Source organism: Bombyx mori, chromosome 9, assembly GCF_030269925.1.
Source record: "Bombyx mori chromosome 9, ASM3026992v2".
Lineage (NCBI taxonomy): Eukaryota > Metazoa > Arthropoda > Insecta > Lepidoptera > Bombycidae > Bombyx > Bombyx mori.
In genome coordinates this window covers 3,539,223-3,683,401 of record NC_085115.1, presented here as the reverse complement: position 1 = coordinate 3,683,401, position 144,179 = coordinate 3,539,223, and the positions used below count along the sequence as shown (strand labels likewise).

The window sequence follows — 144,179 nt, the reverse complement described above, 5'->3', positions numbered from 1 at the left end:
TTAATAATCATATCACGACCGTCGTATTATACTTGAGCGAATAAATTACGAACCTTGACAGCTTTCAGAGAATTTAATTCTCGTCTGCATTGACATTGACATTGTGTTGAATTTTGTTCTCTTAACAATTTGCATATGGCGACTCGATAATTGAAAGCTTAAAGATTCCTTGATCAGTTATTTAACTTACTTGATCTAATTTTTTAAACGACAATAATGCCTTTCGTGGAATATTATTATAAGACGTTTTAGAAATTAATGGAATCCTTCGAATGGTTATTAGAATAGTGCTACAAAGAAATCTAGTACTCGCTACATTGAGAGGAAACTCGAATTTTTAAAATTCACGGTCTAAGTTCAAGGCAGTATTGCTGCAAGTACATTGATTCTTGCTTGCAGCCTCTGAAGCACACAATGGGCTATCGATCATACGCAATAATACGCATTCTCCAGACGTCGCGGATTTATTAATTAGGGTGCCCCGGTAACCGTACTCGTTGAACTTGGCAAAGAGTTCGACGTGCAACCTAACCCATATATCAGCCCGCTGAGTTTCTTGCCGGATCTTCTCAGCGGGTCGCGATTCCGATCCGGTAGTATATTCATTCGCGAAGCAGCTACTCTTGAGTTGTTAGATCTCTTTTGGAGACGCTCGGACAGCTGTTAGCAAATCTCACACCTCTTGGCTGAGCCTTTGCTCGTAAACCTGCCCTGATGAAGTTGGAAAAGCCTTCAGGCAACCAGAAATCCTTCTTTCTTAAAAAAAAGGTAGGGTTACGCCTCAGTTTTAACTCGCGTTTGATGTTAAGATATACATGTGTATGAATTAATAGTTTTTGTATGAGCTTGAACATTTCTTAAGGCGTAAAGTAACTTAAATCTTAATTTTTAACTTTAATAAGAGGGATAGACAAATGAATAAAAAGACGTAACCCTAATTTTAAGAGTATATTTAAAATTTAAAATAAAATTCAGTGGCACTACTAGCTTTTCTGTCAAGAAAAAATATAAAATAATTTGTATACTACATTTATATTATGTATCATATTTCTTATAAATTTTATTGCTATCTTACTTATAAAATTAATTTTAAATTTTTTCAGTCCATGTCGTAAAGTCGCACACCTGGAACAAAAAATATATTATTGTTTGTATCTAATATTGTATATCTAATAATCACTTCGCCTCATTTTCTTCACAGTCTCGTTTGCAATCTCTATAGATTTATTTCTAAGTAGGAATGTGACAGACGGACGACAATACGATTCCAACGCAGCGCTATATTGTCTTTTTTTATATTAAGTCTCTGGTTTGGAAATCACTCTGACCATAGAGTGTCTGTTGTTGAAAAAAGAGGTTACTTTTTAAATGCACGCAGCCTTTAGACCGAATAATTTAAATATATATATATTGCAAATATTGCAAAGATGAATATGCAATTTTTTTATTGTAACAACAATAAGTACCTACTAACTTTTAATCGTCTAATCTAATCTTATCCGACCGCGACGGGGCAACGCAAAGCCGCCGTCACCCGAAATGTTTTGTCGGATCCCCCGGATTCACTTTCGGTGCTTTTAGGTCTCTCAAGCACCTCATCGAGCTTTTCGACTACAACGAAGAGTTCAATGAGCTAACTAGCCCATATACACAGTCCACTGAGTTTCTCGTTGGATCGTTTCAGTGGGTCGCGATTCCGATCCGGTGATAGACTCTACGGACCACTGCTCTTGCTAGGGCTAGTGTTAGCAAATTCTCTCAGGTAGAGCCCGTGAGCTCACTTAACCTGTCCTAGCGTAGTTGGAATAGCCCTAAAGGGCTAAGGGCTACCAGCGAATAGGTAGGAAAAAAATCTAATGAAGTATAAAAAATATATCAACTAATCTATCTATGGTGCGTGTGTTTTTTAAATCTAATTTTTTACAAACGTTGCATTGAATATCGCGGTAATTTAAATAAAACACTAAGTAAATGGAACATTAATTTAAAACCTCAATGGATTTTCTCAAATAAGCTTAAATTGCTTAATGTAAAGTTTCATCAGAAGCCATATTTAGTACTTTTTGCATGAAAGAGTAACAAACGTATATCCATACTTTCTTACGCATTTATATCGCATTTATAATATTAGTAGGATTCAAATTTAACCCTTCTACCTTCAAAATTCATCGAAATACTACATGTGACTTTTCGAGAACAAACTATATTATTATTAAATTTTGTAGCCTGAAGAATTGCGTGCTAAAACTGTTTCGCGTGTAAAATTGTACAAATTTTATGCCAAGGGAACTCGATTAACGAGGTATTTCGTAAGGAAATCGTGATATTTGAATGTAATACCTCATTACATTTAACTTCGTCGCTTAGTTCAATAATAAAACTTTAGAAATAGAAGCGTTCAACACAAGAGGTTAGTTATGGAAACATCTTTTGAATGCAATAGGTTTGAATGAATAGCGCTGTCTATCTGATCGAAATTTAAATTCTATTGTATAAAGGTGTCTCGCCCTTTAAGATGGGAAATCTTACTGGCCGCAGAAAAAACATTGGGATCAGTACCATTGCGGGCTCACACGACTTAGCATGCGGTCACAACGTGAATAGCGCTGTCTATCTGAAGACGATCGAAATTTAAATTCTATTGTGTAAGGCTGTCTCGCCTTTTAAGATGGGAAATCTTACTGGCTGCAGAAAAAAACATTGGCATTAATAATACCATTGCGGGCTCACATGATCTAACATAAGCAATTGATACGCATAGTATAGTTGAATGTCGAGAAAGTATATCATAGATATTCAAATCGGAATAGTTTGATTTTTATTTCTTATTGCTTAGATGTGTGGACGAGCTCACGGCCTACCTGGTGTTAAGTGGTTACCGGAGCCCATAGACATCTGTGAGATATATAAAATATAATATATATAATAATCATTTATTTATTTCTCTCTTAAAGGTAGTAAGTTTAATGTAAATGCCGCCACCCACCTTGAGATATGAGTTCTAAGGTCTCAGCATAGTTACAACAGCAGAAATTGGTCGGGCGGTGTTACCTACCTATCCGTGCGGACTCACAAGACGTCCTACCAGTAACTACGCAGATTATGCTTTGGCGGGTTTGATTACACGATGTTATTCCTGCATCGTGGAAGTCAATCGTGAACATTTGTTAAGTACATATTTTATTAGAAAAATTTGTAGTTGCCTGCGGGATTCGAACACCGGTGCATCTTCGTAGGGTGCATCGCTCGATACGAATGGACCGAACGTCTTATCCTCTAGGCCGCGACGACTTCGAATTGTTTATCGGTGATTTCATCATAGGTCAACGTAATGATGACCTTTAAAAATAATTGTGCAGACATATTAAGGTTTAGTCAGGTTGATTTTTTTATTACGAGAATACGACTTGATGGTTAGAGATCGCCGTGACTTTGGACAACGGCAATGCCAGGGCCATAGCCTAATTAAAATGATGAATCGTAAATGATTTTTATGACTATCTTCATGAAAAAAACTTTTTTTTACGTGTATTTATTTATGACTAGCTGCCCGCTCCGGCGCCGCTCGGGTTTTTAACAAAAATTTCAAAGATATTTGACGTTGTTTTATTTTTTTTAATAAAAGAACACTTATTGCGGCATAACTATAATAGTTAGACATATGCTGTCCGAAAACTTTTTGTAAATAATAATGTGCTCTACAAAGTCTTAATACATTATTTTATTCTATCATCAATAGTTTTCGCAGGGCACGCAATGTAAAGAATATTTTAGGTAATTTTATTACACCTTGGGTTACATTATTAGAGTTTTAGTAAGGATCCCTATATTTTTCAAAAAAGATTATAGCCTATGTCACTCGGGAATAATGTAGCTTCCATATAGTGAAAAAAAATTTCAAATCGGTCCAGTAGTTTCGGAGCCTATTCAATACAAACAAAAAAACGAATCTTTCCTCTTTATAATATTTAAGTATAGAAGTATAGATAATACATCTGATTGGAGTTTAGATTTTATAAGAAAGTCGTTGAAATTCGAACAATTTAAAACTTAAAATTTAAGTCTGCGTTAAATAATTACTCAACAAGTTTTTTTAAATCTCAAGGTCTCTATCATCGACGTAACATTACTTAAGATACGTTGAGTATGAAGTTGCCAGAAAGCATAGCATTACGAAAGGTACCGCGGCCAACGCACGCCGGCACCGGTTGCATCGAAGTTTCCAGAACAGTTTACGTTCTCGAAATATAATTTCGTTCGTGTGGCGGTAATGGACAAAGATAAAAAAAAGTTTAGTAGTAGTGTCTCACATCCAATTATACTATATAAATTGTTGTTATTGTTGTTATTATTAATTGTTGTTATTAAACTTAAATTTTTGGCACAACGATGTAAGGTGTGGAACATAACGGCCGTCTGGTGTAGTGGTAAGTGACATGGTCACTACACAAGGGGGTCGCGGGTTCGAATCCCGCCAAGGGAATATATTTGTATGATAAATATAAATGTATTTCCAGGGTTATGGGTGTATATAAAATATATGTATGTGTATAATAAAAATCTTATATTTATTTCCGTTATCTGGTACCTGTAACACAAGTTCTTTACGAACTTATCACGGGACTAGTTAACGTGGCGTGATTGTTTAAAAAAAAAATAGTCGCCCTTAAGCTGCTGTACGCACTATACACTGTATTGTTTGTTTTTCAAGATATTCTAAAATTTAAAATTGTGTTCATTGATGTAACATTAAAATTATGTAACAACATTTAATTGAAATGCTTCAGCTTGTCCATAGATTTGCAAGAATGTCACTTAGGTAAATCTCAAATCTTGATTATTTATATCCCTCAAATGACGATGATAAATTGATATAGGTTGGGTTTTTTTTTAAAAGAATATCGATAAAACCAATACCTACATATCTTTTTTTTAAATAAAACCTATTGTTTTACAAAAAAAGAAACCCCTATACATTATTCCACTACCCCATAATATCCATAATAATTATTTAATTATCGAGAATAATGATATTCTAATGTGTATGTGTCTTAATGCAAATACGGCGACCATTATTATTTGTTTTAGGTTTTATTTTAAATTAACACTAAATATATTGTTGCCGTTTTTAGCACGTTTCTATGCGAAAATAATTTTCGTTTCGTTTTTTTTTTTTTTCAGTGACGTAAGTGCCTTAAAATTATCGAGACGTGTTTTTGCTTTAGACAGTTTCTTTTTCAAAAGCTAAAAATGATGGTCGTAAAATTTTAACGTATTTTTAGAATTACTAGTTTTAGAAGTCTTTTTCTGAATCACACATCTGCATTTTTGTATGTTAACGATGTAGACGGGTGTCGTGATAAGTGAAGGAGACACATAAATTATTTACTCTAAATTTTTCCATTTCATATTCCTTTCTTAATTTTTTTTTTCTAATCTTATATTTCAAGATTGTATTTTTTTTTATTGCCTAGGTGGGTGGACGAACTCACAGCCCACCTGGTGTGAAGTGGTTACTGGAGCCCATAGACATCCACAACGCAAATGCGCCACCCACCTTGAGACATAAGTTCTAAGATCTCAGTATAGTTACAACGGCTGCTCCACCCTTCAAACCGAAACGTATTACTGCTTCACGGTAGAAATGGGCAGGGTGGTGGTACATACCCGTGCGGACTCCCAAGAGGTCCTACCACCAGTAAAAATCGTCGTAATCGATCGTATTGTAATCCATCAACGAATACACACAGTCTGTTGAAAACTGACTATATTTAGATGCCCCGCGCAAGCCGTTATGTAAGGGCCCTCTCGGTGTGTTAATGTGTTTTATAATTTGTTGCAAGGTCGTTTGGTTGTATTAGAAATAACTGGTCCTCAGCGGACGGCCAACGTGTCTTGCAAAATTTAAAGTTTCAGCAAAACTAGCCTTATTTGCACAAAAGAGAATGCTTTTAAAAATGAAGTCGTCGTTGCCTAAAAGATAAGACGTCCAATGCATTCGTATTTAGCGATGCACCGGTGTTCGAATACCGCAGGCGGGTACCAATTTTTATAATGAAATACGTATTTAACAAATGTTCACGATTGACTTCCACGGTGAAGGAATAACATCGTGTAATCAAAATCAAACCCGCAAAATTATAATTTGCGTAATTACTGGTGATCGAACCTCTTGAGTCCGCACGGGTAGGTACCACCGCCCTGCCTATTTCCGCTGTGAAGCAGCAATGCGTTTCGGTTTGAAGGGCGGGGCAGCCGTTGCACTGTTAAAAGTAAGACCTTACAACTCATGTCTCAAGGTGGGTGGCACATTTACATTGTCGTCTATGCGCTCCGGTAACCACTTACCACTAGACAGGCTATGAGCTCGTCCACACATCGAAATAATAAAAAAAAATGTTCCGAAAAATAGCCAAGTAGTATTTTAGTAGTATAGTACACAACTTAAAAACCGTTAACAAAGTTTATAGCCATTACATGTATTAAGAAAATCGTGCATATATGCACATATAATACAACTGAAATATGTTTTTTTAATGAAAATATTTCAAAGACATTACAAAATGTTGCTTAATGTCATTCTTTTTTTATTAATGGCAGCTTTAAAAAAACAAACAAAATATTTTTTTAAAACTAACAATTAATGGCAAACTGCTTTTCTCTGTCTTTCTTTCTTTTGTCCTTGAAAATAATAGCTAATATTATTATTTAGGCACATCATCTGTTTTATTTTATAAAATAGTCTGTGATCGAATTCATTTTACAATAGGCTTATGAATTCATTATTTAAAGTATTATAAGCCAACTTAACCTAATAGGTGTATGGCTCTAATAAAGAATAAAGAATAAAAAAAAAAAGTATTGTAATAGCCCATGGCCGTCAACTGTTTATTAAACATTAAAGAACTGCTTTTAGAGATAAAAAGTTCCAGAAAAATGATCGTTTTTTTTTTGTTTGAATTTTATTTTAACCTATTTATTTATTTATTATATAAACAGTCTATGTAAAGCAAAAAATATTACTTTAATTACAAACCAGGATATTTAACATGTACTACTATAATTATCACTCGTATGAAACATAGTTAAGTCACTCTCAAAACGAATAACAAAGTTTATTTTGAAATTAAAATTAACCGGTTTTTTTTCTTTGTGTAGGTACTGTTATCTAATAACAAAATTCATTGTATTTTTTTAAATAATCCTTATAAATATGTTACGATAAAACATTCGTAAATATACAATGTCATCAAAATATCATCAAAATAAACCTTCTATAATCGCGATTAAATCGGACAACGTAGTAATATATATATATATTAATATATTAATACGTGAAGCAAAAACTTTGTATCCCTTTTTACGAAAATTGCGCGGACGGAGGAGTATGAAATTTTCCACACTTATAGAGAATATAGAGAAGAAGTGCACAATGCTAATATTTTTTTAAAATAATGCATAAAAGATACATTAAATTAATAAAGAAAACACTTCATACCATGTATTTGACGCACACACGCATGCATACTATTTATTGTCAAACTTTTGTTCTTGACGTCTGTTGTCAAATTGAGATTAAATATTGTTTGTCTTTGTTAATATTTTTTATAGTGTAGTCTTGGCGAAATTTGTGATTATAGAAGTATATAAAACCGTTTAAAAATACAATCATAATAGTGTACAAACTTACAATTCCAATTAATTATAGTCGAATTTCGACTACTGCGGGACCTCTAGTAGTGATGTTATTTGGTCAAGTAACAATCGCGAAGATCGAACTATTAACTATTTCGATTACTAACAGACTTCAAGTGAATATTTTTAAATCAGAGCGAATCCTTTTTCAATACTCTTGACGGCTGATGATCGCGATATAAATTGAACTAGTGGTCTCCCGGTAGTCGAAATTCGACTACCTATAATTATTAATCATTTGAAATTATAAGCTTGTACACTATTTTCAAAGACTAAGATACTTCTATAATCACAGATGTCACCAAGACTACACTTTAGACAAATATGAATAAAGACAAACTGTAAATGTGTTAATCTAAGTAAACTATCGGCCATGACTAAATGTCGGTATTGATTTCGGGACTGTTGAGAGGGTGCATCTGTAGTTTGTAAGTACCTATTTCGCCCAATAAAGCGTTCCAGTTTGAATCATTGGATGTTGGTACACAATGCGGGCTCTTGCAACCGCTTAACATCAGGAAAGCCGCGAGCTCTTTCCGAGGACGATAAAATAAACGCCGTAGGTTTTCGAGATTTGAATGCGGCGATGCTTATACGCTTAGGCAACTGTTAAACTCAAGGAGTTCGCTAGCTACGCTATGAAAAAAAGAATGAGCTCACAAGCCATATTATGCGGCCAATCCTCAAGTCGTTTACTTCTTAACACCAAATCGGGCGAGCGATTCTCTGGTTATGTACACGTATATGTAATACTACTACATATTTAGTGTATCTAGTATTCAGTAAGTATTGCATATTATGCACGACCAATGTTTTTTTTTTATATTAATGTCCGAGCAGACAGACGAGCATACGGCCCACCTATTGCCTATTTCTGCCGTGAAGCAGTAATGCGTTTCGGTTTGAAGGGTGGGGCAGCCGTTGTAACTATACTAAGACCTTACAACTTATATCTCAAGGTGGGTGGCGCATTTACGTTGTAGATGTCTATGGGCTCCAGTAACCACTTAACATCAGGTGGGCTGTGAGCTCGTCCACCCATCTAAGCAATAAAAAAAAAACCTGATGGTAAGTGGTTACCGTCGCTCATGGACGTCAGCAATGCCAGGGGCAGAGCCAAGCCGCTGCCCACCGCTTATAATGCAACAACGGTACTTATGGCTTAGTAAATGAATACATACATACATACCGTAATAATAAATGGCGAAACACAAACGATGACTAGCAGACTGTGAACGGGTTTGTTGCACAAAACGAGACAGTTAAATTAAACACTTAGAACGGACTTTAACTGCGAACGAATCCGAACACTTTCCTATTGTCGGAGATTGTCGAGGCGTTCGAACAGGACGATGTGTTGCTGCCCTTTCTTGACAGTCCGTTCTTTCTGCCGACGCTCATTTTCGATTCTTTGAAAATCCTATCCAACATCTGTCGGATCGTCGAATGTTTTCTGTCGAACGGATTCGGGAACATGTTCGTGTGTTATGTACAGAAACGTGCACTCGTCAGCGCGCTGTTTGCAAGATTAACTGGCTGCGTTACGAATTGCAGCAGAGGGGCGGCGCTTGCGAAACCCAAGGGTCAAGTTCAAAGCCGCCTGCCTGCCCGTGTTTGTAGTTACTTAAAACACCGTATTATGAAATGTTTGGTAAGATCATATTGACCGTTTCAATGAAATGCTGCTGCTGGGTCCGTCGACGGAGAATTGCGTAATATCGATTGCGTGTTTGCTTTCAGTGCCATTTATCAGTGTTTCGAGGCTTATACTTGTTTCCTTGTATTTGAAAATATTATAACGTTAAAATGTGTATTCTATTAATATTATTTTTATAGAACGTAATTATTATTTTTCAAAATTTTTTTATTGCTTACATGGGTGGACGAGCTCACAGCCCACCTGGTGTTAAGTGGTTACTGAAGCCCATAGAAATCTACAGCGTAAATGCGCCACCCACCTTGAGATATAAGCTCTAAGGTCTCAGTATAGTTACAACGGCTGCCCCACCCTTCAAATCGAAACGCATTACTGCTTCACGGCAGAAATAAGCAGGGCGGTGGTACCTACCCGTGCGGACTCAAAAGAGGTCCTACCACGAGTAATTACGCAAATTATAATTTTGCGAGTTTGATTTTTATTACACGATGTTATTCCTTCACCATGGAAGTCAATCGTGAACAGTTTTTACCTTCTGTGTGTGTTTTTCTACGTTACGAGACGAATCAACTTTTTATACATTGGTTATCATAAAATCGCGTGTTCAATGATTTAAAAATGAAAATACAAAAACTTAGCTTTGATGACGCGCGGTATTATTAAAACCCTGCAAATTCACGTAATAATATTTTATTTATTTATTTTGCAGTGCCATTTAAATGCAAGGAACAAAAAATAGGATTTAATTACATAATTTTATTACACGATTGTTCAATAAGCAAATCTTTTATTTCTTCTCCTATTACGCATCTAATCTAATTTTACTTGGGATTGCAAGGACAAGGTGACCTATACATTGTTACTCTTTGAATTACCTTTTTGATTTTGTTATGTCAGAATAGCGTACTGAGAGCATCATTATGGTCATAATATGTATAATAATATGTAAAATAAATCATTAAAACTTTGCTACACGCTTCACGGTAAAATAGACCATTGTTTTATAGCATTGCGTTCGTATTTTCAGTACGGTTGTTCAATTATTATTATTTTTTTGTCATGGTGGAATCACCGGACTTCCGCCTTCCACTGGGGATGGAGGGCGGGGCATGTTGGAGTTGAACCGACTAAAACCTCCTGTCGCTCAACAACCAGCATCCAAACCTCGCATGAGACAGAACTCATGAAATGGCAAAGGGGGGAAGGTGAAGCCTTTAGGGCTTCGGATAGACCGCCACTGATAGTCAGCAGCGAGCGATTAAGAACTAGTTAATACATAAATGGACTAGAATTTCATAACTCTGAATATTCTAGTGGATTTCAAAATAGACATTCACATAGATCTAATCTATATTAATATATAAATCTACAGTAGTTTTACGGATATTCCGTTATAACTACTGAACCATGCCTCCGATTGATTTGAAACTTGGTATCCATGTGGAAAATACATGTACTTAATGGATAGGCTAATATTTATATGAGTGTTGGACTCCCTAATAATAATGACAATAAATAATAATGTTAATTTTAAATGCCCAGCGAAGAGGGCGAGTACGGCTTGTTCTGCTATAATCTAGCCTAATTCACTAGAACATTAAAATTGAGGTACAAAACGCAGATCTGTTTGATGGTTTTCCATTCCAATAATGGACATCGACAAATATTACGAAAATGATGTTATTATCATCATCATGCAGCCTCCGTCACGTTTGACCCTGAATTATTTTACCGTGTTGTTTAGGTAAAGGGTTAATTAGAAAAAAAAGAAACTGAATGATATAATCGCTTCACGGACGACTCTAAATACAAACGCTCTGGGTATTTCCCGCAACAATAAAACTGTAGCTACTACTGCGTTCTTTGTTTACATTAAAAATGTTATTCATCGGTCTAAGACTATACAAGAAAATGTACGACATCGGAATTATAGAGTCGTATCTAACCATATAAAACATAACAAAAATGCACTTTACTGCCGTGTTCTAAGTTTGGTTTTTTCTAGTTATTTTGAATCACGCATGACCTATTATTGATATGATGCTTTGAACTCGAATTCTCTATCTGAGGTGTATAGTGAGCTGATCGTTGACACTTATTTTTGTGCTTAACATTAACAGGACATGGAAGTTTTTATGATCATTATTTAAGCAACGGTAGTTAACTAGGTTGCACCCGTGTTTAGGTTTAAGTATCAAAACATTATTTTGTTCTTGACACACTGCATATCTAGTTTTTCGACAAAATAACGGGATACCTACATAATAATAATAAGCAAATTCAATTCTGATATTGAGCTGAACTATCCATTGTGCAACTTGCTAGATATTATGGATACGCTGAATAGAGATCACCTGATTGGTGGCCACATGTTAGGGTCGACTAAATAAAACTCCTCAAACGTTTTCCTATTCCTGAAGCATCAAAGAAGACTGAGAGCAAATAGATATAGAAGAACTTGATGATAGAGTCGATCTGGGAGGATTCAATCTAGACACGATCTTCAGCAATAAAGAAGAAGAAAAACATTCAATAGAACAGACTTTTTGAAGATTATTTTAAATTGAATTATAAAGAATTACTAGCTGACCCGGCAAACATTGTTTTGCCATATAGAGGTAAGATAAGATTTCTAGGGAATTTCTAGTGTAGAAAAAAAAACTAACTTATTGTAAGTGTGTAAGGATGTGGTAAATGAGTGAAAGAGGTATGTAGTGCTGTGAACGATGGGGGAATATATAATAAAAATAACAAAACCTCATTCAACCACATAATACCTCATTATAACAAAAAAAAATATGTTAGGGGTGGACAACCCTAATCACTTAGGGGTATGAAAAATAGATAGTAGCCGATTCTCAGGCTTACTGAATATGCATAAAAAATTTCATGAGAATCGGTCAAGTGGTTTCGGAGGAGTATGGGAACGAACATTGTGACACGAGAATTTTATATATTAGATGAATGCGTTTCAATACATTCACCAATAACCACCGACTATCTCTGTCTCTCTCATCAGACATCACTTGAAACTTAATTACTTACTTGTTTAATATAATTAAGAATTTTCAATAGTATGGATATTTTTAACGTTTTACTATGCTTTGGGTTTTGCAAATAGCTGTTATTAATGTTAAAATGAATAAAAGTATGTATGGTAAAGTATAAAGACGAATAATTGATGTGGGAAAGGGATTCGAACGTCTAATCTATGCAAGAAAAGCGCGTGACGTCAAGTTTTGTTTTTAACGCTATTTATATCGTCGTATTTAATTTTATTATTTTAAGTTTTGTTTGATAAGGCGTGACGAAAGCGGCTGTGGTGTCAACGTCTACGTTGACCTAAGTTAAATGAGATATGATGAAGCGAAAATATACATTTATACAGCTAATGCAAGGGCAAGTATAGAGGGCACCTTGTCTTCCTAGATGCGCGTTATTGTGTCTGACGCAATTGTTATTAGTTGCCTATTGTTGACTTTGTTCTATACTATACGATTTTGCTCTGATACCGTAGACACGAAAATATGAATGCCTATGTAATTGAAGATATTTAAAAATATATCTTTGTAAGCACTCTGGGCGGTTACAGAAATATAAACCTAGAAAGTAATACAATATGTCTTGATGAAAAAAAATTACATAACACATACTTACGAATTACTTATATGATGAAGGCATAACGTCGTGTAATAAAAATCAAATCAGCAACAATATAGTTGGCGTAATTAGTAGTGGTAGGGCGAAGTGGTGAGAGCTCGCTTCCTACCCGTACCTTGTAGGTAGGCTGCCACTCTGCCTATTTCAGCCGCGAAACAGTAATGCATTCTGGTTTGAAGAGTTTGGTAACCGTTGTACTGTACAGGGTGTCCCAAAAATTGTGTCAAGCCGAAGTCCAGAGGTAGAACATCACTAGGGCTAGGTAGTCCGGAACAAATAAAAAACATGTGTGCAATTCACACGTGGTAGAAGTGAAACCTTCCAAAATTAAAATACAATTATCCTAAACGTCTTAAGTATATGTAAAATTTTGTCATTAGTAAATAATTGTAAGGTAGCGCCCTCTGTGAATTGATATTTTAATTTCACGTATAATCCTAAATTAAAATTCACTACAAGAGCTTTCATACACACGTTAGTATTAAAAAATCTTACAGATGGCGCTGTATTAAATAGTATGTATATTTCTGTCTCATTCTTTGCTGGCTTCATCCTACACATTTTTGTATTTGTGTCTCTTACCTGTCGTTTTTTCCGTTGCATCCGGTTTGAAATCACAACGATTCTAAAGAAGTTTTCACTTCAAAAATTTCATTTTTCTCATTGGTATGTCAAAAAACACCTTTGTTATATCCGTAATTATATTTGTTTCATGAATGTTTTTTTCTATAAAATGTAGCGAGGATCGCGATGGTAATTTCATTTCTTAAATCGGGCCCGAGCGAAACTAATTAGTGATCATTGGTATAGAGTACTAATAAAAACTTACGTTTCAAATTAAAAATCTCTTCAAGACGGTTAAAATGTACCAAATTTTAATGCATACATACATATTATGCAACTAAAAGTGGGTATGTATATGTTATTGTTTTAAAATTACGCGGCAATCTATGTTACAAAATAATTGTATCCGACGGGTTCTTATCGCGGTTTTTAAATTTATGGAGATTTTGACATTTCAGCGCTGCTCCAAGTTGATCGAAATCTTTTTTTTTTCTTTTTCTATCTATTCACTAGTAACCTAAGGGGGGGGGGGGGGGTATTCTAGCTTCGGGCGGACGGGTAGGTGAGCTCACGGGCCTAGACTGAGACAATTTTCTAACAGTAGCCCTAGCAAGAGCAATGCTTCGCAGAATATAAAGAAACAATTTTAGAAAGAAATTTATTAATATATTTCTTTTAATACTGTATAAGCTATTATCTGTATGTATGTATGTATGCTCGTATATGTGTATGTATATGTGATTGTCTATATATTTGTAACCAAATATCAATTTCATTGCACCTACCACTATTTACTCTGCACTACCCTTGGTTGACTGGTAGAGTATACCTTAGGCATTAAGTCCGCCAATGTAAATTTTACATGAAGTGTAATCACTACATAGTATAAAACAAAGTCGCTTTCTCTGTCCCTATATCTGTCTGTCCCTATGTATGCTTAAATCTTTAAAACTACGCAACGGATTTTGATGCGGTTTTCTTTAATAGATAGAATGATTGAAGAGAAAGGTTTATAATAACATCCATTAAATAGTGGAGAAATCAATAATAAATAACAGTTTCCGAAGCGAAGCAAGTGCGGGTCGCTAGTAAATAAATAAATAAATATACCACCTGATCGGGATCACGATCCACTGAGAAGTTCCGGCGAAAAACTTTGTGGGTTGTATTGAGGTCCAAACGAAATTCCTGGAGCCCCTAAAATCGAAGTATCTATAAAACAAGCTCTTTATGCTGCAGAAAGAACTATCTTTGCTACAATTAAAACTACTTTTACGGTTTTAAAACACGTTTTAAATTGTTATTATGTTGTTTCCCACGATTCAAACAATTTACAGTTTTCGTGGTCACGGATGACTAAGGTGTTGTTCGTCAGCCTAAGAATATTGTGCTAACCACCGACTATTGTATTTTTGCCATCAGGGTATTTGAAATATAAATGAGCATACTTCGAATCAACCAAAACGTATAAAACAAAGTTCTGTGCTGTTTCAATTCACGCATATAGATTTATCGAAGAAGGAAAATTGACATAACGACAATATTTATTTTAATATTTCACGACAAAAACAGCATGTTTACCTTAAAATAAATATGTTATTTGTATAATGTATTATTTATTAATACTATCATTATTTTATGGAATGTAAATTAATCTAAAAATACATTACATTTAATGTCAAAACAAGGGCAGACAGAATAAGTATTTTTATATCAAGCTTGTTATCCTTGTTTCTATTATTGGTTTAAAAAAGTTGCTAAGATCATTTAAATGGAAATTTTAATCATTGTGTTTGTTTGTTGCTTGAAGTTAAGTTAGTTTCGTTTGTTAGGCAGCGGCTTGGCTCTGCCCCTGGCATTGCTGAAGTCCATGGGCGACGGTAACCACTCACCATCAAGCGAACCGTATGCTCGTCTGTCTACAAGGGCAATAAAAAAAAAGTTAGATTTTCGTGTGAATTTTGGAAATTATTGCAAAAAATAAGCTTCAATCTCTTTCCGGCAATTATTTTTGGCCAAAAAATTATTTGTCTTCATCCCTGTATTAACATAACTGGCTAAATTGTATTTTTAATGAAAGGGTACCGCATATGTATTGTATGTACCTATATGTTGTACTATCCCTAAGTTTTTACCAAGCCTGTTTGTCAATTGAACCGATTGTGACCTTTTGTAACCTTTGCAAAGAATATGCTAACTATACCTTAGAACTCATATTTCAAGGTGGCTGGCGGCATTTACTTTGTACATGTCTATGGGCTCCGGTAGCCACTTAACACCAGGTGCGCCGTGAGCTCGTCCACTCATCTAAGCATTAAAAATAATGCATATTAAAGTTATTGGTCCTAATTTAGATAATATATTTGCTGCAAAAAAATGCCAAAGATTCTACTACCATATTCATAACCGGACCTCTTATTGCTCATGTATGCTATATATAGGTCGGATCACGGGGCACTTTATAGTAGGTAATTACTTAAATGCCCTTCTGTCATTGTGACCCAAAATTCTAATTAAAATGGTTATTAATTGTTGGTGTTTCAGGTGAGGATTCTGGCATAATAATGTCAAGGGGCCTGCGAATAATGCGAATAATTTTACAAATATTTCTGGTTTATGTTACGCTTTGTATAGTAGCAGCGAAGCATGGCCGGGTTTCATAATTTTTCCAACAACAAAAGAAGTGAATTTTAAAATATTTAAATATCTTAAACAATTAAATACAACAGGATGTCAGTACTAGGGACTTCAATATTCTTCTCGAACGTCGTTCGGGCTATGAATTTCTCAGCGTTGGGATAATACTGAAGAAATATTCATTACAAAGTTTTAAGGTTCGAGAAAGTGATCTCAGAAACAGTTTTTTACATAGCACCACATTTTCGACAATTCCTACTCTAAATACAGTTAGATGTATTTAAATCCGTTTTCGAGTTTGGCAAATTGGATTCTAAAGCTACATAACAAAATATAATATGTACTTTTCATTACGTCACCGTTTTCAATCTATTTATCTATACTAATATTATAAAGAGGAAATATTTGTTTACTTGTTTGTATTGAATAGGCTCCGAAACTACTGAACCAATTTGAAAAATTCTTTCACTTGTGGCAGGTAGCCATCATACAACGCAAGATAATTGACAGATGCCTGAATCTCACTTACGACATTTTCAAGATAAAGCGCATATATACAAGTTCCGAACAACAACATTCGGACCGTCGGTCTACCGAGCAATATCATCCGCTCGGTGGAAGATCTTCCTTTCGTCGTAAACTCCCCAAACACTGTTTCGAAGCTACTGCTCCTGAATGACATAGGCTCTTATCTTTTTTGGAAAAAAATAGGGATCCTTACTAAAACTACAATAATGTAACCCAAGTTTTAAAAAAATTACCTAAAATGTTCTTTAACTATTGATGATAGAATAAAATAATCTACTACGTACGACTTTGTAGAACACATTATTATTTACAAAAAGTTTCGCGACAGTACATGTCTAACTATTATATTTATGCCACAATAAGTGTTCTTTTATTTAAAAAAATAAAACGACGTCAAATATCGTTGAAATTTCCGTTAAAGACATGAGCGGAGCCGGAGCGGGCCGCTAGTTTTAAATAAGTAGTCTCGAAAACATCGTTATTTCTGATAAGTTCGCTTATTGAACTGGTGCATAGTTTATTCACTTTTTACTCTAATTAATGTGCCATAAATGATATTAAGTTAAAATCAAAACAAATGCTTTCTGCGGTCAATGTCCCCGAGTGCTAGTTTGATTAAAAGCAATATTAATGAAACAATTCATTCAATAATTATCGATACTTTGACACGTCTGTGGTATATCTGACACCAGATATAATATCGCGTGATTAAAACGTTTCATGTTTTCTAAGTATATATAGCTATTGTTAGGAACATTATATTTAGTAACGTAATTTTAATGAATAAAGGTAAAACATTATCGTAAATAAGTTTGTCATTTCATTTCTACACTATCTATTATAGTCATGAAACTATTAGGATCATTTTATTTAAGTTCCAGTAATATAAACACAGATGTAAAATAAACAACAAACTTTGTCGAAGTATGACTAAAATATATTTATTTAGAGTCAAAAAGCCCATAATTTACGTAAGTATTAAATAGTTGAAAGCAGTCAGACTATTGACTTGTAGAATAATTTATTACTTAAATACTAGTAGTTTCATGACTATCTTAAAATTTTTGTTCACTTCTGCCCTGGTCAACGCATGGCTACGCATTAAATGATGGACTTCACTGATTGAGCGAGCGAAAAATCAGGATGTTACTCGTATTACGAAATGTATCGGATAAGGTTCATCTCTGCATCCCCCTAAGGTAAGACTGTCAGAGAATGCCTATGGCATTAAGTCCGCCTTTATACTGTCAAGTATATACAGTTAAAAATAGAATAAGGCAATTTATGTAACGTAAATAAAGCGAAGCCTATGTGAAATTGTAGTAATAAAGGAAGTAAAATTGAAAAGCGTTTGAATTTTTTCGCGAAAGCCAAAAGTGTCTATAACAATCGTTTCAAATTGTCGGTAAAGGACTAGCTGCGTATAAAATGAAGTGTGAAGTTATAAATTTGCGTGATTTCTTATGATATAAATGTTGTATATATAGCATTTTGTACGCCAGCATGACTGTCTTTTTTCTGTCGTGTAGCAGTCACGCGCTGTTTGAAGGATAAGGCAATCGTCATTACAATTGGACATTTCAAACTCGTTTCTCTAGATAGGTGGCGGGATTCAGGCTATGGTGTCAATTGATTCCGGTAACCGCTTAACTTTATGTGAGCCGTGAACTTACGTTCCGAATTACATATAAGTCGACCAGACCTACACGATCAGAGCGGCGTGCATCTTTGACATCAAAATTTCCGGATCGCAAAACGCTTAAACCAAATTTCTGCTACTCTCACAGACAATGCACTAGGTCCGTAAACATCGCAAAATTTTTTCGCGGCTTGCGTTGCATTTTTACCTTTTTTGTAGACACTCATCTTGACAGTACGAAAAATATATAAAAATCACACATTTTCCTAATCTGAATTTGAATTCTTAAAAATTTAAACTTTTAATGATACCAAAACCAGCCAGATACAAATAGTATAGCCAAAGAGATTTTATTACAAGTTCATACATACTATAATGTGAAAAGAATTTTTCCCCAACCTATTATGAGTAAAAACATGCATTTTCGCGACGACGAACCCGCGTCGAGGATCATTCAACTTTAAGTTACGAAAATAAAAAGCTGACATTTAAAACACTCTGCTTTGGACAAGTTCAACCTGAAACGCACTAAATCGGCTCTCAATTTGAGGTGATTGTGGCGAGCATTTCCTTATTGGCCTCCAAAATAAACAATTTAATTAAGGAAAAATGTGACTGAAATTATATTGATACAGTAAAATACAATTAACTATAAATAGGATAGGTAATGTGCATTTTGCGGTGAACGATCGAGTTATTTTCCATTTTATAAAAGAAACAAGTTTAACTACACCAAGGGCGGATCCAGCTTTGGCGCCAGGAGGGGGTCATATACTCAAACTTTCGATGCGTTCGTTCCCAAACGTTTGTCTTCATTCAAAGTTATTAAATATATTATATTAAATTGATTAAATATTGAAGGTATGTATTTACATAAAATATGTATGGTGACAAAATATATAAATAAAATCATTATGTTCAGTTAGTGGTCCACATAAGTCCTGGAACCAGCTCGGGGGGGGGGGGTCATAACCCCCATGACCCCCCCTGGATCCGACGTTGAACTACACCCGTTTTACAATTAAATTTAACGAACATTCATTTACATTACATACATAAATATTTGTAAGTATATTAATAAAACGAGTCACTGTTTCCAGAATTAATTTGCGATTTTCTTAATTAATTTTCTAATTAACGTTTAGTAAAAATATATCGAGTCACTGTTTACAATTCTTTTTTCATTTAGTATCAATTAGAAATAAATTAATAAAACATACAAAACGTGTTTCGAATGTATGCGCACGTTAATGGTGCCGTGCAGTACTTAATTAAGTTACACGCGGTATTTTCCATTGCTTTGACGTCAATCTGAATTGCACTGGGCTGCTCTCAAGAGGTCGCCGTCTTAGCCGTTGGACTTTTGAAACATTATAAATATATTACTTTATTTTTCATTTGAATTATTTTAAGAAAACTGGCTACGACGATGCTATTTGCATATTTTTTCCATCAGTGAATTCAAGATTCGTTCCTCTATGACTAACGTTTGCGATGCGAAATACAAGGATTTGCACGAAACTTTTTTTTAAATGCCAATAGAAATTGTATAAAGATTTAAAAATTCGGACAAAAAACGTGTAAATGAAGAGTAACAAACAAAATTACAAACGATTTTAATTGAGAGAAAGAAATATTTTTTTTAATATATTTTGTTTGAATTTCTTAATAAGATTTGGTTTTTGTTTTTTTGTAGGCTTTAAGCCTTTTCTAAGATTTCACTAGTTACAAGTTATTACTTTCATTTGTGGAAGTGATATAGGCTTTATTTCAATATGGTGTCCCCAAAATAGCAAAAAGAGAATTAGCAATTCTTTGGCGCGCTCTACAGTCCAAAACTATTACCGAATTTAAAAAATTACCATTATTATAATTGCAATTAATCTTATTGTAAGTCAATAGTTTTCTATAATGCAACACATAAAACTAATTTCTTTTATACATAATTCAAATTTTATTTTAAAGGATTGAAATAAAAAAAAAAACATTGAATGAGACAATAAATCCGCCTGCATTAAAAAATAATAATGAAAACACGAAAGTTTTCAACTAATCCATTTCATAAACACTAGCAGTTTTATCGAATTATTACGAAAAAACGAAAACAATTTGTTTTTCGCGCTTTTTACTTACTTAACCTAACTTAGTCTTCAAGGAAGAAGCATCTTTTGATTTGCATTAAATAATCAAAAGCAAATTACAATTAAGATCTGGTCAATTCTGTGTTTTTGCCGCGTTACGAAGCTGCGTTTTTGTTCTCCAATCTTTATTTACGTCTCTATTGATTACTCACATACATATCCTTGATCATGGGCACAATCGCAAGTTCTTTTAATAGCATAGCTTAGCAAAAAAATGTAAAAGTTTCCATAGCGCAGTCGACTGTTTACCAAGTTCTGTAGTATATGAAACATGTTTGGAACACAACAAGCGGTACTTCGGGAAACCCCTAATGAGTCCGCTGTCTTTTGATCATTGTCTATACTCTACGTTGTAGAATCAAAAGCCATTTTGCTACATTCAATGCTCCTTGACTTTCATTTAACGGTCGCATCAGGCACAAATAACGGCACGGTCAAATTATTTTCATAGACTAACTGTAATGTAAGTACCTGTTTGTATTGCAGTTTACTCGTGCTCCTATTGGAAGGGTGGGGATCCAAATATCTATTACATGTTTTTTTTTTCGTACTAAGCTGGTAGCCTGGAGAGGCTATTTCAGCGTAACCTTAACTAGTAGGTGAGCTCACGGGGCTCAAACCTGACGACGTTGCTAACACGAACCCTAGCAAGAACCGTGCTTCGCAGAATCTACCACCGGATCGGAAACGCGACCCACTGAGAAGATCCGGCGAGAAACTCATTGGGCTGTGTCTGTGGGTTAATTTACTCGTCGAGCCCTTCGTCGCAAGCGACGGGTTCGACGAACGATGACCGGTGCTTGAGGTACCTAAAAGCACCGTTAGTGGATCGGTAGGATCCGAAATGCCCTGTTTTGGGTGACGTCGACTGCTTTTCCATTCGGTCCGCATGATCGGGAATGTAGTTACCGGCAGCCACGATGAGAGGGTTCTCGAGTCGTGCCGCTTTATCGAAGTGGTATTGCATGCCGCTGTTAAAACGTTTATGTATTTTTTTCCTGCCTTATCTTTGGTAGTCTACGGTCCAACTACACGTGGACGGGTACGTGAACTTACGGGGCTCAACATGAGAGAGCTTGCTAATACTGGCCCCAGCATGAGCTTCGCTGAATCTACCACTGAATGGAAATCGCAGCCCACTGTGGCTTGAAGTCACAGTTGTGTTCTGGTTCCAAGTGGAAATTGGGTTTCGTAGGCATAATTGTGGCATCAATGAAACCGTTACCGTCATGTCTGTCTGTACGTCTGTTTGTATGCTCATACTACTCGTAGTCGATCGAAACCATGCATATGAATAAATAATGCTATAAATCTCTGATCAAAAGTATGATTACTTAATACTAACTATTTATAAAGTTTTTAAATAAAATTAAAAATAAACAGAATTTAGAATAACAGTAATTATAGAACTCCATGCAGCATTTTAATTCAGTCATTATGTTTGAAATGATTTAAAAATGAAATGGAGGTTTTCAAATGAGTTTTTAATGCGGAGGAAAAGTTGACCAGGAAAGCAATTTTAAAGTCGTAAAATGTTTTTCCTCGTCTATTTTTGTTTTCGATCGGTGGAAAAATTGTGCATTGATATTAGAGTATTGAATTGATATTAAACGAATATTTGTTTTGAATAGGTAGAGTACGTAGTTCTCGAGGAGATTAATTGTCTAGACAAGCGTGATGTGGTAAAAGGCGCTATTAAAACAAAAACTGTGAGGTGATATGTAAATTATGTTTATTTTCTTATTTTTAAATTATTTTTTTTGCTTCGATCGATGGACGAGCTCACAGACCACCTGGTGTTAAGTGGTTACCGGAACCCATAGACATCTACAATGTAAGTGAGAAAAATATCCACCCACTAAAATAAGATCTATAAAACATATAAAGCAAAAAAATCTTCTTCAGCTATTTAAAATGAAGTAAACTTAATTGAAGTTCAATTAAAAACTTCGAACCGTTGATGCTAATCTATATATATAAAAATGAATTGCTGTTCGTTAGTCTCGCTAAAACTCGAGAACTGTTGGACCGATTTGGCTAATTTTGGTCTTGAATTATTTGTGGAGGTCCAGAGAAGGTTTAAAAGGTTACATAAATATGAAAATCTTCGGAATTAAATAAAAATAACAATTTTGTTCTTCCTTTGATGTGTCCCCCGTCGAACGGATTCCTTTTGTTTATTTTATACATTATCGATTGAGGTACTACGAAGTCTGCCGGGTCAGCTAGTACCAAATAAAACGGACCTTTGATTGATTAGAAAGTTAATTGTCGCGTATTAAGCGAAATGTCGCTTAAATCAAATAGTCTTGCACCCCTCGATATAAATTTGACTGCTTCGGTGATGCAGTTGTTAGCAGCCATGACTGTTTCGCCATGGGTCGTGGGTTCAATTCCAATATCGGGCAAACATTGTGCGATGAACATTTGTTTGCTCTTTGTCTGGGCGTTTATTATCTACTAGCCGTACTCGCCCGCTTCGCCGGGCATTTAAAATTAACATTACGAGGGCTGCACTAAAAGTATCGGGAATGGAATATTTCCACTGTTCCTGTCATATTAAAATCTTTTTAATTGAAAACTCCTTGGTTTTAAAAATCGAATACCATTTATTCATTTAAAAAAAGATTCTCGGTCTTGTCACGAGGTTTTGTCAAACTTGTTTAGTCGTTGAGAAAATGGAATTGACTCGAGAAAATTCAAGAGCGATGATTTATTATGACTTTCGAAGTGGTTTAACACAAAAACAGTGTGTTGACCGGATGATTTCTGCATTTGGTGATGAAGCCCCATTCAAAACCACAATTTATCGCTGGTTTGCTGAGTTTCAACGTGGACGTGTCAAGCTCAGGGATGATCCCCGTCAAGGTCGTCCAAAAACTGCAGTCACCCAAGAAAACGTTGATGCTGTGCGTAAGCTGATTGAGGAAGATCGACATGTGACATACCGCGAAATTCAGGCAACTTTAGACATTGGCATGAGTCAAATACAAATAATCTTGCATGAACAATTAGGTGTAAAAAAGTTGTTTTCCCGATAGATACCGCATTCGCTCTGTGAAGAGCAAAAAGCGGCTCGCGTTACTTGGTGCGTCAGAACTCTCGAAAGATTCCACGCAGAATCCTCAAATGCTGTATACAACATTGTATCAGGTGACGAATCCTGGATATACGCGTACGAACCCGAAACAAAAAACCAGTCACGAGTTTGGGTGTTCGAAAATGAGTTAAAGCCAACAAAAATTGTTCGTTCACGGAGTGTTGCAAAAAAAATGGTGGCCACGTTTGTCAGCAAAACCGGCCATGTTACGACGATTCCTCTTGAGGGACAAAGAACGGTTAATGCAGAATGGTATGCTAGCATTTGTTTGCCACAGGTCGTTTCTGACCTCCGTAAAGAGAACTGCAACCGCCGCATCATCCTCCATCACGACAATGCGAGTTCTCACACCGCACACAGAACAAAAGAGTTTTTAGAGCAAGAAAACATAGAATTATTAGACAATCCGCCGTACAGCCCCGACCTAAGTCCTAATGATTTCTATACTTTCCCTAAAATAAAGAATAAATTGCGTGGACAGAGATTTTCATCACCTGAAGAAACTGTGGACGCCTACAAAACGGCCATTTTGGAGACCCCAACTTCCGAATGATATGGTTGCTTCAATGATTGGTTCCATCGTATGGAATAATGTGTCACATTTCGCGGAGAATACTTCGAAAAGCAATAAATACATTTTTAAATAGTAATGTTGTGTCACTTCGTTAATTCCCGAAATTTTCAGTGCCGCCTATGTATTATTTATTGTCATTATTATTAGGGAGTCCAACACTCATATACACTCAGTATGTAGCGGCTTGGCTCTGCTCCTGGCATTGCTGAAGTCCATGGGCGACGGTAACCACTTACCATCAGGTGGGCCGTACGCTCGTCTGCCTACGAAGGCAACAAAAAAAAATTATAAATATTAGCCCATCCATTAAGTACATGTATTTTCTACATGGATACCGAGTTTCAAGTCAATCGGATGCACGGTTCAGTAGTTATAACAGAACATCCGTAAAAACCACTGTAGATTTATATATTAGTATAGATATATAAGCCATTTTAACTCTGCCATTGCCGCTCCCAAGCTCGGATGAGAAAAGAGGAGGGTTGGCGTCGCATCGATATGCCCAGCGTCGGTATATTTTTACCTAGCCGTAAAAATATAAAGCCGAGCAACTGGCGGCAGTCAACTAACCCGAACTAGGGCTTCAGTGGCCCAGAGAAACTGAATCGCTTCTGAAATTCTGCTGTGGTAGGACGGGGCAACCCACCAATAGCAATTTTCCCAAGAAAGCCTTTACGTATGTATTCCGTAAAGGTCACGATCTTCAGCATGAAGAACACGACGCACGGAGGAGGGCACGGCCATATATTAGAACTTATATCTCAAGGTGGGTGGCGCATTTGCGTTGTAGATGTCTATGGGCTCCAGTAACCACTTAACGCCAGGTGAGCTGTGAGCTCGTCCCCCCGACTAAGCAATAAAAAAAACAAAAATTACATTCTTTACATAACAATACTAAGCCACGAATTCTTATAGAAGGCCTACTGCATTGGGGCTTATCGACATTCTCAATAATCTACAATATATCCATAAACTTTCGCAAATCTTAGACGTTCTAGAAAATGTTGAGCTCCAAGGACTACGAGACGTGCATTATACAAACCGGCAACCATTGTTCTGAGAATTTTAGAAAACCAAAACTGGATAAACAAGTTTGAACTCTATTCGCCATTGTTTACACTGCAAAACAGCCAGTTTATGTGCGTGGAACCTGGCCGTGGAAATGTAGTAAGGATTACCAGTGCCCAGTGTCCATAAATTGTAAATTCAACATAACATCCTTTATTATCGCAATTAAAATACGCTTGTATTTTTTAGGTTTTTAGTTAACAAAGACTACATAGTGTTATATGTACTGTAAAATCTAAGTTGGGAAATAAGACAGATTCGATGGCATGCCTTGGCACCTTCAGTGTTAAGGTACAGTATTAAGGTAGCGTCAGAACGCTACTTAAACAAAGCGATGCGACACGAACACTCGTACTTGGTCGCCACCAACTACATATCCGAACCAGGTGATGGGCAAACGCAAAGCCGCCGTCGCCCAAAAACTGTCCTATAGGATCCCCCGGATCCACCCTCGGTGCTTTTAAGCTCTTCAAGTACCGGTCACTGTCCTCGTCGATTAAGTCGAAGAGTTCGATGAGCGAACTTACCCATAGACACAGCCCATTGAATTTTTCGCCGGATCTTCTCAGTGTGATTACAATGTGGTGGTAGATTCTGTGAAACACTGATCTTGCTAGAGCTAATGGTAGCGAATTCGATACCAAATAGAATAGGTAGAGGAAGCGATTAATTACCATTGATTTTCCCCAAATCGCAAACAAAAATGTGTCTCTACTCCACCGTTGATAAATTTAAAATAGTAAAAGTATAAAACCGTAATATTATATGCTTTAAAATTGACTGCACTATAAAAACAGACATTTGGTGGTTCGTAGAAAAAAGTTTCATGAATATGGAATGTAATTAATATAAATGGAATATATAATAAGCCGAAATACCAGGTCAGAAGAGACAAATATCGAAGTCAGATTATTTTGGTGATATTATAAAGTATTTGATTTTTTAAATTTATTAAGTTATTTGTATAGAAGATAATCTAATACAAATAAGAAATGTTGAAGCACGTGGTCAATAGGGAAGCTTTAGATTGTTAAATTTGAAACCACTAAGACAAGCCGTATTTATGCTCAGGAAATCATAAATTATTCCCAATCTATGCTTAGGCAATTTTATTTTCTTTTTGGCTTCAAAAAAAAAATGTGTCAAGTATCTTTCTAGTTTTATTTAGAAACTAGCTGTACCAGTCCGCTTCGCTGGGCATTTAAAATTAACATTAATATTTCTCACCCCCACAAAGATTCTCATCATTAACGCCTCCGCAACTGGTGTAGGGAGTCCAACACTCATATTAATATTAGCCTATCCATTAAGTACATGTATTTTCTACATGCATACCAAGTTTCAAGTCAATCGGATGCACGGTTCAGTAGTTATAACGGAACATCCGTAAAAACCACTGTAGATTTATATAATATTAGTATAGATAATGTAAGTTTGACATTCCCTAATTTTTAAATATCCAACATCTTAACAACATTTTATTGAATTTATTTATAGTGTATTAACGATTTAGAATATCTTTGAAATTGCGTACAAGTTCAACATAAGCCAAGCCTACACAATGATTCAGACAATAGCCGCTGGTTATGATTTTTCCGTTTTTCTTTTTCTCAGAATGAAACGATCAAGGTTTTTTAATAGTTGTTATGTAAAGTGATCCAGAGGTTGATCTCTGGCCTTTAATATATAATGCGTTTTACTGATTTTAATTTTATTCTTGTTATACGTATAATCATTTTTCAAATTTTTTATTAATATCGCAATATTTTAACTGGAATAAAAACAAAAGCTGAACGCGTTTTGACGAGACAAGAGGAATTTAAGAGGTGCACCAAAACTTGATATGTAATAAATATCTGACAATTAAAATTATTTGCATATTTATATAATTCGCAGAATTAAGTTCAGTGTCGAATAGATTTTAGTAATTTTTTATTTATTTTATTGCGTACGTTGGTGGACGATCTCACGGCCCACCTGGTGTTAAGTGGTTACCGGAACCCATAGACATCTACAACGTAAACGCCGCCACCCACCTTGAGACATGAGTTGTAAGGTCTCACTTTTAACAGAACCACGGCTGCCCCGCCCTTCAAACCGAAACGCATTACTGCTTCACGGTAGAAATAGACAGGGTGGTGGTACCTACCAGTGCGGATTCACAAGACGTCCTACCACTAGTAATTACGCAAACTATAATTTTGCGGATTAGATTTTTATTACACGATGTTATTCCTTCACCGTGGAAGTCGATCGTGAATATTTGTTAAGTACGTATTTCATTGGAAAAATTGGTACCTGCCGGCGGGATTCGAACACTGATGCATCGCTACATACGAATGCACTGGACGTCCTTATCTTTTTAGACATTTTCGTAAATTATCATGACCATAGTATGAGTAAACAAATAGACTCATTTAGAATTATTGTATATTTAAAAAAATGTATTTGGCTATTTAATTTTAATTTTTTTTAAATTTTTTAACGGTCAATTTTCTTCTTCATGTTTAGAAAATTTAGTCCACATTACACTAATCGATGAGTTTTGATTGATCTTTTAATTAAGTGAAGCAGATTCACACTTAATTGTTTTGTTTGTGTCATTATGTTTGATTTTAAAGTTTACGTAAGTGATTTCTCGACTCATTTAAATCACGGATCTATGATGATAAATGAGACTGGTGTTCGGAAGATAACTGGTTTATTTTTAGAAATCAAAATGCACTGAAAATCGGCGAGGCAATAGTCGAACTCTATTAAAACAGAATTTGCGAGACACAATAAAGCAAAACTGTCCTAACTAGGACGCATTGAATGCACGGGTTTTTTTCCCTACCTAATGGCTGGTAACTTAAGGGGCTATTCCAGCTACTCACGGAGGTAGTAGGTAAGAGAGTTTGCTAAGACTGTCTCTAAAAAGACTAGGGCTTCGCTGAATCTACCACCGGATCGGAATCGCTGCAAAGAATGAAGCAGATTTCTAGAAAGCATATTATTTACTACTATGACGTTCAGTAGGCTGATTTTACTTGAGCTTCAAGCCAATAATTACCTCGAGATAAACAGAACGACAAATAGGAGAAATTTCGTTTCAAAGATCAGGATCCACTATTGGTGCAATTAACCAATGTAGCAGCAAAGCAAGTTTTGCTAAATTTCTCAAATGAATTTACACTTTATTAAAAACTTTCATATTTTTGGGCGGGAAACTTTTTGACTTAGCTCAGGAAGTGTTTCATTTATGCTCGACAAATATTTTAATTACGGTCATTGTAACAATATAAATATAAGATATTATTAATTTTCGAGTATTGTTCCCACTCTGTAATTAAAACAAACAAGGTTAATCTGTTTTAATTTTCTTACAAAGTTAATTGTATTTGAGTTCTCTAATCTGTCACTGTAAAAACATAATGAATTATTAAGATAACGTTCAAATTCATTGAAAAGGTGACTGTTGACATTGTATTGTATGTATATGTATTGTGTGCTTGACCAGGGTACTGGTGGTACTGGTGGTATAATCATTGCTACCACCACTCGCTGTTTATCACCATTATGCATATTTTTGCCGCGCAGCCGTCGTGCATTCAATCCTGTTTGAAGGTTGGGACAACCATTATACATTGCTACAGAGAATTCGATGTCTCAGGGTTCTGGTAACCATTTAATGTGGTCAGCCATGAGATAGTTTGTTTTTCTACAATTGCTTTTCTTTCTTTCAAATTCAGCTTTCTCTTAAACTAGAGTGATACAATGCAATTCATTTAATCAATCGGCTGATTTTACATATGTATTACTATGTATAAACAGACAAGGGCGGATCCACCTTTGGCGCCAGGAGGGGGTCACAGTCAAATTTTCGATGCGTTCATTCCGCCATCATACAAAGTTATTATATTATATTAAATTAATTAAATATTGAAGGTATGTAGTTGCATAAAATCTGTATGGTGACAAAATATATAAATAAAATCATTATGTTCAATTAGTGGTTCACCGAAGTCTTGGAAGCAGCTCAGGGGGGGTCATGACCCCCATGACCCCCCCCCTGGATCGCCTTTGTAAACAGATTGCATAGTCTTCATAAAACTCATTTAAATTCTAATGAAATTAACTCAAAAATAAGATCTGTTACGTCAAACAACCTAATAAATTACGTTTAATCTTGTTTGTCATCACCGAAAGAACGGGTTATTCTAATATTGTTGATACTTTAGTTTCTTTCAAAATTATAAGCTTTCGGCTAAATATTAGGGAGTGGTAATTAAAACAGTGGATTTGAAGATTAATTATTTATTGTTTATTAGCATATTTGATAGTACAAATTATCTAGATATATTCGAATCATAAGTAGTGAATATAACTTTTATTTGTCTGCTTTTTCGTGCACTTAAATATTCACACTGGCTTAGTCTAACCATAGTATCGTTTCTAATAGTGTATCAAGATGATCTTTGAGGACTTAATGATTCATTAAAAGCCCTTCAATATGAAGAAGATATTCTTATATCAATATGTAATGTATTATACTATCCTAGTTACAATAATAGTCATCAAAATCGTGGGCCTAGCTCTTCCTTATTTGCTTAAGACTTCCATAAAGCGATTTCATCCCACTGTGAACCAAATACTGCAATTGACCTGAGAACAAAAGAAATATAATATGTATTAATATTGGGTCCGAAAGACATTTTTGATTTTGTGTCAGTTAATTTAATCAATTTGAAGTTATTCGATGGATACAATTATAAAGTAGATATTTAATTTTTCTGAAAACGTAGTTTTAGGTCATCGATTGTCAACTTTTTCTTATAAGAGGATTAAGAAAACGACATTTTAATTGTTTTCTGTCATTTTCTTATACACAGATTAAAATTAAACCCTAAACATATAGAGATAGAGTTTACAAAAGTTCGTTATGAAAATTATCGGCATATTATTTTTGGTAAAGGCTTTTTATTGCGTGATATAAATGAAATTTTCATCTCTACCGGATATGCAACGCTAACAAGTAAACATCACGTGTCATATAACAAAATCTGACCATCGCGAAAATTTATAAATGTACCGTTTACATGTTAATAGGTTTACAAGTGAAAACAATCACTTATCTGCTAATTGAAAAAAAAAATGTAATTGTTGTGTACCAATAAGATAAAGATACTAACCTCCTTGGAACTGGGCCATTTCGAAGCGTTATCACTGGTTCCTTTAGTGAAACTGTTCTCTTCACCTCTTGGAGCTCAATTTCTGTTTACATTCCGTTGTGGAAGAAGCGAAAGAAGAAGAGCTTCCCGACGATTTGCTGCTCTTTGAGAAATCACTTTTCTTCCTAAAACTCAATCTCGTCTCTCCCTTGATGAAGCGGTCGAGTGCTTGCCTCAAAACCGAGTGTTTTCGCTCGAAAGGATTGGTATACATTTTCACTGAATATCACTTGGCCACGACCTTCCAGTACGACAGTCGTATCGACAATGATAGCGGGTCGCCTGGTAGCAACGTTAATATAGGATGCGTGCGTCGACGGCAAAGCGTGCGCATCGGGTCATCAGTTGAGTTCAAACATTTATTATATTATTAAAACGAAAAGACGTCACTGACCACTTTTTGTTTGGATGCCCTATAATTTAACAACCATTCTCAGCACGATGTCATTAAAGCCGAGCCAGTTTTTTTCGTATGGCTCGCTGATGTTTTTTAACAGTTTTTTAATGATTTCGTTTTGTTATATGACTTTGTACTCGTTATGATTAAGTGTTTTTGTTTATTTATGAAAGACACACCTATGATCTTCATTATTTATTCATTTGACAGTTGAAATTATAAGGAAATTACTGTAGAAACTAGTTTTTTTAAAACGATATATAAATGTTTTGTTTTTCTAAGATGCGTTGTCGAGCTCACAACCTACTTGGTCTTAAGTGGTTACCGGGGCCCATAGACATCAACAACGAGACATGAGTTCGAAGGCTTCAGTTTTTACAGTCCAACGGCTGCCCCGCCCCTCAAATCGAAACGCACTACTGTTTCAGGCCTGTAATAGGCAGGGCGGTGGTACCTACCCGTGTGGACTCACAAGATGTCCTAACACCAGTACTCACGCAAATTTTATTTTTGCGTGTTTGATTTTTATTACGCGATGTTTTTCCTTCACCGTGAAAGTTAATAGTGAAATTTGTTGAGTACGTATTATATTTCATTACAAAAATTGTTACCTGCCTGCGGGATTCGAACACCGGCACTGTCGCATCGCTTGATACAAATGCACCGGGCATCTTATCCTTTAGACCACGACGATTTCCTACTATAACTTTGTTACCGTAGTTTGTATAATTTAATCAATTACATCATTAAATGTATTATTAGTATTTATTTACGTTTTAAAATAGAAATGTGTTAACCTTAAATGACAAACAATAACAAAAAAATTGGGAAATAATAGTATCGTAATATTGAATTGGGTCACAATATCTACCACAAAGAGCACAGATACATGAAATAACAGAAAGAATAATTTAAATTGTTTTTCTGCATCTACACTATGAAGGTAAAAAACATGTTGATTTTTAAGCGTTACACTACCTCATAGTAATATAATATACTAAAATCTTTTGAAATGAAAACTAGTTTCAAAGAGCTTCTCTTTCGGAAAAACTTAAAAAGAGCAGACCATTTTCAAATTAGAACGCCCATCAATTCCTAATAGTAAAACTTGTGTATTTTGAAATACGTATAAATCTGAAATACAATAAAATTCACTTATTTCGTTAAGGCACGTACAAAAACAACGAAAATGTATTGAAAAAAGTAAATGAGAAAACTTATATCTAAAAGTACAATGGGCGGATTTTTCTCTTAAAGCGATCTCTCACAGTCGGCCTTTACTTCAATTGGATCATAAAATTTCAACGTTACGATTACAATTTTGATACTTTCTATATTTAAATTTATTTTATTATAAGCTTACAAATTTCCACGTTAGCTGTTTTACGCCCTCAGAGTTTTATGCTAACTAAGGTTACAAAGTCAAGGTAGTGTAACAATTGTTAATAGCATTGTGTTTTACATCACGGATTCTAAGTATCATGATGTAAACAAGTTAGCACTGAGCGCATTTTGTATCTCGAACGTCAGAGCACGTGTCTACAAATGCCGCAAGCACGTTCGAGATACGAACTAGGAAAAATTGGGTTAATTAATTCTCCGACGCTGAATCGTTTCGATTCAATACTTTCGCTTAGTGATTTTCGCATTCATGCTTACGTCACCGAGGACTCGTGACGTCAGACAAATAATTTTCCAGTTAACTAGAATAATGTCGCTTCATTTGTTTAACGTCTTTTTATGTTTGTTACGCACCCACACGTCAACTTTAAACCGGTTATTCCAAGTTGTGGTGTTAATGTGCGCACCGGACATTTCACCTGCGGACTGCGGTATTAACATCGCATATAAAGGTAAGAACGAAAAATTCCATAATGCCTTGAACGTTTGTAACGCATGAGTTTCGCAGTTCTGGCTTGAATTTGTTTTTTTGTTTAGTAATGTTTTTGAAAGGAGATTGTTGTTCATGTTTGACGGGCCACTTTATAAAAATTCCCTGGATATGTATTGTGTAGAGACAATGTTAACTTATAAAATCTTTTTTTTTTTGTATACATAAACTCACTCATCACTTTTAATTATTATTCTCATAATCCTCTCGCAGGTCTGCTGGAAGAGATTTCTTAAAGAAATAAGCAGCGCCTTTGTACATAATTTTCCTATTACTCTGTACTATGTCTTCTTTTCTGTGTGTACATAAATAAATAAATAAAATAAACCTCCTTACGTTAATACGAAAATGCAAATTATAGCACAAAAAAACGGACAAAGTAAATGAATCAACAAACGAAAAAACAGAAATTTCCCGTCCTATGGGGTGTTGGAACGCGTGTTCGACTGTAGATATAGACCTACATTTAAAACCAAACTACCGTAACACAGAAAACCTAAAAATATGCGATAAAAATCTGGATGTTAAAACTAGTTTCTAATAATTTTATTTAGTTCCCTTTTATTAAACCGCTACTGTAGCTGGAAGCTGTATGAACTAAATAAATAATGAAAAAAAAAACTACAATTAACGAACTTATGGCGGTAGTGCGCATAAGATATTTGACAGATTCCTGAATCTCGCTAACGCCATTTTTAAGATTAGTTTCCATTTAAACGAGTTCCGAACAATAAAACTTGAACCGTCGATCTACCGAGCAATTACACCCGCCCTGTGGAAGATCTTCCCGTAAAATCATTTCTTTTGGACTCACAAAAACTAATTTAATTTATAGTATTTATAGTAACTAGTTAAACTTCCTTTTATTCAAGTTTTTTTTTTTTAGTCTGCCCACAGGTTGTTATTACTGTGTGCTTATTATGTTTTGTGTTCGGGTTCACCATTTAATTTCATTTTTGTTTTGTTTTTTTCTTAAATTTTTTGTTTTGTTTTCGGGTTCACCATTTAATTTGATTTTTGTTTTGTTTTTTTCTAAAATTTTTATAATTTACTAATTTTACTAATTTATACCATATAAACTAATTTATACCACTAAGTATGTACACACGTACGGAGTCTTCATTCCCGCAAAGAACCAAAGGGAAACGGGGGTGACTGAAAATCAGCGCTGTTCGATTTATCAACCTTGAACAGCAATAGCTGAGCCACCTCCTTTTGCCTTTTTCTCTTTTCTTTTATTTGTATTTCATTTTATGATGTGAAAGGCAATAAATGATTTTTATTATTATTATTATTGTTGTTGTTATCCCTAAAATCTACTTATTATTTTTACGGGTTTTTTTTTAAATATTCTTCGCCCAAATCCACCCACAGAATCACTACGATAAACAAAAAACCGCGGTATGAACATGTCATATAAAAGTGTTAGTAATTATGTTAAAAATATGAGCTGTTAGACTTCAGAATAAATAGCGCCCTTTAGGCTCGCATTCCAAGAATGGTTAGATCCGGAAACAATCGCCTTCAAGGTCAACGACATTTACGTAACTTACAAAATAATGTTCATCGTGCAATAACAAAAAAAAAAAAAACTTCACATCAATCATATACGATCGAAGTCGTACCATACCTTTTTTATTAAACATGACTTCCTTTCGATACTTGTCTTGTGATCTTTAGACCGGATCTTCTCTTTGGTGAAATAACATTTTACCAATTCGTGTGTTTTCTGTAAATTTTTTAAGTTTCAACCTCGGCCTCTAGACTCAATATTTTGGATCTATATGTATATATAGATAGTTAATAGTAATATAATTTAATTACATTTATAACAGAATCAAATGCAATTGGAAATAAGATAACAAAAACCTGCCTGGACGAACCCTGAAGATTTTGGATAGAATACTTTTATGCCTGTAATATCGGAATTGCAAGATACCTACTCCATGTTGATCAATCTTAGCAAAAAAATAGGTATATTAATGTTGATTGACGCAAATTCTGTTCCAAAACATTTAAATGGCGATGATGCCAACTTTAATCATCCGATGTTAATGTAAACATCCTATTATTATTTTTTAAAGTAATAAATATAAAGGAATTACGCATTGCGTGTTTAAAATATTCTGATAATGTGAAAATCAAAAAATAATTTAATATAAATAAAAAACAAATGTATAATTTAAAATTAAGTTAGCTTTTTAGTTTTTGTTATCTAATAGTGACTATTAATATTATATAAGAGATAGAATATATAATGATCTTAGACGTGGGAGGTCATGTTTGTAGCGTTATTGTAAGTGCATTTTTTGCGTATTCTTTCTTGCGTTTCTGAATTTTTTGCGCTGACCAATTACAAAGTTAATTAATATTTCTTCCTCAACCGGTTATATTTAATGATGTAGATGGGGAGACAAGTTTACAATCCATGTTGTATTAAACTGCTACCGGAGCCAATAGATACAACGAAGTCATAACGATTAATATTGTAATAATGAAGCAGTGGTTTTAGCTAAATTAAATATTTTATATTTCTTTAGAATAGAGGGCCTTCAATATTTGGCTGTAAGTATTTTTTTTAATCTATGTTCACTGATTTTGAAAATTCTTCTTTTTTTTGTCAAAATTTGTATCTAGGCGGTCCAATTGTTAAGTTTGGAGTTTGGATGAGGTCGCGGGATCGCGAGACCGCGGCGCGGGCACTCTTTTTGCCCCGTACGACAGTCGTGAATCCGTCAGACGAGGCGGTTGCAGGGGACACCTCTACATCTACACTCTCTATCTCGGAGTCCGAATTTGAGTCAGCAGTGGAGGACGCGGGGGAGGATAAAGAGGACGACGCGACGGCGGGAGACGATGCGGGCGCGGGTGGCGTTTTTCCGAAAGACACAGGGTTGGCGGGCGCGACGGAGGTCTCGGTAGAGGGTGTGTGTGTGTTTTTTTTTTCCTCCTTTAAACTGAGAGGCTATTTCAGCGTAACCTTAAGTAGTAGGTGAGCTCACGGGGCTCAAACCTGACGACGTTGCTAACACGAATTCTAGCAAGAGCCGTGCTTCGCAGAATCTACCACCGGATCGGAAACGCGACCCACTGAGAAGATCCGGCGAGAAACTCAGTAGGCTGTATCTGAGTGTTAATTTACCCGTCGAGTCCTTCGTCGCAAGCGATGGGTTCGACGAGAACGATGACCGGTGGGGTGAGGCCGCGGTAGCAGCGCGCTTATGGTCGACAAACTCCCTAACAATCGCGGGATGACGTTCGCGCAAGAGCTCGATCAGTTGGGTCAACGAACCCATCCTTGACGTAGTGCCCTGGGACTTTCGTACGCTCACCTTGCGTCGAGGCCCCGACGAATATGTATATAATACAGACAAAGCTTACAAAAACGTAATTAAAAAGCAACTTTAGTAGTGATTGTTGTTCTTTGACTTAATTGCGAGCTTTCAATATCCTTTAACCCAAATATACTCAACTCATCCACACTGATAATCTTAGAGTTTTGCTTAAAAACCAGAATATTTTTATGCGACCGTTAATTGCTTAGGGCGACTCACAGGTACAACCGCAGGCCAACATCCGCCTGGTGATTTATAGCCTGGATTTGATAGCCTTACCTGGAGTAATTTCGCACCGTCGGTCGTGGGTACCTTCACCAAGTACCAAATTGTACGCTATTTATTTTTGTAATACAATATTATTCCTATAGAATGAAAGGTGTCGGTGAAATTTTGTGGACTAATTATTTATATTGAAAAAAAGACCTATATAGTAGTTCACTAAGGATTAAATGATAACGTTCACAAACATTTTAAATCCTTTCTAACTGCTATAGTTGTCTATGTTATATACGTGACTGTGGACACATTGCCTAACTACTTCGAGTACATCATATTATTTAATTTAATTATGAATCTGTTTACAAAATACATTATTTCCAATTAGGATTGATAACAATAGTTTTACACGGACAGGCAGTGATATAAATTTGTTCTATTTATATAATTATTGATTGATTAGATAAGTGTTTTTGAGAAATCTGCTTAATTACAACATCTGTAAATAGAGCTCCGAGTTGTATATATTAGTTACAAATCTCTTATTTATGAAATACTAGCGACCCGCCCTCGCTTCGCTACGGAAACTATAATTTATTATGGATTTCACCACCATTTAATGATGTTATTATACATATAAACGTTCCTCTTCAATCACTCTATATATTCAAAAAAACCGCATCAAAATCCATTGCGTAGTTTTAAAGATTTAAGCATACATAGGGACAGATATAGGGACAGAGAAAGCGACTTTATTTTATACTAAGTTCATTGTACTCCGTGGCATTTGGAGTAAATGTGTAAATAAATGTTTAACCTATTTAATATAATACAATTCAAGATTTTACAACTTATTACAGTTAGAAGGAGGAGTTTTGAGTTCTTTAAACATGTCGCCAGAAAGAGAGATTAATATTTAGAAAAAGCTGCTGATAGCACGCAATGTATGCAGAAGAAGGTCCAGAGGCAAAAGTCCAATGCGCTGATCGGACTAGAGACGCTATACTCTTTCCAGTCCAAGATGGAATCCACACAGCCGAGAATAGGCAGAGCTGGCGCAGAATAATCCAGGAGAAAGTCATTAAGGGATCTCACGACCTTCAGTATTGAGGAGTACCGACACAAGAAGGAGGACAGTTTGAAGCTGCTCTTAGAAATTGAATTTTATACAGCCATTGAAGAGAATGATGTTTACGATTCACTAGTTAATTGCATTATCGTTATTTCGTTTTTGAAACACCTAAAACAGTCGTATAATTTTTAAAGAAGAAATAATCAGATCTTTTTTGCTGAATGAGCTCCCCTCCACGGTGTTTCCCGAGCGCTATGACGTGTCCTTCTTCAAACGAGGCTTGTGGAGAGTATTAAGCGGTAGGCAGCGGCTTGGCTCTGCTCCTGGCATTGCTGAAGTCCATGGGCGACGGTAACCACTCACCATCAGGTGGGCCGTGCGCTCGTCTGCCTACAAGGGCAATAAAAAAAAACAAAAAATCCAGCCTTAGTCACTTTACTCATACAAGTACATATGACAAAGCGACTACACGATTAATTATTATATACGAAAGATAATGCTTATTCAAAATGTGATCGATCTTTCGGTCCTTGACCCACATTTTGGATAGATACCGGGTCTGTTCTACCCGATCGTTACAGTTCATTTCTATTGATATTTTATTATCCGATTCTAGAACGTTGAATAAGCTATGATTTCTCATGGATACCTTTGATGTAGTTGCAGTTGATACCCGCGTAATATATAGGTAATTTGCGTGATTATGCAAGAGTTTCTTTCCTACTAAGACCGTAAGGGTAGCTATCACCATCCTGCCTACATTTACCTACCCGCGTAGCAGTATTTCATTTAGTTATGAAGGCCGTTCCATTACAAGGAGGCAGCATTCATGTTTATGAGCTATCGTTCCCACTTAACAGCAGGTGGGCTCTCAGCTCGTCCTCTTTTTTATATGTAGTATAAAAATAACACTATAATACATACAGCGATTTACAACAAAGCGCAATGTGATTGCTTTAAAATATCAATTAATAAAAGAAAAATAAAAATAAATCCTATTAATTTAACCAAGATTCTCTATAACTACGTTTTTAATTATTTCAATATTGATGTATGCTCATTTTTGATTGATTGCTTATTCTTACGGGTGTACGGTCTTCCAATGGTCGTTATGAGGCCAAAATAATTAGGTATATGAGAGAGAATCGGATCTCCCAATTGATGTAATTGGATCAATATTTATACGAATGAAAGAATGGGAGCATGCTATAGACGGTCCTTTCTGCAGTAAAACTTAGGAAATCTACTGACTGTTGGTATATAATCATATCGGATCTATTTTTGCATAAATCTTTTTCATACAGATTTCATGTTGGGTTTTGCGGCCTCGAGCGGATATTATTCGGATTAATAGATTAAATAATCGTAAGATAAAAAAAAAATGACCGTAAAATTACGAAAAGTTGAGAGCACAAATCCAGCGCGTTGTACCTATTAAACAAATTCAATAAAATAATTTAACTACAACTAACATAACGACGTCAATCAAATATACCAGTTTTTATTAAATCCAATCAAGAGTTTTTAATACCAGTAAAAAGGACAGAAAGATTGGATCAGATGAACTAATGTTTTCGTACTTAATGGTTGACTAAACACACTTTACAAAACTTGCTTAGGGCCTGTTATGACTTACGCATGTGTGGTGTTCGCTCACGCGGCCCGCACACAAATAGACACCCTTCAATCCCTACAATCCCGCTTTGGAGCTCCGTGGTTCGTGAGGGACTTTGACCTACACGACGACCAGGGCTTCGAATCCAGAAATACATGAAATAAGAGTCGGAACGGCACTTCGATAAGGCTTTTACTATCGCACCGCCGCCACCGGAGTAGAGTTCATCCATACTACCTGGAGCCACTGCGGTCATCCACAGTGCGGTCTCTTTTGCCATGTACCATCCGGCTGTGGAATGAGCTCCCCTCCAAGGTGTTTCCCGAGCGCTATGACATGTCCTTCTTCAAACGAGGCTTATGGAGAGTATTAAGCAGTAGGTAGCGGCTCGGCTCTGCCCCTGGCATTGCTGAAGTCCATAGGCGACGGTATCCACTCACCATCAGGTGGGCCGTGTGCTCGTTTGCCTACAGGGGCAATAAAAAAAAACTATAATCGCCTTATCGTTGACGCCGCTGACTACTCCCTGAATCCTGATCACGCAGGAGCCAGTCACCGTCGACGCCCTAGACATGTTCTTACGGATCCATCAAATCCGATATCCTTTGCATTAGACGCCTTCAGCTCTAACACTAGGAGCAAGCTTAGGGACCCTGGTAACCGTACTTATAGAACTCGACAAAGAGTTCGACGTGCAACCTAACCCATCCATTAGCCCGCTGAGTTTCTCGCCGGATCTTCTCAGCGGGTCGCGATTCCGATCCGGTAGTAGATTCATTCGCAAACCAGCTGCTCTTGAGTTGTTAGGTCTCCTTTGGAAGCGCTCGGATAGCTGTTAGCAAATCCCACCCCTCCTGGCTGAACCTATGCGTGCCCACCTGTCCTGGTGAAACTGGAAAGGTCTCCGGGCCACCAGTAACCTTTCAATCACAAAAAGGCTGATTAAACAAATATACAAGTAAATGATGAATTGAAGTTAGACACTTAGGCACCGTATCGCTCTGTTACACTAATAATATAATTTGGTAATAATAACAACATTTCAAATGATTAACGTTCATAAATTAGAATTGAATGCGGTTAACCTTTCTTTGATTGATCCTGAATGATGAAAAAAAGGTGACGTGTGATGCTTACGCAGTTTTTGTTGCCAATTAACCTTACTTGTGACGCAAGCGTTTTAGGGTTAGTCCTTATACATTTTGTTTTCAATGAAATATCGGAAGAAATTATAAATCCCTCTCTATAGCTCGTTGCAATGGATATACGGAGATATAACTTAGCTAAGGAGGGTTCACATCTAGTAGGCGGCCAGTCGTGAAACCCATGCCAAGTCCATATACAGCATGATAAGAAAACATACTGGGCCGACCGTACATAATGTAGGATAAGAGCAAGAGGAAAAAGAAGTCTATTCTGTTTTCTTGAACATTCTTGAGCTTAAGCCGTAGACTATTGAATTGATTGTTGATGACGTCCTAAGTATTGACGTCTTCGAAATGCCAAAGGGAAAATCAACATCTAACATCTAAATGTTAGCCTCCCTCTCTCTTCCAGTTTTACTCCTCATATCTTAGAGTCGTGACTACCTCTACCCATGACTTTCGTTCCCACGATGTTGCGCCATCACATCCTGTCTTCGGCTACTCGGGGAGCATTGTAGACAGTGGAATCAAGGGTGGGGCGAAGCTGATCAGACCAACACATGGGACTATTACCCCCACGATTTTTTTCCTTCAAGCTTGCCAGTAACCACCAGTTTTTCGGGATTTTCTCTGTCCATCCTGGAGCTTTATTAGCCTTAGGGCTTCGAAAATGGATTGTCGTTTTTATGACTTTAAGATTTTACGAATAAATGGATTTGTTTTGCCTTTTGACTAGCTTTGTATGCTTCCTATGTTCCATGGAGAGTGCTCTGAGGAATTGTTTGAGAAGATCTCTTCATCTCATTTTTACCATCACACCTCCCGCCACTGGAGCAGAGTTCATTCAACCAGAAGGTATGATTGCTTCAAATATGCAAAATGTTGATATCTACCTGCGACCTCACACACTACCTTATCAAAATTATTTATTTCTTAGAGGATCACACTCCTTGGTTTGTTGAGAGTACATTGATCGATGATAAAACAAGTTTTTGATGTCTACGTCATACGCAAATGATAATAATTAAAAATCATAAAAAATATATGGATTGGATAAACTTAAAGATTAGTATCGGACCACTTAACTTAATCCGTTAGAGTTTTATTTTTATTATCGTAGTTGGATCGGAGAGTTCATGGCCCAACTGATCTTAAATGATTACCGGAACCTATAGATTAACGTTTTGCCTCTATGCCCATATAGGAATCCCGCAAGCAGGTACCAATTTTTGTAACTAAATACGTATTCAACAAGGCACGACTTCCCCAGTGGAGGAATAACATCGTGTGACTAGAATCAAGCCCGTAAAAAAATATATTTGCGTAATTACTGAATGTAGCTACATATGTAGATATGGGTTCACAAGACGCTTTTTTCTTCTTTTTTCTTTCTTTTTTTTCTTTTGCGGCGGAAATAGGGCAGTGATACTATTATCACTACCCTTTTTCCGCCGCAAAAGAAGTGATCCCTTCAGGTCTGAAAGTTGCGGCAGCATTTTTACTATAGAACTGAGACTTCTAACCAATGTCTCAAGGTACCCACTTCCGGTAGTTACAAGATGGTTATCGAGAAGGTGGAAGTATTTCGAGGATGCCGCCGTACTATACGCAATCGCTAAATAGAAAAAATTAAAGATGTGGTGTCGTGGGACACCAGGTAGGAACAAAGTTCCTTCGGCTAATGTAGAATCGACACAATTTGCAAAAAAAGAAATGGTGCTCAATTTTATGTAGGTTTTCTTGATTTTTCTCTTAAATTTTGCTGATTAGTTTTTATTTAAGTACGGGAAAGTATTTAGGAAATTCAGTATTTTAGGAAATAATAAATTACGAAAAATAAAAAAAATTGTAATTCAAATTATCAATTAAAATAACAAAATATATCTCTTTATTTTTGGTTGGCAACATAAAATTACATAGAAATAGAAATAATTACTAAATAGAGAGAGAAGGGATTAGCGAACGAAAAGAAAGAAGGAGAAAGAGAAAGGTATTATACACTGCTCGCTTGTGTATGCGACTGTCGCGCCTGCGCACGTCTCATTTAATGGTTTTATTCCACGCACTTTTTTCCACGGATTTATTCCATGCACTTTTTTCCACGGATTTTTTCTTACGGTTTTCCTATCACATTTTTTTCAGTTCGGTCGCGCAGCAAAATCCCTATCCCCTCCAAGCCTGCCGTAAGGAACTTCGTTCCAATATTGCGTCTCATCTGTTTTGGGGTCGGGTAAGAAGTGTAGCCGTTTCTGCGTCCCCGTACCTCACCCCAGCAGTGATTATGGAAATAAATAATATGAGGCCTCGATTTTAAATCCGACTCTTTTCCTTCATCGACCTGTCAAAGTCTTTTTGTAAATAATTTCGTTTTTGGAACGAAGTTCCTTATGGGACGATGCGGAGGAGCACCCTAACCGGGAAAAACGTCCGTAACGTAAGATAATAAAATATTTATATAAATAATAAAATATTTAGCCTTAGTATGATGGCTATAACAGTGTCTAATGTCATAGTCTACGTGATGAGGGTTATTGTTATTCATATAAATAGCTGTTTCTTTGTATATTATTATTATATATTTTTTATAAATCATTGTGAATAAAATAAAGTTTATTTATTTATTTATTTATTTATGTACACACAGAAAAAAAGACATAGTACAGAGTAATAGGAAAATTATGTACAAAGGCACTGCTTATTTCTTTAAGAAATCTCTTCCAGCAGACCTGCGAGAGGATAATGAGAATAATAATAAAAAGTGATAAGTGTGTGTAGAACAAATAACACATAACTAAAACAACAAATACAACATGAGAATTATAGTAATGCACATACACATACCAAATATTGTTAAACTTGAGTACAAAATATTATAACTTTGTAAAGTAGTTTCTTTTTATCTAAAAAAAATCATAATAAAAAATGTATACCCGAATAATTATTTTCTTTATACCTCGAATAGAACTTAAAATTAATGTTTTTATAATAAGGAACTTCGTTTTTATCCGGGCTCCCACGACACCACACATCTTTTTTTTTATTTTTTTTAAATATTTCGTATCGGTTCATGTAATAGTTTGTAAGTTCATTGTACTTGTTCGACGAATTTTAATATTGATGGATAGAACGTGCTTACAGTCCAGCTGTTGTCAAATAGTTAATTGATCTCTTAAGTATCACAATTTAAATGTTGCTAGCCACTTTATGACACGCGATACAAGTCTCAGTTGCTTGTATCGCAGCTGCCCTACCCTTCGATTCGGAATTCGCGCCACAATAGCGGTAATTATTAGGAGCTCGGAATGTGCCCTACCACAAGTCACTGCTTAATCAAGCAAATTAAAGAAAGATATGGCTTTCTGTACAGGAGGATTCAATTTTTTTTCTTTTTCTATAACATAGATGGATGACCGTGCTCACGGCCCACCTGGTGTTAAGTGGTTACTGGAGCCCATAGATGTCTACAACGTAAATGCCGCCACCCACCTTGTGATATGAGTTCTAGTATAGTTACAACGGCTGCCCTACCCTTCAAACCGAAACGCATTACTGCTTCACGACAGAAATAGGCAGGGCGGTGGTACCTACCCGTGCGGACTCACAAGACGTCCTACCACCAGCAAAATGTCGGGTTTAGGCGGCTTTGAGTTTCCCGGTCATCTGGGTCGGTTATACAATGTGGAGCAGTCACGATAAGAGTGTTATCGTGTGGGACCGCTTTCGCGAAAACGGCCTGCCATTAATCTAATGTGTTTATAGCATTAATATCGCTGGCAGTATGCCAGAATTAAATAAACTAATCTTATATCTTATCTTATACCTTTAAATGAGCAATTCTTGTATGTATATATATAATCTGAATCTCGGAAACGGCTCCAACGATTTTCATAAAATTTAGTATACAGGAGATTTCGAGGGCGATAAATCGATCTAGCTACGATTTATTTTCAGAAAATGTTGTTTTATTCGTGTTTTCAATAATCAACTTTATCGATAATCAACTTTATGACTCTTCCCGACATCTATTGGCGAATAATAATACTATTTTTCTTAATTGAGGGCAACTAACCGCTTTAGAGACACAACAAGATGGCGTTATTAAAAAAAACCGGTCATCATCTAGTATATTTTAAATCCAGTTACGTTTCTGCCTTGACCCTAAATTTAATTAGCATTTCGTCTTGCAATCCTGCCTTAGTCCGACCACGGTTGTTCATCAAACGGTCTGACGTCAGAGCCGAATGATTTATGGCCTGTTGTCATACCGCTCCACTTATTACGGACAAAACAATTTTTTTTTTCTTACTTTAATACATCACGTTTCGTCTCCTCAAACCGGTTTTAATTAATTGATCTATTAATTTGCATAAATTTTGTTTATACAAGGAAAACTGCACAAGAATGTTAACGTCAAGTTATGATCCATTATCAATTTGGTATTTAGTGTGATTATTTATTTAATTTATACATTATTTCAGTTCAAAACAAAGCCATAATATTTCGTTACTAAGAATTTCTTATAATCTATGTTAGGAAAATAAAAAATCTAACTATCAGACATACATTATACATCATTACAATTTTTTCCTTCCAAATGCCTGCTGCAAAAGCTATTAATTAGAAATCCCTCGATCTTGCTCGATATGATTTTCAGAAGACTATTGCCACTGTCACACATTCAACGCAATAACGATGCACTTCTCTTCCGCATTATTGCAAAGAAGTTATCTGTGTGAGATGTCACAAACATCGTGGAATATTATGACTAAGTTATAGTGCTAGGTTCCATTAAAAATGGTGCAGCAAAGATTGAAGTATCCAAAAATTGATACTCGCTAGGGCCGATAACAGGAAAGTACCTTGAGATTTTGATTTGTTTCAACTGGAAAACGGTCTTTTTAGAGTAGAGTGAGTGTTTTAAAAACAAGGAAAATTTGTATTTCCCAGACCATCTCCGGGGAGTTACCATTCGCTTGATAAGACCGTACTTGGAACATATAAATACGTAATTCATTGATTAACGTTTCATTGCATTCGACAAATCTAAAACAGGTTGCAAAGATGTTGGTTGCACCGTCTCTATTATTTTTGGTGTTCTTGGTGAGTTTCGGAACCCTGAATGCAGGTCAGTTGATAGCATTTTTTTCGTTTATTTATGGATAATTAAAAAAATTAAGATAAAATTATTTAAAACATACACGAGATAACACTGTCTCGGTGGTGCAGTAGTTTTTTAACCCAGAAACAGCAACCTACATCGTAACTGGTCGATTTGGTATTTGCATTATCGGAACAATTTGCCGATACAGTTATCAAAGCTTAACGACCCAATGGTGGCTTCCCTTATCATATCAGCTCCATAATAATATAATTGCCGTACAATTCTTTTCATACATAGAATTCGTGTTTTTTGGTGAACGCACTTCGTTTATTTACAATGAATAGTATTCTATTCTTAATCATTGTTGCGACATGTGCTGGATTGTCGACTTTCGGTATGTAGTTACTCGGTACCGTAATTATTAACTGTGTTATCTCGAACGAAACTTAGAATTCACCTCGCAATTACTTATTAGCTTATTGCTGGAGCCTATTGAAATCATGACGAAAAGTAGTCCGCTACTTTGAAGTACGAGGTTAAAATCTCAACTTTATTGTTTATTCGTTGTCTTAAAATTTAATCTGGAATGCTTGTACTACGCTAATAGTTCGCGGCAAAAATAGGCACGTGTTACCTGCCCGCGTGGACCGTAATATCGTCTCATTAGCGAAGGGTTATTTTGTGATAAATAAAAATCTTCGAAACTAAAAGTAAACAATTTAAAGGACCTAAAAAATTTAAATATAAGCATACCTAATTCTTATTTATGGCATTGATTATGCTAACGTCCTGAATTATTTACTGTGACATCGTAATGCTATAAGATAAGTAAGTACTTACTTATTGGCAATACGTACTTGCCAATTATACTTGGTAAACACAAGAAAACTATTAAAGCCAAATAAATTAATAAGAAAAACTTCCGTTCGGATAATTCGTAGACATATTCACTTCTTGTTTTGTGAATATTAAACAATAAAACAAGGATTTTTATTTACGAGTATTATGATTAACCTTATCATCCATATAGTTTTGCTTTTGTGTACGTAAAATCCTTTGCATCTATTTGATCCCACCTTACTCAATGATGGTTTCATTCATGTAACAAATCCGTCATTTCTTTGGACAAAAAAAAATTAAGTAAGGTTTCATTCTTTTTTTTTTCTACCTAAGCTGATAGCCTTGTGAGGCTATTCCGGCGTAACCTTAAATAGTAGGTGAGCTCACGGGGCTCAAACCGGAGTGATGCTAACACTAGCTCTAGCAAGAGCCGTGCTTCGCAGAATCTACCACCGGATCGGAAACGCGACCCACTGAGAAGATCTGGCGAAGAAACTCAGTGGGCATTTCATTATGTATTGTAGCCTTTACACGCGACCCCACCGAATCATTAAAGTCAAATTTCTTTTTAAATTTCAAACGGCTCTAGTCGTGTACAAAGGGATTTCAAACGCGTAGGTACGTGTACGGTCATTCACCCTATCACCAGTCAACACCAACCGTTCTGGAAATCGCCAAGACTCCTTCAGAACAAAAATTTTTTTTTTTCTTGTATCTTTTTTTTTTAATTAACACATAATTAAAATATACGTAAGCTGTGTTTTATTTCCAGCGTCCGAATGCGGCGAAATTCCCATCACCGAATGGAGTGGCACGGAGTCACGTCGTAAACAACCTCTGAAGAGTCCTATTGACTTGGTGGTGATACAACACACGGTATCCAACGATTGCTTTACAGATGAAGAGTGTTTGCTAAGCGTAAATTCTCTACGACAACATCATATGCTTCTGGCTGGGTTCAAGGACTTGGGCTATTCGTGAGTTTATTTTATGACTGTATATATTTTTTAATTCTACTAAACCATGTATTTCCTAATTCAAACCTAACGGGTAAGACTCCAGAATCGGTTACCCGGAGTATTAGTACCAAGCAATGCGATTATGCCCGGTTTGGAAATTTCTGGCCGGTACGTACAATATGTTTTTTTATGTAAATAACTAACACGTGGCCTCGAATAATTTGCAAAATTAAAGAATAACTTTTTGGAATGAATATGGAACCGAAAAAAAAATTGCGTGTTGGTGGATCGTATTGTGAAAATGTAAGGATAGGTACCGCCATCTTGCAATTTCAAGAATTTGACAGTTGACATACCTACAATTTTAATTTGATATTCATAGATAATCAGACCTTTAAAGTATACTTCAGTGTAGATAATACACTTAATGTTGATATTTCCATTTCAAGCTAGGCGGCGGCGGTGCACTTCCACATCTTTTGAAAAATATTAAAAACTATTTTTATGTTTTAGATTCGTGGCTGGAGGCAACGGAAAAATTTATGAAGGAGCGGGATGGAACCATATCGGTGCTCACACATTGCACTACAATAATATATCCATAGGGATCGGTTTCATTGGAGACTTTAGGGGTGAGCATTTTAGAAATTTAACTAAATACCTACCTGGTAATCGTCACCTTAAACAGCCACATCCACTGCTTGGTATAGGTGTCTTCTAATCCGTAGTCTTCTAGTCGGTTCTCGGCACTTCTTATTCAGTACTTACGGACAGCCTTTCAAAATAATGAAACGATTCGTAGTCTGCACACAAGAATACATTTGCTCCAACGCTTGTCAATTCTCCGGCATACATTACCATCCCACTGCCATTTCAGCGCATTAATCCTGTGCTCCATACTGCTATGATTGGTTCTCTATCAATCAATCAATCAACCAATCAATCAATCAATGAAACATTTTTATTCAACATAAATGATACTAGATGATGACCGAACTTTGCTCGGTTTTTTTTTTGATAACGCCATCTTGTTGTGTCTTTAAAGCGGTTAGTTGCCCTCAATTAAGAAAAATAGTATTATTATTCCCCAATAGATGTCGGGAAGAGTTGATAATTGAAAACACGAATAAAACAACATTTTCTGAAAATAAATCGTAGCTAGATCGATTTATCGCCCCCGAAATCCCCTGTATACAAAGTTTTATGAAAATCGTTGGAGCCGTTTCCGAGATTCAGATTATATAAATTGTATATTAATATACAAGAATTGCTCGTTTAAAGGCATAAGAGTACATACTTGTTGAACGTCAAAAAGAACTACAGCCAATTCACAAAAACTAGCCTCCGTCCTGAGAAGAACTGGCAAGAAACTCAGTGGGCATGTCTTTTTTTATTTAAATATTAGTTTTTTTTTAAATATTAGATTTTTTATAGATTTTATCGGATGATCACTACTAAAATCTGCTCAAGATTAACCCTGACTGGTAATAGTGACATTGGAATCAAATACACTGACCACTAATGAAACGTTAACCATGATCATTAATTAAAGTAATTTTTTCTCGTTTCAGAGAAGCTGCCGACCCAGCAGGCACTGCAGGCGGTCCAAGACTTTTTAGCCTGTGGAGTTGAAAATAACTTATTGACTGAAGACTACCACGTCGTTGGTCACCAGCAGTTGATAAACACGCTAAGTCCTGGAGCTGTACTGCAATCAGAAATCGAAAGTTGGCCCCATTGGCTTGATAATGCTCGAAAAGTACTGGGTTAATATTTTATTTACACAACGAATAGATCGAGTATTACTATAATCGGACTTTATATTACAATGAATAAAATTAATTGAGTAAATATTCTGTTTCGTTATTTAGTTATGAATCTGAAATGTTTGAATACATGAATTTCAAAAGCCGTATAGAGACTTGGCTTGGCTTTGCCGCTGGTGTAGATAATACACATAAATTAGAGATAAGAAACTCAGCATTCAACAAAAATGTTTACAGGCGTCGGCCACTAGATGGCTTCGCTTCGATTAGTTTCTAGTATATTTCCTTTTCTCAAGCATTCAACAAAAATGTTTACGGGCGTCGGCCACTGGATGACTTCGCTTCGATTAGTTTCTAGTATATTTTATTTCTAATGAAGGATTTTGTAAATTTTCAGAAACCACAATTTGATAAAATTTAATCAATTTGTCTATAACAAATAATGATGTATTAACTTTTTATTTTCTGTGTTTAGTCACACAATAATTAAATGCCTTAACTTTAACAATATACATATAAGCTTAGGGGCATCTGCTACAAGATGTCGCTAGTTTCCATACAAAAAATATTTGTCTTAAAGTATCACAATTTCGGGGCCCTGGCCGCTGGCATTGTTGACGTTGACGAGCGACGATAACCACTTATCCTCAGTTGAGCCGTATACTCGTCTGCCTAGAAGGGCAATATTATAAAACTCAAGATACTATTAGTTATATCTGTGTGAAACGTAGAAGTTAAGAAATATTTTTTAAAGAATTATAGACCGTAACACAATAATCGTAACGAATATCATCGTGTCGTCCGTGACTACTAAAACAGTAAAGTAGGTATTCGAACCGACGAAACAAATAAAATGAAAATACTATGTAAAAACGAGATTTGAAGACAAAATAAGTTTTATTTTAAAATAACGCCATCTAGTGTTTCAATATTAAATTAGGACCAAGTGTTGGGGTCGAGTTCATAACGTTGCATTTAAAACGAACACCAAGACACATTTTATTACCACCAAGACAAATTATTATAAAGAACAGTCTATAATAGGTAATTGGAGCCAGCTATCATTTTTTAACAAATTTATTTACTTTATCGCAATTGAATTTCGATAAAAATTCAAACTACGACCTTACGTTTCATGGTACATAATAATATTATTATGATGCGTGGGCACCAAGAATTATGCTTTAATACTTATCTTTATTTAGTTGAGTAGGTCCTGTAGTTTATTGTAAAAATGAACTGAGTTCTGTATAATTTATATAGATGGCGCTAACCTAAGTTAGGTAACTCATACTTGAGCAACCATGAAAATTTGATATTCCCTATTCTTTTGCTACAGCTGTGAAAATGAAACCAGTGGTAATTTTCTCTGGATTTAGTAAACTATGTTTAGTATCTACTAAATGTTGTATATGAAAGTGAAACACGTTTGAAGACTAGGCAAAAACGCGAGAGGTTATGTTTTTGTGAAAGTTCGTTAATTAGTATACATATTTAGTTTTGTTTCGTTTCGTTAGCTTAGTATTTCTTCTGATTTAAATTTGTTATAATGATGTCTTCATAACCGCTTTAACATCTGTGAAAATGTAGAGGCAGGAAAACAAAGAAAAACTTTGGACAACTTTTCGTTTTCCTACAAAAGTATTTGATAGAATTTACAGAATATTAACTTAAATTCCCACCATATTATTGAAACAATATTTAATTTCATTCCATTATCAATTTTACATTAATTAATAATTAACAATCATTTAATTCAAGTTTGTTACATTTTTCATTATTAGACATGACTTTGACTATTAAAAACATTGGGCACATTTATAAAAATTGGGCAGTATACTGTAATACCTTCGCCTTTCTCGTTTTGGAATCGTTGACATTTTTCTTTGGATTGACGTTTTAACATGTGTTGCTATGAAAAAAGTATTATTCAAATTTCTTTTAATTACGATCCTATGCTTTACACATGTCACCGTGTTTGCTTAAAGTTTGTTTATAACAGAAATTGTGTGGAAAGTAAGAAGCGTCTATAATTGAAGCAATAATGCTTTTCGGTTTGAAGGGCGAGGTAGCCTTTGTAACTGTAGTGAGACCTTAGAACTTATATCTCAAAGTGGGTGGCGCATTTATGTTGTAGATATCTATGGACTCCAGTAACCACTTAACACCAGGTGGGCTATGAGTTGATCCACCCATCTAAGCTATAAAAAAATAAACTAAAGAAATGTTTAAAAACATTCACTATCATATCATTCGTTTATGGCGTTAGCTAGTAATTTTTATCCTATATTTCTATGGATTATTAAAGAATGCCTATAAGGACACGGTCCATTGCATTTAAAGGGAGGGAGGGACCGTTATTCAAGGATCCACAGTCCAGAAAATTGTCGAATAGTTAAGGACTTATATTTGTTGCTTGTTCTATAAGTTTTGTTTCTATAAATGTCTGATCCTAGTATTTGTGACAAAAATGGCGCGGGCAAGTTAAAATTGAAAATATCAATTGTACCAGATTTATATGAGGGATAATTTTCATTTACATTCATTTGATGCACTAATAGAAAAGGGAAGAAAGAATTATCAAACTCTTTAACAGAACCCTTCACAAAATTTGCAATATAAATTACAAAGAAAATTAAAATCTCGCAATACTGCCACGAACATATAAAGCACAAGTTTGGTGTTTTGAATAAAAATAATGAACTTCAAAAAGTTTAAGTAAAAACTAAATTTAACATTAGGATATTTGGTTGAAACTTCTCTCGTCTTCAATTTCATTAGTTTTAAAATATTAAATTTCACATCTAGCTTATAGTTTTTTTAAGATTACGTTTATCTGAATCATACGTGTGTCCACACAAAGATACTTTTAACAACTTTGACAGTCCTGTAAACTACTAAAATGAATTTAACACTGCCGAAAATTACGTAACAAATTTCGTATTCTTTTTACAGCTTACCTTGGTAACCCGTAGTGGACTAAAATGTCACTTTCACGTTGCGTTTGTGCCGCAGCTGTTCCGGTTTGCCGGTCGATAGCAAGACGATTGTGCGCTGTTAAAGAACCGACACGTGTAACTTGTTCAATTAATTCGACTGCCACACTAAAAACTCAAGTAAGGATGTACATCGTAGAAGAAAGAGGATCACCTTACACTCCTGACTATCGTGTATTCTTCAGTAAGTCTGATAGTGAGAATAATAGATAAAGATAAAATAGTACTCGAGTCGAGTGTGTCGCGTGTCTGAACATAAACTCTCTTAATCATAGTCATATTATAGTTTTAAGTGTTTGAACTTTGAAGTTCGAGGTAATTGTTTTTAAATCAAGTTCAACCAGAGTTTGTTGAAATTGGTTCTTAGTAATGAACTCCGTTTAGAATTCACACAATGTTTATTAGGAGATTTAATATCTATTTCGTTGTTTTAAATTTTTACAGCAATTATCACAATAAGACCTTTAGACTTTAGAAAACTCTCAAGCAATATTTGTTGTTACACAAGTCACCATAATAAAACCCAACAGTAAAATTTTATATTGCTAACATGATAGTGCTACATGAAATTCGGGTTTTTGATTTTAGACTTTTCATTTATTTATAGTTTGTAAATAATATTGATTTATTTTTCTAAACTTAAACTATAATTTGTACAAAAGTAAGGTAAAAAAGAAGAACCGTCAGAAACTACTAAAACTTATATTTTCACTGTACGGTAATAATAAATTTTGTTTATTTATAATAATTGAATAAAAAAATAAAGATGAATACAGTTTAAAACAATGTTTTATAGGCAAACTGAATTCAATTCAATTCATTCATTGAAACAAAAGTCAACTTAACCAGCTGAACTGACTTAGCATATTAATCTCATTTCATAACTGCTAGTATGTAATTCAACAAAAAACAAATTACTTTTATTATGACAACAATTTTATATATTAAATAATTATTTTTTTATATTTCATGTGTAGAATATTTTCCATATTTTTTACCAAAGCACAGGATAGAAATTTAAAACAATAGTAAAATTTGTTTTAATAATAAAATTGATAGTGTAGTTGATAAACCTCGGGTGGTAGCTTTCACCTCAAAATAAACGCAATGTGAAAGCTGCTACTTTATTCCTGATGTTGAATTATATTAAAATAATCTCTTTCTTGCTCTTCAAAACGATTGCAGAAAAAGGATAGGCTACTATAGGATATTACTACTAATACAAGTAAATGCCTACCACAAAGAAATTGGATTCATAACTTGTTTATTCCAAAACAAAGTCCAAAGTAACGGTTATTATTGATAATTAGCTGATGTTATCATACTGTATGAATATGTAAATTATGAAGTGGTTATTTACATAAAAAATCTTAAGATCTTGCTGATAAGCGGTAAGCATAAAATTGAATTAAAATTGAAAATATTTTTTTTACTTAAATAGGCCTTCACAGGTGTTTAAAAATTATAAATATATTCATATTATATTAATACTGATTCATTTATTATGCCTTCCTAAGTATATTTGTTATCTTTCATGGTCCTGTTTGGCTCATTCCCTAAATTCTACTTTATGAAGTTATATTCAGTGTTCATTCGGAAGTCTGAACTAGTCTGAAGTCATGTCCACCACTGGATTTTTATTTATCTGTAAGATTTTCACAATACCTGTGAGAGAGTAGAGCCTCAGTTATGGTCAAAAGTTTCACCACTAAGGTGCTTAAAGAGGTCTTCTATGGCAGGATGTAGTGTAGTGAGAAAAGTTCTTGTTATTTTTATTATTTATTTATTCTTTCAAGTTTAAAGATTTGTTGTGATTTGCAGGATTTTTCGTAAATTGCCACATATCTGTAGGTCACTATTGGTCTGACTATGGACATGTACAGGCAAAGACGAGATCTGGTTGCATGGCAATATCTATGTCAGATAGATATCTACAAATTTAACTTTACATACTCAATATGTTAATAAACATTTCACATCAAAGTAATTGCTGCCTTGTACTTTGATGTATAAGTTTGATATCGCTATTGGTATCACTATAGTGCCCTTCGAACAGGTACATTAGATTGCCGTTTAGCAATAGACAGGGTAGTGGTTGTGTGGAAGCCTATACCTTAGTTAACTAAGCATTTAAAGAAATTACTCCAAGTATTCGAAAACTTCTGTCTGGTTTAATGATCTTTAACATAATAATGTCTAGCTATTGTTACATAAATAAATGAATAAGTAAATGATATTCAAATACACCCATAAGTCCGTACCGAGAAGACCCGTGTCGTTGGTTGTCGACGCGACGACCCGTCGGTTGGTGCTACTTTGAACGTCATCAGGGGTCTGGTTGTAGTGATGACCTGCCTGGGTGGGTTCTTTCCCCGGACGGTGATTGGACGTCTGGTCAGGGGGTGCAAGGGAAGTCGTTTGCTGGGTAGGGCTCTAAAAACATTGGGCCCACGGTATGCTCCCAACATCTGCAGACTATCAAGATCCACATATCCCGCCTGTCCCTTAAGTGCGGAAACTTAGTATGAGGTTCGGCCCGACCGGAAAAAGAAACCCTTTATTCAAATTAAAATGCATTAAAAATAGTAATCGAAGTTATATAATTAAGTAATCTACGAATCGAAAAAGATAGCAAACAACTCAAGGACTTGATAATTTTCTTCATAATCGTAATATCAGTAACTATTGATGTTATAGGTTACAGATAATGTTTTTCCTTGGCATTAACAATATTAACCTTGTTTCGTGGATAGTAAAAGTGACTTTTATTTGTATAGCATTAAGTATTATGAAAACCTTGACTTTTCACTGTTTTTAATATTTGTTTATTTATTTATTCCTATAACGAGAATCGGCATTTGGAAATCAGAAAAAAAATTTGTTTTTTTGTTCTTGTGTTAGTACTATTGTCTGACTGAAAATAGGCTGACTCGGTGGTGTATTAGTCTGCGGCCCTGATTGTCCCGAACCCGTCGCTTGCGGTGAAGGGCTCGACGAGTAAATTAACCCATAGACACACAGCACTGAGTTTCTCGCCAGATCTTCTCAGTGGGTCGCATTTCCGATCCGGTGGTAGATTCTGCGAAGTCGAAGCACTGCTCTCGCTAGGGCCAGTGTTGACAACACTCCGGTTTGAGCGGGGCTCACCTACACCTCAAGGAGAAGCTGAAATAGTCTCTCGAGGCTATCAGCATAGCTAAAAATTATTTATACATATATTATATATTAAACATGTATAAGTATGTTTATCAGTGTCTGGTATTCATAACACAGGAAATGCTAAACTTGGCCCGCATGATCATGCGTGATTTGTTCCCAGTTATTATTATTATTATTAGATTACAATTTTTGTTTCATCATCAATGATGTTCCTAATTTTAAGCGGACACCACAGAATACAGTATTTTTGTTGTGATCGTATTATTAACCAAATGGTGGTAGGACGTCTTGTGAGTCCGCACGGGTAGGTAGGTACCACAACTCGTTGGTTTGAAGGGCGGGGCAGCCGTCGTACTGTTAAAAGTGAAACCCTTACAACTCATTACTCAAGGTGGGTGGCGGCATTTACGTTGTAGATGTCTATGGGCTCAGATAACCACTTAACATCAGGTGGGCCGTGAGCTAGTCCACTCACCTAAGCAATAAATAAATGAAAAACAACAACCGAGTCCTCGGAGAATACAAACCAAAATGAACTTGTGTAAAATCAATACTTTTATGGTAATAACGCATTTGTTAATATTGTATATAAATGTATATTTGATTATTACATTTGAAGTGATGACCTCCACCAATTATATTAATAAAAATCTTACCTACCGCCTGAAAAGGTTTCATTCATAATCTAAATCACAGTCACTACTTACATAATATAATGATTTTGTTCACAGAGGATGAAGGCGGCCCTATATCGCCCATGCACGACATTCCACTATGGGCCGACAAAGCTCAACGCCTCGTCAACATGGTAGTAGAAGTACCTAGATGGACCAATGCGAAAATGGAGATCAGCCTCGGGGAGGCCCTCAATCCTATCAAGCAGGACGTAAAGAAAGGCAACCTTCGGTTCGTGAACAACGTCTTCCCTCATCGCGGCTACATCTGGAATTACGGTGCCCTGCCGCAGACCTGGGAGAATCCTAATCACGTCGACCCTGACACGGGCGCGAGGGGCGACAACGACCCGGTTGACGTCATCGAAATCGGTGAGCGCGTCGCGAGTCGCGGTGACGTTTACCCCGTAAAGATCCTCGGTACGCTAGCTCTCATCGACGAAGGCGAGACCGATTGGAAGCTGATAGCGATCGATTCCCGGGACCCGAACGCGGAGAAGTTGAACGATGTACAAGACGTGGAGACGTTGTTCCCTGGCCTCCTCCGCGCCACCGTCGAGTGGTTCAGACTCTACAAAGTTCCGGACGGCAAGCCGGTGAACAAGTTCGCGTTTGACGGCGAAGCTAAGAACGCAGAGTTCGCTTACAAAGTCGTTGACGAGGTACGTTTCATTTGTCATACGTTTAATTAAACAGACTGTTCGCTGAAAAATTTGACAAACAATAACAAAGCTCTCGTAGTAGTGAAACTAGCAGACCTTTTTTAATACGCTTTTATTAGCTTCAGATGTATGTATGTTTGTAACGGAATCTTATAACATGATTTTGACCCCTTTCAAAACGTCAAATTAACTTAAAATTTGGTATACTTATTTTATAACTAGGACTAGGATTCGCTGTATCATGGGTACCAAAGACTTATATACATATAATTATATTTATATTCTATACATACTTCTATACGTTTAAATATGTACATATTTTAAATATATAAAGATATAATGTAGTATTTTATGGACCATAAAAGAAAGTTTAGCCCAGTAAAACTATAGCACAAACTGAGTTGCTCTGTAAAGAGAAACGACATTTAAAGCTATTGCTTCACCAGTTCTTATGTTTCAATATTCAAAGTACCGTTTATGTGTCTGTCACATTTATAACTTATTATAACCTCTTTAATATTTATATTGTAAATTATATAGAGGTTACATAAGTACTAAACACCCAGACAAATAGCAAACAAACCTGTTCTTCACACGAATTTTTACTCGATGTGGGAATGTAACCCACTACCCTCTTCCCAACAGTCATAGCTGCCAGCTACTGCACCACCGAAACGTAATCTCAGTAACTTAAATAAAACTTGATAATCGTTTGGCCTTATTCAGCATTTAGCAGAAATCTGAAAAACTTATCGTTTTTTTCTACCTAAGCCGAGAGCCTTGAGAGGCTATATCAGCGTAGCCTTAACTAGAAGGTGAGCTCACGGGGCTCAAACCTGACGACGTTGCTAACACGAACCCTAGCAAGAGCCGTGGTTCGCAGAATCTACCGCCGGATCGGAAACGCGACCCACTGAGAAGATCGGCGAAAAACTCAGTGGACTGTGTCTGAGGGTTAATTTACTCGTCGAGCCCTAGGTCGCAAGCGACGGGCTCGACGAGAACGATGACCGGCTTAAATTGCATGGATATATTTGTTTGGTGACAACAATACTAGCGACAGGGCTCTTTTGCCAATCACTACCGCATTTGATACATTTTGACCTTGTTAATTTGATTGCGAACCGGTTTGAATGTCCTAAATCAAAGAGTAGTTTTACGTTCTCCTCAAACTTAATGTGGCAATGTTTCGGTATGTATCGAAATCAGTGATAGCCTATTGTGTTATATTCGTAAGCTTACGCAGATGGGAGAAAATGATTACGGCTTATAAATCGCCAGAGTCGAAAACATCATTATGTTGAAGCCATCCGACATGACGTTAAAGACTCAATAGTAAAACTGCTGTCGCATCTTTGAAACCACTTCGACTGCTTCGCGGTAAAAATAGGCAAGATGGTAGTCTCAACCCGGGTGGGTTATCCATACAGCCCATCACCAGTAAAAACTGGTTATCGATCGCATCAAGCTGGTAAATTTTTTTATTGCTTAGATGTGTGGACGAGCGCACAGCCCACCTGGTGTTAAATGGTTACTGGAGCCCATAGACATCTACAACGTAAATGCGCCACCCACCTTGAGATATAAGTTCTAAGGTCTCAGTATAGTTGCAACGGCTGCCCCACCCTTTAAACCGAACTGCTTCACGGCAGAAATAGGCAGGGTGGTGGTACCTACCCGTGCGGACTCACAAGAGGTCCTACCACCAGTAAAAATCTTCTTTTACTATAGCAACGGAAAGAGGGTAGTGCTATATTAAGCCTGTAAATGTCGAGCCTCGCTAGGTTAATGAACTCGGCTACACGACCGGTCACCGTTAGATATTGAGGATCTATAAAATTCTTAATACAACACGAAAAAAACATTAACGTTTTTAATTAACAATATCGATTTTAACCATCGTTGATAGAATACGACCGCGTACATGCTCGTGTTCAGATAATATTAATGAGTTTAATATCAAAGAGAAAAGCGATTAAAAATCTATTTTGCTTGTGAAGTTTGAGGCGGAAATTGAAAGTGTATCGAATGAATAATGCGATCGTCCGCTGTCATGAAATGTTTCGATACGTTTTCATATCTAACTAGCTGACCGGGCAGACTTCGTAGTGCCTCAATCAATAAAAGACCTAAACGTTTGTATAAAATAAACTTAAAACAAACAAAACGGAATCCGTCTGACGGGGGACACATCAAAGAAAAAACAAAATTGTTATTTTTATTTAATTCCGAGCATTTTCATATTTATATACCTTTTAAACCTTCTCTGAACGTCCACAAATAATTCAAGACCAAAATTAGCCAAATCGGTCCAGCCGTTCTCGAGTTTTAGCGAGACCAACGAACAGCAATTCATTTTTATATATATATATAGATTTGAAATCGTTTAACAGGTTCACGAATTTTGGAAGAGTCTCATCAGCGGCAACGTTCCTGACGCAACCGATATAAACAAGTACGTGTAAATAGATTTGTTTTATTGTTTGGACGTGTGGATTAGCTCTTGTCGGTTCTGGTATGGGTACCGGAATACATGTATATTAACATTTTTTATTTTTATTTATTACTTAGATGGGTGGACGAGCTCACAGCCCAAATGGTGTTAAGTAGTCACTGGAGGCCATAGATATCTATAACGGAAATGCGCCACCCACCTTGAGATATAAGTTCTAAGGTCTCAGTATAGTTACAACGGCTACCCCACCCTTCAAACCGAGACGCATTACTCCTTCACGGCAGAAATAGGCAGGGTGGGGGTTCCTACCCTTGCGGTCCTACCACCAGTAATTACGCAAATTATATAATAATTTTGCGGCTTTGATTTTTATTACACGATGTTATTTCTTCACCGTGGAACTCAATCGCGAACATTTGTTAAGTACATATTCCATTAGAAAAATTGGTATCCGCCTGCGGGATGCGAATGCGTTAGCGAACGTCTGATCCTTTAGGCCACGACTACTTAAGCCAGCTGCGGATCGCGATTTTTTTTTTTATTGCCCTTGTAGGCAGAGGAGCACACGCCCCACCTGATGGTTAGTGGTTACTGTCGCCCATGGACTTCAGCAATGCCAGGGGCAGAGCCAAGTCGGTGTCTACCGATCTTGAGTCAGTGGTAGTTGCATTCACGAAGCAGCTGCCATCGAGCTGTTAGGTCTCCTTCGCAGCTATTCACAGATCCCATTTCTCCCGGTGAAACTGGAAAGGCCTTCAATAGGTCATCCTTTTTTTTTTTTTTTTAACGCTGGGGAATCCATTTACGGATACTCGGTCCGGGGGGGTAACGAACCGGGTTATGTCGGACTCCGGCGCCTCCTGAGAGGAAGAGGGGGACGAGAAGGTCCCCGAATTCCTCGCAAGAGACTACGCCTTGAAAAAGGCGCGCGAAGCACTTGCCCCGCAGAACGACTACCGACTAAACCCCATCGAGCTCCACCACACCGGCTACACCAGACCTACGGTACCGCAGTGCGCGCCGAAAGTCCGCCTTCGCCGGTACCCGTCCTGATGATAAGACGGGAGTTCATCTCCGGGAAAATCCCGAAGGACGTCATTTCGGGAGATATACCGTGGGCGGCGCACAGGAGCCACCTTGCACCGCCCCACCACTTCAATAGGTCATCCTTCCCAAAATCAAATGTTTTGCGGTGTATCTCATGAGAATGTATCTCGTTCGCAGAATGAACGTGTCAGTGAGCGGCAGCGTGGACCGGGCGGAGCGCTCCGAAGCCGCCGCGGTGTTGGCGAAGGCTCCAACGCTCGGGCAGCCCGCCGCCATACCGCAGACAGGTAACCGCACATCTCTATACTCTCCTTTTTTTTAAGGGATTTTATGACCTGGTAACTAAGACCTTTAGGTCATGTCTTATTTTAATTTATATTCTAATTTTTATGAATAACTAGCGACCCGCCCTCGCTTCGCTTCGGAAACTGTAATTCATTATTGATTTCTCCACTATTTAATGGATGTTATTATACATATAAACCTTCCTCTTTAATCACTCTAAAAACCGCATCAAAATCCGTTGCGTAGTTTTAAAGATTTAAGCATACATAGGGATATAGGGACAGAGAATGCGACTTTGTTTTATACTATGTAGTGATGATATTATAGAGTGAAATGAAATGAAGATGATTAATTTGTGACATTAATCAACTGGGATGAAATTAAATGAGATGATATGGGATGACATTTATAATCTCAGTAAAATTGTGGTCATTTACTGAGATTTTTTCAGTGGATTTTTTGGAGAATCCCGAGAAGTTACGTCCAGCGGCTTTGTTTCATTTTCCCACATTTGTGCACTTTCACAGATATTAAACAGTTAATAAACCACCGTTATTACACATTTAAACCTGAAGAAACACTAATTAGACTAAATAAAACAAATCACACAATTTTAATCCTCTCGTTCCCGCCAAAAAGTATAATTTCCGAAGCAGAAATACAGATAACTACATATCGATTAAAATCTTACAAGTATTTTATTACAATTTTTTTTAACAATCTGTAGGATTCGAACACTGGTCGCATAACTCGATACGATGAGACCTAGCGTTTTATCCTTTAGGCCACGACGACTTCGAATTCCATTAACCTCTAACAACGAGACGCTACAACTTATATGCCATCTATATGAAAAACTTTGTACCCCTTTTTACAAAAATTGCACCGACTGAGGAGTATGAAATTTCCCACACTTATAAAGAATAAAGAGAAGGAGTGCAGAATGCTATTTTTTTTTTTAATTATGCATTAATAACACATTACATCAATAAAAACCACCCAATGTATTTGACACACATGCATAATATGCTCTTATATAATATACTCTTTGCTTATTGTCAAACTTTTGCTATTGCTTAAAGTCTGTGGTCAAATTGGAAATAGGTTACTTAATATTGTTTATCTTTAATATTATTTGTCTATAGTGTAGTCTTGGCGAAATCTATGTTTATAAAAACATTATAATAGAATAAATTATATTATAGTCTTTGACAATAGAAACATAATAAAGTTCAAACTTATAATTTCAATTAATTAAAGTCGAATTTCGACTATTGCGGTACCACTAGTCTGAATAAATTTCGAACCGAAACATTAGGGCTCTTGTTAAACTAGTTTATATACAAGTCAAGAATGTTCAAACAAACACAAAACGTAATTCGTCACGGCCTTGTTCATTGTAACAACGAACTATTCGACTTCAAGCAACTATATAATTTGTATATTGTTTTAATGAAATCGAACACTCTGTATAACATAATGTGTTGTTTGTTTTCAGTTGACAAGTGGCACTTCCTCGCGAACCTATAGTTCGCTGAACACATCAAAACAGATCGGCGATTCTCAACTTTATCAACAAAGTAATACAATCTAATTAATTATCATTAAACGGACTGTAATAATTGCAATGATTTACTGTAAAAAAAAAACAAAAATACATACGTATATGTTCTTGGCATTATACAATAAAAAGCATTGATTAATTTAAAATTAAAATGTAAAGTGCAGATAAAAATAACAAAGGTTATTTACTGTACAAAAAAAGCTAATTAATTTTTTAACACAAATTACACGAAGAATGGAGTCTTTGACTGTTTTTCCCAAAACCACTGCAGATTATTGAGTTTAGCTCATTTAATATATTAATTGTAAGTTTATTGTGGCGTTAATTTTCCTCCTGTCAGTGACATTTAACGCAATAAGAATGTAAACTTAGGTTGTTTTTGGTCAAGTCATCAATCTTATATCTTGTGTAAATATGTGAGTATAACATAAAAAAATACCTTTTACCCATTGCAACATTTCAAGATTTTTTTTAAGATCAAAGTGAAGTGAATCCATTAAGTACAGTCAAATACTTTATATAGAGCTATTAAGAATGACATTGAAAGAAATGATAACTCTCAAGAGGTCTCTTGAGGTGTTTGTCTATAAAAATGTTGTTAAAACTAGGTTGTATCATGGAAGGTAGACCCAAAACTAAATTTTTAAAACCACGTATTGAAATTCATGAACGTCGAACCATAAAATGCACGGTTAGTGTTGCCATGAACGATTCTTTTGAGTGCTGCCGGGATTTTTGCAGCTGGCAATATTAAAAGTTGTGGCTGCAGACTGGGTTACTAGTTTTTGTGGTTGTGTAGTATGTAAGTAAAGGGTTTCACTATAGTGTATTATTTATACTTGATTAAAGTTAATGTTGTTTAATAAAATGTTTTTTTCTTTTCTTCATAACGACCTAAATCCTTAACTTTTTACACGCTTTATATTAGCTTCACTTGTATGTATGTTTGTAACTGACTCCTTTAGACGCGATTTTGACCCACTTTAAACAGCCAGCTTTCATTCAAATTTTGTAGATATATCGAGGCCCGATGACAATTAAATACTTAAAAAAAAATTGAAAAAAATTATATTGAAATATTGAAATTCAACTAAAAAATGAAAAATAAATTTAAATTGAAAATAGTGTAAAAAAATATTGTAAAAAAAGCGTGGTGGTATGGTGTTATCTATATATATACGAACAGCGAATAGTCCCGCTAAAACTCGAGAACGGCTGGACCGATTAGGCTAATTTTGGTCTTGAATTATTCGTGGAAGTCCAGAGAAGGTTTAAAAGGTGAATAAATATGAAAATGCTCGGAATTATATAAAACAAACAATTTTGTTTTGTTTTAAGTTTATTTTATACAAAAGTTTATGTCGTTTATTTACCGATTGATGCACTACGAAGTCTGCCGGCTCAGCTAGTTAATTATAAATATTTTTCTGACAGATGTGAGTAGAAGAATTATTATTTCAATAATATCTTAAAAAGAACCCCACGCTTTTTTTACAATAAAATGTATCTTTTTACTAACTTATGAAACTATTATTTATTTTTATACAATGCCTATGGATATCTAAGAATTGATTTACCAAACACTAAAGTTAAGTTAGTTATATAGTGTTGCAAGCATTTAGTGGTTCAATTACCACATATTTAGGCGTTTTACAAAATTATTGATATCTCTATCTCGTTCACGAATCGTACTTGCTGTGTGTTGGTGTGTTGTTTGTGGGTGGATAAAACAAGGAATAGGGAGGACAGGAATAGGCTTTCAAAAGATAATAAAAAGAAAAGACTAAGAGTGACAGAATCTCTTGATTTGATGCTAAAATGGTGTTTCTAGTGTAAAAAAAGAATTAAATGGAATTAAAGTGAATCTGTCTTCTATCTTTTCGCCCATAGAAGTTCACTGCTGGACATAGGTCTTAAAGTGAATAAAATAAAATAAATCATTTTTATGTTATATGTGTCTACTTATCTTGTCTATTTATGTTTTCTAAGGGGTCTTCCATAAATTACGTCACACGTTGACGGGAGGGGCGGTATCACCGAAATGTGATAAGGGGCATGGGGGGTCAATTGTTTTGTGACGTCACATGTTAAAATTTAAAATCTTAAAACGCGAAGTTTAGATGCGAATAAAAAGCTTTAAAAATCTACGAACTTGAACTATAGTTACTACTATATACTACTAAATAACTAAGCGGGATTCGAACACCGTTGCATCGCTAGATACGAATGCAACGAACGTCTTATCCTTTAGGCTACGACGACTATACTGAGACCTTAGAACTTATATTATATCGAGGTGGGTGGGCATTTACGTTGTAGATGTATATGGGCTCTAGTAACCACTAAGCAATAAAAGCTATCTAAAGCTAATATAAGCAATAAAAAAAAAAATTCAGCGAAGCACTGCCCTTGCTAGGGTAGAGGCTAGTAAGTTCCTCCAGGCTGGGTCCCGTAAGCTCACCCACCAGTCAAGGTGAAGCCAGAATGGAATTTCGAGGCTACTAGCAGATAGGTACCCCAAAAAAGGCAGTATCTTCTGCTCAATAGTAAAATTGAGGCCGTCAGCGCAAAAGTTGCCTAAGCTTACCATAGTTATGGAGCAATGAGGCTTAAGTTTTCATGAATTTGAATTTGAGTAGACAAAAAAATAATACGCGCAAAAATAATGTTTACAAGGCCATCTGTTATTTATGGGTGAAACTATGGATAGGTCGGTTTTGCATCAAAATTTATAATATTTTAAATAAATTGCAATATACTGCATAGCATGAGTACGAAAAATTGTGGGCTAGGCCACTTTTGCGCGGACAGCCTTAATTGTCGTTAACATTCCTTAGCCCTATCCTGACTGACGGACAATCTTTCAGGCTTTGATTATATTACATAGTTACATACTATTGCTTTTCGTACCAATGAGTTTGTTAATTTAACAACCGATTTTGATCATGTTTCCGGGTGGCAACACGCATCGCTAATCTGCGGAGAAGTGTCGTCGTCCTGACAATGTTAACCATGAAGTAATTCAATTTTTGGATTTAAAGAAATGCTTATTGGCGAAAATGGCTTTATATTGGTTGAGTTATGATCCTGGTGCCAAAGAACTAAATTGCTGTTAGCGAAAGCAGTGCAAGGTAAACAAACAGACATTGGTGATAAAATACATATATACAGGGTGTCCCAGAAAGGGTATATCAAGACAACTGTAGACCGTGTTCTGTTATAATAGATATAATCGATTTAACGAAAAGAAACATTCCCAATTAAGGATACTTGAACATAATGAAGAAAGTATTTATTCTTCTGCCAGTCCTTGAATTGTGTTTTACGTAAGGTGATGAACGTAATATGATACGTAGTAAAAAATAAAGCAGGCATTTCAAAAGATGCGTATTTTAATGCGTAATATTTTTCATTATTGAGAAGGGTGGATGAGCTTACGATCCATCTGGTGTTAAGTGGTTATCGGAGCTAATAGACATCAACAAGGTAAATTCCACCACCCGCCTTGAGATATGAGTTGTAAGTTTCAGCTTTTACAGTACAACGGTACCCCACGCATCAAACCGACTAATTACTGCTTCATGGCAGAAATAGACAGGGTGATGGTACCTTCTTGTACGGACCCACAAGACGTAAATCTCTCACGATGAAAATTCCAACAAGTACGAATTGCTTTCGGAAGTCTGAAGAAACGCTGTAAATGCGATTTTTTTTCTACTTATGCTGATAGCCTTGAGAGGCTATTTCAGCTTCGCCCTAACATATACGTGAGGTCACGGGGTAAACGCGATGGTGCGGTGGCCCAATAGAGATTGAAGAGCTTAAGATGGTCACGAGATGTCAGCTGATTGAAATACACAAACACTTAACACATGAAGTCGTCGTGGCCTAAAGGATAAGACGTCCGGTGCATTCGTATCGAGCGATGCACTGGTGTTCGAATCTCGCTGGCGGGTACCAATTTTTTTAATGAAATACATACTCAACAAATGTTCACGATTGACTTCCACGGTGAGGGAATAACATCGTGCAATAAAAATCAAACCCGCAAAATTATAATTGCGTAATTACTGGTGGTAGGACCTCTTGTGAGTCCGCACGGGTAGGTACCACCGCCCCGCCTATTTCTGCCGTGAAACAGTAATGCGTTTCGGTTTGAAAGGTGGGGCAGCCGTTGTGACTATACTGAGACCTTAGAACTATATGTCAAGGTGTGTGGCGCATTTACGTTGTAGATGTCTATGGGCTCCAGTAACCACATAACACTAGGTGGGCTGTGAGCTCGTCCACATACCTAAGCAATTAAAAAAAAAAAAAAACCACCATTCGCTCTGAACTGTGTCGGCATATCAAATAGCTATTTTTGTCTTTGCAATAAAGGTGACATTTAGTAGTGTTCGCCGTAATAAGTTTTAAATTTGTTTTGAGGTTTTAAGCTTCATGCAGTTAGTAACATGGTTGCATGTTTTGTCGTATTCATTCACTCATTTGTCGTTTGAAATGAGTAAAACGATTTTTTTTCCTAACGCTTTAAACTGAATGAAAAAATTCAGGGCTGTCATCGAACCGTTGAAATAATTAATTTAATTAATTAGTTTTTTTTTATAAAACTACTAATTACTGTTTAGATTTTTTTTGTCACATTTCGGCTTGATATACCTACTTATTGCGGGACGCCCTGTATAGTTTTGAGCACTGCGGTACTACACAGCGTTAATTACTTTCGTGGCCTAAGGTCATCTGTGTAATCGTATCAATCGATGCGACTGTACCTGGGTTGAAGACACGACGATAAATATTAAAATTCTAAAACGTATCTGAAGTGTGTTCGCTGACGACTTCCACTATGAAGGAATAAAGTTTAGGTTTAGGTTAGGTAGTTTACTGGTGGTAGGACCTCTCGAGTCCTCACGGGTAGGTACCACACTCCAGTAACCACTTAACACCAGGTGGGCTGTGAGCTCATCCACCCATCTAAGCAATAAATAAAATAATTAAACTCGCAATAAGCCTTCGTAATTTGTTATGGTCTGATCAAAACTGAACCATCACTGAAGTAGTCATCGGAAATAAGCCGGCTAGAATTTGGTAGCTGTAACATTTGAAACTTCGAGCCCATATTTCAAGGTGGACAATAAGTATTTACTTTGTTATTTGAATACACCTCGGTGACCTTGGACTGGTCTGCTAAACTTCACATATTCTCGAATGTTCTTTGTCAGAGACACTTTTGGGATTTGCGACTCGTCTTCGGCGGCATTTCCTAAGCTTGTTTACGTCCGGGGAGTGTCATCGGCGCCGGCGGGACGCCACTTTCAGATCGATACTCCCCGCATACGCGACTAGCTGTCTGCATCTCACACTCTTGCGTAATCACTAACCACTACACGAAAGTGTAACGTGAGATATCGCAAATTGAAAGGGGAGTAAACCATCAAAGCACTAAAACATTTAACAGGCATCCCTCACATGGACGATGAAATTCGTAATGTCATTTACTAATTAACAAATATTAATTACATCGACACATTAACCCGGAGGTTGAATGGTGAAATGTCCTTGTTATTTGTTAATTTATCACGCTTCGAGGTGAAACAAACATGACATGCGAATGGTTTTTCACGTAATTGATCGAAGTGCCTTCGTTTACTCCCCGTACTTATGTTTGACATAATGTTAATTGTTACACCACACGCACCCACACGTCGCAGATATGAAGGTTTGAGCTGAAAATGTTGTTAATATTTTCCAGAATCAACTCTTCGAGGCAACGTGAAATATAATCGATAAGTATCTAGGTGGGTAAAAATTATTAGATCTTGTACTAAGCTCTAAGTTCAAAGACAAGACTAGACAACGTTATTTGACTTTTGATAATTTATCATTAGGCTTTTTTATTCTAAATCCAATTATTAGGTAAATGTCGTTCGTATTTCTTAAATATACTTTATAGAACAATAAAACACATTTGTAATTTTAATCGTGTTATGGAAATTAAGTTCTAGGTGTTACTAGGTAGGTACATTGGATTCAGAACACAACACTAAGTGAAAACTATAGACCTTGTATCGCCCAAAAGAACGAGCCTGTATGAAACTGCAACTCCGTTAACCGAACAATGGCTGTCAGTAATTCGTGATATTATAATTACAATAAAAGAATACGAGATTGAACCGTAAAAGTAGTTTTACTTATGCGAAAACCCACGAAAATGCTACGGTTGTTTAATTACTGTTTCAATTAATCAGAATCTCCTTTTTCGTTTACAATAATTATCGAACTGACCTAAACATCAGTTTTCTAAAATATCCCACAGAAAAACAATGCGTAGGCATAACCAATTTGAACACAACCTTATCGTCTAAACCGAGAGAAACTATCGATGGCGACACAGCGATTTTTCGCGTGGCGCTATTAAAATTCGCTTACACGACAACCAGTAGGTTGTGGGGCTGCTTCTAAAGCGTGTGTGATAAAGGCTCGCGGTGCGGGGAGGGTGCGGGGGAGGCTGCATGCCGGTTCCATGGGAGACGGGGCGAGGCGGTCAAATACTAGCGATGCAAAACGGATATGCCTCTGTTTTTTAAACAGTCACAACAACGATATTGATTTTTATCTAAATTTAGGTATGGTTCGTGATAATAAATTGAATATTTTGTACATATTGCATATTGCGTTTGTTGAATGTAGGTACTCTGTAGTCAACAGTAAATACGAATTAGAAACGAGGCTCTAATAAAGCAACCATTGCGATTCGTTATATTAGCATTATATATTGTAGTTAATATTAGAACAGTACATCTATACTTCTATACTAATATTATAAAGCTGAAGATTTTGTTTGTTTGAACGCGCTAATCTCAGGAACTACTGGTCCGATTTAAAAAATTCTTTCAGTGTCAGATAGCTTGTTTATATAGGAAGGCTATAGGCTATATAACACCACGGTAAGGCCAATACAAGTGGAGCACCAATAAAGAATGTTTCAAAATAGGGGTTTAAATAGCTCCTTAACATTCTATAATTCAAAAATATTTTCACTTTATACGTAAATGAAGTGGGCGTAAAATTTAGCGTTATGCCAAAGTAACTATTCCATGCGGACAGAGCCGCGGCCAAAAGCTAGTTATTAATATAAGAAACAATCGATGAAAAAACCGACAAAATACACATGCAGTTTCTCGTTTTTCTCTAACCTAACCACAGTAAAACGGTAAACAGTTGTTCAAATTCACGTCAAACACTATGAGAATGTTGTCTGTGTAAATTTTGAGTTACTGGTTAATGTTTTTACACCGGGAAGTGGGAGGGAAGGCTCGGGAGGGCGAAGCGGCAGTGCGCGCCGTGCTGAGCTTAGCGCCGGGCGTTCCTCTTGCCTCAAGCCTGCAGTTTCGCTTGTGTGCGTCAGACCTGAGTCTCTATCACGGGTCAGGGTGGTGACGGCGAGATGCGCTTGTACGAGTGGCTGTTGGCAGCCGCGGTGCTGTTGGCGTTTTCGATAGCTTCAGCTCGACGCGCAGACCAGGACTTCGAGTTCGACGACGACTCGGTAAGCAGAGCACCCGCACATCTCCTACGGCGCGAAGGGCCGACGCGAAACGCCCGCGACCTTCTCTATTAAATTATAACCGGGTGACGAAAACAAAATCGATCGCCATCTCGGCTGAAACGCGAAACCGAACGGCGAGGTTAATGCGGGTCCCGGGACCGGGACGATATTCTCTTTGTACCCGTTTATAGCGTATTTACATAATATATTTCGTTTAGAATGATAATGCGATGAGAGAAAAAAAGCATAAATATCTCATATTACTATAATATAATGATAAGAAACAGCCTTTGATGTTGCGCTTTCAAAGATCGTGTCGGAAATAATAATAATATCAAATATATTTTAGGGACGTATTTATAGTATTATATCTTCGAGTATAACTTTCAGAATGCAGACATTTTAAAATGTTTTAGGTAAATACGTGATAATAAATAAAATATCATTATGCCCATAGCAACGGACTTATTGCGCTAAAAGCATATCCTAAACTATATCCTAAAATACTTGATGCACACTAAACACGTCGCCGCAAATCGTTTTTTTATCGGTTATAAAGTTGCACAAGCTCACTGCCCATCTTGTGTTAAGTATTTACCGAGCCATTAGCCAACGCAGTCAAAATGCCGCCACTAATTTTCAGACTTTAGGTCTCTATAGTGTAGTATAACAGCTATATAACCTTTCAAACTAAATAGTGTGATTACTTCATGGCAGAAATAAGCAGGATTGTGGTAGCTACCCGTGCGGGCCTTCATCAGTAAAAGCCCCTTCCTTTACTTAATCTATAAGAGACATTTTTCACAATCAAAATTTTTGTATATAAAACGACTCTAGTAAATTAAAGTGAAAATAAATTCAGTAAGCAAAAGGATAGAGAATTATTCCTTGATATAGTGAAAAAGATTTATTTTAATTTTAATATTTAGTGTAAGAAATAAACATTCAATGTTAATTAAAGATAGACAACCCAATTGTAGGTACAAGAAGAAAACTGCATCAATTTCGGTTGAAAAGCAAGATTATTAACTTGGTTCATTTCTATTCAACCTGATCTTAAAGAGAACATAATTGTAAGTGCAAGACAAAAGGTACTTTATCGTGCACAATTTAAGACTGAAAGAACATCTTTATTATAAATCATAATGGCAACTTACATATTTGAAAGGCTAAGATTAACTGCTAAAACCGGTGGCTCTAAAATGTTCCTTTATTAATATTTTACTATACAAATATTACCTGAATTATAACTGGGATCCCGGGTATGACGAGAGCCATTACTTTTTAATCTCACGCTGTCCGGATGCGCTCCCTACTCGTTCGTCGTCATAAATAATATTACCCTCTTACCTACTACTAACCACAAAACCACAACCAAAAATGAGGCATGAGGAATGAGGTACATAATCTTGTGCCAAATTTTGCTTCAGAAAAAAAATAAAACAATCAGTCATTCAGCCGGTCCGCATTACGAGCTTCGTAAAAGGAAAAAAGAATACGAACGATATTTTTTTTAATGAAAAGAAATTGTTTCTCAAAGTTATTAAAACTTTCCCCTGTATATCCGGGAGGGCTTAATGATTATGTTAAAACGAGTCGTGAGTCCAATATTCCCGTCTTATTGATGCGAAAATTATGTAGACATTTCGTTTCGTTGTTTCCATTGCGGTTTTTTATTATTTGAAACAATTAAAATTCAATTAGCATTGTATTAAGTCATCAAGTTGCGTATATTCGAGGGGTCATCATCATCATCAACAGCCCACAGTCGTCCACTGTTAGACATAGGCCTCTCCCAATCCACACCACTGAGCCCGGTCTGCGGCTCTCCTCATCCACTTCTTGCCGGCCACCGTGCGGAGGTCATCACACCACCTAGCCAGGGGGCGTCCCACGTTACGTCTTCCGCTGCGCGGTCTCCATTCGAGGGGTCACTTGATTTTAATGACTAGCATTGTTCTTCGTTACGGGAAATATATAAATATTAAATATTCAATAATGCCATTCGATTCAATCCATCTCTTGATAGTACGAATGAAAAGATCCCAGGATTCCAGAGAACGAACTCTATTGAAACAAAAGATAGAGATTTACAACACTTGTCTTCTTATTGTGTCGAATTGCTGAAGTTGATATTTACTCTGAATTGAAAGCAGTCCTTAACTCGCGTCGTAATCCTTTGAATTTTTATTTTTTGGGATGGAAAGATTCTGGCACATCCTTGTCGCTTGGCTATTTCGCATGGGCGAATCCAAGGGCTCAGTCGGACGGGAATGGCTTGCTGACAGACTCCCGAGATATTTTGGAACCAATTTGACTTATCTCACTCAGAACGAACTTACTCCAACTCCAAAGATAACGAAATTTAGTTATTGATAATTAGTAATTGATAATCGATATAACAGTATATAATCGATATACTACTAAAAGAAGTTACAAAAAATATGCAGATAGTACAAGAACTCTTGCACCCATTGTACCCATTCTCTTGAAACGAATAAGTGCATTACCGAGACTGCTTATTCGCAAAGAACCGCAGATCGGTCGTAATGAACATACGGTATACAGACGAGAACAGTGCTGTAGGAAATAAAACGAAGGTTAACACGTCAGTTACACAGTCTTAACTATACCAACTATACTATACCATCATAAGCTTACACTAAGTACAACACACACCTATGCGCAAAGTCTGCGTAGATACAAGCGAAGCGGGTGCTCACAAGCTCTTCGAGTACACAGGAGTTGTCACATACGGGGCTTCAACTAGGGTAGCTGAGTTGGCTCCCGTAGTCCTCAGCGATTCAAGGGAATCGGCTGACTTCCTTCCGGAGCTGGGATGTTACGCGATCCCCCCATCTATAAGTAAAATAAGCGCATTTTAGAGCCGTCGATTTGCGGAGAACAGTTTGTTTATTTCTTATTTCTCCTTTCCCCTTTACACGCAAGAACTATGAAGTCAGTTTAATTATATAAAAAAACCCATTAAGAACTCGTCTTCCCATTTTGTATCCTTATTGCCGTGGATTAAAATCTTATCTGAACAGAACCTTACAAAATGCGTCCGCAAACTCAATTACTTTTTCGTGGATCATGTTTAATCATGAGAAAATCCTGTGACAAGCCGTCACCCTATAAATTATTCAGGGAAGTTCTCTGCGACGTCGTAGTCTCCGGTCCGTAACTATGCGGCGTTGTTAGTTGCTTACAAATTTACAATGCAAATTGAACTGCATTCATTCAATGTATTGACAGATGAGCGTCGGCGAAGCTCAACGTGTATCGTGATCCTATTATAAATGAATGCACGAATTTGAAAAACTATTTCGTTTTTATGTTTTCATAGCTGACCCGGCAGACTTCGTAGTGCGTCAATCGATAAATAAAAGACCGACGGGGGACACATCAAAGGAAAGACAAAATTGTTATTTTTTATTTAATTCCGAGCATTTTCTTAATTATATCTACCTTTTAAAACTTCTCTGGACTTCCACGAATAATTCAAGACCAAAATTAGCCAAATCGGTCCAGCCGTTCTCGACTTTTAGCGAGACTAACAAACAGCAACTCATTTTTATATATATAGATAGATTAAAATCTCAAACGAGTCCCGCGGCTTCATCTGCGCTAGATTTGTAATCCAAAACGAATAAGCCTTATTGTATTTTATCAGGATAATTTAAGCTGCTGTCAGTATTTTCTTGATTTACACAACAACACTTAAGATTGCATTAAGAATAAAAAATCACTTATATTTCATTAAATAGTAAACGTAGTAAAGATCGTACCAGTAAGATCGCACACTCATTTCACAATACAAACTTGATCTACTTACTTAAAATAATTTATACGAAATATACTTAGTCTGGCCATAAATACTGTTACAAAAAAAAAACTATTTCCAATAACATTTATTACTTTTACATTGTGTTAGTTTAATACAAAAATATAAAACAATTTAAAGTATAAAAAGCTTATTCGAAGTGGTCTCCATTGGCTGCAATACAGTCCTATATACGTTGAGGCCAGTTACCAATAGAAGCACGCACTCTTTCCATGGGAAAATTGTTCACTGCCAATCGTACGGATAGTTTTAGGGACTCCAAATTATCATGGCGTTTAGAGCAAGCCGTACTCTCTAAAACTGACCATAAATCATAATCCAGCGGATTAAGATCGGAACTAGACGACGGCCAGTCTTCAGCTCTGATGAAGTCCGAAACGTTCGTTTCCAACCAAGACTGCGTAGACCGAGCTTTATGACCTGGCGCCGAGTCTTACTGGAAGGACCATTCTTGATTATTGAACATGGTGTTGTTAAGGGGCTTCACTACCTTCTCAAGAATGGTATCTTGATACATTTGTGCCGATGTTTTGATACCTTTTTCACAAAAGTATGGCTCAGTCACTCCTTCATAGCTAATACCCCACCAAACCATCACTGAAGTCGGATAGTGCCCCCGTTGCACTCTGTCGACTAATTGGAAAGCTGCCTTAGAGCTTTGAGCATAAATACGGTCATTTTGTTTGTTAAAATGTTGCTCAATTGTAAAAAAAATCTCATCCGTAAACAAAATGTTTCTTTTTTTTTTTTTTTTTTTTTTTTTTTTTATTGCCTTTGTAGGCAGACGAGCACACGGCCCACCTGATGGTAAGTGGTCACCGTCGCTCATGGACGTCAGCAATGCCAGGGGCAGAGCCAAGCCGCTGCCTACCATAAAGAACTCTCCGCAAGCCTCGTTTGAAGAAGGACATGTCATAGCGCTCGGAAAACACCGTGGAGGGGAGTTCATTCCAAAGCCGGATGGTACGTGGCAAAAAAGATCTTTGGAAACGCACTGTCGATGAACGCAGCGGTTCCAGATAATATGGATGAACTCTGCTCCGATGGCGGGAGGTGCGATGATAAAAAGGAGATGAGGGAATCATCTCGAATAATTCCTCAGAGCATTCCCCATGGACCATGCGGTATAAAACACAGAGAGAACCGAAGTCCCTCCGTAGACCCAGAGGTTCCAAGCGATCCGCGAGAGCAGGACTGTCGACCATCCGAACAGCCCGTTTCTGTATGGAGTCAAATGGAAGTAGCTGGTATTTGGGAGCCCCGGCCCAGAGGTGAGAGCAGTACTCCACGCGAGGTCGGACCTGCGCTTTATAAAGCGCAAGTCTCTGTCCAGGCGTGAAATACCGCTTCGCTCTGTTGAGAACTCCCAACATTTTAGAGGCCAATTTGGCTTTACCTTCCAAATGACTCCGAAACTGGACATCGCTCGAAATATCGACCCCCAGAATCCCGATACTCGCGGAAAGCTGCAGGGATACTCCTTGAAATTCCGGCGCCATGATAAAAGGGTCCTTCTTCGCAGTGAACGCGCAAACCTGTGTCTTCAATGGGTTGAACTGAACTGAATTCAGTTCACCCCACTTGGAGACCCGCCCCAGAGAGTTCTCCACTTCAGACACAAGTTTTAATCGCCTCTCGTGTACAACGCTTCGAGAGAGACTCTGATGGCCGATATATCGCGCATCCCCCGTGCTGTCATCCGCATAGCAATGCATGCCATCAATAGATAGCATGTCATTGATATGCAGTATGAAAAGCGTGGGGGAGAGCACCGAACCTTGTGGAACACCAGCGTTGATGGTCATGGTATCGGAGCAGCAGCCGTCGACTACAACTGCGATGCTCCGTCCATCCAAAAAGCTAGCGATCCACTTGCAGAGTCCCTCAGGGATCCCGTATGCTGGAAGCTTCGATAGAAGTGCCCTATGCCAGACCCTGTCGAAGGCCTTCGCAATGTCAAGGCTCACAGCGAGAGCCTCGCCCTTGCTTTCCAAGGCTTCAGCCCATTTATGTGTGAGGTATACAAGAAGATCGCCAGCTGAGCGACCATGACGGAAACCGTACTGCCGGTCACTGATCAGCTGGCGATCCTCAAGATACTTAAGAAGTTGGATGTTTATAATTCGCTCCATCACCTTGGAAAGCAAGGAAGTTATCGCGATAGGTCTGTAATTCGAGGGGTCCGACCGGTCACCCTTCTTGGGGATAGGGTGGACATGAGCAGTCTTCCATGAAGACGGAACCCTGTTGGTATTGTACGAGAGGCGATATAGACGCGTTAGCGCGGGTGTCAATTCAGGGGCGCATGTTTTTAGAACCACTGCAGGGATGCAATCTGGCCCACTCGACTTATGGACATCAAGAAGCCGTAGCTCCTGCCTGACCGCACGCTGTGTGATGCGAATCTCAGGCATGGAGCTGTCACACCGGGAGATGTTGGGCGGCGTGGCTCCCCCGTCATCCAAAGTCGAGTATGAGGCAAAGAGCTTGACCAGAAGGTCAGCCTTCTCCTTCGCACTATGAGCCAGACTGTCATTGGACTTACGCAGTGGTGGAAGGCTAGACCCGCAGAAGTTACCTTTTGCAGCCTTAGCTAGCGACCAGAAAGCACGGCTCCCAGAGGGATAGCTATTCAGTCGCTCGCCAATTCTGGCAACGTGCTCCGACTTCGCCTTGGCAATAGCCCTCTTATAGGACCTAGAGGCGGCGTTAAATTTCCGCCTTTTCTCCGAGATATCAGGATCCCGGCATCTCCTAGCAACATTAAATGCCACGTATGCAGACCGCTTGAGGCGTGCAGCATCCCTACTGGCTTTATTATACCAGGGTTTGCTGCGACCCCCAACGGGCACCTCAGAAGAAGGAATGAATAATTCCATTCCCTGAAGCACCACGTCTTTAAGTCGGTCCGCACAGACGTCAGGATCATCGGAGGAAAAGCAGAGCCGCCCCCATGGGTAGGATGCGTAAAATTCACGCATTCCATCCCAGTCTGCTGACCTGTACCGCCAAACTCTTCGAAACCCAGTCGTCGTTCGACGACTAGGACGAGAGAGTGGTATGGAAGCACGGATAAGGCAGTGATCAGACGATCCAAGTGGAGCGTCGACCACCACACTGTATCCAGCTGGGTGAGTGGTCAGCAGAAGGTCCAACAAAGAAGGCTCGTGCCCCTCAATGTCTGGGACACGGGTGGGCTGTGTCACCAGTTGTGAGAGGCCGTAGGACAAGGCGAAATCGTAGGCAGCCCGACCCGGGAGGTCAGTGGTTCTGGACCCCAACCACTCCTGGTGATGAGCGTTAAAGTCACCAAGGACCACCACCTCCGCAGATGGGTACTGCTCAAGCACGCGGTCAGTCCCCTCTTGTACATGCTCAAACAGAGCTGACCCCGCATCACTGCTGTGAGACCTGTACAGGCAAGCGTAGACTCTGGTACAGCCCCCATAGTCCACGCGTAGCCACAAGAGGGACAGGTCCCGTTGCTCGAGGCCTATGACCTCCCTTTGCGTACCGCTTCAGTAGATTCGATTTTACCACCAAATTCTCTTTTAAATTATCAGTTGATTGAAGAAATGACCAGTACGTCTTTTATAGGCTGCAAGTCCTAAGTCATATTTTAAAATACGCGACATGGTTCTAGGTGCTATCTTCTCCGTGGTTATCGCACCGTCTCTTTTGAGGCGGCGTGTGTACTGGCTGGGACGCCGCCTTGGGTCCTGGAGGCGGAGGCGCTCACCGCTGACTATCAGTGGCGGTCTAACCTTCGTGCCCGGGGCGTGGCGCGTCCCAGCCCCAGTGTGGTCAGAGCGCGGAGGGCCCAATCTCGACGGTCTGTGCTGGGGTCATGGTCCAGGCGGCTGGCCGATCCTTCGGCTGGTCGTAGGACCGTCGAGGCGATTTGCCCGATTCTTGTGGATTGGGTGAATCGTGACAGAGGACGCCTCACTTTCCGGCTCACGCAGGTGCTCGCTGGGCATGGTTGCTTCGGTGAGTTCCTGCACCGGATCGGAGCCGAGCCGACGGCAGAGTGTTACCATTGTGGTTGCAACTTGGACACGGCGGAGCCCACGCTCGTAGCCTGCCTCGCTACGAGCTATACTCGCTAAAAATAGGAATCGACTTGTCGTTGCCGAGTGTTGTGGCATCGATGCTCGGCGTCGACGAGTCGTGGAAGGCGATGCTCGACTTCTGCGAGTGCACCATCTCGCAGAAGGAGGCGGCGGGGCGCGTGAGAGACGCACAAGCCCGCCACCGTCGAGCGGGGGCCAGGGAGGCGGATCTCCCCCAAGCCCTGGCCCTCTAAGTGTTTCGGGTCCCCCTCATATGTCGGTCTGGGGCCCGGCGAAGGGGGCCTAAGACGACGCGCAAGCTGCTCTGCACGCGTTTTACGCAAGAGCATCCGGGTGATGGAAGGCCGGCTATCCTCGACCCACGCTGGTTCTGACCCAGCGGGGTATTTCGTAGGATAACCTATTCAAACCGGCGCCATCTAGGCAGGCTTCGGACAGCCTGCCGACCGAGAGGGCTGGTGGTCGTGGCGCCGACGATCGCTGGCCCGGCGTCCCGAGGGGGAGGGTGATGGGAGAGATGTGCTCCGCACTAAACGCTTCACTTTCCTCCCTTTGCCTCTTCATGAGTTCTGTCTCATGCGAGGTTTGGACGTTGGTTGTTGAGCGACAGGATTTGTTCGAATTCTTTCCCTTACTGCTTTGACCACCTTTTTCGTACGAACACTACGTGGACTGCCAGATTTTTTTTTGTCACAAACAGAGAAGGTCTCATTGCACTTATTAATAGCCCGGTACACAAACATTTTACTAATACCAAGCGTATGGAGAGTTTTGAAAATTGCATTTGGCTCCATACCTACTTTGTGTAATGCAATCACAGCGATTAGGTTCTCTTTATCACCCCACTCCATTTTAATATCGCAAAATATTGTACAATGTATTGGCGCTAAAATGAGAAAACTCAATGAGCAATCATATAAAAATGACAGATTTCAAATTCAAATGTAATATTTTGTTTATTTTTAATTGTAACAGTATTTATGGCCAGACTAAGTATTATTTAAAACTGCTTAAAAATGATATAAGCCATGTATGGTATAATGTTTAATAGGTTTGTATCCAATGTTTTGTGGTTGAAATCCTATGAACACGAAAATTATTTGAAAAGTACTTTAATTCATTTATTTTACGCAGCTTAGAATAAGTTAATTATCGTTTTCGCAGCTAATATCCAAACTTAAATTAAATAAGCAACATTTCGCTTAATGTATGAGCTGTAAATCAAGTATTTGACGTTTTTGGAGCAGACAATGTATAGTTTAATACTGGGAGAACACTATTTATTGCCTGTTCTCTGGTGAAATCCGTTCTAATCATATCGATTGGGATCCTCCCGATCCACTCTTGGTGTTTTAGGCATTAAAAACACCGGTCATGGGTCATCATTCTCGTGGAACTTGTCGATTTTATTTATTTGCATAGAGGCGAGCTCACAGCCCACCTGGTGTTAAGTGGTTACCGGAGCTCATAGACATCTAAAACGTATATGTCACCATCCACCTTGAGATATGAGTTCTAAGGTCTCACTATAGTTACAACGGCGGCCCCACTCTTCAAACCGAAGCGCATTACTGCTTCACGGCAGAAATAGGCAGGGTGGTGGTACTTACCCGTGCGGGCTCACAAGAAGTCCTACCACTAGTAAAAGATGCGATGAAGAGTTCGAAGTACAAATTAACTCAGAGACAGTCTACTGAGTTTCATACTGGATCTTCTCCTGGGTCGCGGTTGGTGTTGATTTAGCGAAGCACTGATCTTCTTAGAGAAAATCTTAGCAAATTCTCTCAGGATGAGGCCCATGAGCTCGCCTACCAACCAGGGAGAAGTTAAAATAGCCCCCCTAGCTACTGGAAGATAGATAGGGCAAAAAAGGTGAAATCCTTAGTCGCCCTTTATGACATCCACGGGAACAATAGGGGGCCACACAGCCATTTAAATAAATAATTTAAATATATGTCTGTGAGACAGATTATCTTTCCGTTCTTAATATTTTTATATATATAAAATTGTTCCATTATATGTGAGTTTTACGCCACCGGATAATCACAAAGGCCTTTGAATTCGTAGATCAATAACGGTAACAACCAACAGTCATTACAGTCAACATTATATTTATGAATGACAATACTGACACAATTGCAATACCAGACTTGGAACAATGAAAGCATTATTTCAAGACAGAACTAATAAGCATAATATATCTATATATTAATACGCGAAGCAAAAACTTTGTACCCCTTTTTACGAAAATTGCGCGGACGGAGGAGTATGAAATTTCCCACACTTATAGAGAATATAGAGAAGAAGTGCAGAATGGTAATATTTTTTTTCAATTATGATTTAAAAATACATTAAATCAATAAAGAAAATATTACACACATTACCATCTATTTGACACACACACATAGACTCTTTGTTTATTGTCAAACTAAAGTCTGTAGTCAAATTGAGAATAGGTTAATATTCTTTATCTTATAATTACGAGTATTTACGAGTATTAGTGTAGTCTTGGCGATATCTGTGCCTATAGAAATATGTCTGACAATAGAACCATAATAATGTCCAAACATATAATTTTAATTAATTATAGTCGAATTTCGACTACTGTGGGAACAGTAGTATTTAATAAATAACTACATAACTATACTCATTTGTGTGACGTCAGACGCGTAAGATCAACTGGATTGATCGAATAGAGTTAATATGTTATAAATTTTTTTAACATAGATTCGAAATATCGAATAATAACCAAAGTAAGCTTTAAGCTATTCATTTTAGCCTTTACTTTTTAGTATTTCAATTCGACACAAGTACTTGCTTTTTAAAAATAGCGACAACTTCTTTTAGAAGCGTGTGAATTAAAATGATCGTTCTGTGAAATGCGGAATTAAAAAGGCATGTTGAATAAAAACGCTTTGTAGGATAGCAGCCTTTAGGAACTGTTCATATGCTATTCAACCAGTGCGATGAATGTTTATCTCCTATTTTGGCTTCAATAATTACGAACCTCTTTCCTTTTCTTCTGCACTTTATTTGCAAAAATGCTATCTTAAATATCTGCTGTTCTCTTTTCTTGCTTAAAATTTGATTTGGGCTTCGATTTATACGAATATAGGCTTGGGATTGCCAAAGCAAAATAGGGCTTAGATAGCCTAGGACATAGAAAATTAAAAAAATATAAGTTACATATACTCTCAGAATAATCTACAAGAAGACGCCGCGTTCAACAATAAAAACATCGAGTAGGAGTGTAATACGAACAGATAATGAGGTGGTAAGGTAGGTAGTTTAGATTTTGGGAGGCTTGACGACAAAGGGAAGATCTTCCACCGAGCGGGTGATATTTGCTCGGTAGACCGACGGTCCGAATGTTGTTGTTCGGAACTTGTATATATGCGCTTTATCTTGAAAATGTCGTAAGCGAGATTCAGGCATCTGTCAATTATCTTGCGTTGTATGATGGCTACCCGCCACATCACTCCCCTCCGAGACTGGAGGTCGTGTCATTTTTAGTTAGCGTTGTCCGTGCTGAGATTAGCTTGCAAGGGCCAGTGCTGCTCTAAACCTGCGGTGAGTCGAGGTTGAGCTTGAATGCTGCGTGCGTGTCGCCAGTGCTGCTCGAAGTTTGCAGTGAGTCGAAACTGAGCTGAATGCTGCGTGATTGTCGCCAGTGCTGCTCGAAGTCTGCGGTGAGTCGAGACTGAGCTTGAATGTTGCGTGCGTGTCGTGCGTAGTCCATGTGATGCAGAGCTGCCACGCCGGAGATGTGTGACCCCAAGCGTTGATGATCCGGTCGTGGGCTGCGATGAACTGTAGCGGCGTGATGAGGCAGTGAAGTTGCGTGCCGTAGGACCAGGAAGCGCGGTGAGTCGGCTGCGATGGTCCTGTTGAGGCTGCGATGCTGGCTTGCTGTAGGACGACTGTCAATGACGTGCTTTTATCTGCGAGAATGCGGGGATTGTGGTAGCTGAAGTTCTTGATGCGCTGATGATGAATCAGAAGGTTGCGTGTTCATATCACGTCGGAGGTCACCAATTTGGGGATGATTAACGACAAAGGGAAGATCTTCCACCGAGCGGGTGACATTGCTCGGTAGACCGACGGTCCGAATGTTGTTGTTCGGAACTTGTATATATGCGCTTTATCTTGAAAATGTCGTAAGCGAGATTCAGGCATCTGTCAATTATCTTGCGTTGTATGATGGCTACCCGCCACAAGATGAATGACTCGGTCACACGATTTTTTTAATAAATTACCATACTACTATTATTGATCGGATTGACTCTCTATGAAACTGAGACTTAAAATTCATGTCTTACTGTAGGTGGTTACATTTAAGTCATTAATGCTTAGGGGCTCCGCCACCAGACGGGTCGTGAGCTCGTCCACTCACCTGAGCAATAAAAAAGGCTATTTTCATGTAAGATTCCCTGTGCCTAACACATAAGTGAAAGGTATTTGAGATTCAAATGCATGTTTGTTTGTGAAATGGAATCAGATGGCTTGAGAGTCCCCCCGCAAACAACTTTTAAAATGTAATGTTAACTCTTTGTAAAGACTTCGTTGATAATCATTTTCTCGATACACAAACATCAGTGCTTCCCTTCGTTTGCCGCTAGGGGCGCTTTTTCAACTCCATACAAATTTGAGTTAACTTTTACGCGATCGAGAAGTTAAAAAACTCGCACTAAGGACATAAATGACAAAAAAAAAGTTATCTTATATATAAAATACTCGTGTCACAATGTTAGTTACCATACTCCTCTGAAACGGTTTGACCGATTTTTATGAAATTTTATATGCATGTTCAGTAGGTCTGAGAATCGGCTTCTATCTATTTTTCATACTCCTAAGTGATAAAGGTTGTTCACCCCTAACATTTTATTTTTATTTTTGTTTGTTTTTTTGTTTGTTTTAATGAGTCATTATGTGGTTGAATGAGGTTTTGTTATTTTTATATTCCCTCATCGTTCACAGCGCTTCATACCTCTTCCACTCATTTACCACATCCTTACAATAACTTAGTTTTTTTTTCTATACTAGAAATTTCCTAGGAATCTTATATATTATTATGGCAAAACAACGTTTGCCGGGTCAGCTAGTATTCTCAGAATAATATACAAGAAGACGCTGCGTTCAACAATAAAAACATCGAGCATTTCGTGTCTTCAACTTTCAACTTTCTAATTCGATATCCAGGTAACATGTTCCGGTATACCAAGAGCCTATATATGTGTTACCTACTAAAGCACACTGCTTATACATACATAATATCTGTAGTGCTAGGTGCCGACGCCGCCAACTGTTAAGTCAGGTCAAGGGCTTTCGTTGGAAACCCCGGCTTTTAGCTTGTATTGAAAACGGCGTCACTTCAAAACATAAAAAAAGTGTATGTTTTATAGAGTCTTGCGTTTTGCGTTGAATGTTTACACTCGTGTACTTTGTGCGAGTTTTTTAACGTTCTCGATAGCGTAAAAGTTAACTCAAATTTGTATGCAGTTGGAACGGTGCCCCTAGCGGCAAACATAAGCAAAGGTTCCTAATCCATACAAATTTGACTTAACTTTTACGCTATCGAAAACGTTAAAAAAGTCGCACTAAGCACATAGTAGATTATGGTTTCAATTTTCGTTTAGATTAAGTTTTTTGTTTGCCTACCTTTTTCAATTAAAATAACCAACATGATGACCGCTTACGATTATCAAAAAATCCATTTTTCGTCGCAAGGGACAATGCGGTTCAAAATCCCTTCGTTTCTGTGTCTGCTAAGGCATGTCTTAACGCGTTGGTCGCGCTGACGATCGCTTAGTTCGTACGGCGCCCACTTATCTAGTACTAGCTTTTGCCCGCGACTTCGTCCGCGTGAATTCACAAATAATGCTTTATTTTAGAACAAATTTGGTTAGCATAAAAACGTTATAATGAGCCAACCTTAATTAACATATAAACATATGCTGTCGCAGACTTTTTTTTAGATCTTTTAAAGGCGAACAATTCTGTCATACATTATTTTAGCGAAACTTTAATCCTTTTTGCAGCGCACGCAGCGGAAGCTCTCAAAAGGGAAAAAAACCCCGATTTTGAAACATTCTTTATTACTGCTCCGCTTGTATTGGTCTCAGCGTGATGTTATATAGCCTATAGCCTTCCTCAATAAATGGGCTATATAACATTGAAAGCATTCTTCAAATTGGACCAGTAGTTCCTGAGATTAGCGCGTTCAAACAAACAAACTCTTCGGCTTTATAATATTAGTATAGATTACCTTGCCAATTTTATGCAAAATTAAATGTAGGTACGTCGAAAGCTGTTGCTAACCAGCGGTAGATTGAGTATGAGTATTCCACTGTTGCATCTAATTCGTCGTTGTTGACTTTAGTTTTCGGCGAGGTTAATTTTGTAGATCAAAAATTCTATGTCGGAAGTATTCAAACTAATAAAAAGTCGTGCGTTCGTTTGCAGTATTCACTCTGTACATGTCAGTAATTAATTTCTCAAGGGACAGTAATTTTGATTGAATTCCAACCGCGGAGCAGAATTATATGTAATTCTTACAGCGATGCCCTGGAATATTGCGTTCAATAAAGTAAACATAAAATTGTAAAATCTATACATATAAATAAAATTGGAGTTTGTAATATTGAAATAACCGCTTTTTACTTTACATGCATATGAATATATATACGATACACATACCAAAATAACATTTTTTACAATTTTTGTCTGTCTGTCTGTTTATTCCGGCTAATCTCCTGAGCGGCTGGAACGATTTAGACGGGACTTTCACTGATAGGTAGCTGATGATATAAAGAATAACTTAGGCTACTTTTTTTAGACTAGCTTCGCCCCGTAGCGTCGGCCGCGGTACGACAATAACCGCGGGACTCAGCTAGTCTCTGGAACGGCTATACCGATTTTGACGAGATTTCCACTAATAGGTAGCTGATTGTATGAGGAGTAACTTAGACTACTTTTTTTTAGGCTAGTTTCACCCCGCGGCGTCACTCGCGCTACGACAATAACCGCGGGTAACATCGCGAGACTCAGCTAATAATAATAAAATTTAATGTTTCCGAAGCGAAGCGAGGACGGGTCGCTATATACAATAAAATATAAAACATACAGAGCTAACATTAGGTACCTCCCTTTACATTAACAATCCAGAAAAGTGTCGTATTTCGACCTAATCTAATTGTATTAAATGAACTCCGGGACTGGTGTTACAGGGTGGGGTGTTTTGGGGTCATACGTTTATAGCTGAGTACGCATAGTTCTTTATTGAAGTGTTTTCGTGAAAATTAGAAGTAAATAAAATGTTTATAGATAATTGAAAGTACATATGTACTAGTAAAGACTGAATTTCGTATGTATGTACCTTTGAAAAATAAATAAAATACAAAAACAGATTAAATTAATAAATATTGATAATGATTTGTACATTACTTATAGTCCTATATATTGAGTACACGTGGTAATTTGAACACTTGTCACATGTTAGTTATAAAAAAAAATGTTTATGTATACTATAAATTGTATGTGTCTAAATCATGAAAAAGTACTATAAATTATGGGATGGCACTATAAATAAACTAAAATCTTCGGGTAATACATACATCTACTTACATACGTACTAGTGGATCCGGCAGACGTTGTCTTGTACAAACGACTTAAAAATAAACCTCAAATAATTTTAAAATATAATAATAAAATAACAAAAAAATATAATAGATAAAAATATAAAAAAAACATTTTTACCAGTGCACTGAATCTAAAATATTCTCGAATTCACTGGAACTCACACATAAAGTCTCATCAGAATCGGTCTAGCCGTTTAGGAAGTATTCACTAACATACACACGCACAGAAGAATTATGTATGTTAAGATTTATCCTGATTGACTGGTTATTCAATGCAGAGCCTAAGCCGCTTGGGTTACTAACTAGAAATGTTGACTGTTGATGCCTTTATTGTTCTATGTATCCAAAATTAAAAATACCTACAAGAAAACAAATCTAACAACCTTCAACAAATTTCACCACTGAGTGAGTGAATAAAATTCACGTTATTTCGGATCCTCCCGATCCACTAACGGTGTTTTTTGGTACCTCAAGCACCGGTCATCGTTCACGATGAACCCGCCGCGCCGCTTGCGACGAAGGGCTCGACGAGTAAATTACACCCACAGACACAGCCTACGGAGTTACTCGCGATATTTCCTCAGTGGGTCGCGTTTCCGATCCGGTGGCAGATTCTGTGTAGCACTGCTCTTGCTCGGGTTAGTGTTAGCAACGTCGTCAGGCTTGAGCCCCGTGAGCTCGCCTACTTGTTAGGTTACGCTGACATAGCTTCTCAAGGCTAGCTTAGATCAGCCTAGATAGGATAAAAAAAACAAAAAAAAGAGTGAAATTAGATATAAATAATTTGCCCGTTATTTTCAAAGAAGCACGAAATTTGTATACGAATAACGGCTTTTTTTTTCAAAATGTCAATATTATATAGAAGAATTAAGGTCTGAAAATTTAGATGGGAGGAATTTCGTCAATTTCTAGGCTTGATATTCTACATTAAAACTAATTACATTAATGATAGGTATTACATATAATTACTTTAATGTACTTTCAGTACAATATCGTGCTTGATCTGTGCAAAGCTGGGACGGGACGCTAGTATAAAATTAAGAGAATGGCATAAAGAAAATTTTCGCATCAAACCGTTGGATTGCGATTAAAATGTAGAATGCGATTTCGTCTGCCCATCAACGGCAATAAAAAGCTATTTTAATTTACTTAGGCAGCTGTTAGGAAGAATTTTATATCCGTAATCGTACGAATCAAGACGGCAAATGGAGGACATAGCGAGCGTATTTTCTGACACTTAAAACTACCCAGTGAGAAAATTATTAATAATTGAATTACAGAATTCAAATACAAACTTGAACAATATTATTGTGTAATTTGTACAAAATATTGGCAGATAATTTACTCTGTTGTTCTTGAGACGTGGCATTATATATTGTTAAGGACAAAAATATTTATAAATTTTATTATTAATTAGTAAAAGTAGATATCCTACTTATTAACCAAATCAAACATGCATTCTCCGATACGCAACTGTCCACTTTCATTTACTTTTTCCTAAGTTATTTAAGTTATTGTCTAAATTAATAACGTGTCAATAATGGTTTTTTTTACAGGATCCTGCTTCTTCTTCTACGAGTCGCGACTCTAATGTCGCTCACTCTCGCAGACCCAGAAGATATATTTACGACCCGCACAGTGAGTTAAGATTATTAAAACAGGACTGATTTCCTTTTATCTATCAATTAATAAACTAGTCGAATATATATTTTTTTGAAAATTTTATTCATATAGACTTATTTAATGCCTTGTTTTAACAGTCGATTGGAAGCTCAGCCCTAAACTGATTTTCAATGATATTGTCGTAAAATGTTATCCATTTTTATTTTTATTTTTTTATTGCTTAGATGGTTGGACGAGCTCACAGCCCACCCGGTGTTAAGTGGTAACTGGAGCCCATATACATATACAACGTAAATGCACCCGCCACCAGCCTTGAGATATAAGTTCTAAGGTCTCATTATAGTTACAACGGCTGCCCTTCAAACCGAAACGCATTACTGCTTCACGCTAAAAATAGGCGGGGCGGTGGTACCTACCCGTGCGGACTCACAAGAGGTCCTACTACCAGTAATAACGCAAATTATTATTTTGCGGGTTTCATTTTTATTACACGATGTTATTCCTTCACCGTGGAAGTCAATCGTGTACATTTGTTGAGTACGTATTTCATTAGAAAAATTGGTACCCGCCTGCGGGATTCGAACACCGGTGCATCGCCACATACGAATGCACCGGACGTCTTATCATTTGGGCCACGACGACTTCGGCGACCAATTAAATCAATAATAAATATTTACTAACAATCACACCACGTTAACTAGTCCCGTGATAAGTTCGTAAAGAACTTGTGTTACAGGTACCAGATAACGGTAAAAAATGTAAGATTTTTATTATACACATACATATATTTAAGATACATCCATAACCCTGGAAAAGACATTTATATTTATCATACAAATACCTTCCCTTGGCGGGATTCGAACCCGCGACCCCCTTGTGTAGTGACCATGTCACTTACCACTACACCAGACGGCCCGTAAGAGTTTCAATATATGTACGCACTTATTAATCTTCAATGCCCGTTTTAGCTATTTGTAATAAGTATGTGGACATCACCGCGATTGTAATAATCATATTGGACATTAATATTGTTATTGAACAAGTAAAAACAAAATAGGATATTTAGATTAAAAGAAATCTCGATTGAAATTCTTCGTTGCAGAAAAACGAAATTATGCTTTTTATATTTGTGTATTTAAGTACAGTATGTATTTAAGTAAGGATGCACGTGTCCAGTTTGTAAAATAATCGTTATTGAGACGAAATTTAGAATTCGAATTCATGTCACTGTGGTGGTAAGGCATCGTGTGAGTCCGCGTGGGTAGGTTATCGAAGCTGCTACTGACGTCAATAGAGACACAATATGAATACTTGCTTCGGCAGTACATATACTAAAATTGGAACGATACAGAGAAGATTAGCATGGCCCCTGCGCAAGGATGGCACGCAAAATCGTGAAGCGTTCCACATTTTTCATGTACTTTTAGTTTAGGAATATTGTGTTCTTTTTTTTATAATAAATAAAATTAAATATGAATACTGACAACTACATTGAGACGCGGAATCAAAGTGTTAGTTTTCTTGGATAGCGGCTGTGCCACTTTTTAAACCGGAACGCTATAGATTCTGCTTCGCGGTACAAAGAGGCTACGAGCTAGTACCTATCCATGCAAACTCATAATTTGTTTGTATAATCAGACAAATGTATAGTTGGTAGGACGTCTTGTGAGTCCGCACGGGTAGGTACCACCGCCCTGCCTATTTCTGCCGTGAAGCAGTAATGCGTTACCGCTTGAAGGGTGAAGCAGCAGTTGTACTATAAAACTAAGACTTAGAGCTTTAATCCAATACAAATTTAGCCGTAAGCTCGTCCACACGTCTGAACAATAAAAACATGTTTTCAGGTAGTCCTCCACGTTTGACTGTAGAAGCAGTCCCGTTAGCATTTTACTGGTGGTAGGACTTCTAGAGTCCGCACGGGTAGGTACCACCGCCCTGCCTATTTCTGCCCTGAAGCAGTAACGCGTTTCGGTTTGAAGGGTGGGGCAGCCGTTGTAACTATACTAAGACCTTTGAACTCATATCTCAAGGTGGGTGGCGCATTTACGTTGTAGATGTCAACGGGCTCCAGTAACCACTTAATACCAGGTGGGCTGTGAGCTCGTCCACCCATGTAACCAATAAAAAAAAAAACATTGGTTCATCTCGCGTTTCTCAACGCCATTACAACAATAATCAAAAACTACATAGCTTTTTCTCAATAATTCCATATAATTAAAAGTATATTATATTTCTTTGCCAGATTCCCTGTGCCATTCGCTGGTGTGTAAGAAGCGTGAGGTGTGTCTTCTCCGTGACGCTTTCACAGCTCTGTGCGCCACGAAGAAGGATATTATACGAAAAGGGTATTTGTAAATTCATCATTTATCACGCGCGTTGATGTACAAAGACCTTTTGCATATGTTTACATAATGACCGCTTGGAAGCGACCTACATTCAGTGTTCCTTTAACCTCTGTCAGATCGGTCTGACTATCGTGCTAGAGCGCTAATACACAGACTTAATTTTAAACTAGATCAGTTTACATATTTCGAGTTACCCTATATTCACGCTTGTGGGTGGATGTGATTTCCACAAGCCCGTATGTGTGACGATCAAATGTTTAAGATTAAAAAAAGGAATTGATATATTCTTAATTTAGAGTTTTTAAGTACGGTAATTTTAGAATAAGTAAGTACTTCACAGGACATATCCCATAATGACTGGCCCGTCAATTGTTTTTCAATAGTGTGTAGCTGTGGGCAACGAAAATAAACTAAAACTAAACTAAAAAACTAAACTAAAAAATACATCGCATTTGTGTTGAACAATATCATCGTTTCAGCATCTCTAAAAGCTGTCTTCCGATCATGCTGATCCACTCTAATCAACACCTTTTGCTTTGCTCTGCCCCTAGCATTGCTGAAGTCCATGGGCGACGGTAACCACTCACCATCAGGTGGGCCGTATGCTCGTCTGCCTACAAAGGCAATAAATAAAAATAATAAAAACCCCCATATTTTTTCAAATCATAGGTTTTATATTATTTTGATCCCACAATGTTACAATGCAATGTCCTAAACACCTACTTAAGTACACTTAAAAGTTCCACATCCAAAGTACCCGAGCATGAATTTTCTCCTGTGTTATGTACACTGGAAACACAAGAACGATTCAGATGTCGAACTCAAAGCACCGCATCAATCTAGGTCACCCCGCTATATTGATGAGTTTCTCACAGTGAACGCCATGTAATGTAAATTTGTTGACAGCGACGTAATAGTAACAGCAACTGCCAATAGCTGGGAAGCGCCGGCTAGAGATCGCGAAGATGACGAGGAAGATGTATTTTACGACAGTGCCGCCAGAGATACTGATGCAGATCTCGACAATGATGAGAATAAACCTGACCGGTTTGTAGTTTAAATCTATCTATCTTCTATCTTCTTCTTCTATATAATATATAAAAATGAATTGCTGTTCTTTAGTCACGCTAAAACTCGAGAACGGCTGGACCGATTTGGCTAATTTTGGTCTTGAATTATTTGTGGAAGTCCAGAGAAGGTTTAAAATATGAAAATGCTCGGAATTAAATAAAAATAACAATTTGTTTTTCCATTTATGTGTCCCCCGTCGGACGGATTCCTTTTTTTTGTTTTAAGTTTATTTTATACAAAAGTTTAGGTCTTTTATTTATCGATTGAGGCACTACGAAGTCTGCCGGGTCAGCTAGTCTTTAATAAATAATTATTTTTCGTAAAAATCGAAGTATATAATATTTAACTAATCATATTATGTAGGTATCTATTATATTAGTGCTTATAAACAATTTGTGTGGGTAATATGTGATTGTATGTACTTAATTGTATATTTTTATTAAGTCTATACAAAGTAATTTTACTATATTTTACATTATTTTCATAATTTACACTTAGGTCACGTTTTTGAAAGGCACCGTTCTCTATAACTAAATAATTTCCTTTTGCACATGATTGCATTGAAGAGATTGCTCTAAGCGATAAGGCCCATTGTTATTATACAAAGTTTATATTGAGAGGTGAAAGGCTATTTTGTTTTAAGCAACATTTCGCTTAATACACGACATTTGTCTTTGTAATTAAAGGTCCGTTTTATTTGGTATTAGTATCAACAATTCGATGTTTTTAGCTATGGCATAGTTTTTATCGCGGGCTTTCAGCGCGGCGACCGAATCAACAAATTCCGTATCGAAAATAAAACCTAACACCTCCTACTCCGCCTACCATATAGCTCGCGTTCAACACATTCACACGTTGCGCTTGTGTACTGTTTGTGAATAAGCGCGTGGCGTGACGTCACACTGCATGCGCATCATGAATAGTCTGCCCATCTCTTTCTCGCGCGGTCTAGTTTATTGTTGTCTAATTATAATTGCATAAGTTCATAAAAAGTGCTATGCAATAGCTTTACCGCGGCAGTCCCCGAATGCCACACGTGTTTTTAATTGAACTTCAAATCTTTCCCCCTTTTAAATAACTGAATAGGTTCTTTTGGTATTATATTTTTTCTAAAATTTAAACTTTAAATGGCTCCTGCTGTAAAGTTGCAAAAATGTCCCTTAAACCAAATATCCTTTCCACCTCTATAATATAGTTTTTAACCTCTACTGCAGCTGCTGTTATTTGTGTTTTTTTTTTAAAAAAAGAGGTGTTCCATTCTGTAATTTCTTAAATACCCATCCCGTCTGAAGTTGGTAAGAACCAGGCAGAATTCAGGATGAAGAGTGAATCATGAATTTTTAAATTTCTACGGACGGATGTACGTACGTTCTCCTAACCGATATGTTTTTAAGCAGTTACTGAAGTGAACTTAATAGAGACACAACATGAATAACGACAACTAGGTACATTGAGACACGGAATCAAAGTCTTAGTTTTATTATATAGCGGCTGTCCCACTTTTCAAACCGGAACGTAGTACAAAAAGGCAATGTGCTACTAACCTATCTATCTGTGCAAACTCAAAATTCGTTTTGCTACGGATGATAAGACAACTTTAACAAAAAAAAATTGCTTAGATGGGTGGACGAGCTCACAGCCCACCTGGTGTTAAGTGGTTACTGGAGCCCATAGACATCTACAACGTAAATGCGCCACCCATCTTGAGATATAAGCTCTAAGGTCTTAGTATAGTTACAACGGCTACCCCACTCTTCAAACCGAAACGCATTACTGCTTCACGGCAGAAATAGGCGAAGTGGTGGTACCTACACGTGCGGTGGTACCTACAAGAGGTCCTACAACCAGTAATTTGATAAATCAACGTAACAGTAATTCGTGTTTATACAAAGCCATTGTTTGAGCACTTTTAGTTAGCCAAGTAAAGACGCATCATTGTAAGAAAGCCTCAGGTAATAAACGTCGTCTCTTAATATGTAGTTCAACCAACACATTTCACAACAACAATAAATTACAATTTTATAGCTGTGTGGGTTGTCCGGTGCGCGGTCGCGGCGAATTCCTCTGCGGTTCGGATAATCGCACGTATTCGTCGTTGTGCCGTCTGGATCTTCACAACTGCGTTCACCGTAACAAGAAACCGGTGACGTTGGCTTGCCGAGGCTTCTGTCCGTGTCCTTCGACGCCGCGCAGAAATCGTCGTCCACACCAACGACAGAGACCTACCAGACGAAACTTCAACGAATACGATGATGTAAGGCTTCTAGTGAATTTCCATCTATTCATATTTTATAGTCAGATTGGCTGTAACCGTCCGCTTCGCTGGCTATTTAAAATTAACATTATTATTTCTCACAAACACAAAGATTCTCACCATTAACGCCCCTGCATCTGGTGTAGGGAGTTCAACACTCATATAAATATTAGCCTATCAATTAAGTACATGTATTTTCTACATGCATACCAAGTTTCAAGTCAATCGGATGCATGGTTCAGTAGTTATAACAGAACATCCGTAAAAACCACTGTAGATTTATATATATGTATTAGTATAGATATTGACTCGTTCTGTTTGTAAAGATAACATTTCGATGATACAATAGTACAATTCGATTTTAAGGATTATATTGTGAATGTATTTTTTAGTGTCCGTACGTACGTAAGCGTAATAATGAAATAGTGAGAATACAAATACTGCTAGAACAAATACATACTAAGTATGGTTCTTAAACCCTTAATCATCACCACCATTCAAATAATCAGGCCACCACTACTACATCATCTCTTTATCATCATCTTAACATCCATCATCATCAAACCACAACATCATCGACTCATCAATTTCATCGCCATCCAGCGGAAACATCGCCTTTGCCTCGTTAGGCAGCGAGTCCAAGCCAGGGCAGAGGGTTTTGCCCCGAGGCCCCATCTGTGCCCCCGTAAGAGGACACGAAAACCCAACGACAAATACATATTTCAATCTTCACAATACACCCTGACTCGGAGTTTCTCGGATATAATTTATGCAAATACAGTAGGTACATATCATTTTTCATGATTATTACATATGTAAAGATTAATTTTCAATCTATTAAATATTTAAGGATTGGCGACGTAGGAAAATGGAATCTTCGCACAACGAAGTCCTTCCCGAGCGAACTTCCCGAAGACGTCAATCACAAGGTCGTAAACTGAATGTTATAGTTATTTTATATTTATTATATATTATAATATATTCAAGGGCGGATGCAGCTTTCGCGCCAGGAGGGGGTCATATAGTCAAATTTAGATGCGTTCGTTCCTTCGATCAACAATAGTAACTAGATAAAGGGATACGTACAAAATTAAAGCAAAAACTGTCCGCGTGAATATATACTTATATAGCTACATTCGTTTACTAACAAACGGAGAAAAAAGTTTTGAAGCACTTTTACGTTCAAACTAATTACAACTATGGCACCTAGTTATAAAGTCACAAATCTCTAAAATATTATCTAATACTTACGATCATTCGTCACATAAAACGAGCAAAGCAATAAATTACTCCTGTCACTTACCAATAAAAAGACATATTTTAAACTACTTCTAATGTTAAATCAATCTTAAAAGGCAACAAATAAAGTAACTTTTCCCTTAATTGCTCTGAGAACTAACATCGTTTTTCTTTATTTATTTTGCTTCTTGAAATGCCGATTTCTATTTACTACAGGAAGTAAGGGAGTCGCGCTGAACACTAAAATAATTTATTAATGAATTAAAGTAAAAGTTTAGTTGTTTACTTTTTATGTTTTGGAAATGTATGTTTGTTAGTATCTATACATTACTTATTATTTTATTAGCGTTACGTTTTTGTGTAATATATATTTTTTAGTTTTCGCGACCAGTGCACATAATAAAACAACGTTTAAACGGTTTCAAGCGCGGTATTTTTATTACAATGTTTCGGCCACGTTTCAGTAGCCTTGAGCACGAAAGGCAAAGATGTCCAGTGTCAATAAGCAGAGATCTTAGCTGGCTTATAAAAGTCATCTCTTGTTTCTCTGGCGACCATCGAGATCCATTCTGCACACGTGATTGCTAGGAAAGCTAAAATAAAAATGGAAAGCTAAGTATCGAATGAGAGTCCAACAAACAGACACAAAAGCCGCATTAAACAATTTTAACCAACTAATTTTGAAGTACTGCTAACAAATTTAAAAAAATTATTACAACACAAATCTACTCCATGCATTTACTGTTCTATTAAGCAAAAGTTTGTGCATGTGTTGGCCGAGCCTTGGCCAACATTTGTAGCGGTGGTTAAAAATCGGTAATTTTGTTCAAAATTTAATATTATTTATAAGTTTAAAGCTTAAAATATAGTTTATACTTCATGTACTTACCGAAAGTAAGATACTCCGGCCGTTAAATTGCTTTTTCGGGCCTAATTTTTGCAACTTTTAAATACACACTGCGGTATTGTGAGACGGGTTGACATTGGCTGTGTATGAAGTGAACTAAACAAAATAAGAGCTCACATTTCAAGTGAGCTGTTATTTGACGAGACGGATTTTATGCACCGACCCGAAATCTAGTTACTATTGTTGATCGAAGGTTCGTTCCCAGACATTTGACATTATACAAAGTTATTATATTATATTAAATTAATTAAATATTGTAGGTATGTAGTTACATAAAATCTGTATGGTGACAAAATATATAAATAAAATCATTATATTCAATTAATGGTCCACCTAAATCCTGGAACCAGCTCAGGGGGTGGTTATGACCCCCATGACCCCCCCCCTGGATCCGCCATTGAATATATTATCTTATATTTCTTACTTGGAGCAAAGTGTACTTACTACCTGAGTAGATCAGCTCCGAAAGACCTTTGTTTTGTATTTGTAGGTTTTGAATTGCCTAATAAAGCTAGGAATTAGTGGGAGGGTCAAATATTCAATGTATACTTAGTGCTACTTCAGTCAAACGTTGTTATAAGTATGTTAGCAGTCTCAGCGGCTAGATTATTAATCAAAATAAAAATTTGGCACAAATGAGAAATTGAGGGGAAGGTAGATCTGAGATTAGTCATCACAGAAGTTTTTAACTGCACATCTTATGAAATTAGGGCAAAGAATTGGAATGACTGTTATCCATCCCGTTAAGTTGAAATTGAAAATTGCATAAAAGCCCAAATAGGCGAGACGATAGTACATATTTCTGCGGTACCTATAAAAGAACCGAAGCATTCCAGTAATTGCCAATATTCCGGTTACAACTGTTGATTACAAACGACGCGAGTGTAAACATAGCTCTAACTATAAAACTTATAAAACAACCAAATGCCTTCTGTGAAAACCTGTACTTAAATCTGAAATGTAAACCAAAATCAATAGTCAGTTATAATTTCTTCAAATAAACGTAGCGTTTCAGTAGTTGTTATTACTTCTACCCGTTAAATGTAGACCTCTTTATTCGTTTCAACAGTATCAAGCTTATTGACGTAAGTCTGCGATCTGTTGAAGTGGTCGTGGCCTTAAGGATAAGCAATAAATAAAAAATAAAAAATACTAATTTCTAGAGAATACTAATTAAGTATTGTTACAGCCACTGAAGGCTGCGCTTTGGATAAAATGGCGAATCGTTTGCTCGACTGGTTCTCCGTTCTGATGGACGAGGCTGCTGAAAAAGCACCATCTGAAGAAGGTCAGTACTTATTTCTTTTACAGTGTCTATTATTTGCAAAAAATAATTCAATTAATGATCCCAACAAAGTGTATGTAAATTTTGATAGGCTTCCCGAATGATTGCAAACCAGAAGTACGCTGGATGTTTGCTCATCTGGATACGGATGGTGATGGAATACTGTCCGCTGACAACCTTTATTCCCTACGTAAGTATAAAAAATTTCACAATACCAGTACGCGTTATAAATAACATTTCGTCTTTTCGCCTTAAAAGTGTACAAATTCCAAAAATATTCGAAATTGAGTAATATGCGGAATTGGTATCACCAGTATTTTTATCATAAAGAGCATAGTTTAGTTTTTTTTGCTTACGTTTTGAGTACTATTAACAAAATTATTACATAATTTTATCTCACTTTAAAAGACAGAGAGTGTAACTGGTAAAAAATAAAAAATAAATGTTGCAAATATGATTGATATTAAAGATATTACATGTTAGACCTTTAAAACGCTCTCCTGTAAAATTAGTAAATTTTGAAATTGTACAGTTTTAATGCGAGAAGACAATTTGATGTCCACGCACCGCGCAAGTGCATGTCGATATTTAATCAAACAACGATGTAAGTTACACCTTACATAAATTAGCGATCTTAAATAAAACATTTTGAAATATTGGGAGTATAATTTGACATATTTCACTTTTGGCGGGCTTTCTGTTTCTACCACAATATATTATGTGTATCTAGTGTGTGTAGTGTAGTCAATTTTGTTAGCGGCTCCAAATAAACATGCAATCCGCCACATTTATATAACTATTTTAAAAAGGAAGATACTTTCGTCGAGGCTACGTTCGTCGAGTGTTGTTTGAAATATGTAGATCATTTTTTTGTATCGACACGCACGCCACCTTTCATGTATTGACGGTAATATAGTAAAACGAAACGATTCAAGCCGTAGAAAACTTAATTCACTTCAACTTCCGATCGCATGTCCTATATTTCTTGCCTCGATTTGTGACCAAGTTTTTTGCTTGGTGTTGAGTAGTTATCAAAACCTAAAGTTATAAGCTTCTGTTTTTGTTATCAGGTCACGACGAACGCGAACGCTGTCTGCGACCGTTCCTATCGTCATGCGGAGGAGCTGGTGGTGACGTCACGCGTGCTGCATGGTGCGCGTGCCTCCGCCGCGCCGCCCGTCCCTGCACCGCGCTAGCACGTGCGCATCCTCAACCTCACGCTGGTATACTTTTATTTTATTTTTTTATTGCTTAGGTGGGTGGACAGCATATCGGACTAACGCATCCTTATTAAGACAGCTCAATATCCAAACCAGGCTCTCTACCATCTGCCTCAAAAGGATATTTGAGTTCTTCGGTCAAAAGGATTTTGAGTTCTTCGACGAAGGGCTCGACGAGCGAATTAACCCACAGACACAGCCCACTAAGTTAGTTCAATCAATTATAGTCGAATTTCGACTACTGCTGGACCACTAGTATTAAGAGAACTACGTTTATTACCTAAGGCTTACTTACAATGATGCGTCTTTACTTGGCTAACTTTGGCTTTGTATAAACACGCATTACTATTACCACTAGTTTCTGTAGATACGTGTATTTTTACACATTCGTTTATGAAACGAATGCTTTGCAGGAGCCTACGTTCCGTCGTGCGACGCGCGCGGCTTCTACAGACCGCGGCAATGTCACGCGGCTCTGGGCGTGTGCTGGTGTGTGGACGCGCATGGCGTCGAGCTGCCGGGCTCGCGGACCAAGGGAGCACCTGCTTGTCCCGGTACCTACATCTTATAAGCCGAATGGAGACATCTTCAACGTAAATGCGCCACCCACCTTGAGATATAAGTTCTACGTTCTCAAGTATAGTTACAATGGCTGCCCCACCCTTCAAACCGAAACGCATTACTGCTTCACGGCAGAAATAAGAGGGGTGGCGGTACCTACCCGCGTTGACTCACAAGTGGTCCTACCACCAGTAATTACGCAAATTATAATTTTGCGGGTTTGATTTTTATTACACGATGTTATTCCTTTACCATGGAAGTCGATCGAGAGCATTTGTTGAGTATTTCATTAGAAAAATTGGTACCCGCCTGGGATTCGAACACCGGTGCATCGCTTCAACACGAATGCACCGGACGTCTTATCCTTTAGGCCACAACGACTTCAGAATAAGATACTGTCGGTACAGTATGGTCCTGTGCTCGAGCTCGCCACAATATTAAGGAACTTTTGTTATACCTTTGAATACGGATATCAGAATGTAATATTTCGAGATTGTCGTGTTGAAATTGCGATCATTTTCTTTTGGATCTTTGATGATGATGATCTATGATCAAATTCATAGATCAAGAGGAAGAGGTAGACCTAAGAAGAAATGGATGGATTGCGTGAAAGACGATATGTGTAAGAAGGGAGTGAGCGAAGAAATGGTATATGATAGAGGAGTATGGAAAGAGAAAACATGTTGCGCCGGCCCCAGGTGACTGGGGTGAAAAATTTAATCCATGATCAAATTATAATATTTAATCTATGAAAGTTTGTGGATTGTGTTAAATTTGTTAAACTAGTTTGAGATTGATATACACAAGCGCCACGGGAGGCCACGATTTGACTAGTTTATATTTATCAATCTTTTTTGCATAATTCGACTTGTTTATGAGTACACAAGTACAATCTGTGGAAGATAAAATAACCAAAAAAAAAATCGTTAGTCAACTCCAGCACCACGTTTTAAGATTTTGATTGATGCTTCCTGTCAACCAAATTTTACTTAATTTGTTCACTAGCTGCCGTAAATTTTTAATGGCAAGCAATAACAATGACTATAATCAGTATAACGTAAAATAATTGTTAATAATAATTGAAGTCAATGTTATTTTGGTTTAGGCGAGAAACCCTCAGAGAACGACAGCAACAATAGTTCTGAAGATGCGGACGGAGCACCGGCTGATGATGAAGACGCCGACGGTAGCGGTGATCAGGAGATGCGCTTCTAAATGTCGTCAAATTAAAGTTCAACTTCGTCCTTTTTACTAGCAATTATACCCATATAAATAATTAAATCCCAAAATAATGAAATATTGTTTCTGAAGTCATCTGTAATATAAGCCTAATAGGAGATAAAAAAAGGAGTTTGATTCCTGTTGGAAATTAAATACCGCCTCAATGTGCTGTTATATTACAACATGGAATGAATAATGTCGAATGAATTACCACACTTACAACTTTACTTATATGTTGACCGATATCATCACTTGAGTCAATCAAATATCTCAGGAATGTTAGGTTCCATAAATAAAGTATGTAGTTAGCTCTACTTAGTGATTAGCATAGATTCTTACTATTGCTGGTTCGCGGAATCCTCAGCTGTAGTATATGATTGTTTAAACTTAGTTACTCTTGACAGTGTCAAGCCTATGATTATTAAAAGCCCCGTTGCCTAAAGAGCAATTGACGTAAAAAAGTTTTTTTTTAACGCGTTCCTTTGGCAATGACTTTAACCGCGTAACTTATGTCATTAATATTTAATCAACGTTGACTTCAAAATCTCGCATGGCCTTATAACCTTTGTAACGAACTTTTTAAATTGCAATAAAAATTAGTTTTAGTTATGTGGGTACTTTCGCATTAGATTGGTTGGTACCTACTGAATAATGTTTGTATAAATCTTTTAGAAAAAATTACGTTTGAGTGCTAGTTTACTATGTATTTAGTAGAAGAATTTAGCGCTACGTTATGTATTCTCAGGCATAAGTACTTACATTAGAATTCTAAAACATGTTTTTGAATTAGAATTATAGTCGCTGAACTTCAAATTCGGGGAGTAAAATCTTATAAATGTTACAAAAATGACTCCTAACCGTTATTCTTTTTTTTATTAAATTGATAATATAGTCGAATAGTGTATGTTTTATGGAGAATGGGTAGGTAGGTAAATCTGATTTCAATTTACTTTAACCTAAATTTTGTTGTTATACCACTTCAGATTTACCTTCCTGGTTTGGTTCCAAATGGTTGAATTTGTGAGTCAATTTCATTTCACTGACCGTCCATTGATTTGAACGTAATTTATAGAATGAACAGTCAACATCAAGAACTGGATGATTTTTAGACAAGTCAGCCAACTGTAAACAACTACTGCTCTACAGTTTTTTTCATTGTTCTCAAGAATATCCATAATTGATGTATAGTCCGATTTTCTAACAGGCTTGTTGTGCATTAAAATATTTCAAACGATTGAGTTACCTCGTTTAAAGTTCAGGGACTGGATAATTTATCAGATAATACCTAAAGAGGTATGTACTTAGTTTAGTATCGTGATCTAACAACATTCGCAGCGGTACCTAAATAAGATAGCAAGATAGATATATGTAACCACGAGCAATATTTATAAACCCCTCGTATTTGATTTATAGTTGTTTGTACCTAGTATCTATATCGCTATATTATCTATTTCTATAAAATATTACGGCGTGGTAGATTTTTATAAGTAGTGAAAAGCTGTTTACGATTTATAAACTTTATATGGACAAATTATTGTTTTGGGAAGGCGAAGGCATACCTACACATAAGGCCTAAAGTCGTTGTAAAATTGAAATTAACCGTCCCATAACAAAAAAAAAAAACAAATAAAATTAAGGTAAATAAACAGTTTTTAAACAATGCAATATATTAGCCGCCCAGTTGCATATTTAGTTTAAGGTCTGTCAAAAGTATATCCCACATTCCACCATATATACTGTCTTATGTTGATGATAATACGTACAAATTATGTAATTTTAAATACCAGTGGAACTCAATCCACAAGCACTATTGAAAGAGATAGAGCTGCCTTTGCACGGTGGAACCCAATCCGGCATCACCCTCTCATACACACGTCACTCTGATCTGACCCTTCGAGCCAATATAGTTCTTATTAATGGAGAAATCCTAGTTTTTTTTTGTCTCATACTATACCCGCAGCAATATGCGATATTAGGCATGTCTCATTGAATCTCAGTTCTGTAATCATCAGAAAGTAGGAAAGGATGATTTTAATATACCTAACCACTACGCTTTAAAAGACTAGAAAGTCCACTTATAAGGACCCAAACGGCCGAAATATTCTACACCTTTCCGATCCAGCTACATTATAGTTAATACTGCCTACTTCACTAGCGTATTTACCAAACGGTGCCGCGGTGTCCCATTTACCCTGGCAGAAGAATCTTAGCTGTTGTAGACCTAGCTTCGCTTGGGTTTTTAGGATTACTCATCACGGTCGAACATCTCTTTATTCATACTTCATATACTAATTACAATGTAATCGTCGATATAGATCTTAAAAAACAAGCTTATGAATGTTTGATATTACTAGTTAATTAGAAAATATAGTGTTGTATTATGGTATAGGAACATTTTTGTCTTAAAGCAGATGATGATTTTCTTGAAATTTTACCAAAAAAATTTTTTTTTTGCTATTATAGTTTTTTTATCATTTACTAAATTTTATAGTTAAATAATTATATTTCTGAATTGGATTGTTCCTTCACCTCGTATTCTTAAAAGTCATTTGTTGAGAAAATTTGTATTAGTGTCTAATACTCGTATTATGTACATGTAGAGAAACCACATAATAGTAAGAGAATTATTTGCACTTTTTTAAATCTCTCACAGTACTCTAAATAAATAAAAGCCTGTATTATTAAAATCTGAGTTTTATTCCAGCATTTAAATGAATCAATGTAACTGAAATTATTCTTTTAATTATAAATTTTAGATAGATAGGCAGGATGCTGATGTGGATTTTTCTGTAGTTATCTTGAGACTTATATCGCCACAGAAACCTAGATGTTGAAAACAACCTGGATCCTTCGCGGAGTAGTCAGCGGCGGCAATGATAAGGCGATTATCATGACGCACAGCCTTATCGAAGTAACGCTCCGACACTGTCTTCATGTGTTTACGGATCGTTAACCTGGATTATGGCATTAACAGCAATAGGCCAAATAATAGGCTAGGTTAGATAAATATTTGAACAAGCATAGGCTGGTGATAGGACCTCTTGTGAATCCGCGCGGGTAGGTACCACCTTACCGCCTTACCTATTTCTACCGTGAAGCAGTAATGCATTTCGGTCTGAAGGGTAGGGCAGCCGTTGTAACTATACTGAGATCTTAGAACTTATATCTCAAGGTAGGTGGCACATTTATGTTGTAGATATCTATGGGCTCCAGTTATCACTTAATACCAGGTGGGCTGTGAGCTCGTTCGCCCAACTAAGCAATAAAAAAATCTCCAGGGTACCCTCATCTAATCCACACTCACAAAGAGAAAGACTCTAATTTTGGCAAGAAAAACAAGAGAGCAAACATCACCAGCCAAGTCTAAGACAGATGACAGCTGAGAGTTTTTTTTATAGAATTGACGATGGGAAGAAAACCAGGGTTTAGAGGGAATGGTCGGTTGTATGTTACCAAAATGCTTACCTCTCTGTACTATTGCTAAATATTGGATCCAGCGGATGATGTAACATTTTTTGACTTTCTAAAAGCTTTAATGATTTTTAAGTTGCAATATAACATTTGTATTTTAATTTGTTTGTAATCTCAGTAGGAAAGTCTCCGTACTCGCCCGGTGACGCTGATATGGTCTCTCAAGACCATCAGATTAGGTAGGAAAAAAAGGCTCTCCACTACCATTTGAAACCACATCCATTTGAATCTAAACAGAAGAGGGCCATGTTAACCATAATTTGATTTTTCTTTCTTTTTTTTTTACGGTTTGTTAAGTCATGAGAATTGTTAGAAATTAATCCACTATCTCCTTTTATTATCTCTTTGCTAGTGGAGTTCTAGAGATTGTCCTTGTCGCAGACTGAAACGAACATTACTATGATTATTTTTATTGCTTAGGTGAGTGGACGAGCTCACGGCCCACATGGTATTAGGTGGTTACCAGAGCCCATAAGCATAATGGTGTTGAAAGAGTCCTTAACAGTGAGCAGTAGCTTTCCTGTGGTCCTGTCATTGCTGATGTTTACGAGTGACACTGACCAAATGTACATGGGCCTTCAAAGGCAATAAAAAACAATACTTCTTGAATTTCAAGTTTTATTTAAAATCTAAACAGGATAACTCGTATATGGTACATCTAAGTTTATGATACTGGTGCTTAAATTTTTCTTGCAATTGATTCTTACTGATACTCATTAAATGAACAGCTTAGAATAGTAATTACAAATAGCAGTAGGGGTCTCCATAAATTATAAGTTTTGGAAGTACACATACTAAGAGAGAATCTAAGATTTTACAATTGGTTTGTCAGGGTACAGATAAAATAATACTCATAAATTTGAAACTTTTAAGATATAATTACATAGTCACCAATTCACAGTTTACACAAATAAATTAACTATACAGTTTTAGGAACAACCTTCTTAATATTCACTCCTCCTCTTTGAGTCCCTTAAACTTTCCGTTGTAATAGGGTATATTTGCGACGAATACTTTCCAGTCCGTGAAATATAGGAGCGTTACAAAAGCAGCACCGCCGAACCCTCCGGCTGAAGACAGGAATGCGGTGGCGATTTCCAAATGTTTCTTGCCCACACGAACCATTTTTAATAGCTCTTGGTACTTTTTTAGTTGGTAACCGTATGAAATAAATTGTCTAACTTGTTACGTAAATTTTTACAGATGACAATTATTGTCAAGAGACTTTTTTAAAGTCAACTGTAATTGACAAAGGAGAAATAGCATAATACGTACTGTTACTGCCAATTCTTTTTTAAGATTTTTATAATAAAAATGTTAAGAAATAATATTATGTTCCCTTTAGATATTTTTTTAAGATGTACTGTAATGAACCTTGATGAATAGAATCCAGTCTATGCTATATTATCATTTAATATGCTGGTGCACAGTTTAAATCTACATCGTTCTTAAATAAAAGTATAAAAATTAAGTTACATATACAATATGCTTATAAAGTAAGAAGATCTTGTAAGCTTGTTCTAGATGCCCTTAAGCACGCAATAAAATCTAAAGAACCCATTTGTAGACATGAGGTCTGAGTTTCGATTGTATGACTACTTCGCAGTAGAAATAGGTAGGTAGCTGTGTGCATCTAATATCGTACATATATAAAGTATAATATACATACATTTAATAAACACCTAGTATCACGGGTAATAGTTTAACAAATTTAAAATTTTGGTGGATGAGGATGACATAGTTTATACAGTAACTTCTTTATGCACCGAATACCGAATATATTTTCCTAAAAAGTCATTTTACGTCGAAATAGTCAATTAAAACAAAAAAAACTTTTTATGACGGTTCAGTAGATCTCAATGAGATAATTAAAGATTAGAGCTCTTTCAAAAAGTGCTTGGAATGGAGCTCTTAGTAAATTGCAGCCACACTGAGAGGTTACCTAATTCTTTTCATCTTACCAGTTGATGTCTTATCTTCGCTAATTTATTTGAATTTAATTTCAAAAGCAGTATTTAGTTTCCTTTTATTCACTTTTTGGACAAGAGATGGTTTAAGCCTTTTGTTAAGACTAGGTTGTATAATCTATATGCCCTTAGCCCGTGTACTCGATTTTTCAAACAAAATGCAAACTGAATTTGAAGTCTATTTTAATAGCGACTTTTTGGCGGGAACGCGAGGAGTGAAGTTGTGTGATTTGTTTTATTTTGTCTATTTAGTGTTTCTTCAGGTTTAAATGTGTAATAACGGTAGTTTATTAACTGTTTAATATCTGTGACAGTGCACAAATGTGGGAAAATGAAACAAAGTCGCTGGACGTAACGTCTCGGAATCCTCCAAAAAGTCCACTGAAAAAATCTCAGTAAATGACCACCATTTTACTGAGATTATATTTCATCCCATATCATCTCAATTCATTTCATTTAATTTCATCCCAGTTGATTGATGTCTCAAATTAATCATCTTCATTTCATTTCACTTCATATTATCATTTTGCATAAAAGTATCCCATATTATATCATTTCATCTCATTTCAATTCATATCATGTCATGTTTCATATTATTGGAGTTTACTCCTTTAGAATCGATTTACATATATAGGCCCGGGGTATGAAAATTATGGGGACCAAAATCGTACTAGCATGTCACACGAAATGCGTTATGCGCCTGATTGCGCATGTCACACGAAATGCGTTATCGCAGGTGACGCCGGGCTGCTGCGCCGGCAGTCCGCCACAAAGCCTCGTACTGATCGCGCGTTTCTCTCATTATTGTATTTTCATATATTTGTTAGTCGTTTGTTTTGTGTCTCGTTAATTTGTTAATAATCTGTAGTGTATCGTGTTGTCGTAATATAGAACTATTTCTCGTATTGTTTCGTTTAATTTTTTATATCCAGTAAACTCCAGTCGTGCGTCGGAGCGGACACACACACTTTTTTTTTTGGAGTTTACTCCTTTAGAATCGATTTACATATATAGGCCCGGGGTATGAAAATTATGGGGACCAAAATCGTACTAGCATGTCACACGAAATGCGTTATGCGCCTGATTGCGCATGTCACACGAAATGCGTTATCGCAGGTGACGCCGGGCTGCTGCGCCGGCAGTCCGCCACAAAGCCTCGTACTGATCGCGCGTTTCTCTCATTATTGTATTTTCATATATTTGTTAGTCGTTTGTTTTGTGTCTCGTTAATTTGTTAATAATCTGTAGTGTATCGTGTTGTCGTAATATAGAACTATTTCTCGTATTGTTTCGTTTAATTTTTTATATCCAGTAAACTCCAGTCGTGCGTCGGAGCGGACACACACACTTTTTTTTTTGGAGTTTACTCCTTTAGAATCGATTTACATATATAGGCCCGGGGTATGAAAATTATGGGGACCAAAATCGTACTAGCATGTCACACGAAATGCGTTATGCGCCTGATTGCGCATGTCACACGAAATGCGTTATCGCAGGTGACGCCGGGCTGCTGCGCCGGCAGTCCGCCACAAAGCCTCGTACTGATCGCGCGTTTCTCTCATTATTGTATTTTCATATATTTGTTAGTCGTTTGTTTTGTGTCTCGTTAATTTGTTAATAATCTGTAGTGTATCGTGTTGTCGTAATATAGAACTATTTCTCGTATTGTTTCGTTTAATTTTTTATATCCAGTAAACTCCAGTCGTGCGTCGGAGCGGACACACACACTTTTTTTTAATCAACTTCATTTCATTTCATAGTATCATATTTCATGAAATAAAAAAATATGTATAAAAGATTAGGCTGTATGGTACGACACCTTTGCCTTTCCATTTGGATAAATAAAACTACTACTATTTTAGCCTTAAGTGTATAATCTATGATTTTAGCTTACAATTTTCAAAATACAAAAGTACAAAACGTAGCTCCTAATAGCTAGTTGAGCTTATTACTAAAAACTAAGTGGTACCAAAAAAGAAAAGAATGTATTAGACATATTCAGTTTGTTTCTTAAATCTTTGGTCATGTGGGACACAAACGCATATTTGAGCGCATTGACGCCTAAATTCTATGTAGCATTAACAGGCACTTCGTCTTTGATATCAGGACTCATTCTTATTTTCGAATGGTGGTATTTTAGAACATACGGTACCTCATTTATAGAACAAGTATCGCTATCACATCTTGGACCATGGTTAGGTGGCGGCAATGAGACGGATAATTCAAATACTAATACAAACAATACAGCTAGTAATGAATGCAAAGTTTGGCGGAATCCTATGGCTTTACTGCGAGGCGCTGAGTATGGGAGACTTTGGAGTGCCGCAAGGCGAGCTCCACTCACCTATTACGATATGAATTTATCAGCTCAAGACCATCAGGCCTGGTTTAGCTGTGGAGGAGATGTAAGTTTTCTATTTAGGTTAAACTTTTATAGATGCTCACAGAGATAGATTGTTATAGTATGTTTAGTAATCAATTTTAAAGACAAAAGAGTAAGCTTATGTTGAGAATGATTTAAAATAGTGCATTTTTATTCAGTATTTACAGTCTATTTATTCAAAAATCCCACACTAGGATTATAATTTAAATAACAAACAGTTCTAATCTGTATATCAAGTGAAGAGTCGGTGTTAATAGATACCATATATATTGTGATACATCTGTCTAATGCACTAGATTGAAAATTAGGGCCCTGTAACAGCGATACTTTAAGACTAATATTTTTTTCGATGGAAAATAGCGATATCTTGCAGCGGTTGCCCCTAAACTTATATGTTGTTAAAGGTAAGACATTTAATTATTGTGTAACTAAACACAGAAAATAAAAAAATAATAAATCATACAAGTCTTTATTTGTTATAGAAACATTGATTAAATTTTATCAATTAGTGGTTTCTGAAAGCTTCAAAATCCTTCATTAAAAATAAAGTATAGGATAGGTAATATGTTACTGCCATCTACAAAAGCAATGAGAAACTAATCGAAGCAAAGCCATTTAGTGGCCGATGCCTGTAAACATTTTTGTTGAATGCTTGAGTGGTTTATCTATAACTAGTTTATTCAAAATTACTACTATCTATTTGAAATAAAATTGTTTGTAATATTAACCCCTATAATTGTCACACGTATTGCAGAAAGTGCTAAAGGATTTTTGAAAGAAAAGCTTAATAAAAAAATTTTAATTAAAAAAATATTCAAAAGCAAATAAATTCACATTCTAAATTCTAAATCTGTACAGGTCTATACCTAATAATACCTATAATCAACTTTGCAATAGTCTGTATTCTGATGCTCTGCATTAAGAGAGAGGTTAATGAAATTAAAAATTCACAATTTTGATTTACAGCAAAGTCCTGTGGAAGAAGCAATGAATCGTGCATGGCGTGAACGTGAACCTACAGCCCGTGTGGCAGCTGCTCGCACTGCACTAGCTAGAGATCCAGACTGTGCTGCTGCATTGTTGTTACTGGCAGAGGAAGATTCACCGACAGTACAAGAGGTATGAGATGATAAAGGGATCATTAATCTTTATGCTAATGATGATAGAGGAATGTTGAGCTATCATCAAAAGACAGACATATTATAGTACTTTGGGTCCAAATAGATAGATTTAAACTTTGTGTTTGATGTTGAATTAACAATAATATTTTGTTGATATTCGTGAATAGAATAATCTTTTTTATATGTAATTATATAATATGTTATAATAGTTTCAAGGTATAATATGCTTACATTCAAAATTTTTGTCTTAGAATTTAACCACAATCATTTACCTGTATTATGTAGAAAGACGGCGATTTGAAACTTTGTCTCCAATGGTTATCTGAAATTATTCTTCGATTTGCAGGCTGAACGTGTACTGAAGAGAGCTTGGCGAGCAGCTGAGGCGTCTTGGAGAGCGCACGCAGCCGCTGGATCTGCATATGCTAGCGCAGCCCGACGCGACGCGGCCGTGCTAGCCCACGTCAAGCGTCGAGTTGCTATGTGCGCTCGTCGTCTCGGCAAACTCCGCGACGCCGCTAGAATGTTCCGCGAACTAACGCGAGATGCTCCTCCCGCCCTCCACGCAATGTCACTCCATGAAAACTTGATAGAGGTGCTGTTGGAGCAGAGGCTGTATGCGGACGCGGCTGCTGTTGTTGCGAGATTTGAAGACGCAGGTGCTCCGCCTTCAGCAGCGTTATTGTACACGGCCGCGTTGTTGAGAGCACGTGCTGCCGTCGGCGTTGGTGCACGTCCCGGAGCAGAGGTCATTGCTCTGGAGGTCTGTAACTGTCTGTCTGACGAAAAGCCATATAATAATTATTAATTAAGTTTTACTGGTGGTAGGACGTCATGTGAGTGCGCGCGGATGGGTACTACCACCCTACGTATTTCTGCCGTGAAACGGTAATGCGTTTCGGCTTGAAGGGTGGGGCAGCCGTTGTAACTATACTTGAGACCTTAGAACATATATCTCAAGGTGGGTGGTGCATTTACGTCGTAGATGTCTATGGGTTCCAGTAACCACTTAAAACCAGGTGGGCTGTGAGCTCGTCCACCCATCTAAGCAATAAAAAAAACAAACAGTATTTTTGCGATTCTTTCCTTGACAAAAAGCTATGTAATAATTATACATTTATAATAAGCAGCATACAATTTCAATGGTAACTTGGTATGTAATGTGGAGAATGTGTTATTAAATAATTGTACACATGGTAATTTTATCTAACTGGATGATATTCTATTTCTAAGTTGGTCTTATTACAATATTATCATCATCTTCACTCTGTGGGTAGGAATAATAAAGCTATTTATCCAGTTTTCTTACAAAAAGTTATCCAAGCATAATCCTGTGTGATAAAACAATAAAAAATATTGGAAAAATATATATTTTGATTGCGATTAGATTTATTAACATTGGTGTTAATCTGTATAATCAATGGCAGTGTTTCATTTTGTTTTATTTTCAGGCAATACGTCGCGCTATCGAGTTCAATCCTCACGTGCCCGAGTACCTATTAGAATTGCGCGCTTTAACTTTACCACCTGAGCACGTGTTGCGTCGCGGCGACAGCGAAGCGGTCGCGTACGCGTTTTTCCACTTGCGACACTGGCGGAACGCGGAGGGCGCGCTGCGGCTGGTGGCGGCGGCGTGGGCGGGCGCGGAGCGGGCGGGCGCGGGGGCGGGCGCGGGGTGCGCGGCGTGCGCGGACCGCGAGCTGCTTGCGCCGCACCACGCCATGTCCGCATTCCCGCGCCGCCGCGCCGCGCTCCTGCCACTGGCGGCAGCGCTGTGCGCGGGCTGCGCCGTGCTGGCGCTGGCGGCGCACCGGTGGCCGGCGCATGCGCACGCGCTTCTCGACCCGCGCCGCCTGCACTCCCTGTTGGCGGCCGTCTGATCGCTGTGGCCGGACGCGCCGGCTTCAGACACAGAAAACTGAACTTTAAGTTTTCTCTCACTGTGTTTATTTGAACTATTCTTTTTTATAAAGAAATGTGGGTTAAATTATCACGTTGACTACCGTGTAGGTGGTCCCCGGTGCCCTACGTGGCGCACTGAAGTAACTACGTCGATTTTAAAGTGAAACTTTACATCGTCTCAAACTTTTTCGCCTGCGTGTTGCATGTCGCGTGACGGTCGGCCGCGGAGTAGGGATAAAGTGAAAGGCGCTCGTCAGAGCAGCCAAGGCCAATATGGCGGCGCCTACAGTTCGACGCAGCTGACCGTGTAGTGTATAGACTATTACTCATTTGTGCAAGTGCTCTACGCAATTTTGTTTGTTTTTGTCAGTGTTTAATGTAAATGTTGTTTGTCAGAGTTAAATGTCTATAATGTGAAAAAAAAGTTACATTTTTACCGTGGTTTCATAAAATCACACAATCCTTTTTTTTGTGACTAAGGAACCGGGATTGACCAAATTTGCCTACTTTTGTTTGTTAATGTATGTTTTGGTCTTGTAAGTCTCTTAGAAATAGATTGTTTCTCAGCATCGGTCGGTTTCGTCGCACCCAGAGTCTACTATAGATATTTCGGCGTCTTAGTAAAAAGAGTCTTGAAGAGAGAAACCGAAATAATTACTTCAGTGCGCCCCGTAGGGCACCTGTGACCTACACGACAGTTTACGTGTTAAACAAAATCTCTTGTGACTTTTAAAAGGTTTTCTCACTGTTTTTATTTGAACTATTTGTTTTTTGTAAAGCATTATGGCTTGAATGAACGAAGTCTCTTTGACTTTTAAAACTTTTAGTTCCGATCGATCATCAAATGCATCTAAAACGTCGAAAGTTTTTAGTGAGTATTGAAAATAAATCGGCAAGTGAAGTTTAGTGGTTCGACAAAAACAATTGTGAAATATTAATTGTAGACTGTAGTGTTTTGTGGTATTTGTCTCAGTCCTAGTGATGTTTCTGAATGGGCTAGTATTTATTGAATGTGCTTATTTGACGTAATAATTAATAATTTAACGTAATAAAATACTAATCGAATATCTTATTAATGTAGTTTAATTTACCATTTCAAAATACGTATTTTAAGCCAAGATTTTAGTTGAGCCAATAATATTTTGATATCATTGTCGTTACTAAGTGTAGATGGGTGAATAAAACCACGTAGTGCTAAGTGATTATCGATGTTCCTAAGTATCATTGTGTATGAGATATGAGGTCGAAGTCATTGTATAGCGTAACAGCTGAGCCACGATTTGAAACGGAATACGTCATGACCAAATAGTGCTGAGTATTCAGAATACTCGAGTACTTTTGCGGATAGTACTTAGTGGTAGCGACTTGGCTCTGCCCCTGGCATTGCTGACGTCCATGAGCGACGTAACCATTTACCATCAATTGGGCGGTATTCTCGTCTGCCTACAAAGAGAATAAAAAAAGATGGGTAGTGCCAACAGAGTTGATGCTTTTGACATGTAGTGCTGGCGCCGCCTATTAAGGATTCCATGGACAGCCCACCGCATGAACATCTCGGTCCTACAACAGATTAAAATGGAGAACGCTCAACGCCACTCGCCGCTGAGCACTCGTCATTAGATGTGATGTGAACTGTGTGGTTAGTGCGAGCTTTTTAACGTTCTCGATAGCGTAAAAGTTAACTCATATTTGCATGCAGTTGGAACAGCACCCCTAGCGGCAAATGTAGGCAAACGCTCCAACTCCATACAAATTTGAGTTAACTTTTACGCTATCGAGAACGTTAAAAAACTCGCACTGAGCACACTGACAGTCCAATCACTCAATGACAGTACATCGGATGCCTTACACCGGGTAATAATATTGACGATACTGTTTTTTTTTTCTATTTTCTTTGAGTACTTATTTGTCAGGCAACCTCAACTCTCTTTCAAAGTTGCAAAAGCCGGCGTCACAGTCGTACTTTCGTGAACTCCACTGCGGTATGACAGAAGGAACGGTTGGATGTGTTTATCCCAATCCCTTTGCCTATTCTCCACAATTTTCGCCAGGTATCTCTCCAATATTTGATTAAACCACCACTCCATCGGATTGCGGGTGATAAGATGTGGTTCTAGTTTTGCGGATACCCAAGACTGCAAGTCTCTTGAAATACCTGGGACTCGAAGCTCCTTCCTTGGTCACTATATTTCTAGGGGCACTCCAAACCGTCAGAACACTTTGTGTACCTACTAATTTATCGACGATCGTCGAGGCTTCTTGATTAGGAATGGCGAAGAATTCGGGCCACTTTGTGAAGTAATCCATCACCACCATGAAGTACCTACTTGTTTCCACTGTCATTTTCCGGGAACGGGCTGGCGACGTAACTTATTACTAGCGACAAGTCACATATAAGTATAAGCTGGTTGGTATATTTATATTATACCACCACTCCATTCCCTCTACGAAGCATTGAGAAGCTTGAACAGTAAATGCATATTTAAATATTTCATTATTACTTGTGTTGTTTTGTGAAAGTTATTCAAAAATATTCAAACCTACACGTCTTCATCGTTAGATTGTTCGTTCCATTCGTATTTTATTATCTGTATCTAAAAGATAAAATTTCAGGGTGGAACCTTTATGTATAATGTGGGCGACAAAAGACAAAGAAAGGGACAAAGGCAATTTTTACAAAAATCACAGCGGAATCACTCTCGATAACGGGTTATTACAATGTCATTCGTTATTATTCCATTGAGGATACACCAAATAATATTTTTATGATAATCAAGTGCCTTCCTGGTTCTCGCGGCTACGACCACGAAGGATAATCTTGTAGGTCGTTGCTCGCTAGGAGTTGTCAGGCGCTTCGTCAGTTCAGCGGTGGCACTCCGCCGGAGCGGACGTGTTTGTTTTCGAGATATTTATTTTGAAACTCGGTTCGTAAATCGCGAAATTTTATCTTACAGCGTTTCACTTACTTTGGTTATAATTTTGTGATTAGAAATTAAACAATGAAAGTTGCGGTTCTTCGTTTGAGCGCATATTTTGATTTTATTTTTAAATTTGGATTTTGATTGTTAATAATTGTAAGTTATTAAAAATGTGTTAACTATGAAAATAATATATGGTTCGTAAATACTTTTGGAATCACACACACACATAAACTACATATTTTACACATTAGTTATTGAACAAGAAAATGTTGGAAACGTATCGAAAGTTCTTCAAAGTGATCGCAGTAAGGGATGCTTCTTGTTTGTTTAAGCTGTGATTCGATAAGCCGTCGTTACGAAGTATAAAGTGAGGAAGTTTCTTGCGTGGTGCGTATGCGCGGGCGCCGTGAAGCCGTCTCGTAGCCGGCAGGTTTGTATAATAATACAAAGATAAATCGTCTTCTCGCATTAAAGCTGTATATAGAGTGTTTTCAAGGTTTAATATGTTGTGATATTTGTTTTGTTACATTGTTCATAGTAAGGGATCGGTTATTTAGCTAAGGGTACAGTCGTCTATTGTTTTTTTTTTGCTTATGTGGGTGGACGAGCTCACGGCCTACCTGGTGTTAAGCGGTTACCGAAGTTCAAAGACATCTACAACGTAAATGCCGCCACCCACCTTGAGATATAAGTTCTAAGGTCTCGGTATAGTTACAACGGCTCCCCCACCCTTTAAACCGAAACGCATTACTGCACGGGCAACGACTACTTATGTTTTGTTTTTAATACGCTTTTATTAGCCTCAGACGTATGTATGTTAGTATGTAACGAAATCTTTGAACATGATTATGACCCCCTTCAAAACGTCGGATTAACTCGACATTTGGCATATTTATTAAGGACCGATGACAATTCAATATTTAAGAAATAAAATTGAAAAAATTGAAATTTAACTAAAAAATGAAAAATAAATAAATAATTAATTATTTTATTGTAAAAAAAGCGTGGGGTACTAGTAGTTATAATAAATATTTTATGAACAGACTAGCTGACCCGGCAGAATTCGTAGTGCCTCAATTGATAAAAGAGATAAACTTTTGTATAAAATAAACTTAAAACAAACAAAAGGAATCCGTCAGACGGGGGACAAATCAAAGAGAAAAAAAAATGTAATTTTTATTTCATTCCGAGCATTTTCATAATTATCTACCTTTTAAACCTTCTCTGGACTTCTACAAATAATTCAAGACCAAAATTAGCCAAATCGGTCCAACCGTTCTCGAGTTTTAGCGAGATTAACGAACAGCAATTCATTTTTATATTTAAAGAGATATGAGTAGAAGAGTTGTTTTGATAATATCTCGAAAAGCACCCCACGCTTTTTTACAATAAAATCAAATTTTTTTTTTATTGCCTTTGTAGGCAGACGAGCATACGGCCCACCTGATGGTAAGTGGTCACCGTCGCTCATGGACGTCAGCAATGCCAGGGGCAGAGCCAAGCCTGTCAATTTTTTTTACACTAATTTTAATTCATATTTATTAAAATTTATTTTCTATTTCTTAGTTGGATTTTCTATAAAAGCGTATTGTTTTAGTTTGTTTTAAATTATTATTTATTACGTATGATAATTTGGTTTTCTCATTTATTTGTTGTTCAGATCGGATGCACGGGCGTAGGCAGCGGCACGATGGCGGCGCGCCGCCTCGTGCTCAACGGGCTGACGGCAGAAGTGGAGGCCGAGGCGGCCGACTGCGGCGACGGCTCCCCGGACTCGCTCGAGTTCTACCACGAACTCGAACTCTACCGGCAGCTGTTGGCCATGCCACCGGCGTCCCCGCCACCCCGACGCGCTCGCACCCCAGACCCTCCACCAACTGAGAGACGAGATGGTATGTTTCTTTTTATGATTGAAGGATTACTGGTGGCCCGGAGGCCTTCCCAGTTTCACCTGGACAGGTGGGCGAGCAAAGGCTCAGTCAGGAGGGGTGGGATTTGCTAACAGCTGCCCGAGCGCCTAACAGCCGGGTGTTAAGTGGTTACTGGAGCCCACAGACATCTACAACGTAAATGCGCCACCCACCTTGAGATATAAGTTCTAAGGTCTCAAGTATAGCTATTGCTGCTCACCCTTCAAACCGAAACGCATTATTGCTTCACGGCAGAAATAGGCAGGGTGGTGGTACCTACCCGCGCGGACTCACAAGAGGTCCTACCGCCATTACCACCAGCTGCGAACTATAGGCGCTGCCATATTGGCCTTGGCTGCTCTGACGAGCGCCTTTCACTTTATCCCTACTCCGCGGCCGACCGTCACGCGACATGCAACACACAGACGAAAAAGTTTGAGACGATGTAATAAAAGTTTCACTTTAAAGAATTTCTTTGTTAGCGTTATGAAATTGTTACAGAAGGAGCCCCTCGTCGCAGCCGCACGCCGGGAACGGCAGCTCGTAAAGTCAAAAAGGTTTCAGCCCCTTTGGTACCCCTTGCACCGCTCGTCGACCATCCGCGGCCTGTCACAAGACCTGCCAGGGTGAGTTTAGATTGTGATATAAAATAAAAAAATAAATAATAGTTTTGAAAAAAACTAACAAAATAACGCTTTCATAGAAAATCCAATAAAAAAATAGAAAATAAATTTGTATTAAAAATTGTGTAAGGAAAAATGATTTTATTGTTAAAAAAAACCGTGGGGTGCAATTCAAGTTTATTAAAATAGATTTTCTAGTTTTAGTTAGATTTTCTATAAAAGCGTATTTTGTTACTTTTCTTAAATTATTATTTATTTTTCATTTGTTGAGTATGATCATAGGTCATAGTTGATTTCAATTTTTTAATTTTTTTTTAAATATTGAATTGTCATCGGTCCTTAATAAGTATACCAAATTTCGAGTTAATCCGACGTTTTGAAGGGGGTCAAAATTTTCAAAGATTCCGTTACATACTAACATACATACGTCTGAAGCTAATAAAAGCGTATTAAAAAAAAGTAATCCCTAACTTTAAATTTATTCGGGCAAAACACTTGATAACTCAAAAACTCCTTAATTATACCTTTGTTTAGGTAATCATTTATTTTTTTTGAAGTGGAAAAAACGACAGGTAAGAGACACAAATACAAAAATGTGTAGGATGAAGCCAGCAAAGAATGAGACAGAAATATACATACTATTTAATACAGCGCCATCTGTGAGATTTTTTAATACTAACGTGTGTATGAAAGATCTTGTAGTGAATTTTAATTTAGGATTATACGTGAAATTAAAATATCAATTCACAGAGGGCGCTACCTTACAATTATTTACTAATGACAAAATTTTACATATACTTAAGACGTTTAGGATAATTGTATTTTAATTTTGGAAGGTTTCACTTCTACCACGTGTGAATTGCACACATGTTTTTTTAAGAATTGAAATGTTACTATAATTTATGTAGGTACGTTTAATTATCAACAAAAAAACCATAAGTACAGTAAATAAGTACATCTCTGAAATACACTGGGATGAAATGTAATTTCAGTAAAATGGTGTCATTTACTGAGACTTTTTCAGTGGACTTTTTGGAGCATCCAGAGAAGCTACGTCCAGCGGCTTTGTTTCATTTTCCCACATTTGTGTACTTTCACAGATATTAAACAGTTAAAAAATCACCATTATTACACATTTAAACCTGAAGAAACACTAAATAGACAAAATAAAACAAATCACACAACTTCACTCCTCGCGTTCCCGCCAAAAAGTCTTCGGTTCAGCCATAGTCCACTAGGCCACACAGATTAACATGCAAAACAGCACAGATAAACTCAAAACACGTTTACTGTTATAGTATTTTCGTATAGTTAGATTACGAATCAACTATGCAATGTATGTTTTCTTGTTGCGTGAAACAAGTCATCTTAATTGGGTGGTTCGCCAAGTTTCAGATGAATAACGAAGCATGAAAGTAAGGAGACTGCAATTAATACTCTCGTACCGCGAGCGACCGCGAAATTCAGGATTCTAATTTTTTTTTTTTTTCTAAAATAAATTCGAATTCTAAATATCGTCTTATATTTTTTGTTTTATTAATCCATCATTTATTGTTGAATCACTATTAGCAGATACTTTTGTACTACTTCTTTGTTTGGAAAAAATAGGTAATCTTTGTAAACTGACACTACGACTTCAACACATTCTTCAGACCATTAACTACCTACAGTATTTAGAACAGAATCTAAAATTTCACCTAAGCCAATAAAATATCAAATTAAAACTACTTTTTTGATGAAAATCAGAGCAATATTCAAATGTCGACGAACAACACTTTAGTCGTCCGTGACCATGAAATCTGTAAAATCTTCGTTACGTTAAAAACAATATAATGCCAATAAAAACTCGAAATTAAACCGTCAAAACAGTTTTAATGTCTACGATTCTCGAAAACCGAAGAAAATATTATACGAAAATAAATAAATAAAATAACACATTTATTTCTTACTCGGTTCATTATTATTTTCCCTAATACATCCAATTCAATTTGCAAAGCCATTTTTTTAGATCGGTTAGGAGTTAGAAATTTCACACAACTCAAACGAAACGGACGATCGGCTCGGTTAATGTGACGTTAATCGGTATACTGAAACTGATTTTTTCCCAACCTAATCCCTGGTAGTTTAAGGGGCTATTTCAGTTACTCACAGACTGGTAGGTGAGCTCACGGGGCTCAACTTAAGAGATTTCGCATGGCCGTTACCAACCTCATAAGCCACTATTCTGCCTATCTCTTCTGTTACAGAGCAATACTGTCTTTAGGATTTGATATATGAAACAGTACAAAGGAAAGTTGAGCTTCATATCTTAAGGTGCCTGTGATCAGCGTTGGTAGCCACTTAATCCCTGTATCTCGTCCAGAATTAGGCGCGGTAACTCAATTTCCGCCATCTCTGCATCAACGGTTAGCCTGGTATGAACATGTGTAGAGAGAAGACGCATGTGACTAGGAGATGTATGGAATTGGTAGTGCAAGGTAGAGGGGAAAAAGGTCAACCGAAGAAGACATGGATGGAGTTTGTGTATGACGATAGTAGAGAGAGAGGAGTGAGTCTTGAGATGGCGGTTGATAGAAGAGAAGGGAAAAGAAAAATTCGCTGTGCTGACCCCATCTAGTGGGATAAAGTGGAGAAAAAGAAGAAGAACTCCATTTCCGCCATTTAAATCTTTGGCCAGCCCATACCGTGGGCATCAAGGCCAAGTACCTAGGCGGTACCCTCGACAGAGGGATGACTTTCGGTCCCCAGGTCAAGTCACACATATTCTCCTCAGGTCATCCAATCGCGTTTCTACAGAATAACCGTCGAAAGAAGCTAGAATAACCCCTTAGGCTACCGGTGAACAGGTAGGGGAATAAGGCGCTTAATTTATGAATAAAAAAATAAGGTACACAATACAACACCTGTCACCTGTTACAAAACATTATCCTAAAATGTTAAGTTTGCGATATGGTAATGTGAAATGTATCGCACTGGCGTCAGTCGTGAATCGAGCCTGTATATTTTAATTTTGGCTTGAAATGCGAATTCTGGGGAATTTCGAATAGCGCTCGTAGTACACTTTTAATGGCGAGATGTGAAGACTCGGCAAGACTAGGCACGTAATGGATCATCCGAAAATCCCCACTATGTCACCCCTTTTTCCCCTACCTATGCTGATAGCCTTGAGAGGCTATTTCAGCGTCGCCCTAACATGTAGGTGAGCTCACGGGGCTTAAATCGGAGTGTTGCTAACAGTGGCCCTAGCAAGAGCAGTGCTTCGCAGAATCTACCACCGGATCGCAAACGCGACCCACTGAGAAGATCCGGCAAAAAACTCAGTGGGCTGTGTCTGTGGGTTAATTCACTCGTCGAGCCCTTTCGTCAAGGGTTGATGAGGACGGTGACCGGTGCTTGTAGTACCTAAAAGCACCTATGTCACCACCCAAATAGTTGCCATTCTTCTCTATTTGATCTTAATCGATGTAAGCTAGTGTTGAGGTGTCTGTGTCCTAATGGATAAGAAGAGCAATGTACATATGTTGCCTGATGCCTGATGGCAAGGTCAAGGAACTGAGGCCAAGGAACCGGCGGCAGGTATAATTTTTTTTAATTTTTTTTTATTGCCCTTGTAATTTTTTTATTTATTTTATAAAGTTAAGGCGCATGGAATAAAAATCAGACTCGATTTTTTTTATTTATTAATTTGTGTATTTATTGGCTGCAACCAACACGAGTAAATATTCTATTGATTTCTTCTGTGAATCAGTCATGATTTCTGGTATGAGGAGTAAGCTGTCATCTGTAATACAATATTATTGAAAGTTCGAAAAGTGGTTGACGGAATTGTGATCTCTAAGTGATCTGTCATTACGAATAGTGCGTAATTACAGAACTCCTCGTGAGGGCTGATTTTGCGCCTTGTTTGATAGAAATTGCGTCTGTACACATAGATTGGACGTCTACGATGGGCAGGACATGTATTTCGAATGGAAGAGACCAGAATGCCAAGACAACTACTATATGGCAAACCAGAGGGCGCAGAAGTCGTGGCAGGCCCAAGCTCCGATGGCTAGATGGCGTAGAGCACGACCTCAAAGGTGTCAGTAAGTGGAAGGAGAAAGCCGTGAACAGAACAGTCTGGAGAGAAATACTGGACCAGGCTAAGGCCCACCCTGGACTGTAAGGCCTAAGATGATGATGATGAGATGTGTCTGTATACAGGTCAGCTTAAAGCTCAGTGGATCTGATCTAGTCTAAATATTGCCAAAAAAATGCCAAAATAAATTAACTTTGCAATCCAAGTACCAAGTCACAGAACAGAGTAATTTTTTTGTGGTCATTTTGAAAAATTACCTTTGAAGCCCCAAAACTGTCGCTTCGCATTAAAAATGATTGTCTTTTAAAACCGCAATAACAAGATTGCTCTCTGTCTCTCTCTAGTAATTTTGCCGGCGTTAAGTTTTGATGAGGTCCCACCGTGTTTTCGGACCGCCTGCTATGGCGATAAATCTTCACTGAATACTGCTCGTCATGTTTTATCAAGCTCAAGTTTTCGAATAATATCTTTATGGATAAATCGTTTGTACAATGTAATACAAACATTTGCGTATTTTTGACACGAAAAACTATTGATAGAATTATCAACAACAACAAAAATAGTTAAAAGGGACAATACGTGCATAGTGTATTATTGTTTTATGGTTCGACTTCGACGGCTTTTAATGACTTATTTCGCCCAGAATAATGTCACGCGTCTGCAATTTTGAAAACAGAAAAACCTCGATTGACAAACAGAAGAGGAGAATTTAATATGTTCCATTTCAAAGATTTTAATAGCTATCAGATAAATAGGCATCCTATTTATCTTATAAGTAACTATATTAATTAATACGTGACGCAGAAATGTTGTACGCCTTTTTACGAAAATTGCGCGGACGGAGGAGTATGAAATTTCTCACACTTATAGATTTTTTAGAGAGTTAGAATTATTATAGAGAAGGAGTGCAGAATACTAATATTTTTTGTAATTATGCAAGAAGATTCATTAAATCAATAAAGAAAATATTACACACACTATTTATTTACTATTACTAGTATTTATGTACTTGACACAACACATATACATACACATATTCTCTGTGTTTGTTGTTAAACTTTTGTTATTGTTAAAAGTCTGTGGTTAAATTGAGAATAGATTAATATTGTTTGTCTTTAATATTATTTATTTATAGTCCAGTCTTCGCGAAATCTATAATTATAGAAGTGTAATAGTCTTTAACAATAGAACCATAATAATGTCCAAACTTATAATTTCAATAAATTTTAGTCGAATTTCGACTACAGAGGGACCACTTGTATACATAAACATAGATAGCGTGTGAAGTGATTACATAATATAACCGGGTCCATTGTAAGAGAGTGACAATTTGCCGGTATGTGGTCAAATGCAAAGCAGTCGATTTAGTCAATTGTCCCGTATTATCACACGATACACGGTCCATGGAACTTGCTGCTACTCTTAGTACTCGATTCGGAACTTCACGAATGTATTCATTTAGAAATGTTTATATGTATGTACATATAATATGTACACTACGGTTCTGTCGTAATGTCTCAGTTGCAATAAATCGAGTAATTTGTTTTTGTGTTTTCAAACTTAAACGATTTTTAAATGACATTAATTGGCTTTGAAAGCATAGACTCTATTGAATTGCGCAGTTTCTTTACGCGCTTTCTTTAGTCTGCTATCTATGTTATGGAATCTTTTAATGTGATTTTCACCAACTTTAAAGCGTTGGATCGAATTGAAATGCCGTACACTTATCAAAGTGAGGCTGGTAGGTACAATGGTCTTCTCAATTTTTCTTTATGGCGCCGAATCCTGGACAATAAGACGAAGTGAGAGAGCAAAGATCAACGATTTTGAAATGTGGTGTTGGAGACGGATGTTGCGAATTCCATGGACAGCACGCCGGACCAACCTGTCCATTCTGAAGGAGCCCGGTATTGCCACAAGGCTGTCCGTTATCTGCTTCCAACGTATTCTCGCGTACTTCGGCCACATCGCTCGTAGAGGCCCCGATAACTTGGAGCTGATGGTAGTTGGTCAGGTTGACGGGAGAAGATCACGTGGAGGCTCACCTATCCTCTGGTCTGATCTGGTTAAGACGCTCATCGGCCTGCCAATAACCGAGGCTATAAAGACCGCCGAGGACAGGAAGACGTGGGGAAGCATTGTGCATTGAGTGATCCACATTTTAGATTAGACACGATCTTCAGTAATGAAGAGACCGACTCAGAAGAAGACACTTATCAAGGACCAATGACAGTACAATAATTTAATATTCGATAATCTTTATTGAGCATTATCGACAATCGAGCATTATCATCAGCATTATCGATGGTATGTTGCGTAAGGATGTTGTCTTGCGCCACCTACTAAGGCATGAACGCGGCTGATGGCTTCTTTGGATATGATAACCGTTTCTTGGGCTCCTTCTATGGAATCGAACCCTAATTCTCAGTTAAAATCCCGGTAGTCACACAACCTATAATCCGATAGAAAAACTTGATCGCTCAAAGTTGCAAGGGAGACCTTGTAAGTCTCGTCTAAAAATGAAAAAAAAAAACTTTTTATTTTAATACTGACTAGCGACCCGCCCTCGCTTCGCTTCGGAAACATTAAAACACACATGAAACCAAAAAAATAAAAAAAATAAAAATTTAAAAAAAGTAGCCTATGTTCATCAGGGACAATGTCGGCTTCTAATGGAAAAAGAATTTTTCAAATCGGTCCAGTAGTTTCGGAGCCTATTCGAAACAAACAAACAAACAAATCTTTCCTCTTTATAATATTATAGTATAGATAAGTGAAAGACAGTCCGACTTAACGTAAAATAAGTAATCAATCTAGCTCACAGTTATAGAAAACGTCCAATGTTAAACTTGAGACCTTAAGTTTGTCCTATATTTTTCTCTAAAACAAGCATATGCTTAAAACGCACAGATAAAAGTGAATTCTAATCAATGAAAACAAATCTTTGATCTGACTTAAACGCTGATTTACACATTGAACGTAATTGCTATGTAATCGATCTATAACAGCGAATCGTCGGTCCCAAGACGCTAATTTACTGCAAAAAATCGTGAGGTACCCTCGCTTCGGGAGACGCGTGCTAGGAAGTCCAAACTTTGACGATTGATGAGGGGACTTGAGACGGCCTCATTGAAATGTAACAAAGCATTTGTCATGTCTCGGTACTCGGTGCCGCGTGCTGTAATTTACGTATGTTTTATGTAAATTGAAAAGGTCTTTTGTCGGTGTTATTGTACGTAATAAATTCGAATGTTTTTATTATTATTGAAGTTTAGTGTTTGATATGTGCTTCTATTGGTTCGCTTGCGGCTTTAGTAACTGCTCGTATGATCTAGTAAGACAAATGGGGAAATTTAGATAATTTAGTTAGTATTGTAGGGGAATGATACCCCGCCCCGTTTAGCTGCTTACTATGCATTTATAGTAATGAGTAACATACGTTAGTCACCACTTCAATAAAGCGGCACGACACGAGAACCCTCTCATCGTGGCCGCCGGTAACTACATTCCCGATCCCGCGGAAAGAATGGAAAGCAGTCCACGTCGCCCCAAATACGTCATTTCGGATTCTCCCGATCCACTAACGGTGCTTTTAGGTACCTCAAGCATCGGTCACCGTTCTCGTCGAACCCGTTGCTTGCGACGAAAGGCTCGACGAGTAAATTAACCCTCAGACACAGCCCACTGAGTTCCTCGCCGGATCTTCTCAGTGTATCGCGTTTCCGATCCGGTGGTAGATTCTGCGAAGAACGGCTCTTGCTAGGGTTCGTGTTAACAACGTCGTCAGGTTTGAGCCCCGTGAGCTCACCTACTAGTTAAGGTTCCGCTGCAATAGCTTCTCAAGGCTATCAGCTAAGGTAGGAAAAGAAAAAAAAAACGTTATTCAGCAGTTAACGTGCAGCGATCCACCGAGGTCGCTGACGCGAATAAACATTAATTATAAGTAATGTTTAATTGACCGCTCCGATGAGGTTTATGGAGGACAACACGCAACAAACAATGCAACGCACACGCCTCTTCTTTTATCTCCCAATAAACCTCACAAGTATTAATGATTAATTTCGGATCAGAATTGCGGAATTTTTCTTTGTGTTATATATTTAGACGAACGTCTTGTAGTAGTACGGTGTGTAGTAGGCTAGTACGGTGGGTGGGTTCGTTTGTCCGTTTAAGACAATAAGGTAAAATTCGACTGAATTTCGCAATTTCTTCACGAGTGACGTCATTTGTGGTGAAATTAAGAGGTGAGCTAACCGTTGGTCACGCTACAGCCAAACTACAGCAATTGACATTGTCCATAGTAACCGATTTTATGTAATAAGTACTATTATTTATTTATTTATTTATTATGGTCTTCGACAAATACTGTTGATCGTTTTAATTATAAAAAAAACCATTTTATTTACTTGCGTTGTTTTGTTGCCGGTTGACTATTGATTTTTTTTTTTTTAATAAATATGTATTAACTATGTGAACGTAATAAATAAGATTACGCTATAACATTATGAATGAACATGAAACACTCTTAAAGATAGAAAGAAGTTGACCAAAGTTCTTCACATGTGACCGGTCAATAAAATAGAATTTTCCTTGGTAGGTGCTGAATCTCCATAATACACACATTCGTACGACACCAAACCTTCATTCACACTAGGACGCTACGCTGTTTGTTTTTTTTTCTTTCGAGAAACTTCTTTCAACCAACGAAGTTTTTTCCGGGTAAAGGTATTGTTAGCTTATTTTTAAGATTGGAATTCCGTTTTTGAATTTGGAATTCTACTTCTATCTAGTCGGTTACTCTTGGCAGAGTAGTCGTGGCTGTCGATGGACAAGGTTGCGTATCGCCGTCGCCGCTCGCTTCCAAGGCAGCCGCACGTCCAGCGATGCTCCTCCATTGGAGGCGGTTGTTGGCATTGCGAGCACATTGTACTGCGATGGCTTTCGTAGTGCTGGTGATGAGATCAATCCAGCGCGTGGAGGATTGACCTCGAGGTCTTCTGCCTTTTACATGACAATGGAATGGATCTATTCAAATCCATGGAATCTTCCCTTCTGGAGATGTGTCCAAAGAACTTGAGAATTCGAATTCGAATTTGGAACGCAAGAATAGAAAAAAAAAATTAATGCCTAAAATGAAAGTAGCTCAAAATAGTGTATTCAATAATGTGTAGCACACAGATGTAAATTGCATCAAGACGCAAAATTCACAAGAAGGGATCCCCGTGATTGAAACGATTTTTTTTTACATCTTTAATAAATAAAGATTTTGTATATTGGCGTGGAATTATGTAATTGACTTTAAACTGGCTTACTGTATAGCTAGTTAACTTTTAAACATACTTAAGTAGATTCAAATCACATAAAATTAAAAAAAGGGCAGGCTAGAAGCGAAATGTTTAGTAGTGTTAAGAGCGTAGTAATTTTTTTTAAATTCTCAATTACTTTACGTACGGTAATGGCTAATTTGCCTATTAAATAATGTTTTTTATAAAAAAATTAGTACTGGCCGTGTACCGTGAAATGAGTTTTTGTTTACGAAATCATTTTTTTCAGCTCGGAATTTAAATTTATTAGATCTTCCAGCTTGTTTCACCCGTGTAAATTGCACTCCTTTTTAAAGGATAGCAAGGACATTATTCCAACGTAATCAAGGTAGCTGTTTTCATGTTGTTACCTACTTCATTCTTTTTATTCCTCCGCGATAGATGAGTATACGAGCAAACGTGGCCTGCTTACTGCTTTTGTGCTAAGACATTTGCTATATCGATGAATCATTTGCGAACATTCGAATGTTTAACTCTTTTGGAAATGCAATTACAAGCATCGAGTTGAAGCGTAAGTGACTAATATTATCTGCTGGAGGCGTATCGAATGAATTTAGCAGGATCAAGTAGCTGAAATATCTCTGTGTGTACTCCGAGGGCAGGTTATGGGGTGGATTAATTTTTTTTCCATTGCTTTTATTGGTGGACGAACTCACAGCCCACCTGGTATTAAGTGGTTACCGGAGGCCATAGACATCTACAACGTAAATGCTGCCACCCATATTGAGATATGAGTTCCAAGGTCTCAGTATAGTTACAACGGCTGCCCCACCCTTCAAACAGAAACGTATTACTGCTTACTGCCGCAGAAATAGGCAGGGTGGTGGTACCTACCTGTGTGGACTCATAAGAGGTCCTACCACTAGTAATTACGCAAATTATAATTTTGTTTTTGATTTTTATTTTTATCACACGATGTTATTCCTTCACCGTGGAAGTTAATTGTGAACATTTGTTTAGTACGTATTTCATTAGAAAAATTGGTACCCGCCTGCGGGATTCAAACACCGGTGCATCGCTCGATACGAATGCACCGGACGTCTTATACTTTAGGCCACGCCGACTTCAACTAATAAATTTATAATATATAAATAACTAGGAACAAATCACGCACAGTCAGCTGCCCTAAATTAGGATTCCCTGTGGATACTAGAGACTGACACACATACTTATATACGTTTAAATATATACATATATAGACAATAAACGCCCAGACAAAAACGCAAACAAAACCGTTCATGACACGAATGTTTGATCCGATATGGGAATCGAACCCACGACCCTTAATCACGATGATCAAATAACCAATGCACTTCCCATTGTGTGGACGATATTAAAAACAAGAAATGTTCCTCGCAATCACAAATGTACTTGATTTAATAGGTAGTTAAAAAAATACAAAAAAAATGTAAATAAATATGTAGAAGATGTTATTAGATATTAGAGCAAATTTATAATAATAATATTATTGTATTGTTATTGCTTCTAGAGGCGCTTTTCATCTGAAACGGACGTTTTGAAGTCGCTGACTTTCGCTCAAAGATTCCGTTACATAAACACAAACATACACACATACATACATACATACCGAGCTAAGAACAGCGTGTTCAAAATAGGTAACATTAAAGCTTTTCTATAATAATGAACAAAAAACAAATATAAACAAAAATGGTAATTAGATGTTTCGTCTTTGCCTATTTATATATGTAAGCTTGAGGGTAGACATTATCTTGTTGAACACCAAGTAAAACGATGTCACTTTTTGATTCCTGATTTAATCAACAATATGTTATCTTAACAATTCACTTTAACACTTGTCCAACTTTAACCAGTACGTACAACAGTTACTGAATCACACAACGTAACAAGGATATAGTAAGTGCACCAGGCAAGCGCAGTCCAACGAATGTTCATTTCAAGGCACGTTCCGCCTTTTTATACTAGCCGGCGCAGCTGGCTTATGAGTCACTCCTGTTGCAGCTGTTGTTTACGAGTGGAACGACACGGCCGGCGCGCCTGGCTTGTGTGAGTCACTCCTATTGCACGTGCTATATAACATAAATATCGTTAACGCCGTCATATACAAATTAATTATCTAAGGCTTAGTAAGTAAAATACGTTCTGTTAGCATATGAACATTTACATAATAGCTAAATTAATTACTGAGAGGATCGAGTGTGTGCGTAAGGCGGGATATTGACGGTCCAACTAGCTCTATTGTTAGGTGGTTTATTATATGATAATTAATATGTTATTTAAATTATATAGCGGGTATTTATGAAGGTACATAATATTAATTGCAGTTTTTGAAGTGAAACTTATTTATCGACGTAGGGAGGAAAAAACGTATGTAACGTTTTTCGGTTCCGCGCCATCTTAATTTCTTCCGTTAAGCGCCATGTTTATTTTATTTATATTTAGTTTGTTCTCAACAAATGTCGCCTCACGTAAATTCAACAATTCCCGAATCGCGGTGACGAGATGTTACACAGTTGATAAGCGTTCTCGTATTTCTCTTGCTAAATCATACCTACCTGGCGTCGGGATACCGTGATTATGCAGGCGGTTCCCCGGGGTGCGGCTGCTCCATTGCACTGCGGAGTGGTTGACCTTTGCGATTATTTTTATATTTTATAAGTTTCACTTCTACCGTATGTGATTTGCAGTTTGCACACATATGCATTTTTCATTAGGATTTTGTGAGCCGCTGTCCTGATTAAACATACTAGTCGGTGTTCATTTACCTGACACTGATTTAAGATGTGAATTTGACGGACTGTGAATTTCAAAGTCGAATCGATTCATCCATTGCAAAAGTGTAACGTGCCGAAATGCTGACAAACAAAACAAATGCTTACGGATTTCTTGTACATATGTATCTTTATGTTTCTCAACACAAGGTTCCGTGCATGTAACGCGAAATATATTTAGTTTCATCACACATAACACTTATGTTTGAGTTCCTGAGAACTTCTCAGAAGAACCGAGGTGCTCCGAGAAGTTTAACGCCGCAGTTTTGTCGATTTCAACGTCTTTGCGAGCTCAATTACGACAAGTAAGATTCTTGTTTATGTTATAATGAATTTTGTATGAGCGAAATGCATTCGAGTTTGCAACGTGATTTAAATTTGATCGCGAACAGTTTACGTGAAAAATGTTTGTATGTAAGTGCGGTAAGTTGAATAGTCACCCTGTTTTGTGATTGTCACCGCGTAATGTACGATGAGACAAAACTTTCACGGGTCATTTGGTGTTTAAAGATTACTAAAGCCCCCAACGTGTAGACAAGAAGTTGATATATCAATTGTTTATTGTTATACCGAACAGCTTAAGCTATAGTAACGAATTTGAATAATAATATCATCATTCTTAAGATGCCAATTAAGACTGATCTTATGTGTCAAAATGGACGCAGTATTTTTCAGTATTCATGTAATGGGGTTAATGACTTCCTGTAAACGCTGGGACTAACTGAATTTAACTTTAGGCAACCAGAAAAATAAGCGGGAACAGATCTTACCACTACTGATATCTGTGATTTGAAATTATACACATTTCTCTATTGATAATGAGATATGTAACGTATATGTACGAGTATGTACCGCCTATTGTATAAATCGTATTACTTCTTCACGGGCGAAATAGGCAAGGCGGTGGTACCTACCCGTGCGGACTCACAAGACGTCCTGCCACCAGTAAATAGGCAATTTTTTTCCGGATTTCATTTATATTACACGATTTTTTTCCTTCATCATGGAAGTCAATCGTGAAAATTTGTTAAGTACGTATTATATTTCATTAAAAAAATTAATACCTGCCAGCGGGATTCGAACACGGGCACAGTCGCATCGCTTGATACGAATGCACCGGGCGTCTTGTGCTTTAGGCTACGACGACTTCAAATTTAAAATTAGAAGCAGTTGTACAGTAAAGATTCTCCCTACGATATTCGTCATAATTTTCTCGAATAATCCCGAATATGCCCAAACACCGAACGTCACGTCCGGTCATTTCGTCTCGTTTGTCTCCCCACTCGATCAGCGCTCGAAATAGATAACTTGCCTCGTCCCTAGCCCGGTATTGGTTTGTTCTTTATTTATACGAGAGCTATCATTCTTGTTGTCGAAGTCGATGTATTGTTATATTGTTACGTTTAATACCCGAAGGATCTAATAACGAGATGTTTCTTTGAAGTGTGTTTTGTTCTCTAGATGCAAAGTAAGGGTTGACTCGTTAAATTTATTTAATTAGTTCATATTGAAATATATTGTTTTTATATGTCCGTCGATTGATGCAGTTATTGAACCACTAAAAATAAACAGTTGAAAACAAAGTAATATTTATGCAATGATAATTATATATTAATAGCTTTGGACTATATGAAGTTTACTATATTCTTGTCTAAGTAAAAAAAGTGTTGGGTTTTTTATGCTCTTAATCAAGTGTCTGGAAGCTTTTAATTATATATTTTGTACTCGGCAAGTTGGCCTGCGTTCGGGCTCTAGATGTTAAGCACAAAAACGTGGGCATCCGTTCTTTGATGAAGTAATATACAACAGTATTCAAAAAGGAGAATTAACTTTGCAAGAAAACTAAAAAATATGCAAATTTATAAAAAAAGGGTGCGTGTACGCGCTTAAGAAGTTATACTTTAGTTTTATTAAATTTATTTCTTTTTTTTTAATTTAAATTTTAGTCAATTTGAAAAAAAATTGATTAAACAACATCCTCAAACACGCATATTGATCATCCGTTTTCTTGACATCGTATAAATTCGGTAATTCTCGGTACGGTTCGGAAAGTTCACCTGCGGCTATATTCAGACTCGCCAAGTTACGTCAGTCGTATTGTAATGAGCGATTTAGTGGGCAACTTCATTCTGTTAATTTTGTGTCACGGTGCGCGCGCATCGTAAAAGTTCACTCTCATCAATTTTTCATAACGCGCCTAAAGAAGTATAACTTCAAAAATTGAATATACAAGATTTAATACATATTGATAGCAATCAATAAATCGTTATTATTTCTCCTTCTTCTTCAAACATTATGTACGCTTTATTTTATATCTTTCGTTAATTCTCTTTACATCTGATGGTTTGTTGAAGAGATCTCTCAGCTAAAACCCTCCATTGTAACTTTTGTTTTTTATTGTTTTGTATTTGTTTTGTTTATAATATTATTTAATATTAAGTTACCTTTTTAATTTATTAAACTTCATGTACATCGGTTTGAATCAGCAAATTTAGTGTCAATGACAAGTTTAAAATAAAATGTCGTCAATATTATTTTTATTTTACTCTGCGCCCGTAACATCAAATCCTGTCTTATAATGCATCTAGCTAACAATTTGGTATTGAGATATTAATAGAAAAAAGAATTAAAAAAACAGTAAAAATCGTATTGGTATAATATAACTAAGAATGGCATGTGTTATCATAATATCCGACCATGTTCCGTTAACCACATAACATTGAAAAAAAACATACACATGGAACCTTCAGACATATTCTAGTCGCAGTAAGCCCTAGAGATATTAATTTTGTCTCGTTAGTGTCGCATTTCGGATGTCATTTTGCGGCTCATTGACTTGCTTTTTTTTTTACCTATTCTAGTAAGCTCGAGGGGGTATTCTAGATTCGCCGAATTAGTAGGTGAGCTCACGTGGCTCAAACCTGATGACGTTGCTAACACTAATCCGAGCAAGACCAGTGCTTCGCAGAATCTACCACCGGATCGGAAACGCGACCCACTGAGAAGACCCGGCGAGACACTCAGTGGGCATCGACTTTCGAAGCAGCAACGCGCCAAAGAATATTTGTCTCGAATAAAACTAACCGTTTTAAACTATTTTTTATTGCGTACTAACTGACCCGGCAAACTTCGTAGTGCCTTAATCGATAAATAAAAAACCTGTTTTGTATAAAATAAACTTAAAACAAACAAAAGAAATCCGTCCGACGGGGGACACATCAAAGGAAAAACAAAATTGTAATTTTTATTTAACTAGAGGCCCCGCAGTAGTCGAAATTCGACTATAATTAATTGGAATTGTAAGTTTGTACACTATTATGATTGTATTTTAAAATTCTATAATCACAAATTTCACTAAGGCTACACTATAAAAATATTAATAAAGAAAAACAATATTTAATCTATTCTCAATTTGACAACAGACGTCAAGAACAAAAGTTGGACAATAAATAGTATGCATGCGTGTGTGCGTCAAATACATGGTATGTAGTGTGTGTAATGTTTTCTTTATTGATTTAATGTATATTTTATGCATTATTTTAAAAAAATATTAGCATTGTGCACTTCTTCTCTATATTCTCTATAAGTGTGGAAAATTTCATAGTCCTCCGACCTCGCAATTTTCGTAAAAAGGGATACAAAGTTTTTGCTTCACGTATTAATATATAGATTCCGAATATTTTCATATTTATCTATCTTTTAAACCTTCCCTGGACTTTCACAAATAATTCAAGATAAAAATTAGCCAAATCAGTCTAGCCGTTCTCAAGTTTTAGCCAGACTAACGAACAGAAATTCATTTTTATAGATTAAATCTGTATATATTTATGGCAAGACCAGATATACCTAGATATGACTGAATGAGTTAACAAAAAAGAAACCACAGACATGACGCCAGATGAATATCACCGTTCACCTTTCATTATGTGGTTGGAGTCTCGATTGTATTGTCAGTCTAATCGTGTGTTGTCAGGGTGTCAACAATATGACATTAAAAGGCTTCATTTAAGATTGATACAGACAGGGTCGTGTCAGCCCTATGTCAAAACCCTCTCAGCCCCCGAGTCGTTCTATTTCAATAGATCGAATGCCGTCACTTATTGAATTGGTACGTGAGCGTCGTAACACGACCATATTAAGCATACGTTTAAAGCTGTACACATGCGGGATTAATGCGCTCATGACTTGCTAGCTGGATGGATGGCTTTTGAGACATTGGGCCAACTTTTTAAACACTTTTTAGTGTCTTTGTTTCGGAGGGATTATTGTAGAAGTCGTCACTTGGTGGCTGAATGATTGGGTTAGGGGACATTGGACCAACGTTTTCCAATACCTTTCAGTGTTGTTGATTTTGAGGGATCAATCTACTGACGACTTGGCGGTTAGATAGGTTTAGAAGGCATAGGGCCAACCCTTTTTGAATAATTTTTAAAATCATTGATTTTGAGGACTTAATGTGTTGATGACTTGATGGCTCCAAGATTAGCTTACAAGACATTGGGCCAACTTAGATAATTACGAAGGTCTAATATACTTATAGTATATTTGATTTTTGCAAGCGATAGACATAAACGTATATTACATATCTTGGCATAATAATTGAACATGTGCTATTGTCATTTTAACAAAAAAATTCGAAGCATTTCGTACATATTTTAAATTTATTCAAAAATATGGAAAAAGAAATCCCTGCTGAGTTTTTTTCATCGGTGTTCCTCAAGATTGTGGTTGTTCTTGGAAACGATGGTTAGATTTCGTTTCGACTTTATTATTAATAAGAATTTCAATGAAATATAAAGTGAAATGAATCATTTTGAATCAACGATATATGCGGCCACTGACGACTCGTGCGTATCGTTTGATATCTGAACATTGTGCTAAGAACAATCGAATGTTTTGAAAACTGTAATAGTCTATCTGTTGCTAACACAGTACAGTACAGATGACGACGCTTGCCGCTGAAAGTAAGTATTGTACTTTTTGACGAAGCATGTTGCTGATAACTTTATTTCTGTAATCTGATGAAGCATGTTGCGGATGTACTCTTAGGTTAGGAATGTTGTGTTATTTTTTTTATAATAAATAAATTAATTGTACATAAGATATTTGACAGATGCCTGAATCGCACTAACGACATTTTTGTGGTAAGTTTGTGTATGTCCGGTATATCTGAACATCACATTCAGTTGTCGGTCTTTGTTATTTCCGAATTTTAATAAATCCTTTCATGATCCCTCCCAATTTTCTCAACTGCTAGGCAATTTGGTGATGTTCTACATTTAAATTTACAAAGTTTCAATTATTAAATCGTTTTAATTTAAGAAATTTCGCAAATTTACTATCGTGATAAAATTTAATCAACTTCGCATGATGCTTCGGTTCAAACAATGAAATCAATCAATCAAGTTCAATAGCTTATAATTGTGGTAGTAAAGATTGATTGCTCACGATCCCGGTTAGGACGAGCCGTAAAAGTTACAGCAGCAATTTACGCGAGTACACGTGTCAGGTGGGGATTGAAGATGTTACATGTGCTTTTATCAAATAAAACATTATAATGTAAGCAAGTGTATATTAAAAACTTGGATAAATTTTTTTTACAGGACGTTTTAATGTCATCCTCATTCAGAAGCTCTCCTAAAATTAGATGAGCTTTTAGTTAGCATAGATGGAGAGATAAGTTAGCGCAGCCGATCTTACGACGGACTGCGTAGACATCACAACATGAATGCTGCTATAGGCTTTGAGATAATATCGAAGTCACAGTCTTGAGTAGTAGTTCTATCTATTTTGTTACAGCTTTTTTTTTCCTACTTATTCTAGTAACTTCGAGGGGTCATTCTAGATTTGCCGAATTTGTAGGTGAGCTCACGGGGTTCAAACCTGACGACATTGTTAGCACGAACCCTAGCAAGAGCCGTGCTTCGTAGAGTCTACCACCGGATCGTATTTAACCCTTTCACTGCCGTGTAGGTCACCGGTGCCATACGTGTCACACTCAAGTAATTACTTTGATTTCTGTTACTTATTACTAGTACTAGCACCTAGATCGCGTAACTTTGCCTTCTTTAGAAATAGATTCATTCTCAGTATCTTTGGATTCGTCTTTCTCAGAATGTACTAGATATTTCGGTGTTCGTAACAAAAACCGACATAATTACTTCAGTGCGCTACGTAGGAGACCGTTGATCAACATAGCCGTCAAAGTGTTAAGACCTTCTTTCTGTTGACGTTAATTAAAAAAACTATGTCGGCGCAACGTCACTATTTGGTTACTTAAGATTAGTTAACTTTAACTATTTCCTTAATTTTACGTAAGTCAGCAACTGTTTGAGATGGTTTTCAAGAGAATTCATGATTAAGCTACTCCACTTTCTACTATAAATACTAGTGACTCTTGTTGTACAAAACATTCCGACTCGAGCAGCCGACTGAGGTGGAGCTCTCTGCTATTATCACTGTGCACTTGGAATGCTATAAATAGAATTCATTGGAAAAGTGAATCTTTATAACCGTCACTATGGAAGGCAATGATGATGATGAAGAGAACAGCGTCACCGACGCCGACGTAATCATTTTAAATAATAATCTTACGTTACGGACGTTTTTTCCCGGTTAGGGTACCCCTCCGCATCGTTCCATAAGGAACTTCGTTCCAAAATTAAACATACCACAGAAACAGCCTCTATCTGTCATACATATATTTCGTGTATTATCTTAATCCGTCCCTGTAACTGTATATTTTCCCCTTAAATAAGGCTCGTAGCTTTAGGACGAAAATTGCGAATATTGCATTACTTTGTACGTCGTATGTTTTGGAGATACTCTTCACGAATATACAGTCAGTCAATCACCGAGCCGTAAGCTTTCAGGAAATGTGTTCAAAATCTGTCTTTACAATGGATCCTTGAACGTTACGCATTTTGTTCGCAATTCGCAAATGACTCTTATTTTTTTTACTTTCGTTAAGAACGAGGACTATTTTTTTAAAGGATTCGTTTTCAGCTACAGTTTCCTCCATCGTTAGATAAAGGCAAGCCAGGCAAGTTGAGTCCTCCCGAGTCATAAGGACCCTTTCAATTAGACTGCAAGATATTATTTACTGATAATCGTTATTTTTGGTACACAATGAACTCGTTCAGCTCAGTTAAACATACGCTATTTTGGTAACAATACAATATAGTGTTTTTAAAATACTATATTGTAACCATGATTGGCATCCTTAATATCGCTGGAGTCAGTTTTGGGTTAACCAATTGATAATCGGGTTAAGCTAATAAAGCATGCATATGGCATGTTATTTTTGCCCTTTTTTATTGCCTTTGTAGGCAGACGAGTATACGGCCCACCTGATGGTGAGTGGCTACCGTCGCCCATGGACTTCAGTAATGTCAGGGGCAGAGTCAAGCCGCTGCCTACCACTTGTCTTGCTTCTTAATTTTCGTAAATAGGAAACTGCGGTTTCACGTCATCGCAAAAACAGCGCATTAGTGACGTGTTTTTAGTGCCATTCAAAAGAGTTGTACTTATTAAATTGCATGATCGTTTCACATCTGTAAACAGGAGACGAATCGACGGGTCATTGGCAACTATAAATATTGAAATACGAATACCGCCATCCAAATTGAAATATGAGTCGAAGTCTCTGTTGTTTTGGTTGTGCCGCGCTTTTACACAGAACGCATGGCTGGTTTGCGGGAGAAATACACATGCACCTTACAATAGCACCAAATTAACACAAACGCGTCTCTTGATACTGGTTCATCGGGAGTATTAACCTATATACTACGAAAACTTCATTCTCTTTTCTTTTTTTTTTTTGATGGTGGACGAGCTCACAGCCCACCTGGTGTTAAGTGGTTACTGGAGCCCATAGACATCTACAACGTAAATGCACCACCCACCTTGAGATATAAGTTCGAAGGTCTCAAGTATAGTTACAGCGGCTGCCCCACCCTTCAAACCGAAACGCATTACTGCTTCACGGTAGAAATAAGTAGGGTGGTGGTACCTACCCGCGTGGACTCTCAAGAGCTCCTACCACCAGTAAAATTTTTTTATTAGCGCTTTATCAAAACCAGACGTTTTCAATGTTCGTTTTCATGTAGGTTAGTCCAGTTCAGTCCGAAATCTGAAACCGCTCGTAAGGGCATGTACGCCACAGTATCGAATAACTGTTGAAACTTTAAGAAATAAATGAATTAGTAACAAACTTAAAAGGATGTTTCAATTATCAATACTATACTATTACTAATAATACCTATTACTAATACCTAATATAAGTTGAGAGAATTTCAGAAGAATTTCATTGGTACGCTGATTATGTATCTTGGTACAGTTTACGTTATTATTATTCCGTGCAATTTTGGGGTTCCTGCGTAATATTAAAAAATTCAGGGAGGACATTTATATGCAAAATATCAATAGAGCCATGGACTGAAATTGTTAATAATATTTGATAATAGGAATAAAGTAATAATAATGTCCTGAGTTCAGCAACGTGATTGTGCAATAGCCATTGTCTATGAATAATGAAGGTGTTATCAGATTGAACATTAGAAAATTAAATATAGTTAGTTTGAGAATTTCTAGCGATGATCGAAAGTGTTCAAGCTACTAAGCATGATAAACAAGCAAAAAATTTAACATGCAAACGACTGAGTTACTAAAACTCAGATTTATAAACTAGCATTCAGTCTAGACTTTATCACATATAAAGCTTAAATCCTATTCATTGTACTCGCAATGTATCAGAGAAGTTCTGAATAGAGTTCGCCTCTACGTTACTTGTGCGATAAATCTCCTGAACAAAACCTCTCCTTGAAAAGTCTGCGGGCACCAGGTGTGAATTCTGATCTGAAGAGTTTACTTTAACTCGAGTCATACGTTAGGGATGTGATATTTTGAAACGATAAGTGATAATAGCAAAAATCGTTCCACATTTAAAGGGTGTCTACCGAAAACGCACATGCTAAATAATGACAAATACAGAGAGATAAAGATAAAGATAAAGAAGCCTTTATTAACAACCTTAATTCATATTTAGGTACATTTTTCTTTTCATTTGATATCGGCTAAGATTGTTTTGCTTTCGCATAGGCCTCCCCCAAATCCTGCCATAAGTTCCGGTCGTGGCATTTCCTCTTCCACGTAGAGCCTGCAACGGCTTTTATATCGTCTACCCTACTTTGGAACGGTCGTCCTTTTAATCTTTTCCCCTCTCGAGGGTACCATTCAGTTACTACACAGAGATATTGAATATCAAATATTTTCAAAAAAAATCGAATCTGAATCATAAGGTATGTGTCAATGACCACTCGACTCACAAGGTTTTTACTTCAAATTCATATTCAATGCTGTGATCTGGAATTGACATATTTTGTTGTCATGGTTTTAAGAGGGTAACAATTTTAGACAGTAATTAAAAAAAAAAAAACCAAATCTGTGCAATTCACACGTGGTAGAAGTGAAACCTTCCAAAATTAAAATACAATTATCCTAAACGTCTTAAGTATATGTAAAATTTTGTCATTAGTAAATATTTGTAAGGCGCCCTCTGTGAATTCATATTTTAATTTCACGTATAATCCTAAATTAAAATTCACTACAAGAGCTTTCATACACACGTTAGTATTAAAAACTCTCACAGATGGCGCTGTATTAAATAGTATGTATATTTCTGTCTCATTCTTTGCTGGCTTCATCCTACACATTTTTGTATTTGTGTCTCTTACCTGTCGTTTTTTCCGTTGCATCCGGTTTGAAATCACAACGATTCTAAAGAAGTTTTCACTTCAAAAAAAAAAAAAAGATTATCCCATCACACACCGTTCGAAATTAGAATCAGTAGCATCCACAACCGACTTTGAAATGATCGGACTGATTGGCGTGCTAAATACGAAGTTTGTTTACAAATCGATAATAACAATGGTAGTTATGCCCGTCACTATCGCTTGCCTCACGAAATCATCAATCAATTATGATGACGTCACGCACAGAGACTTGCCGAGTGTATATAGGTCAGTCTCACTTGCGAAGGCCCCGGAAGGGATGCAAGCTCCAATCAAGGACTTGTTTACAATGTTTGCATTGTTTGCTGTCAGTTACATCTGATACAGATCATTGTTTACTCCGCACTACATTCAGTCTGATAAACGAAGACATATTGTAAAATCGATTTACGTTTATTGATTTGGTAGAAGATGCACGTTTTTCGAGTGAAATATAAGACTTAAATACAGCTGTCTGAAAACAAGGTAGGAAAGAAGTTAATCATATATAAATACATGTTGTTTTAAAAAGTTTTAACCTATTGCATAGCTTTTATCGCGGGTTTTGAGTGCGGTGACCGAATCAAGAAATTCCGTGACGAAAATAAAACCTAATACCCCTACCCCTCCGCCTACCATGTAGCTCGCGTTCAATACATTCACACGTTGCGCTTGTGTAGTGTTTGTGAATAAGCGCGAGACGTGACGTCGCACTGCATGCGCATCATGAAAAGTCTGCCCATATCTCTCTCGCGCGGTCTAGCTTATGAGTGAAGGGGACAGTTAATGTTTTGCTTTTGTTAATGTTTATAAATATAGCGTGGTCTTATTTTATTATTGTTTTATATTAAATTATTACTGTTTAATTATAATTGAATAAGTTGACAAAAATGCTAAGCAATAACTTTACCGCGGCAGTCCCCGAGACCCACACGAGTTTTTTTTTTGCTTATATCACTGGACGAGCTCTCACACCTCACCTGGTGTTAAGTGGTTAATGGAGCCCATAAACATGTACAACGTAAATTCCGCCACTCACCTTGAGATATGAGTTCTAAGGTTTCAATATAGTTACAATGGCTGCCCCACCCTTCAAACCGAAATGCATTACTACTTCACGGCAGAAATAAGCGCGGTGGTAGTACCTACCCGCGCGGACTCACAAGAGGTCCTACCACCAGTAATAACGCAAATTATATTTTTGCGAGATTTGATAAAGATTGCGTATCGAATTACCAGTATTAGTGGTCCTCCCGTAGTTGAATTTCGACTATAATTAATTGAAATTTAAAATTATGGTTCTATTGTCAAACACTATTCTACATATTTAATAGAATCACAGATTTCGCCAAAATTACATTATAGATAAATAAAAATTAAAGACAAACAATATTATTAATTCTCAATTTGACCACAGACTTTAAACAATAAAAAAAGTTTGACAATTGAGAATAAACAAAGAGTACCTATGTGTTGTGTCAAATACATGGTAGTGTGTGTAATGTTTTTTACTTTATTTATTTAATTTATTTTTTATGCATAATTAAAAAAAAAATTATACTGCACTAATTCTTTTTTTTTTTTTTATGATTGAAAGTTTACTGGTGGCCCGAAGGCCTTTCCAGTTTCACCAGGACAGGTGGGCGAGCAAAGGCTCAGCCAAGAGGGGTGGGATTTGCTAACAACTGCCCGAGCGCCTCCGAAGGAGACCTAACAACTCAAGAGCAATAGTTTCGCGAATGAATCTACTACCGGATCGGAATCGCGACCCGCTGAGAAGATCCGGCGAGAAACTCAGCGGGCTGATGCATGGGTTAGGTTGCACGTCGACCTCTTTGTCGAGTTCGACGAGTACGGTTACCGGGGTCCCTAAGCCTGCCCCTAGTATTAGAGCTGAAGGCATCTAATGCAAAGGTTATTGGATCTGATGGATCCGTAAGGACGTGTCTAGGGCGTCGACGGTGACTGGCTCCTGCATGATCAGGATTCGGGGAGTAGTCAGCGGCGGCAACGATAAGGCGATTATCATGACGCATAGCCTTATCGAAGTATCGTTCCGACGCTGACTTCATGTATTTCCGAATTGATTCGAGGCCCAGGTCGTCGTGTAGGTCAACGTTCCTCACGCACCACGGTGCCCCGACAGCTAACCTGCAAAAGCGGGATTGCATATGTGTGTGCGGGCCGCGTGAGCGAACACCACACTCGCGTAAGTCATGACGGGCCTTATGCAAGTTTTGTAAAGTGTCACCTTGTTCCGAAGGGACATTTTACTCCGCTTACAGATCATGGGGTAGAGTCTACCGAGAATAAACGCGGCACGGTCACGGACTGATTTTATATGCGGGCGGAATGTCATCGATGCATCCAGGGTAACGCCCAGGTACTTGACCTTCCTGGCCCAGGGTATGGGTTGTCTAACGAGAGTAATCGGGGGTGTGAGATTCCTCCTCCTAATCCGGGAGGAAATCCGTGTGGAGCTTCCCCTCTGAAATAGCACCGCAGTACTTTTCGCTGGGTTGATGTCTATGCGCCATTTTCGGAACCACTGTCCTAGGGCTAGGGCTGCGCTCTGAAGCTTCTTCGCGATTAGAGACTTATTTCTACTAGAATAGTAAACAGTCGTGTCGTCGGCGAATAAAGCTAAATGGGTCGGCGGCGACCGGGGAATATCGTTGACGAATAAGCTAAATAGGAGGGGTGAGAGGACAGAGCCTTGCGGGACTCCAGCTGTGAGAGGTCGTGGGGAGGAGCGGGTTCCCTCGACTCGATATCGAAAAGAGCGGTTCGACAAGAAGTCCCGTATGATGAGCACGAGACTATCCGGCACGTCCATGTTGAATAGTTTGAAAATCAAACCATTGTGCCAGACTTTGTCGAACGCTTTTGCGACGTCGAAGAAGAGAGCTCCCGTGTATAACGGTTTTGGTCGATTAAGCCCCACAAGAATGTGCTCCGTGAGGCGGTGCACCTGTTGAACGCATGAGTGATTTGTACGGAATCCGAATTGTTCATCGATGAGAATGCCCTTGAATGAGACGAAGTCTCTGAGGCGTTTGTAGAGCAGACGCTCATACAGTTTGCCTAGAGACATGAGGAGGCTAATAGGGCGGTAGCTCGTCGGATGATTTTTTGGTTTACCGGGTTTATGTATGCCGATAACGTCCGCTTCTTTCCACACCGCGGGAAAGATACAGTTCGCCATAGCGGCATTGAAAATAGATGCCAACATCACGATGAGTTGGACGGGTAGAAGTTTAATAACGCGGTTAGATATACCGTCGGAACCGGGAGCCTTGCGAGGACGTAGGTCTTTGATCAAGTCTTTAACTTCTATCGGGGTGACGGGTGGTAACGCATCCGATGGTGGCAAGGAGGCTCTGCGTTCTACCTCACTGTCTACTAATTCTACATGAACAGGGTCCACGGATTGAGTGCTGGGCGTGCACTGGGTTTGCAATGTATCGGCCAGCAGCTCTGCTTTTTCGTCATCATCGAACGCCGCGAGTCGGCCGGAGGGGCCTACGAGGGGGGGCATAGTTACTACCGTATCCGATTTGAGAGTACGAGCTAAGCGGTAGTAAGACCTTTGGGAGGGCGCGAGTCCTTCTAAGAAATCAGACCATCTGGCATCTCGGACTTCGGCGATGCGAGACTTTACGTCGCGTTGTAGGGCACGCATTCGAATACGATTTTCCGCGGTAGGATACCTGTCGTAGGCGCGTATCGAGGCGTTCTTAGCTCTAAGGAGTTCCCTAATATCGTCGGACAATTTGAAGCGGTGAAGGAAGTCCTCCGCTACTACTTGTTTCGATGACCTATCTAATGTCGAGGTTATGTGTGATGTTAAGATGTCTATGGCTTCAGCGGTATCCTGAGGAGACGGGGTAGAGTCCGGGTTAAACGGGAGCGATGGTGGATCAGATTCAGCCAGGCTGATGCCCAGCGTGTGCCAATCCACCACAGTCCTCGTGACGGGAACGGAATCGGGAGCGCGACCGAGCTTCATAACGACGGGACGGTGGTCTGAATCTAACTCTGAAACTACTTCGATCGAGTGTAAGCGCAGAGTTACGTTTTTTAATAACGCTATGTCGAGTATATCCGGGCGATGCGCGATATTTAGCGGGTAGTGAGTCGGGGTTAACGGAGCGACGATATCGAAGGCGAGATCATCGACTAACGCGTCAAGCCGCCTGCCATTCGGGGTTGTGGTGTGTGAGTTCCACCTGATGTGTTTACAATTTAGGTCGCCCGCCAGAATGACAGAGCTCCCCATACCGAGCAGCGCCTCGATATCACTGCTTAGAACGATCTTATCCGGTGGAAGATAAACGGACGCGATAACGATCGGCGCGTGTCCCGTCAGTGAGATTCGGCACACTGATGCTTCGATATTAGCGAGCGCGGGAGGATCGAGCGGGACGCAATGCAGGGCTCTTCTATAGTAAATGACGGTACCACCACCACGGGCAGAGAGCCTGTCGTTCCTGACCATGTTATAGTTCGCGATTTTAGGGTCACGGCGCGCGGGCTTAAGTAGGGTCTCCTGCACTAAAAAGATATCGGTTCGCGGCTTTGCTAATTTTAGCGGCCGCGGGAGCTCGAGACTCCGCGGCACGCTTCTTCTTTTGTACCAGGGTAAATCCATCCGTCGATGAGGCGGGGGCGAGGTCGACCTCCATCTCCGAGTCAGAGTCGGAGGACGAGGAGGCGGGCGCCGGTGACCTACGAGCAGGTGTTTTGGAGGGCGCGACGTAGGCCACGGATGATCGCACAGCTGAAACGGTGGCCACGGCGGACGACGCAGCAGTTTTACTCGCCAGTATAGGCGACGCGGGAACGGCAGGCACGACGGAGGTTGCGGTGCTCGATGTAGAAGCTTTGCACGCAGGTACAGGCGACGCAGGAGCAGCGAGCACGGCGGAGTCTTCGAGAGAGCTCGCAGTGTGATTGGCCTTGAAAGCCAGAAACTCTGAGGCGAGCTGTGGATGACGAAGTCGGAGGAATTCCGCGAACACAGCGTCCATGATCGCTGAGTGCCCAGGTGGGGCGGCCCCGGGTCTTGAAGACACTCGCCTTGCGGCGAGGCCCCAACTTCTCGGACCTGAGCGGTTCTATTGAACACAGGTGGCGATGCGGCACGATTACTACAGGACAAAGAAAAAACACAACAAAACGGAAATAACAAAAAGAAACAAAACAATTAAACACTTCCAGGAAAGCAGTTTGTCGGCAGATGTACCACGAACACAGAAATAACGAAAGGAAACAAAACAAATAAAAACTTCCAGGAAAAAACACTTGGTCGGCAGATGTACCACAAACACAGGCCGCGCGAACAATGGCCGGGCTAACAAAAGCCGGGCGAACAAAGGCCGGGCGATCGAGTGGTCGATGGGCACGTCCGCACGTGACGGGTGCCTCTATCGGAATGCACTAATTCTCTATATGCCCTATAAGTATGAGAAATTTCATACTCACCCGTCCGCGCAATTGGTTTACGTATTAGTATATAAATTACTAATCGGCTTTGTGTTTAGAAATCGTTTCCCAACAACACAATATAATACTTGATGCTAAAGATAACTTACCTAATTAAATAAAACAACTCGGATTGAGAACCACTTCCTGCTGAGCTTTTGATTCGAAATCATCGATTACAAATAAAATAACTATTGGTATTGCTCAAGTCTTCATCGTGTTTATTCGGGAAAATTTTGTTGGGGCATTGATTCGTGTACAATATACAAAATACATCAGTAATGCTTTAACGAAGTGGTTCGCTCGCGCGGCAAATGAGCAGCAGATTAATGCGATATTTCCCAACAAGTTTACTAACGTATTTCCAAACTTAGTAGATAAATGAATGTTCTAAATGATTTTAATATTAATACGATCTTTCTATTATAGGTAAGTAGTTACCGAAGCCAATAATTATTATATAGGGCTATAAACCACTACCCACTTTATGGGACGAGACCAAAATCTCAATTCTTATAAATAACTGTCAAACTGAAACAATTTACTGTTTTGCGGCAGAAATAGGTAAGGTGACGGTACTACCCTTGATGGCTACACCCTATTACCGGTGGATTAAATGTTGGGTTTTATTGTATTAAGTGTCATCATTATAGAAAGACGCTCGTTAAAATTGTCATACTGTTCAATGTCTGCATAGTGTAACTATTAGACAGGAATCTCGTAGTCTCCGCGATTACGTACTTTAGGCAGTTTCGTAGCGCCGTAGCGCATTATCCGAGCTACCGTGTTAAAAATAAATTGCTACGAGGGTCTACGATGTCTACGGGCTACGATCCGTAAACATTCAATTTAATATTAGGGCAGATTATATTACTCTCCCGGGACCTGGGCGGGCCCCCCGGTGCGCACTCTGCGTGGCCGGGGGCTCCGTCTGTGGGGGAGTTTGGCTGGACTTCCACCGTGGCGCGTCCGTAGGTGGCGGATAACGGGATCCTCTGGGCGACATTCCCAGAGGTATCGTCCGATCTTTTTCGTTGCAAGGATTCTTAGGTTTAGGTCCTAGGTTTAGGGTTAGGTTTAGATGTAGATTAAGGTCCTAGGTATAGGGTTAGGTTAGATGTAGGTTAAGGTCCTAGGTATAGGGTTAGGTTTAGATGTAGGTTAAGGTCCTAGGTTTAGGGTTAGGCTTAGGATAGCTTAGATAGGCTTTGCAACGAAAGAGATCGGATGACGCGGACCAAAATCAGCACTAGGAGGAGCGGAAGGACTGCGCTCTCCACACTCTTCACTAAGTGAAGAGTGCTCCTTCTGGAGATCGCAGCTTCCGACGGCACTGGTTCGCCGGCCTGCCGTGAGCGGTGGCACCCTGTGCCCCGTAGTCGTGGAAGTGAGTCAGCGCTGCATTTTCGCAGCTGCTGACCGCTGGTTGCTATGTCCCCGGCTTCGGCTACAGGGGAACGCCCCCCAGATATGGGGGGTACCGGTTCGCCGGCGTGGCTTCGTGGTTGCTCGTTTCGAGCGTGGGGCGGTGGTCTGCCGAGTTGCCCTGTGCACCCGGTGGGCTGCCGACCAACCCGTAATCCTCACTGAGTGGGGGGCGGTGGCCGCTGCCGCAAGGCACGGGGTCGCGAGGACGTAAACCTCTATAAAAAATACCCCAATCCCAAGCTCCGATGCCCGGTGAAGGGATGAATGGCTGGAGGGAGTCCAGTCCCGAGGGCATCACCTGATCCCAGGGGACCTCACCCCTGGTTAAATAAGAAAGGAAAAAAAATGAATATGGACAATTGTGAAACAGTATTACCCCAGGAGGGTACCTCCCGCTCAGCGGGAGGAGAATCCCTCCGTGCCTCCGAGCAATCGGAGGCACGCTGCCCCTCGTATTCTGGGGGGGGCAACAATTGCCTAGAGGAAGGAGGCGGCAGCACGAGCCGCGAAAAAGATCTATTCGTGCATCCTGAGCGTTGCGACAGTGCACTCTCACTGCGCTC

General features: G+C 37.7%; 5 protein-coding genes, 2 long non-coding RNA genes and 1 other non-coding gene across 9 annotated transcripts in view; 5 read left to right on the top strand and 3 right to left on the bottom strand.

Annotated features, from left to right (window-relative positions):
• Nucleotides 1–10,217, bottom strand: part of LOC119628914 (uncharacterized) — an 11,130-nt gene extending 913 nt beyond the window's left edge. The window contains exons 1-2 of the long non-coding RNA XR_005245045.2: nucleotides 8,885–10,217; nucleotides 1–1,125 (exon numbers count right to left, since the gene is read on the bottom strand). The exon at nucleotides 1–1,125 is cut by the window's left edge and continues 913 nt beyond it. This is a non-coding gene — a long non-coding RNA (uncharacterized LOC119628914). The remainder of the gene's footprint in view (nucleotides 1,126–8,884) is intronic.
• A 19,326-nt stretch (nucleotides 10,218–29,543) lies between these two features.
• Nucleotides 29,544–32,455, bottom strand: LOC110386865 (uncharacterized). The gene is made up of 2 exons (XR_002431871.3): nucleotides 30,435–32,455; nucleotides 29,544–29,907 (listed from the first exon to the last, which is right to left on the bottom strand). It is a non-coding gene; the product is annotated as an uncharacterized LOC110386865 (long non-coding RNA).
• Nucleotides 32,456–45,196: 12,741 nt separating this feature from the next.
• PGRP-S2 (peptidoglycan recognition protein S2) lies at nucleotides 45,197–48,898 on the top strand (the record flags this gene model as incomplete). Its single annotated transcript, NM_001044095.1, is given in 4 exon segments — nucleotides 45,197–45,272; nucleotides 46,861–47,065; nucleotides 47,561–47,679; nucleotides 48,619–48,898. Coding segments are annotated over 4 exon segments (588 nt in total). The 3' UTR covers nucleotides 48,819–48,898.
• Nucleotides 48,899–50,232: 1,334 nt separating this feature from the next.
• LOC101741235 (uncharacterized) lies at nucleotides 50,233–62,523 on the top strand. 2 transcript variants are annotated; one of them, XM_062670014.1, is made up of 6 exons: nucleotides 50,233–50,268; nucleotides 51,769–51,993; nucleotides 55,700–56,304; nucleotides 58,698–58,759; nucleotides 59,984–60,093; nucleotides 61,590–62,523. In XM_062670014.1, the coding sequence occupies exons 2-6, from the start codon at nucleotides 51,798–51,800 to the stop codon at nucleotides 61,619–61,621; spliced, it is 1,005 nt and encodes a 334-aa protein (XP_062525998.1). In that variant the 5' UTR covers nucleotides 50,233–50,268; nucleotides 51,769–51,797; the 3' UTR covers nucleotides 61,622–62,523. The 2 variants fall into 2 exon arrangements, with proteins under 2 accessions (XP_062525998.1, XP_004922937.1); XM_004922880.5 differs by lacking the exon at nucleotides 50,233–50,268 and having other exon boundaries at nucleotides 51,633–51,993.
• A 6,462-nt stretch (nucleotides 62,524–68,985) lies between these two features.
• Nucleotides 68,986–101,171, top strand: LOC101746693 (proteoglycan Cow). Its single transcript, XM_012697295.4, has 11 exons — nucleotides 68,986–69,204; nucleotides 86,315–86,396; nucleotides 88,624–88,726; nucleotides 89,633–89,773; nucleotides 91,823–92,051; nucleotides 92,902–92,980; nucleotides 95,387–95,485; nucleotides 95,574–95,672; nucleotides 96,553–96,705; nucleotides 97,116–97,256; nucleotides 98,369–101,171. The coding sequence occupies exons 1-11, from the start codon at nucleotides 69,103–69,105 to the stop codon at nucleotides 98,476–98,478; spliced, it is 1,338 nt and encodes a 445-aa protein (XP_012552749.1). The 5' UTR covers nucleotides 68,986–69,102; the 3' UTR covers nucleotides 98,479–101,171.
• Nucleotides 87,689–87,795, top strand: LOC119628977 (U6 spliceosomal RNA). The gene has a single exon (XR_005245070.1). It is a non-coding gene; the product is annotated as a U6 spliceosomal RNA (small nuclear RNA).
• Nucleotides 101,172–102,558: 1,387 nt separating the features above from the next.
• Uqcr11 (ubiquinol-cytochrome c reductase, complex III subunit XI) lies at nucleotides 102,559–103,139 on the bottom strand. Its single transcript, NM_001190815.2, has one exon. It carries the CDS (start codon nucleotides 103,078–103,080, stop codon nucleotides 102,907–102,909), a length of 174 nt encoding a protein of 57 aa, NP_001177744.1. The 5' UTR covers nucleotides 103,081–103,139; the 3' UTR covers nucleotides 102,559–102,906.
• A 2,642-nt stretch (nucleotides 103,140–105,781) lies between these two features.
• On the top strand, nucleotides 105,782–110,400 carry LOC101746551 (protein ST7 homolog). Its single transcript, XM_038012953.2, has 4 exons — nucleotides 105,782–106,327; nucleotides 107,272–107,424; nucleotides 107,773–108,189; nucleotides 108,878–110,400. Exons 1-4 carry the CDS (start codon nucleotides 105,947–105,949, stop codon nucleotides 109,304–109,306), a joined length of 1,380 nt encoding a protein of 459 aa, XP_037868881.1. The 5' UTR covers nucleotides 105,782–105,946; the 3' UTR covers nucleotides 109,307–110,400.
• The last annotated feature ends 33,779 nt before the right edge of the window (nucleotides 110,401–144,179 follow it).

What these genes read in the sequence shown, in the direction of transcription:
- LOC101741235 (XM_062670014.1), top strand. Translation starts at nt 51,798, where the DNA reads ATGTCACTTTCACGTTGCGTTTGTGCCGCAGCTGTTCCGGTTTGCCGG. An exon ending in CTTACAAAGTCGTTGACGAG is followed by an intron (nt 56,305 to 58,697) that starts GTACGTTTCATT and finishes ATCGTTTAACAG; the next exon opens with GTTCACGAATTTTGGAAGAG. An exon ending in CGCCGCCATACCGCAGACAG is followed by an intron (nt 60,094 to 61,589) that starts GTAACCGCACAT and finishes GTTTGTTTTCAG; the next exon opens with TTGACAAGTGGCACTTCCTC.
- Uqcr11 (NM_001190815.2), bottom strand. Translation starts at nt 103,080, where the DNA reads ATGGTTCGTGTGGGCAAGAAACATTTGGAAATCGCCACCGCATTCCTG.
- LOC101746551 (XM_038012953.2), top strand. Translation starts at nt 105,947, where the DNA reads ATGTGGGACACAAACGCATATTTGAGCGCATTGACGCCTAAATTCTAT. An exon ending in ATTCACCGACAGTACAAGAG is followed by an intron (nt 107,425 to 107,772) that starts GTATGAGATGAT and finishes TTCGATTTGCAG; the next exon opens with GCTGAACGTGTACTGAAGAG. An exon ending in CAGAGGTCATTGCTCTGGAG is followed by an intron (nt 108,190 to 108,877) that starts GTCTGTAACTGT and finishes TTTTATTTTCAG; the next exon opens with GCAATACGTCGCGCTATCGA.
- LOC101746693 (XM_012697295.4), top strand. Translation starts at nt 69,103, where the DNA reads ATGCGCTTGTACGAGTGGCTGTTGGCAGCCGCGGTGCTGTTGGCGTTT. An exon ending in CCGAAGACGTCAATCACAAG is followed by an intron (nt 92,981 to 95,386) that starts GTCGTAAACTGA and finishes GTATTGTTACAG; the next exon opens with CCACTGAAGGCTGCGCTTTG. An exon ending in TGACAACCTTTATTCCCTAC is followed by an intron (nt 95,673 to 96,552) that starts GTAAGTATAAAA and finishes TTTTGTTATCAG; the next exon opens with GTCACGACGAACGCGAACGC.